The following is a 121896-nucleotide window of genomic DNA, read 5'->3' as shown; positions in this document are numbered from 1 at the left end:
ACTAATCATTGTGCTTGCGGCGAAGGTTACCGCGATATTGACCATGTTGTTTGGACATGCGTGGAGTTTCGTGATGTCAGATCTCAACTAATAAATTCCTTGCGTACCCAAGGTAGACTATCCAATGTCCCAGTTCGCGACATTCTTGCTTGTCGTGACCTTCCATACATGAAACTTCTTTATCATTTCATTAAATCCATTGGAGTTCCAATTTAAATTTTATTTTATGTTAAACTGTTTTCTCTTCCATGAGTTCAACCAATAGCCAACTATAGGATATTGAATATAAGTGGTGAACTGATACAAACAATCCAGAAATAGTTATAAGATCATGTACAAAATAAATGTATTTTATTTAATGTAATTTAAAATAGCAACTCGCTTGATAAAAACAGTGTTTAGATTAACTAATGAGTACCAACATACTAATATGATATTCGAAATGTATTAGGTTTAAACTACTATGTATTGTGGATGCCACGGCGAAGAAAAACTTATGTATATTGCCTATGAAATAAACGTATTTATGAAAAAAAAAAAAATTGATTTAATATTCGTAAATTAGTTCCAAACTGATCGATTACATGTTACTTGATTATCTGGATTAATTGCTTACTCGATATTACGACATCCCTAATTTTGTCGTCTACTTTCGATCGTAGTCTCTACCGTTTATCGTTTTTTTTTGCAATTATGATTAAATAACTCTAACTTTAAAAAGTGCAACATAGCTTGAATTTTCCTCTCATCAATAAAAAGAAATACCTATTGTATTTGACAGAATGATCGTACCACATGGACCGAAAGGCACTGCGCACAATAATACATTTCTGATATACATTCCCCGTGTTATCCAAACACTTGTGTTAAAGATTTTAATCTCATGCAGATAAACGGTTTTTCTACCGTGGCTGCAGTTCAAAAATCTGCAACATTAGTATAAGAACTTGTTTGTTTGCCATCAACCCTTTAGTGATCCAGCAACGATCGGATTCTCACTGTGTTATTAGTCAGAACCAAGGGCTAGCTGACGAAAAATTACACTCCATGTAGTGGCGTAGCGTTTTTAGGGGGGGCGACAAACCTTTTTTTTCGCTCGCCCAAGTCACCTTTCCGAAGATGGAGTTCAGCTTTTTTATTTTTGCTCACTAAATCTCTTTTTTTGTCGTGAATACGACTTACTTTACTATGGGGTGCCTTTTCAAAATTTACCCTCTGAGAGAGTGATAAGTTTTAGATCGTGAATATCTCTTGTTGTATCTAACGAATCAACATAATTTTTGCTACATGCCATCGGAAATATGATCACAATTTTATGATAAAATTTTCAGTTGTGTGACATAATCTCAAATAGTTCAAAATTAAACTTTTCTAAAATGTTTGGTATAAACGAGTATCAAAGAGGATAATTCATATGGCGCGTTTGCCTTTCTTGTATTTTGAAAGCTCATAGCTCAGTGATCTGTGGAAGGATTTATATAATCTAACTACCAATAGAATCGAAAATTTTCAACTTGAACGTGTATTGCAACAACATTGAAGTTTTTCAATAGTACACTATTGAAAAACCTGTTTGATTTAACCCATGACTGCACCAGCCAATCAGAACGCGAGATGTCTGCATCTATACAAGAGCATCCATATAAAAGTTGAGTGCTTCATTTTTCCTACCATTTGCTGAGCATCTGTTCCCGAAACAAGACACACGAGAGCAACATCGTGGACCTGTCGTCTCACTGTTTCCCGTTCTGCGTACAGGAAAGGAATTCTAACAAAGGTGATGTGAAAAATAGCATTTAAATTAAAGCAGCTACTCTGAACGTACGGGACGATGACAGCGAAAACCGGGTGAAAGGAAGCCGAAAATTCCAGCAAGCAAGGCCCATTCAAATAGCACTTTTAAGTGCTAAAAATAATCATAAAGAACTAGTTGAATTTTGTCGCTTTCCTACCATTTTCCGAGCAACTGTTTCCGAAACAAGGCACACACGAGAAGTTGAATTAATTTGCACCGTCACTAACACATTCAATTACGAACGGCAATGCGAAAGAAGAAGTGATGATGTTGAATACATCTTTATACTAGTATACAAATATGCCGTGCGAAAGAGTTGCCACGTACAGATCAATATGTTTTTTTGTCGTGAATACTGATTTAACCCATGTCAACACCAGCCAATCAGAACGCGTTCTGAGGAAGAGAAGAAAATAGCTGCTGCTGTAAAACAAATCGTGCAAGAAAAATGTTCCGAAAAGTGGTGAATATCGTAGTGAGTTCCTCAATTTGGTCCTTCTGAATGCTAGAAACGAATCCCTACAGCATATTGATAGTTTCTTTCAATAAATTATGCAAATCCGAAATGAAATAATCGACATTAAAATTCTGTATGCGGCTATTTTTATAGTCGTTAGGACAGCCCACTAGTGAAAAAGCTACAAACGAAATGACATAAAAGGAAATCTCTTAACAAAAATTGAATCAGTTTGGATTCTATCGCCACTGCGAGCAGATGTGTTTTGTGTCGTCTGCACAGCTAGTTTCGCTTTCGACAAGAGCGATTACGTCACAGCTGCCAGTCATTAGCATTGGGAAAAAACAACGGTGGAGAGCATTACACAATATCAGCCGTTCTAATGGCTCTAAAATTTTTCTAAAGAACTATTAGGATTTGTTTTTCGCAAATCGCAGGTAATTATCCTCAGTTTAGTGCAAATCAAGAACAATTTGGTTAGATTTGTGCACTTTTCGCTGTGTGAAATTCACAGTAATCGAGATCAAGTGAAGACTTTTTTTGCGAAAAATGTTCCAGAGTTTAATATCGTAGAGAATTACGCAATTTGACTCTTCTGAATGCTGGAAATGAATCCCTACAGCATATTGATAGTTTCTTTCAATAAATTATGCAAATCCGAAATGAAATAATCGACATTAAAATTCTGTATGCGGCTATTTTTATAGTCGTTAGGACCGCCCATTAGTGAAAAAGCTACAAACGAAATCACATAAAAGGAAATCTCTTAACCAAAATTGAATCAGTTTGGATTCTATCGCCACTGCGAGCAGATGTGTTTTGTGTCGCTTGCACAGCTAGTTTCGCTTCCGACAAGAGCGATTACGTCACAGTTGCCAGTCATTTCGATGGATGAAAAAGCAACGTTGGAAAGCATTATAAAAAATCAGCCGTTCTAATGGCTCTAAAAGTTTTCTGAAGAACTATTAGGATGTGTTGTTCGCAAATCAAAAGAAAATATCCTCAGTTTAGTGCAAATGTAGAACAGTTTGGTTAGATTTTTGCACTTTTCGCTGTGTGAAATTCACAGTAATCGAGATCAAGTGAAGCTCTCTTTGTTTTTGCGAAAAATGTGAAAAAGGGGAAAGCTTGCATAATTCATACAATTGATATTCGGAAGTGTTAAGGAACATGTCATTTGTTTTCGTATTCACGACATCCAGTTATGTCTCTGACATTACCCACCCGCCTTTTTCACTCATATCTTAATTTGCTCCGGGTGCCAAATTTCCTCGGTACGCCACTGACTCCATGGTAAGGTAGAAAATGTTCCAGTCCGTGCCGTGACGACGTGCACGACGTTATTGCATGTACTGACTCCATGTCGGCCTGGTCAACTAATTCGTCAGATATCGGTTCATCATCTGAATCGCTTCGACAGCCAACCGATCGGGAATACATTCCACCATTCGCTATGTTTTTTCGTTTAGTTATTATGTATGATTAATCAGGTGAGCGCAATCTGAAGATTCACGTTGAATAGCGTGATTATTAAAATTAGCTTTTTTTCATTTTGCGCGCCCGCGTGGCTAGTTTTTCTTGTGCGCGACGTTTAGTCCGCTTACTCAATTATTTCCTGGTCCGCTTCCAGTGCGCGACCTTCTTTGTCCGCTTCCAATGCGCGACCTACCTTGTCCGCTTCCAATGCGCGACCTTCCTAGTCCGCTTCCCATGCGCGACCTTCCTGGTCCGCTTCCAATGCGCGACCATATTGATCCGCTTTTCTTATAATTTAATGTTACGCAATCTCTCGTCGGCTTTTTCTTTTCTGCCGAATATCTATACATATTTTGCGATCTGGGTGATTCCGTTGATGTTGAATAACTGATGTTGAATAACTGAAATAACGATCCTGGCAGGATCGCCATTGTGAATAATAGACTTTACTTTGTAAACGGAATCACCCAGAGTGAATCACTTCTTACCTGTGCAGCCGTCCGTGATGCAATGAATGAATGGTCGATGATTCGATTGACCTAATGCCATCGTCCCCACTACAGTTGTCATGGCATACGATGCGTGGATTATTATAAACTCATCTGTACCCACACAAACATTAGTTTTATGAATTTAAATTCTAGAACAAGAACAACAAAATAGTTTCATTGCATTCTATATTATTTTCGCATCAAATCAAATGATGATATGCCTGGTGAAATATTGATTTGCAACGCAGACACCGAGAAGCATTGCTTGGTAGCAGCAGTTGATTCAAGGCTCTGTCCGGTGGAGTTTTTCCTGAAGCAGAAATTGATAGCATGAAAAAATTAATAACCAAGTTCAGATGCAAATCTCGATACCCACTTGCGTTATATTGTTATTTTTTTCGTCGGATTCGAATCCGGGAATCGGATGATATTCGTCGTTTTTTACATCAATCGTTTGATGTTGTTTCTACAGCGACCGATAGTAAATAATAAATCGTATACGAGACGTCAATTCCATTGGAAAACATGTTATGAAACATTTGGTCAGTGTGAGAGGACATTAGTCTCTCAGCCCAAAGCCATGATAACCCACCAATCAACAATAATGACGGTTCATTTAAAAGAGAGGTAATAACAAAGAAAAAGCAGTGCACTCACCATTTGGGTTGTCGTCACGTTGCCAAAAATCACGTCTTTCTCGGCGGTCTCGCCGTCCGTTCTGTTTCCCATGAAGTTCAGATTTGCCGCAGCAGCGAAATTCCTCAGGTAGCTTTCCCGGGTGATCCTCGTGCGAAGTGGGAGTCGTTTCCGTCCTGTTTCTTCTTCTGGTTCTGCCTGTCGACTCCAGCGCCAAACCTCGGAATCGGCTCTCCGGATACCCTCGTGCTATCCACGATAATGCGACGATTGCACTTCCAGGGGAAACGCTGACCCCTCACTGATTCTTCACCACTTCGGATTTTACCGCCTCCGCACAGGAACCCGATTCACAACGGCCCTGCGAAAACTGCTTGCTACACCGCTGCAGTGCGATCACACAGCGACGCCGGAACCACTCGGGGAACGCTTGACACGGGAACTCTGGATGTTGGCGTGGTGATTACTCCCAATTTTTGCTGTGAACGGGTCAACATCCAAGTCCGTTGATTTTTATCGAAACCACCGATAAGGATCGCTGACCAGGACGTCATTCACTCGGGACTCCCGGGACACGCGGTCACGGTTTTTTCAGTCGCTTGCTTCACACTTTCCCGGCCTTCTTTTTTTCACGTCCTCTCGCTCGCGTGTTCACCCAAAAACTGATTTGTCATTTTTCCCCTCCGTCCGGCCGGCGTATTCAAAATAATAATCTATACCGTTTCGCTCTTCAAGCGAGTAATTTACTATTGTCTCTGTTTTAATGCAGAGTGTTTCGTGCACGCTTAACACAAACCCCTCATGAACCTTAAGTTACTAAATTAACTGTAACACAACAAACATAGCCATTGCCGGCAAAATTGTTGAAAATTGAGATTCAACGACGGAAACTAGTAAGTCTACAAACTTTACTCACCTGCATGACTTTTTTTTCAAATCAATCACTGATGTGTTGTTATCCACGTACGAAATTTTCTGCTATATTGTAACTTTATGTGACAATAATAAAGTACACCCGTTTATTGACAATTTGTATAGTCAGCACAAATGAAATGCATAGTCGGTTAAAAACACTATACGATAATGTGCTTACTACATAAATTATGTTGATATGGACTACATGATCTATTTATGGTAACATTATTATACTGTGAACATATTTACATGGTAGCAATAACTACTTCGCTTCTCATATATATCAAGGCTCGAGAGCAATTTCACCTTACTAGATATTGTGATTTTAACTATTTATTCTTATATTTGAGATGACAACCATTGTCAGAATGACCATGCCAGAAAAGTCATAAATACAAATAGTTTAGTCAAGTCATAGTCTTTGTTGTCTAGTAATTTATACATACAGATGGTGAATAGTCATATATCATGATTGTTGTTACTATTTAAGCGTATAGTTGAAATGACAATGAGTAACAGGTTACGGTAACTATGGTTTTTTTTTCTCAGTGTACGTGCACTTTTTAATGAATTTGAGTGGTGTGTCACTCAATTTTGAGTTATGCTCAATGAGAGTGTAGCGTCAATAAATGACACCACCCTTCTATCACTTTTTTATTCATTTTGGGATATTGAGATTTTCCCGAGCATCGCGTGTGTTTAGATTAAAACACATTTCAGCTTATTTGGTTTGTGGTTATTATATCTGAAAACTAAACCAAGTTAAAAATCAACTAATCGCAATTTATATGACTAATATCAGAGTGCTAGGAGTATTAAGCAGCAACGGCAAGCAACTGATAAAGCAATCCGTCCGAAACCTGCAGCAGCTACATTTTTGGTCATTCTCAACGAATTTTCCTAATCGATTCAGTCATAGTAGTGTTGGTGTTTTCATCAAGTGTACATCGACTGCGTTATCAGTCGAAAACGGAGTAGGTGCGAAACGGTGCTATTTGATCAGCAGAAGTAAAATGAGCCCAGATTCTTCAAAGCCTAAAGTTGTTTTCGTTCTGGGTGCCCCTGGAGCCGGCAAGGGAACTCAATGCGAAAAGATAGTACAACATTTCGGGTATACGCATCTATCGGCCGGAGATTTACTGAGGGAGGAACGTAACCGGGAAGGTTCCGAGTATGGGCAGCTGATCGAGGATAACATAAAAAACGGTAGGATCGTCCCCGTTGAAATAACCTGTGCGTTACTGGAGAATGCCATGAACAAAACCCGTGAGGTAAGCTACCGTAGCATTCTAGATGGTAAAAGCAATGTACAGCAAACCGCAACAATTTGTCCTTGACCTTCCATCGGCAGTGTAGAGGCCTTGCATAATAGATGGTCATTGATCCGATTAGTTAGCTTGTTGGATTAGTCACCTAATGGTGCGATGATGAGAATACTAGAATGAAAACTCTACTATTGATGTGATTGCGGAAGCTTTCTTGTTATCTCTTGTGCTGAATCATGGTTGAATGTTGTTATATTTAATTTTCTATAACGATGTAATTATAATTATGACACAAACGCATGCGCTTTGGTAAATACAGCAATATGTATTTTGGTCTAATTTCAGTCTACCGGTAATGACAAATTTCTGATCGATGGATTCCCCCGGAATGAGGATAACTTGCAAGGCTGGAACAACAAGATGTCCGAAAAGGTTCTGCTTCAATTTGTGCTGTTCTTCGAATGTTCCGAAGATCAGTGTATTCAGCGTTGTTTAAAGCGAGGTGAGAGCAGTGGTCGCTCGGATGACAATCTTGAGAGCTTAAAAAAGCGCTTTAATACTTATCTGAACGATACGATGCCGATTGTTGACCACTACAAAAAACAAGACTTGGTGCGAACCATCGATGCAATTGCCGGTCCAGATGAAGTTTTCGAAAAAGTAAAAGTCACATTCGAAGGTGTGAATTAGATTAGAACCGAATAGTGGAGTTACGACAGATACAGAAATACTGAACTACAGATCAATATAGAAATAATTGTTCAATGTTTTTGGGCGCGCGATAAATCGAGGCAAACTACTGCTGTCATTCCGTGAAACGAAAACCTCTCGTTTCTGCAAAATGTAATGAATATTGTCCACAGTTAAACGAATTTGAAGAACCCGTAAATATGATTCAATAAAAGTTGATCGATACTACAATTGATCAAATGCACCATGCGCTAGAATACATTATTTTTTGTTCACCTAAAACAGTGTATGTCGGAACAATAATAGGTGTCTGTTAGTTTAATATGTGTGTGAGTAATGAAATCTGAACAAATTTATAGCCAAATAAAGCCGATATCAATTGAAAGATTATTCGGATATTGTCAAAACACTATTTATTTCGAAAAATATAACCCCAATCGCTTTAATTATTCTGTTTTTCGGCTCCTGCTTTTGATGAACTGATGTCTAAACTGTTGCAGTTTTGCCTCCGTTATGACCGCCATGACCAGACAGCGTTGGCTGTTCTGAGGATCGGCAGTCATTTCCGTAACTGCCGCATTTTTGTACAACCAAGCCACTTCCTCGCCACCCATAGGAACGCGAATGGTAAGTTTTTGACGGCCAGTGGTGAGCAAAATTTGTCGTTCGATTTCCACCATTAGATCGTGTATTCCATGTAGCGTACTGGATGACACTAGCTTCAGGTCGGGATGCTGATTCAGCAGTGTACTGTGGTTTTCTATTAGGTCTGTTTTATTACCCACATTGATCACGGTGCTCAATTCCGCTGGATTTCGTCCAATGGATTTTTGCAGGGAGGCCAAAGTCTGCTCTACATGTTTCTTTTGCTGAAGAAAATCTTCGTGAGAAACATCCTGTACGTGCACGATGACATCGGCGAACATGGCATCCTCGAGGGTAGCAATGAAACATTCTATCAAACCGGTCGGAATATCAGCCATAAATCCGACAGTGTCCATGAAGAGAACCTCTAGCTTGCACGGTAGCACACCGGCATGTGCTGTTACATCCAGGGTAGCAAATAGTTGATTTTTTGGTTCTAAGGACTTTCCTTCCGTGAAAGCCTTTATAAGAGAAGTTTTGCCGGCGTTTGTGTAACCGACGACTGCCACAATTGGGTATGCCTTTTGTATGCGTTTATTTCGTAGTAGATCTCGTCGTGATCGAACGGCGTCAAGTTTTTTCTTAAGTTTCCGCTCTCGAACGCGAAGCATTTGCTTTTGAGCTTCCGTCAAAAATATACGACTGTTGGAACGAATCATTTCCTGTTCCTTCATTTGAGACCAAATGTAGGGAATTTCGGCCATGGCAACTTGAAGCTTTGCCTCGGTGCTCGTAGCATGCAGACGCAAAATCTGAATTACTACCGAATAACGATCCATGACCGGCAGTTTGAAATGCTGTTCGAGAATTTGCTTCTGACCAGATGATAAAACACCTTTGCTGATGAAAATACAGGTAATTAGCTTTCCAGAAGCATGAAGATTTGTCAAAAGAGTTTTCAACTCTTCTAACTTTCCTGTTCCAAAAAGTTGTCGTTTCTGCATAGACTCTAGAGGCACTGTTAGAGCGTGTTCGACTTTCCATTTTGGAATTGAGTGAACCAACGCCTCAGCTTCCTTGAGTTGATGTTCAGGTTTGCTAGAGCTCTTCTTCGGACCCCATTTTACAAACGGTTGGATAACCAAAACGTGCTGTTCATTTAGAAGCCTTTTCTGAACACGCATAGCATTATTGACAATCAAATCATAATCGCTATCATCCAAATCTAGTTCATCTAAATCTTCGCCGTCAAAAGCTACCGAATCCTTATTAGCAATGGTATATTTAGCCTTAAAATCTTTGTACTTGCTGGAATCGGTATATTTATTCCTTAGTAAATAGTTGCAATTCAAGTTAAAAACCACATTTCGTGTGTCACGAACTATGTTTTTCAATACCAATCGTCCTAAAAATGGCGAACATCGCCTCACTAGACAGGCCATTCTTCACTCAGATAGAATCCTCGTTTTCTTCTTCGGACAGTGCAGTGTACTTCCCTTCAGCGGCCATCCAACCAGCCTGACAAGACTTTGTTCGATCTGTTGTTACCTTGTACGAAGCCCCGGTTGCAATCAAGGAGGATATAAGAATTGCAGTTTTTGGTTGATATGGCAATTTGTGAGCGAGCAACTTTTGCAGGAAGTATGTTGCCGAAAATCCTGCGTAGCAGAGAATGTTAGTATACAGAATAAGTCATACTTTGTTTTTATATATACCGATAGTAAAGCTTGCCAAACCGGTAAACAGAGACCTTGTCATGCACTCTAGATAGGAGCCAAATCCGGGGTGTTTATCTCGCTGTTGTTCCTTCAGACGGCGAATATCGTTCATCGTTCGAGCCACCACACGAAAAATATATTCAATGTAATGATAAAAGCTGTCGAAAATTTGGAAAATATTCAATCATCGCTCACGATAAAAACAAAGGCCATAACGTTACGAAATAATTACATTTGCGTAATTACCGGTGTTATATTAACGTATTGTACTCGGAGAATCAGCTGATCTGCAATGTCAATTGACGTTTTCTTTTTTATAAAAATATTGACTTTAAACGCTCATTCAATGTTACTCTCAAGTGAGTAATTTGTACTCACTTTTGCTTATTTAGTTCAAATGTCAAAAAGTGAGTAATATTGATTTAGAAGAATGAGTAACTTTGACTCAGTTTCTAAATCGACAACAAGTTTTACTCACAGATGTTTGAAAACGTTCCCATTGTCGAAGGCGGAACTTTTCCCTTTGTCGGAAGCGGTACCAGATTATAAGGGCACATTTCATTTAATTTTTCTATATAAGAATACATCAGAGCATTTCTACGGATGCTGTACAAAATGCCAGTACGTGGGCAACGTAGGAAGGCAGACGGATCCTTTCCAATAACCGATGAACAGGTAGCGGCTTCCTTCATTCGTTGGATAGAAGTAAGTCAGTATTTGTTTAGAGCAAAGAATTCCTTATTCGAATCCCTTATTCAATTCGAATGATATTGAGTCATATTTACTTACTCGAGCTAATTTTACCATTTGTAGAACTGAGTAAATGTTACTCAGAATTTTACAAATACCATATTTACTCAAAAGTGAGTAAACAGACTTTACTCACTATAGAGTAGTTCCGCTTTTAACGAAAGTGAGTAAAATTGTACTCACTTTAGAATAACATTGAACGAGCGTGTACACGCTGTTCGAAAATTAGGGCAACGGCTTCCTATTTCATCTGAGCTCCTATTTCCATCTCATCCCTTCACCTCATAACTTTGAACATGAATAATATTTTACAACCTACCGGAAGCAAACTGTGAAATGTTTTAAAATGATTTGAAAAGCTATTGTCACACTTTCCTATCGAAAGAAATGGTTTTAAATTCTTCGGTGATCGTTTTTTTATATAAAATAAACTAACTTTTCAATTTAGGACACACTTTCGTCTCAAGATTTACAGTTCGTCATGTTTCTGAATATCTACTAATCGATTCGTCTCAAAACATGATCACTTTTTCGCACAATTACACTACCATTATAACGATGACGATCGTTACGATTAATTCATCAGAATCTATTTCATTCAATTCGGGTACATTTCTTTAGTTTACAAGACACGAAAAATCAGTTTCAGACTCAAAATGCAGAACTGTACAACAAATAAAGTATGCACCACACACATAGAACAAACAATGTCATAAACTAAATGAGCAGACCTTTGAGTCATAAACACAGACCAAACTTAACTTTGTTTATAACCTTATCCGACCTTATCCTGAATAAACATGAATTGTTTGTTTCATCCCTCTTCAAGGGATGAAACTTTGTATGAGCCGACACGCCGTTTGGACTCGGTATCTGATACTTTTTATTGCTCAGCTCAGACCCAAAAAGAAAGATAAGGGCCGACCGAACTAGCTCGGCCGAAGGCTAGGTACCATCGAAGGCTGGAAAAGGAACACGATAATGCACTTGATCACGATGTTCGGTAGAGCCGAAATATGGATGTATATGTAAAAACGTCTATCTGATTCAAGTTTCTGTCTCATTTTAGAAGTACTAGATTAATTTCATTTGTATATAAATTCTATTTTTGTTTTAATAAAGTCAGTCTCAGTCTAAGTCTAAATCACGGTGTCAGTGTTATTATCCGAAAACAACCGCACGATCCGAAAGCGTCTTCAGTGTGCAATTTTGTACTTGCGACTAGAATACTGAACGTAGTATCTCTTAAGCAAACGTCTAAATCCACTATCTGAAAGGGCGCCCAAAATTCTAACAGTTAGCGTGGTGTTTCTTCTTTCCTTCGCGGAAGAACCCACAAGTGCGGCTAACATTTGGTGGCTCCAGAGAGGAGTTAGATACTCTTGGACGCCTTTTTTCTTTGGTTAAAAGTGTGGTGTGCACGGCGCCTTAAGATCGTGCAGCGCGTTCTAATTCGGAAAACTATCGGTATCGCAAACAGCAGCAGCCATCAGCGTACTCTCGTAGTAAAGAACTGGACAACAAATTAGAAGCCCAGCATCATCAACGGCGAGTATAGTAACCTAGAACCAGCAGCGCATTTTATTGGAAGTAAGAGAAAATCACAAAATGGCTACCGGCATTCAATTTATCACCAATCTCAATGGAGATTGCAGATTGTGCACGGAGAAGAACTCCAAGGATAATATGATTCAATGTGATGATTGTGACAGGTGGTTCCACAATGTATGTGCGAAAGTCACAGTCATTCCGGCAGCTAATGAAAGATGGGCCTGCATTAAATGTAGATTAATCGAGGAGAACCTTATGGAGCTCGACCAACTTCGACTGGACTCAAGGGTACCGAAACAAGAATCTGGTTCAAGTAACCAGTTTCGGTCAGATGATAATTGGATCATCTATTTAAAAAGGCAGTCACTAATGACATTGCCGAAATTTAGCGGTTCGGCCAAGGAATGGCCGAAATTCAAACAAATATACGACAGCACCACAGAAGCTGGAGCTTTCACGAATTTGGAGAATTTAACTCGTCTTCAAAATGTATTGGAAGGATACGCAGCAAGATGCGTACAACAATTGATGCTCAATTCCGAGAATGTACCAAAGATTATAGAACGTCTAGAAGACAACTTTGGTAGGCCGGAATTTGTTTACAAAGAGCTACTTTCGGATATATTCCGAGTAAAGAAGGAAAGTAGAACAGCTATCATAGAGCTGGCGGATGCTCTTGAAAATTTGGTAGCGAACATAGAGGTGATACAAAAAGAGGCGTACCTACAAGATCATAGGTTGATCGCCGATATTGTCATGAAACTGCCATATGCAGTACAGCTGAAGTGGACAGAAACACTTCAATCTAATACCAGGACCCCTACACTAAGAGACCTAAGTAAATGGCTGAAGCCACATGCCGCAACAACCAGGATGATGAATGCAAATTTTCATCCGAATGAAAAAAGATCTCGGGTGAATGTACACGAGAAAATTAACCCAGAATGTAGCTTCTGCAAAGAAACCCATTCATTGCCGAACTGTGGAAAGTTCAAGAGACTTGATGTTTCGGAAAGGATCCAGTTCGTGTATAAGCAGCACATGTGTCTTAGCTGTCTTAAATCTTCTGGACATATACTGCGAAATTGCAAACAACAGAAGAGATGCGGTATAAATGGGTGTAATAGAATTCATCATCCTCTGATTCACGACGATAATATGAGACAGAATCAGAAAGCAGAGCAACCGAGAAAGGTAGAATCCTCCAACCACCATATGGATTCGAAATCAAATATCTATTATCAAGTAATACCAGTTACGCTGAAAAATGGCGAACAAAGTTTGGATACATTTGCGTTTTTGGACGCAGGATCTTCATTGACGCTAATAGATGAGCAAGTTGCAGATAAACTTCAGCTCAAAGGCATGATCGATCCGTTGAGGCTAAAATGGACTCAAAATGTGTCTAGAGACGAACATAATAGTAGGCGCGTCCATTTGTGGATAAATGGAGAAGGAAAAAAATCCTACGCGCTGAAAGGAGTTAGGACAGTTAAGAATCTACAACTTCCTACTCAATCATTAGATACCGAGTTGATAAAAAATCGGTATAAACATTTAAGAAATTTGCCTGTAAAGAGGTATAGTGATGTTCAGCCGAAAATACTGATTGGGCTAAATCACACCCACCTAATAGATCCCGTCGATAGACGCATCGGGAAGGAAGGTGAGCCAACAGGTATTAAAACCAAATTAGGATGGCTAATTTACGGTAACATCAGTGGAACCGTAGAATGCGGACAGATTATGATTCATAGGGAGGACAACGATTTGCATCGTATGATGCATGATTACTTCACCACAGAAAATTTTGGCGTGAAAACAGTTGCTAAGCTACCAGAATCTAAATTAGACGAGCGTGCTAAACAGATAATCAAAAGCACGATGAAATATGTAAACGGACGTTTCGAAATCGGGCTGTTGTGGAAAGACGATCAATTCCAGTTCCCGGATAGCTACAACAACGCTATGAATAGATTGAGAACAATGGAAAAGGGTTTAAATAAAAACATCGAATTAAAGAAATGGGCAATCCAGACGTTTAATGATTACGAGGAGAAAGGATATATAAGGAAATTAACATCAGAAGAACTGAAGGAACCAGAAGCAAGAACATATTATTTACCTCATTTCATTGTTCAAGGAAAAAATAAACCAAAACCGAGATTAGTATTCGATGCTGCAGCTAAGGTAAAAGATATATCGTTCAATGCTGCGTTGTTATCAGGTCCCGATTCGACTACATCATTGTTCGGGGTACTTATTCGATTCAGAGAAGGCTCAATCGCCATATCCGGGGACATAAAGGAAATGTTCCACCAGGTGAAAATTAGGAAAGAGGATCAACATGCTCAACGATTCTTATGGAGAAGTTGTAATTCTGATGCAGACCCCGACATATATGTGATGCAAGTGATGACGTTTGGTTCCACTTGCTCGCCTGCGTGTGCTCAAGCAGTAAAAAATTATAATGCCGAGCTATTCGCTGAAAAGTACCCGGAGGCTTCAAAGGCGATAGTGAAACAGCACTACGTGGATGACTATTTGGATAGTTTTGATAATGACGAGGAAGCTATTCAAAGAACAAAGCAAGTAATCGAAATACATGACAACGCTAGCTTCTACATTCGAGGATTCGTTTCTAACTCTACAATTTGCACTAACGCCATTCCAGAGGAACGACGCCTTCACAGTGGTGTCAAGATACTCGAGGGAAAAAACAATGAGTACGAGAAGGTGCTCGGCGTATATTGGAATCCTCAACGTGACGAACTCGGATATCGTCTTAATCTATCCAGTTTATCGAAAGACATTCTTTATTATCACAGAAGGCCAACAAAAAGGGAAGTCGCGTCATTCGTTATGAGTGTATATGACCCCTTAGGATTAGTGGCGAACATTACCATTCGGGGAAAAATACTATTACGAGAGCTACATAAGGCTACTGAAAACTGGGATGCAGAGATACCCGAAAATATGTATAACCAATGGAAAGAATGGATCGAATCAATTAAACAAATCGAAAACATAACAATTCCAAGGTGTATAACTAACGATCAATTATCACCGTTAAATATACACATGTTTGTCGATGCATCTGAAGAAGCATTCGCTGCTACAATCTACTTGAATATAGGAGACTCATTCAAACTAATAGCAGCAAAGGCGAATGTTGCCCCTATAAAGGTACTTTCGATCCCGAGACTAGAGTTACAAGCTGCGGTCCTTGGGACAAGGCTACTAGAAACAGTAGTAAATGAACTTCGGCTTAACAGCAGGTTGAATAACGATACAAGTATACCCGGTAATATGAAAATACCTATTATTTTACCACCGAAACATCATATTACACGATTAATTGTAAAGGATTTTCACGAAAAATTCCTTCATACTAATATCGGGGTAACTATAGCGGCATTAGAACAACACTATCACATAAACAACATAAGTGGAGTTTTAAAAACAGTGAAAGCGGCCTGTCCGAGATGTAAAATCCTCGAAGTTAAACCAAAAATTCCACTAATGGCACCATTACCAGCGGCTAGAACCGAACCTGATTGTTTTCCCTTTCTACACACCGGCGTTGACTACTTCGGCCCATTTGAAGTAGTAGTAAGGAGATCAATTGAGAAGCGATGGGGAGTAATTTTCACATGTATGAAAACGAGAGGATGCCAAATAGAAATGGCAGACCGATTGGATACTGACTCATTTATTAAATGCCTGAGAGATTTTCAGGCACAAGTTGGTCAAATCACCGATCTCTATAGCGATAATGGTACTAACTTCGTAGGAGCCGACAACGAAATGAAAAAATTAGTAACCGACATCAATAGAAAAATGGGTTCTAGTATGGCAGCGAAAATGAACATTTCATGGCATTTTAATCCACCTTCTGCCCCCCATTTCGGAGGAGTATGGGAAAGGCTGATCAGAATCATAAAATCAGCACTCAATATAATGATAAACCCTTCAGGACCTAGAAAGCCATCGCCCGAAGAAGTTAGATCATCCTTTAAGCAAGCACAAGGTATCCTTAATGCTCGACCTTTAATCGACAAGGCATGTAATTTAACGGATGTTGTTTTAACACCTAATCATTTCTTGATCGGTAGAGCGAATAATTACATTCCACCATATGACTCGAATGCTAAGATAGTTGATTCACAGATCTGGAAAAAGATTCAACACAGATCAGAAATGTTTTGGGGATACTGGATAAAGCGTTATCTACCCACACTTCGTAAGAGGTCCAAATGGAACGATAAAATAGAGCCTATTGCAGTGAACGACATCGTTGCAATAGCTGAGGACGATAAAATACATTCAAATTGGATTAAGGGGCGAATAATTCAGGTTCATACTGCCAAAGATGGTCAAGTAAGATCAGCCGAAATTAGAACCTCGGATGGGAAAACATATACGCGACCAGCGGTTAAAATAGCTGTCATCGATATTCAAGATACACCTGAAATTTATACGAACAAGGAAATGAACAAGGATCACGTGATGATTATCGAAGAACTACCGCCAGACACGCAGAAATCAACATCGTCGTCGAAAATAAATAGGAGCGTCGATCTCAGTTTTCCTAACTGGGGAAAACATGAAAAAGTCAATATGGAAGAAATAAAACGACGAAGAATCGAACCAACTGCAGCCGTAAACAAGAGAAGGAAAATTAATCCCGGTAATTGGTGGAAACCAAACATCTTGGCTAGTACGATACTGGCAACCACAACTATACTATCGATGGTCGATAGTTTAAAAATACGTCCTGTTGACCAAGAAGGACTTATATTCGACCATCTTGGTACAACGCTAATAAGAAGAGGAGAGTGGACGACGAATATATATACAAATATATCAGTACCAGAGGACATCGAGACAATCAACTTGGTACACGCTTCGGTACGAAAATCATTTGAAGCAGCTGAAAAACATCTAAAGACGAGACATTATCGGCAGCTTATGTCTTCTTTGGATTACTATTGCAGCGAGGCAATAATGGAGATACAACGAGGAAGTCGATCAAGACGCAGTAAGGGAATTTTAGGCTTTCTCAAGGATTTAGTATTCGGAGGCAACGATATAGAAGATGAAATTCATGCAATGCAAGTGCACGAAGATCAGAAAATCCATCGTATATCGGAGTCGGTCGAGAAAACTAGGGAAAAAACCATGGCGATTGCAACTCAGCTACAGGCGAAGCTATCGAATCTGAATTTCACTGTTGCAGAGATGGAAGCCAGAGGAGACACAATGGATAGACTTCAATTCCAACTAGAATTAGTAGAATCAGTTATATTAGCCAGGGAAATGATTGATGATATTGTACTGAAACATAGGAAATTGAAAACACGTCCTTTGTCAGAAAAGGAAGTTAGCGACATACAATTAAATATTAGTAAGTCATTACAAAATGATCTAGTTGTTTTAAATCATAAGGATGCAATAACATTTCAAGTGAAAATAATTAACGATCACATTGTCGTATCTATGAAAAGCTTGATTATTAATCGAGAGGAGTTTGAAACATTTAGAATTATTGCAGTACCTCACTCACAGAATCATAGCATTATTGATATTGAAAAACCAATTATTTCAATCAACAAAAAAGGAGAATACTTTTATGATTTTTCAACGGTCTCGAAATTAAACGAGAGTTATTTCTTATCATCTCATGTCGAAGTAAAAAGCTCTCCGGATTGTATATCGGCGATGCTTACACATACGCAATCAGATAAAAAATGTAAACAAACCTATTAGAAAGTTCCGTATTCTCAATTAATACGATTATCAGAGCCAAACTCAATTTTATATTATACCGATAATTCTAAGCAAATTATAATTCACTGTAAAAACTCAGTACTTTCTCCGCCGTTCGAGGCAGCAATGGTCACGATGGATTCTGACTGTAGAATCCAGAGTAAAGAATCAGTAATGTATGCTAGCATAACAGGAGTCAGCAAAAAATTGCTTACGTTCTTTAAACCAAAATCAAATTTCGAAGATTTATTTGAATCTATAAATCAAACAAATTCAGAACATAAAAAATTAAGAAATAATGGATCTCGATTACCAAAGCTAGATTTCTCTAAAGATTATGATGATCCTGAACCTGAAGACTACAATCAATCTGAACATAGTAAGATACTTTTAATAGTATCTGTAATAAGCACATGTACAATTATTGGAATAATTATTCAAAAATTCGGATTTGGAAAAAAATTGTTCAAAAATAGAAATCGCACTATTAGAAACCCAGACATAGAGATGTCGAATCTTCAGTCAACTATACGACCCTCAGGTCCACCAACACGAAATTAAAGAGTTACATACATTAGGTAAATCAGATAGATTTACGAGGATCGGGATATAACGATGACGATCGTTACGATTAATTCATCAGAATCTATTTCATTCAATTCGGGTACATTTCTTTAGTTTACAAGATACGAAAAATCAGTTTCAGACTCAAAATGCAGAACTGTACAACAAATAAAGTATGCACCACACACATAGAACAAACAATGTCATAAACTAAATGAGCAGACCTTTGAGTCATAAACACAGACCAAACTTAACTTTGTTTATAACCTTATCCGACCTTATCCTGAATAAACATGAATTGTTTGTTTCATCCCTCTTCAAGGGATGAAACTTTGTATGAGCCGACACGCCGTTTGGACTCGGTATCTGATACTTTTTATTGCTCAGCTCAGACCCAAAAAGAAAGATAAGGGCCGACCGAACTAGCTCGGCCGAAGGCTAGGTACCATCGAAGGCTAGAAAAGGAACACGATAATGCACTTGATCACGATGTTCGGTAGAGCCGAAATATGGATGTATATGTAAAAACGTCTATCTGATTCAAGTTTCTGTCTCATTTTAGAAGTACTAGATTAATTTCATTTGTATATAAATTCTATTTTTGTTTTAATAAAGTCAGTCTCAGTCTAAGTCTAAATCACGGTGTCAGTGTTATTATCCGAAAACAACCGCACGATCCGAAAGCGTCTTCAGTGTGCAATTTTGTACTTGCGACTAGAATACTGAACGTAGTATCTCTTAAGCAAACGTCTAAATCCACTATCTGAAAGGGCGCCCAAAATTCTAACAGTTAGCGTGGTGTTTCTTCTTTCCTTCGCGGAAGAACCCACAAGTGCGGCTAACAACCATTGAATGCTGGATGACTTCATAATTAGTTATGTTCACTTGCCACTTGTTTAGTTAACGATTAAAAACTTCAAAATTTACCCGACAATCAATAAAAGTCTTCAAAAATATGAGATGAAAGTTTTTCACTTCGTTCACTTGATTGCGCTTTGTTTTCATCTCATTTGGTTTCGCAAAGTTGCCAAGTTATCTCATAATGTTACAAAACAAAAATTGTTTATCTTCTTCAAATTATCATCAAAAAGTATGTTTTTGGTATCCGTGACATAAGCTGAATTATATTATTGATATTAATATTTCAAAAAAACTGTTTCTGCTTCGAATATTACCAGAAAGAACGTGTTAAATACTAATGAAATAACCATTGTGGCAAATCTCGTAGCACTGGTTTTATTCCGCTATTAGGTTTTGCACGATGACGACACAAATGAACTGCCGATGAATCAAGTTCATCTTTGACAGTTGCCGTGTACTTGTTTTGTTTTGCGACTGCAAGTTAAAAATTGAAAAAATGACGAAAAAGTGCCTGTTAAAAGCGTATTCCACAATGAAAATAACTAAAAAGATTACGCTGTATGTGTTTCCAGCATCAAGGAGCGATTTATGTATGAATCTGTTGAGTGTGAGGCGACTTGCAATTTTTACATTCGAACGAGGAACTTCTGATGAACTTTTAAACTGTAAACAAGTACACGTCGACTGTCAAAAAAAGTTCATTCTGTTCATTTTTGTGAGGTTATGTCATGTTCGTGCAAAACCTAATACGCCAACATAACGCTGTGAAGTGTGTGTGTGTTTCATCGGCTGTGCACAGAGATGCCAGGTATTTTCATAGAAAATATGTATTACTTTGCATAGAAAGTCTATATCTGTTCTATCTAATAAAATGATGTTAAAATATAGTTCTTTAGATCTCCGTAAGTCATTGCCCCATTAATTAGATAATTCAACGAGTAAATCTTTTACCAATAATAATAATGTGGAAAAATTCTGGTGGGTACGGTTGTATCGTTTGAGTTGTATATCTGGCAGCGGTAAGGCAGTCGGTCACCAGAATGTCTGCAAGCTATATTTTTCTAGCTGGTAGTGTTTAGTCAGTCATCTGGCAGCCATGCGAATGCGGGTGAGAGTGTAATAGTGGAATATTTTGTTTTGATTGCTGTCGCCATTGCTAATTTATAGGATGAATAAAAGATCTACGATAGGATGGATAAAAATCCATTGAGATGAAATTAGGAGCAGAGTAGTGAAAACATCATTAGTGTATTTAGCTGTTTTATAAATATTAGTTCAATTTTCAAGAAATGTGAATCAATTTTCAACGTGGAGCAAGGCGAATGAAGCAGTAATATGAAATAGTTACAGTGATTTTAGTGACTAAATCGGGGTTTGAATGTGACGTCCTTACAAATGAGATGAAATAGGGAGCCCTTACCCTATTTCATTTTCGTTTGAAACGAACCCAAACATTGCAAATACTGCCCGCTTGTGAGGAATACCATCAGAAGGCTTGTTGTATTCCAGCTGCTGTCAAAATTGTCCAGGCGAAATTGAGTCATTATCTCGGTGTACGTGTCTTGTTTATTTCTCTCTTCCTTCTCTTTTCTTTTGGTTATTCGACTTCATTTGATATTCGTCAATCTCACACACACTTAATTTCCTTTACCGAACTCAGCAATATTTTTACCGACTTGTACTCAGCTGAAAGTACCGCAGTCAGTTCAGTAATTTATTAATTGGTGATTTATTGTTCGAACTGTCATTTTTCACTATACTGATCAATCAAAGGGGCTTACTGCGTAGATCTATAGCTAAACTTGCTGTTCTGGAAGTTATGAATGATGGTAAAACTGGAACCGGTGGCCAGTGTTACGGGGGGGAGGATGTTACTGCTGGGCACACTGCATAAAACTACCGAATTAGGCCGGATACACATTCACAGTGTAAAGGCGAGAAAAGCCGAACGGAGAGAAACTGAAACGGAAACATATCACGGTGTGGTTTGACCACAGACTAACAGACATGACAGTATGAGTAAATTCTTATATAAAATAATTTTTCGTGATGCACTAGCTCCACCTATATTGTACTGCGCGAACTATTTACTATCTGTACACCCCTTGTGTTATGTAAAAGTTTTTTTACTAGTTGGTTTCCCCTCGTTTGTCAACACCGATCAGCTGCTTGCAGGGATGCCTGATTTCATCAAAATATTTGAAAATGAATCGTCACAATAAATTATTGGATTACGTTGATAATATATTTAACTTTTTCGCGATGTTTGAAGGTAACCATTTATTTGACTCAACGTTGTTCATCTAGACTATTTTTTATTGTTTTGGTAGTTTTCACCCGAAATTAAGTGGCGGCAGACCAGAAGCAAGTAAATATTGTAACAAAACGGGTTCGATTTTGTATTGCGTTGGAGGATGAGAAGTAGGCACAATTATGTATATAGTTTTGGCAATATGTTTTAAATCTGTATCCTGCATGAAATTCGCGTGGACGTATACAAATCAATACATTACAGGTAATTCTGTATGAATGGCAACTCTGTTGGTAAATGAAAAAAATAAACACAGTCTAGATGACAGACAGGATGTTTTTGATAGGGTAACGTGGCGCCATCATGACACATGTGAGTACTGTCCCAAATAAAAGAATATTCGAAATGACCGTTAAAATGATTGAAGAATCTAATTTGAGTGTCCTGTCTGTTAGTCTGAGGTTTGACGGTGACCTCGTCTCCAATTAAATAATATTGAATTTATTGAACCTAGTGCTAGTGAGTTTATTATTCTATTAAAAATCGTGAGTATAAATAACAATGAACTTAAAGTACTTACAAATAATTAGGAAATAGAATTTCAGTACTAGAATAAGATTGAAGGTTGAAGCCAACATCAGTTAGAATTCGTAGTTACGATTGAATGCGTTGACGGTTAGATTGAGCCGTAAGAATTACCGTAATATAAGACACCGAAAGTGTAAGATAATTTAGAAATTTCGAATGTTGTGAATTAACGAGAATATATTTACAGCGACGACACGACCTGCCACTCGTCTATCAAAACTGTATCGCAAATTTAACTACCCCTCAGTAACTGGTAATGTCAAATCGAAATTGCTTGAAAATATATTGAAACTGGCAACAAAGGTCGAAAACTGTTGATTTTAAATAACAGTTGTCCATGGCTACGTATGTTGTTTAATTGCAACAAATAAATAATTTCGAAACGAAAACAAAATTTGATTTCTGCGAACCGGAGGACAGACTGACTATTGGTTACTACCTTACTCGGACGTACTGCTCAAGGTGATCATTGTTGCTTGAAATAGCTTGACTTAGTGCCCAGTTGTTAGATGAGATGTGCATGACAAAAGTAGATCGGACGGCAGAAAATATTGAAATCGTTCGGATTACCACCGAGGCCCAGAATTGTCAGGAAAAATTACCCAAAACTGCATTTTCACAGGTATTAGCTTTGAATCATCATTTTGTGACGAAGCCTAACTTTTTTTACATCCATTGTAGACCATATATTTCGGTGTGAATGAAACCACTGGTCTCAATTGTTCTTCTTTATTGTTTGTAAATTTGAAATCTAAGTTTATTCATTCTAATGTAATATTTTAACATATAAATATATTTATATTGCTAGATTTAGTCAGATTATAGTAAAGTGTTTGTTCCTTTATTTACTTTCACTTTCAATTATTGTGGGAAAATTATAACGATTCTTTTCGAACTTTTTGATTGAAATCGGGGTCAATGATAATAGATTTCCGGTACGAAATTCCGGGTATCATTAAGTGTAAACGGGGAAACGGCTTGATAATCGACACAGAAGACAAAAAACAACATGTTAAGGCCAGTTTGACAGCTTCAGAATCATGAATCACGCCGAACCGATTCGTCGATTTCTTTTACCCCTGGCAAGTGTACTGATCGTTGTGATCATACTGTGGTGTATAGCAATCATACATATTCTGCCGTGAATAATCGGGAAGGGTGAAAATTGAAATTGATATTCGGGCCGATCAGAAGCGTTGGACATATGATGATCTTGAATTAGACAGTGAGCACTCTTATTCAGTCTTATGTTAATTTTTCCACTGGATTTCCGATCTTCAATGTGAATAATTTCTGCCATAGCGCAATATATCTGTGTGTCGTGTGCAGGAATTCGAGAATCATTCCAACAATCGTCCTGGGTAGATAATTCAACACAGTTTTTCATTTAACTTCTAACGATATTATCACGAATTGTTAGCGAAAACGTTTCTTATCTAATGGAAGAATAGTTTGTTTTTGTTTGTGCTGCTAAATAGATTCCTTGGTAACGAGTTTGTAGCAACCAGAAAAGTGTTGCTGGAAATAGCATTTTCAATAATTGACAAGGGGTCACTATATTTATGGTAGTTGGTGGTAAATCACTCACGAACACATTTCGGAGTGCCTGGTCGTGTCGTCGTTTACAGTTTAAAGCTGCTTTATACGGATTTGCTGCTACAGACCCGGTGTTTTTATTTATTTGCTCTCTACCTCAACAATTTGTGTTGTGGATTTGGTAATATTATACTGTTTAATCAGAACGGGAAGGAAGAAAACCGAAGGTATCCTCAAAAACAACTGATTAGTTCAGTTATTCGTACAGTTCAGTACAGTATGAAATCTTTCTTCAGTTGTAGTAAGCGTTTCGATTCCAAATAGTGTATCTGCAGGGTGGCTTATACAGTTAAATTCAAAGCACTGGCACAACAAACCGAAGCAATGCAGAATGTCGCCCTTTACTGGAATTAAGTGATCGCGCCAACAAGTAGCTCTACCATCAGTTTTATAAATTATATTACAAAATGTGGATTTATTTCGGGAAACGGGTCTTCGACCTGAAATAACACAGATTTAATATTAATTTAAATATAATTTATATATTTAAATTGAAAGTGATTGCGGATATGTAAAGAGACATGTCGTCCAAGCCATCCTACAGAACCTAAAACTGCCTGTCGAGAGAAAAAGCAAGTGATTGGAACCATTTATTGTTAAGATGAAACGTTGTAGAAATAATTATATTACTTACTGAATAGTTCGAATAACGAAGCATCCCGACATTGAACACTTTGATAAAATTCAAATGCAATGTGGTAATAAGTTGATAAACTGATGATCGTTCCGTATTATTTCTGTCAAATTTACCGAATTATTTCAAAGTGAAAACTGTTCGGTACAAAATTACCACGTTTTCGGTACATGTATTTTAGACAACCAAATTTTAGGAAAAAATTATGCGGAATACGTCAATTTTCATAAGAATAGCGATTGATTCGGTTATTCGGATCAAAGTGATGATTTTTCCGCAAAAACATTACCGAACTGAAAATCCGAAAATAAGTGTGCATATACATACAAAAATGACTCTTGAGACGAGGTAAATATTTAGTAGTGAGAAAGTAATTTTATTGCAATAACATTTGTCGTGTCCAAATTTGGGCACGACGTGATCTTCGTGAAAGTAGTCCAAAGAATGACGCAACTCTCCGATTCCTGCTCAGACGATCGAAATTTAACTCTCTTCTTTTTTTGTTCTTCTTCTCTTTTTTCTCTCATAGTTGCTAGTTATATTATTTAATTTCCGTGCCAGAGGATGTGTGCAGTACTGAGAAATTAAACTATGTATGTCACCGATATTCTTACTTAATTTATTATCACTACAACATTTTCCATAATTAGTATATATCACGCGTTTTTTTTAGAACGGCCACCTGTTAACTTCCACTTTCGAAAGAAATTGCAAGCGAGTTATGGAAGATAGAGTATTAAATTTCACACCAGATGAAAGAGAAAACTTTTCTCTGCCGTTTACTATCATGACTTACTCTCAGCGAGTAAAGAGTAGACTTTGAAGAGTCGAAATTACTCTTCAAAGTGAATGTTGATGGATGGCTTATTGGCCGTTATAAAAAAAACGCGTGATATGAAGGGCAATAACTTATTGCCTTTCATATGTACTTCTTATTTAAAAAAATCGAACCAAGACGCTAAAAATGTAGAACCGATTCAAAACGGTTCTACCAATCTGGTATGGAAAGAATCCGACAGAAACAGAAACGATTATAACCGCTAGGCGAAATTTTCTTGCTGAAATGGTTGTTGCATTGTTTCCAGATTTTTGCAAGAATTCTGGCAGAATTCCGGCAAAATTGGCTGACAGACAAGCCAGCCGTCTGGGGGGAAATCTGCCCGCCGCTTATAAGTGGGGTTGATAAAAACATACCGGCAAAATTAATATCGTAATATAACTTGTTATAACGCAACTGAACGGAAAAATCTATCTTGTTGTTTCATGTATTTTACATATGGAAACTCTACAGCTGTGTTGTGTTCGTTATAAATTATAAATTACCAGTATCACTACAATGTCAACGGATTTGGAGAAGTACTGCATGCTGTTGAAAAGTTGCATTGTTTCTCAGCACAATACTAAGGCAAAGGAATATGTACTCAACATCACCGAATTGGTCGCGGACGGGGAAAAACTGACCGCCGCTGAAGCGGGTTGGTATAAGTTATTGTTTTAATGAATGGCCTATGTTTACATATTCGATACTTGTAGAATACTCGTTGGACATAATATTCAACTCTCCAAATGGTGCTTTAGCATTTCTGCAGTGTTCTACTAATTGTTCCGGTCGCTTTCAAAAAGTAAACGAAGACATTTTTTATCTTTTCCGAAAACTGATACAGAAACAACCAAAACTTGTCGGTAAATCCGCCACTGCGATTCTCAAGGAATGCGTCCGATTCATTCAATCGTCTTCAGCGAGTGCGCGAGAGCGTGAGTTGGCTACCTCAGTTGTACAAGATCTTCTGGTGTACAGCTGTCTGAACGAAGATCACGATATGAGCCAACTACTGGGAGATTTGTTGACCGTGTTCGATCAGCGAAAGTTAACCAATCGTTTCCAGCAAAATTTATTTGAACTAATCGGTCTACTTACGAAGGATTATCCAGAGTGTGTTTCTGAAGACCGCCAAAGAAAAATTTTGGACACTATGATGAATGTGGCCGAGGGACAACTGCTGGAAGAAAGTTACCCTTCATTGATTTCATTGGCCGGCGCACTACAAGGATTAAATTATTTTCTAATAAATTTTGCTCCCAGTGATACCGGTGCAGAGTTGTGTCGCAGGATTTATGTGCTAATTAAAAAGCTATCTGATTGGGACGACGCTGTCAAAGAAAGGTTGGCGTTCAGAAGTAGGTGGCTTTCAGTACGCTTCAGCTTGATATGATATTTTCTTTTCTTTTAGATGCCCTTCGATTACTTGAACGACACAGTGCTTTGTTTACTCGCTATCTATACGATGATTATCATTACTGGCAGACTATGTTGACTAGTAAGTGGATTCGTTCCGGAATGGAAGATCGGAGAGTGGGAATGTACGCGCTGCAGTCCCTGCATCGCGAAATCGCTCGTGAACTGTTGGTCAGAGAGGATTTAGATGAAAGCAGTTCAGAATCCACCGGCAACACCCGGGAAGCGCGAATTGCTGTGTTGAATTATTTCATGAAATATTTCAAAACAGTTCTGATTGCATCGGATTCGAAACCTTTTGAAATTCGCATTGCCATTAGAGGTTTCGGTTCTATGTCCAAGGCATGCAGTCGATTGATGTCGGAAGAGTATATGAATGAATTGTTGTTATTGGTGATGCAAAGAACCGAGTCTGTGTATTTCGTAGAGGAAAAGTCGAAGGATTTGCTGGAGCATTTACCAGATTTCGTTCAGGCACTCTCCGATGTCATGAGCCACGTTCGTGAGCTGACAAATGTGCAGCTAGCTTCGCTACAGAATATCATCACCGGTTTGATAAAAGATTTTCACTATTTGAGTCAATCGCACCACGTACTAGTTGTAGATTCATTGTTGAAAACATTTCAAAACTTGGCGAACCTTGGTGGTACGGTTCTCGACAGTTTACTGGAAAAAATTGTTCTTCGTGGAGTAATTTGGAGTTGCTCCCATATGCTAGTTGTCGATGCCAATCAAGAACGAAATGTATCGGAAGGTAAAAGCGATTGGAAGGATTATATCACCTACAAATACTACGTTCCTTTATGGAAGGGTTTGCTTTCGCAAGGTACAAATCCGTTGATGGACCGAGGACCATTGATAAAGGTTATCTATACTCATATGATGAAGGTCCTCTTTCTCATCCTTGACAAATTGAACTTGAACACGAGAAAGCGAACTGTGAAGGATACTACAGGCGAGTCACAGGAGCTTTATTTCTGTGATCCAAACGTTGATCTTGTTCCTGTTAAACCAAAAGATTTTCATATATTCTTCAATCTAGTCGATCTGTATCAAGATTTGTTTCGGTACAATGTGGAGATACGAGATCATTTTGAAGATTGGATACCGATCTATTTCGACGTCATGGTGAAGAAATCCTTACTTCATCCGCTAGTCAGTGGATTTGTGAAACTGATAGATTTAGGTTTGGTGAATGCCCATCATCTACAATATTTTCAGGTGTGTTGTCTGCGAAATTATCTACACATTTTTTTTACGATGTATTTTTTTTTTTTTTTGTTCTCTGTTAGACTCCGCATTCGTCTAGTAAGATGGCCACAACAAACTTGCTAGTGTACTTCCTGGAATTGCAGATTGCCAAAGCACGCAATTCAAGTGGGGAGCTTCAGTTAACCTGTCTAAGAGTCGTCCTCAATGCACCAATTAGTTTGCTTGAAAGTTTCCTTGAAGATTCGAATGAAATGATCGAAATTTTTCGAAAATCATTCAAGCTGGGCAAAGGAATGCTTTCGTTGGCAAACATGGCCTTATCGTGCGTACAACGCGTGGTGGCATACGATTCATCGATTTCCGAAAACAGTCGTGAGAGGGTGATCGCCAAAACTCTTCCACTACTGGATAGCTACCTTCAAACGCGAGATACCGTATCGTCTGGCATTATGAGCAGTCGTTTGGCGAAATTCCAGAGAAAGCGAAGTGTCAATTTGACCAGTAGTAAAATAGAGAAGATTAAAATGCAGCATGCGCTGGACAGTTCTGAAACGGGGCTAATCAAATTTCAACGCCGTGTGGTTCTGTTTTTGGGACAGCTTGAGCCACATATGTGCACGAAAATGGTTCTCCACGAATCAGTGGACGAACAGGAAGATACTGAGCGACCTCTTGTGCTGTGGGATTTGGATTCCAACTGTAACATTTCACTGCAATTGCTTGCCCCGGTTGGTATTCGGCCTGTCATTAGGCTCGACACGATCATCGCGAGGGTTTGCACCTTGGCCATTAGTTCCAGTGACCGAAAGACGAAGATGGCGTCATGCGAGCTGTTACATGCGTTGATACTCTACATAATCGGTATACAACATCACGACCGGATGACTAAGCTGTGGTAAGTAGCAGAAATGGTCCAGGTTTGAGGTGTGGTAAAAGTTGTGCCTTAGGGTTTTTATTTATTTATTTATGAATTTATGTGGAGCAAGGAAAAGCCCACTGAAAATGAGAATCAAATAAACCTCTACTCCAGCAGTCATCTTTTGTATCGACATTTACATTTCATTACATTTCGAGATAAATGGAAATCGAAGACATTAGACAAGTTATCGAATAAACGGCATATACTAGTGAACGGTTCACTAAATCCATAGATTGTTCTGACGGAAGGTAGTCTCAAAAAGGAACGATAACACAGATTACGAAGATGAAAGTAGAAATTAATTGTAATAATTCGGAACAATCAATACGTGATTATAACAAATCAATTATGAAAATTGCTTTTGAGACATTCCTACGAACAGATAATAGATCCAAGCCTATAAGTTTGCAGCGATCGATGTGGTTTTTGAAGTTTAACTTGGCACCAAGAATAATATCTAAGTCCTCTACGAACGATTCACGTTTCACCACTTTTTCCGTAATGTTGTACTCATATCTTATGAACGAGTGTTTGCGATAGCTTGAAATCATCAGCAGACAGACATTTCAACAAAAAATTGAGATCGTTAAGGTATAGTAAAAATATAAATGGCTCCAAATAACTGCTCTGCGGTCGAATAGTCTCCAATATTTACAAACATTCTGATCACGGCAAGACACTCTCGCTTGGTTACTGAATATTTTCGTTCTGAAGCCGACAGTTTCTGCGATAAGTAAGCTACAGGGTGCTCTTTTCCTTCATGCTCCTGGGTCAATACTGCGCCAATGGCCACGTCACTTGCGTCATATGCAATCGAGAATTTCTTCGTATGGTCTGGCATGACTAGAACTGGTTCTGATACGAGTGCTGATTTGAGTTTCAGTAAAGCTTCTTCTGCTTCTCTGGTCCACTCGAACTTGGTTTTAATTTTGGTCAGCTCTGTAAACGGTGCTGCGATCCGCGAAAAGTTCGCAATGAACCTTCGGTACCAATTGCACATTCCTAAAAATCTCTGTATCTCTTTCCTGCACTGTGGAACTGGAAAATGTACTATGCACACGATTTTATCTTGGTCTACGTTCCATCCGTTTGGATTTAAAACATATCCGAGGTACTTGATCTCCTCGAGACAAAATCTGGATTTTTCAGTCGAAATCGTGAGCCCTGCTTTCGTCAGCCGCTTTGTAACTATGTCCAGCGTCTCAATGTGTTCGCTGAAGGTCCGGGAGCAGATGATGATGTCATCCAGATAATGGAAGACATGTGGCTCGAGGTCCGCGAAAAGATGAGTCATTAGTCGCGCCAAAGCCTGACTTGCCGTGCAGAGGCCAAACGGTACCACTTTAAATTGAAAGTGCCCTCTTTGTGGAACCGTGAATGCTGTTAATGGACGAGAATTCGGTTCTAACGGTAATTTCCAGAAGGCATCTTTCAAGTCAATCGCTGAAATGAATGTGCATCCGCTGAGATTGTTCATTATCGCTGAAATCTGTGGAATCGGGTACCCCTCGTTTACCATCACCGAGTTCAGATGACGGGCATCCAGACAAACGCGATACTGACCAGTCTTTTTCTTGACGGCTACTAAGGGATTATTCCATAGTGAGAACAGCGCCTCTTCTATTACGTCGAGCTGTAGCATCCGGTCGATCTCCTTGTTGATCTCTTCCAGTACTTATTTAGACATGGGATAGTATCGTTGCTTTCGTGGTTTGGCGTCACCGATATCGATGCGGTGAGTGAAGCGGTCAGTCCTTCCAAGTCTTGCCGGTTCAGCTTTTGGAAAACGGCCAATAACTCGTTTTAAGCTAAACATTTCTTCCTCCGATAGTTGCTTCCTTTTTTCTAATGTCTGGTTGGTCTCTGGTTCGAGTTCTAGGTTTGCCGAACAACACACTGGTTTGATGTTAAACGCATTCCAGAAATTCATGCAAATATCACACAAGTTGGCATCGTAGGAAGAATTAACATTGCTATGACTTCGTTCTTCTTGTTATACGCTATTGGTAAACGTACCACGGATTGAATTCGGTGCTCCGTACCGTCCACTGTTTTAATGCTTCCCGCAAGTGCGACCTTCTGCAGCCCCAGATCTTGCACTATTTTCACGTTGTCTCCACCAAGAATGGAACAGTTAGCTCCACTATCGAGCAATCCGGTTATGTGTTTGCCGAACACCTGCACTAGTTCTTGAGGTCTATTGTCATTTTAGGGGTTTATGATCAAGGAACTAATTTGAATTAAATCTATTATCGTAGAGGGATCATGAAAATACTGCGAGGATACTATACCCTCTCTTATTTGTTTCCCACCAGTAAGTTTTCCGGCCGTTGAAGACAAGTCGGGCAGTTTCGAAGTGAATAACCTTTTTGTTCACAGCGGTAGCAGAACAGTATTGCTTGAGGTTTGTCGCAATCCATAAATCGGTGGCCCTCTGCATCACAATTCCAGCAAATCAATCTTGCCGGTGGTGCTACAATCGAAGATTTCCGGGTGTTATGTTGGTTCTCAGATGTGGTTTGTTGTGACTGTAGATTTAAGGGCTGAGGACAGTACCGTAAAGTGGTAGGTTTTTTGCTATTTTCCCGTTTCAAATTAAATTTTCTTGGAAACGGTGCAGAATATAGAATATCACACCTGAAAATGTCTTCGAAATTTAGTTGAGAATATTTTGTGAAATTTTCAGAATGATTCATTGATTTTAGCGGTCGTGTTGTATTTTTTCTGACTGGAGAACTGCTGAAAATTGGAACGCTCGGAAATGCATACCTCTACTTGTTCATCGAATATTCCGGCTCTGAAGGCTTGTATCAAAAATCTACCGTGACAAAGCCTAGATAATTTAGTTTAGATGCGATTAGTACATAAAAACATATATGTTATCGCGATAAAAATAAAGTCTTGTATTTTCCTGTGAAACAAAGTCAGATTCAATGCATCCACAATTTTTATTTCGTGATAAAAATAAAGTCTTGTATTTTTCTGTGAAACAAAGTCAGTTTCAATGCATCCACCTTTTTTTTCGCTTTGGTTGCCGATTTCCTCTGATGCAGCGAAGGTCTCGACTAGTTGCAAAAATGTGTTAAGCGACTATCCATCCTTCTCCCCTTTGTACCTGAATGGCCAGTTATGGATTGCCTTCAGTGTTCTTCTTTCCTCCAGTAAGGGCCCGTTGTATTTTCATGCTGTTGACAATTCAAACGTCTAATTAACTCGTCACGTAGTAGGTGATTTCGTTCTCTTGCATAGCCTTCCTGTACTCTTGGGTGTACGTAAGGTGGTAGTGGCATGCTGCTGAATGTGGGGTCCCGCATGCTCCATTCTCCGTGTCCATAATACCTGTTGCTCTGTGTCGGGTTAGGACCCAAAATGTTCGCTCCTCTTCCACGATACGAGCGCTGGGTTTGGAATGACTTTATTTCCGTCTCGTTTTCATATCGTGTTGAGTTACTCCGAGGTGTAGCTGATGCATCTGCCAAGCTGCTCATGTCCCTGGATTGCTGCTGAGCTACTTGTGGCGCTAGGTTCGCAGTTACCGATTGGTTTATAGGGTCTCCGTTGACGTCGAATCCCCGAAGGTTGGCTTCTACAGACGTGGACATTTGACGAGTATCCTTTGGAATGGCACCCGTATTATCTTATCTCGCACCATCACTGTTCACAGCTTGTTCACCACTTTTCTGGAAATTACCCAAAACATCATCTATATCTTCTAACGAAAATTGTACTAATAACGAAAGAGTTGCGTGTGTCTCTTTCAGATTTTCCGGTGGTTCCACGATGGCTAGTCTTTCACGGTAATGTGTTAAACGGAATAGTATTATCCGAACACTCGGAAGATCGCCGCGTTTTAACGCACTTTGCATTTCTGGCATCAATTCGCGAACCCGAATTTGACATTGACTGATATTATCTGCCGCGTCCATCACATGAGCGGAACTATTATAAATGGTTCCTTTAATTTCATCCTCTTGCATGAGCGCCCGTAAGCGAACGGATCTTGCTCTGCGAGGAAGTACGCCGAGATTATTCACGTGACGCAATTTTCTAATCATGTCAGTAGTAACGGATAAAATTTTTGATATTTTATACCACTGCCCATACTTGCATATCTGTCCCATATGGAAAATCGACATGTCGAGAAAAAGACGATCAAAATTTTATTAACCATCCAAATCATGGTATTATTACATGAAATATCGGTAATACACCTTTGCTATTCCAATTTCGCAACAAACGACATTATTGAAATTTGCATATGGGACAGACATGAGTTGATATTTTTTTCACATTTCATTGAACAAACCCTCAACTTTAATTGCAATTTCTGAGAGTATATTGAGGATAGATTTCATTCCTCAAGCGAACTCAAAATTGGCGAAAATCGATATGGGACTGACATGCGAGTATGGGCAGACCAGTAGGTACCGTTGGAATAATGGGTCACTCACTACACTGGGCAAAACTAAAATTTTTAGCTTCTCCACGTAATGAGAGGCGTTGGTAACTTGCCAACCCGAGTAGAGTGTGATATTAAAAAGAAAACTCAATTTGATGTTGTGCTGTTCGTATATATCGATTACTTAATTTACTATCGTTTTGGTCGTTTTAACGGTTAAAAGATCAAAATTGACAGCAAAAAAAATGCTGTGTGACATCAAACTGGAAACTAGTTTTACTCTCAGTGAAAGCACATTGAAAACTTAATATGATGTAGATTTTCTCGAAATAACACGTCACGAGCATAAGCTAAAAATAGAACAGCCAAAACAGGTTCGGGATAGTATACATTTAGGCGATATTACTCGCAAGCAAGAAAAACCGCTGAGAGAATCCGGTTTCGAACTTAGGATTAGGAATGCGAACTTTTTGCGATTGCTATAGACTGTAAGTGCTAGCTATAAAGAGACGGAAAATGTTCGGTTATATGACAAGCAGTGTTGGTTTACAAAGTTGTATGCAGTTAGTTTCTTTCAATGCACACTCGTTGCGTCGCTTCCATTCCGCATCCACCGTGAATAGTAGTGTGGCTATTTGAGCACAGTATGAAAATGTTCTATTTGTCCTTCTCATATCCAAAGCTGTAACATTCAAACATTATAACATTAAATTGAGTGGTGGTAAGGGGAAGGGAGACCCGATGACGAGAAAGAAGCGTTCTACTTGCAGCTGGAACAAGCCTATGACGGCTGCTCACGCAGAGACGTAAAAATTATCATCGGTGACATGAATGCCCAGGTAGGAAGGGAGGCAATGTACCGACCGGTAATCGGGCCGAACAGCCTGCATGCTGCATCGAATAACAACGGCCAACGGTGTGTCAACTTTGCGGCCTCCCGAGGAATGGTAGTCAGAAGCACCTTCTTTCCCCGCAAGGATATCCACAAAGCTACCTGGAGATCACTTGACCAACAGACCGAAAACCAAATCGACCACGTTTTGATCGACGGAAAATTTTTCTCGGACATCAACAATGTTCGCACCTACCGCAGTGCGAATATAGATTCGGACCACTACTTGGTTGCTGTATGCATGCGCTCAAAACTTTCGACGGTGGCTACCCAACGTCGAAACCGAACGTCGCGGTTTAATATCGCGCAGCTCCGGGAAGCTGGAGTAGCTCAAGATTACTCGCAGCAGTTGGCAGTGGCACTACCAACGGAAGAGCAGCTTGGTGCAGCTACTCTTGAAGATGGCTGGAGAGATATCCGTCCTGCCATAGGTAGCACTGCATCAGCAACTCTAGGTACGGCGGCTCCGAACGTGTCGAACGACTGGTTCGACGACGAATGTGAACAGTTAGTGACCGAGAAGAATGCAGCTTGGGCGAGCAAGCTGCAACACCGGACGAGAGCAAACGAGGAGCGATACAGAAAGGCGTGGAACAGATTAAATTCGGTATCCCGTAGAAAAAAAGCGCCAACAGGAAGACCGAGATCGCGAAGCGATGGAACAGCTGTTCCGTGCTAATGGCACAAGGAAGTTCTACGAGAAGGTGAATCGTTCGCGCAGAGGCCATGTGCCACAGGCCGATATGTGCCCAACGAGGATTTTCTCACGAACGACTGTGAGGTGATCGAGAGGTGGCGGCAGTATTTCGACGAGCACCTCAATGGCGATGTGGCGGAATACGAAAGTGGCGGCACGGTAACGAACTTGGGAACGAGTGCGGAGGACGATAGAATGCCGGTCCTAGACCTCCAAAAAGTCGAGGAGGAGGTGAGCCGGTTGAAAAATAATAAGGCCGCTGGCTTTGACCAACTACCAAGCGAGCTACTAAAACACGGTGGTTATGCACTAGTGAAAGCACTGCAGTGGGTTTTCACCGGAGGAATGGATGGAAGGAATCGTGTGTCCCATCTACAAAAAGGGCGATAAGCTGGATTGCTGCAATTACCGCGCGATAACTCTGCTGAACGCCGCCTACAAGGTACTCTCCCAAATCTTATGCCGTCGACTTTCACCGATTGCAAACAAATTCGTGGGACAATATCAGGCAGGATTTATGGGCGAATGCGCTACCACGGACCAAATGTTTGCCATCCGCTAGGTGTTGCAAAAGAGAGTGTCCCGGGTTGGCGGTTCAATGCATAGGACGCTGGTCTTACAAGCCAGTTGTCGTATGTTCGAGCCCCGAGCCCTGGAAGGATTCTTAGTGTCAGTAGGATCCATAGTACTAGCCAGGCAATGATTCTGTACACTAAGAATCGGCTGCGAAGTCTGTTGAAACAGAAAGGCCAAATTCCACCAAAGGAATGTAATGCTTTGACTTTGCAAAAGTGCCGCGAATACAATGTGCCCACACATCACTTATTCATCGATTTCAAATCAGCCTACGACACAATCGATCGAGAACAGCTATGGAAAATCATGCACGACTACGGATTTCCGGACAAACTGATACGATTGGTCAAGGCTACGATGGATCGAGTGATGTGCGTTGTTCGAGTATCGGGAATAAACTCGAGTCCCTTCGAAACTCGCAGAGGGCTACGGCATGGTGATGGCCTTTTGTGTCTGCTATTCAACATTGCTTTGGAGGGTGTGGTAAGAAGAGCGAGGATAGACACGAGAGGCACGATTTTCAGAATGTCCGTCCAGCTACTTGGTTTCGCTGATGATATTGATATTATAGCACGCAACTTTGAGAAGATGGAAGATACGTACATCGGACTAAAAGCTGAGGCCAAGCGGATCGGACTTGACATCAATGTGTCAAAGACAAAGTACATGAAAGGCAGGGGCTCTAGAGAAGATAGTATCAGCCACCCATTACGAGTTCTGATTGGTGGTGATGAAATCGAAATGGTCGACGAGTTCGTGTACTTGGGCTCACCTCACTGGTGACTGTCGATAATGACACCAGCAGAGAAATTCAGAGACGCATATTGTCAGGAAATCGTGCTTACTTTGGACTGCGCAGAACGCTTCCGGTATCCTCTACGGGCACGAGTCCTGGACAATGCTTGCGGAGGATCAACGCGCACTAGGTGTTGTTGAACGGAAGGTGTTGCGAACCATCTTCGGCGGAGTTCGGAATGTCGGAGAACAACCCGGTTAAAATGATTCTCGATAATGATCCGACCGGTATAAGAAGAAGAGGCGCACAGCGGGCAAGATGGATCGTTCAAATTGAGGACGACCTGCGGACCCTTCGCAGCTACCGAGGCTGGCGGCGAACAGCCATGAACCGAGTTGAATGGAGACGTCTCCTGTACACAGCAGAGACCCGCGTAGTCTACGACTGAAAGAGTAAGAGTAAGTCTAAGATTCCAAAACGAAATTCACATCGAGTTCTCAGATATGATTTGAGGTTTGGGAACAGATGACAGTTCGAGGAAGCCAAATCAGGTGAACAAGGTAAATGGGCAAGCAATCGCAACCCTAAACCGTTTATTTTAACCATGATAGCGATGCTCATGTGCTTCATGTATGGCCATTTCACAGCAATTCCGGTCTTCAATCGGTTCATTGATGCACCCTAATACTTGCATTGATACAGTCCTCCAAAAGTATACTTTGACAGTCCTAACAGTTCGGCTGAAAAGTTCGTATCGTTTAATAGAAACACACATTTTTTTGCCAAAATTCGTTTTTATTATTCAACATAATTGCCATCAGAGGCGATACAGCGATTATAGCGATCTTCCAACTTTTCGATACCATTTTTGTAGTACGATTTGTCCTTTGCCTCAAAATAGGCCTCAGTTTCAGCGATTACCTCTTCATTGCTTCTAAATTTTTTACCAGCGAACATTCTCTTGAGGTCTGAGAACAGGAAAAAGTCACTGGGGGCCAAATCGGGAGATTACGCTGGATGAGGGAGCAATTCGAAGCCCAATTCGTTCAATTTCAGCATGGTTTTCATCGACTTGTGACACGGTGCATTGTCTTCATGAAACAAAACCGTTTTTTTTTAAATTTCGTCCTTCAAACGCTCTAATAACGCTATATAATAGTCACTGTTGATGGTTTTTCCCTTTTGAAAATTATACCATGCGAATTCCAAAATACAGACGCCATAACCTTACCGGCCGATTGTTGAGTCTTTCCACGCTTTGGGTTCGGTTCATCGCGTGCAGTCCACTCAGCTGACTGTCGATTGGACTCCTGAGTGAAGTGATGGAGCTATGTTTCGTCCATTGTTATATATCGACGAAAAAAATCGGTTTTATTTCGATATAACAGCTCCAAACACTGCTCAGAATCATCAATTCTGCGTTGTTTTTGATCGATTGTGAGCTCACGCGGCACCCATTTTGCACAAAGCTTTCTCATATCCAAATATTCGTGAATAATATGTCCAACACGTTCCTTTGATATCTTTAGGGTGTCAGCTATCTCGATCAATTTCACTTTACGGTCATTGAAAATCATTTTGTGGATTTTTTTCACGTTTTCATCGGTAACAGCCTCTTTTGGACGTCCACTGCGTTCATCGTCTTCGGTGCTCACATGACCAGTACGAAATTTTGCAAACCACTTACGAATTGTTGCTTTGCCCGGTGCAGAGTCTGGATAACACTCATCAAGTCATTTTTTAGTATCGGCGGCACTTTTTTTCATCAAAAAGTAGTGTTTCATCAACACACGAAATTCCTTTTTTTCCATTTTTTTCACAATAACAAAAGTAGCTTCACTCAAAATGCAATATCTCACAAACTAATAATCAGACAGCTGTCAAATTTATACACGTATCTTTTGAAGGTTGGTACTAACTGAAAATGGTATGGATTTAATTCTAGTGGTGCCCTCTCATAGAAACGATACGAACTTTTCAGCCGATCTGTTAGATAACCGGTATTATGATCTTTCCGCCCTGTTGAGCCTCCCTTCCAGGCACTTGTGTCGCTTCGAAGCACGACTCCAGTCCATTGTCTGGTTATCATTCCGTTCTCTGGCGCTTCTATGCTAAAGGATCCAGCCGAACTTGTACTTGAAGTGCGCTTGCGTTCGTGTTTTTCGTCCTAAATAAGTACGTACGGTATCCAGCGGCAGCATAGCAAGCTCGCGTACTTTCTTTTTCCGGTCAGCCAGTACAGTGTTGTGTATTAATATTATAGTCGTGTATTTTACCCCATTTTTTTTAGTTATGGCACTATTCTATGTATTCTTCGTATCAAACTTTTTTGTTTGTTTCTGTTTCTGATTTCGGGCACGTGCCTACATTGTACTGTGACTGGGAATGAAAAATCGTTCACAGAAAACTGGAGCGCCCGTAAATGCAGCGTCATCAACTTCGAAATCCGATATCTACGGTTCAAAAATGCTGCTTTACGTTTTGTGGAAGCAGAAAGGCGTTATCTATTATGAGTTGCTCGACTTCCTGAAACCATCACTAAGGCCCTAATCATTTGATATCAAGTTGTTTTTTAAAACGACCAGTGATTTGTCCAAAAGATGGGCAGAGGTAGTAGAAAGCGATAGACAGCTCTTTCAATGAACTTTGTAAAATCATGATTCCGGAAAACAACTTTAAACTTACTTGTAAATTCAATATACAAATTAATAGTTCAATAAAACATGCCATTACTTCACGTGTGAAAAAGTATTTTTTTGATATAATAGAGAGCTTAGAATATCAGGATAGAATAATTTAGAAAAGATTACAACTCAAACATAGATCAAAACTGTGTAACTTTCCTCGTAACCAATTTACTTTCATATTTCACCTCATGACCATTGCAGGTCCGAACTCTGCAACCATATGTTGCAGCTCTGCACAGACCCGGACATCGCTGTGTGTCAGATGTTCGAACCGCTGATCTTCCAACTCATCCATTATCTGACACAACCGTCCAAGATTAGCCTGAAAGGTACGGAGGTGTTGGCGAACTGTCTCATGAACTCGATATCTCATCCCACCGATACTAGCATTCGCGATCTGGCAGCTCGGTGCATTCGGGAGTTTTTGCTATGGACTATCAAACAAACTCTACCCGGACAGCAGACTGCGTTGGCTAGCATTAATTTGAAGGTAATACTGGAAAAGTTACGAACCTATTGCCTAGATTCGAACCCCAACCGGCGCCAGGGAGCAGCTTTGGCATTCAATAATATCTACCGGGTGTTGCGGGAAGAAGAAACGCACATTGAAAGGAACTGGTTCGCTCTATTTTTCGCATTCAGTGTGAACTTCATCATGACGGAAGATTTTGATAGCTCCACTACTAATCTGGAGCAAGTGTCCGCAACGATTGATCACCTGGTGCGGGTGTTGATTATTCGGAAGGACTTGTTTAACAGAGCCAGTGCAGTTCGGATTGTACCTAAAGAATTTCGAGGTGGATTGCTGAAGGATTTGGTGGTGTGGTTATTGAAACAGTGTAGTTCCAAGGAAACAAGTTACCGACACAAATGTATGGAAGTATTCCCGAAGTTAGCAAGTGCCGTGGATGGATGTCGGTCCGGAGCAGAATTTGTGCGAAAATTTTCGAATAGTGAGGATCTTTTAAACATATGTGATCATTCGGACTTAATCTACGGAATTCGTGGTTCTCCTAATCTTCAGTTCATTGTCGACAACAAACTACCAGTGATAGTAAACATTTATGTTTGGTTGGAGTACTTTAGCTCTTCTCTGGACATGTACCACTGGTTGTTGAAGAACTCTTTCGTTTCTAATTCGGAAGCCTTCCTAGAACAATCGAAGCTTTTCAAAGCGGTGGAGTACTTTTTATCTTCTGTTGTTAACGCTACCATGTTTGATCTCATGTCGTTACTTCGTCCGGAAATTATCGAGGAAAGCCACAGTAGCATCGAATTTCGCGTATGCACCGAAAAGGTTATCAAGTTTCATCTGCTGAAGTGTACAATAGCAGTAAGGATCATTGATCTGTTGGTTACTGTTCTGCCGCAACAATGCTGTCGTAGCGTTCCGGAGAGCTTTTGGAATTCGGACGCTGTGTTGAATTTTGTTGTCGACTTAGTTTTCGAGCCGCAGAGAATTGGATTTGATTTCAAGTCGAGTCAGGACACAATTGCAAAGTTCTCGGAAAAAGTAGAAGAACTTCTAACGAAGATTGAAAGATTTGGGCATATCAATTTCAAACAAAAAGTGTATCGAAATGTTTCGGTGAAGCTCGGTCGTACGATCAAAGATCTATCGGATCGATTGGAAGAGTTGATGCAGGCAGAGACCATCGGACTGGAGGACAGTAATTATGTTAAGGGAATTTTTATAATTGCCAAAAGATACGAAATATATAAGAAGCACTTTGGTGAACACACCAATGCCTTCCTGGAAACGGTGTCGGATAAATTAATTCATGATGTGTTCGATGGATTGAAAAGGAAACGCACTGAGGAGTTCGTCAATGTTACGCTCACTCCCTCGGTGAGGAAGTTCTCGGCAACTGTGTTACGTGCTGCAGTGCTGTTCAAATCACCGGCCGCCATAGAGCTTTTAATGGAACTGGTGCTCGACGGTAGGAAATTGCAACTGTTTCAACAGTCCGACAAATCTGTAATTCTTCACGGAGAATATTTCACTAACACGTTCGAGGAACCAATTTATGAGCACGTTTTGCAACAGATACCAGGTAGTTTGGATAAATTGGTCGGATGTTTGAACGTTGAAACATTTTCAATGGTTATACGAATGTTTTGCCATTTTCTGGAGTTTAGCTACCAAAAGAAACGTTTGCAGATTAATATCTTGCAAGCAATCACCGAACACTTTTTGAATTCGTGGGAAATCATAACCGGGATAGCTTCGCAGGTAGACAACAAATTTGGTTCCGCTGATTTACGTTTGATCGAACTCATGTCCAATGTTGCCATGGCAAGTCCGATTTCCCTTAATGAACTCGGTCGGAAAGCGATCGGGTTCCAACAATGGCTATTGACTCTAATAGAAAATCCGCAAAACCAGCTGGATCTGAAATCAAAAGCATTATTTCTACTACCAGCATTGGTTGGAGACACGGATCTCGAGTCGGGCCTGGTCTCGGCAGCTCTTCGAAGACTACAGGACCAACACTTCCCGCTGCGCTCGTCGGAATTCAGTGTCAGCAGCATGCAAAGAATTAGTTTCGAAAGCTGCATCGTAGCCTTGCTGGATGCAATGGTTGTTTCACGCTCCCCGGTAATTCTGGAAGCGGTTATTAATGCCACTGCGGCGGATCCGGACCATATTGCCGAACAGAAAATTCGTACCGCATTGGGAGAGTACATACGAGTGCAGAATAGCAGTAAACAATGCTCTAATTTGAAGCAGATATTTTTGAAGTTCTGCGATGAATCCTTGGAGCCCAGTATTCGACTAACAGTGCTGCAGCGGTTCCTAATCACTGGAATTCGGCAGGGAAGTGTTGAGACCATACTAGCATTCTATAAATTATTCATCAAAAGAATCTATGAAATGATTCGCAGCAACTACGGTCAGTACGGAGCTGGATGGGATGCTGAACAGGCGCTGGTCAATCGTTTCGGAGGCTATCAGTTAATCGAACTGTATGTCGCAATTCTACCCCGAAGTATGGTTATAAACGAAGATTGTATGGTGACCAAAGCATTGTACGGAGAAACAGAGAAAACTCCTGGAAATAAAATGATTACCGACTTCACAAAGAAAGCCTATGCGTGTCGCACTGAGGTGTTTCTCACGCCGGACTCACCGACTGCCGAGTTGTTCCGTAAGTATCAGTGTGCCGCGTACCGAGCACTGGCCGCAATTATTAGCAATACCAAGGAAGATCTGCAGTTGTATAATGTACTGTTGTTCCGAGAAAGTCACGAAAAAAATGAGTTCATCTGGAGGAAACTCATCAACTGTTCGGAGGATCGATTGTATGATTGTACCAGCCAAGAACTGGAAGATTATCCAAAGATTAAGGACAAAATTGTGTCTATCCGTAGACTAAACTCGGCATCTGGACAATCCGCCAGTATTTTCAAGTATATTCAAATGACCAGTGTGTTTGAATCTTCGCTGAGCCAGGATGTTACCAAACTTGATTTGAACTATTCAGTTGTACGATCGACACAGGAGGTAGCCGCTAGGGAGGTTGATGAATTGACCCAACAAATTCATCGTCGATATTCGGTACCACTTGAACAGTCGAAGATTAATGATCACGAAGTCATGGCTACGGTCTGTGCCGTTATTCAGCACATGCACGAAAATAAGATTACTCCGACGATGGAAGAGGGTCGTGTTGCACCGCCACCATGGATTAAATTTCTGGCAGCTTCCGTGCGTGATCAACAGCAACACAAAAACGTTCGGTTGTTTCTGGTAAAAGTAATAGACAACTCCCGCCAGTGGTTGAAGCCATATGCGAGTACGCTTGTTCCTCCACTGATGCAGGTTATCGTTGATGAATGTATTGCTGCTCAGTTGAATACTTTTGTAACCGATCTAATTGCACTGATACTGGAGTGGAGTGAGGTCTACCAGCCGAAAAGTTTGGATGAGATCGCTTTGGCGTCTAGCCTGGTAAAATTCGTAATGCGGAATTGCTTTCATGTTAGAAAAGAAGTTTTTCGATTGAATCTCGAGCTAACGAAGAATTTGATCGAACAATGGAAGGGCGTTATCAGCATACCAGTACAGCTACTGTACGATATGATCGGACCGGCTCAGGACCCAGAATCCCAGCAAAATCTTTGTGGTCTGCAGCTGAACGCCGTTGTGCTAGCAAACGGACTCGTTCCGTGGACGGAAACATCTAAGTTCGACTTTATAAGAGCAATATTTAGATGTTTGGATTCAGAGAAGACTGCTGTTTATCGACCTGCTTCGGAACTGATGGGCATGTGTTTGAGTCTCCTATATCCGGCAGGTGAACAGACCGAGGATGAACGATATCAGAATGAATTTGTGGTACAACTTTTGGCGATACGAAAAACACACGAATACAAGTTTATGGATATTATATATGGCATTCATAAAACTTTTCCATCGATTGTTGATTCTTTTCTGTCTATTGTTTCGCACGCTATACCTAATGCGACTGGTGCTTCGAAGAAAATATTTCTGGAGATGTTGCTATCGCGAGTAGAGGCCTACAAAGAACAGGTTCATCGTGAACTAATTTCCTTAGACTTGAAAGGATTGCTGAGAGATCGTAAATATCAGTTACTCGCTCTACACTTAATCAATAAGTCTGTATCCTTGATGACAACTCAGAATCTGGACGATATACTCGACAATGTTATCTCTCTGATCAACAACGATCGGTCCGAGGTTCGGGATGTGGTGTATGAAATACTGATTTTCATCCATGAGAATTGTCTTCAAGAACCAGAAAATACCAAACAGAAACTTAGGAAAGCTCTACTGGCCGGTTTGAACGATACGGATCAGTTACTCCAGAGCCATGTCTTTGAATTTTGGACGGATGCTTCACGCTTCCCGGAAGAAATTGATGCCCGATTTGAACGTATTCTAGCTGATTTGTACGACCCATCACAGGAAGCAAATTTGCTAGGTTTCGGCATACAAACTCTGTTGAGTCCTGCAATAAAGAATCCGGAGTCGAAGCGACAAATCTTCCAGCACGAATACGAAGCAGATGTTAAGCTGAAAGAGTATTCCATCGATACGCGATGGTATCAGCGAAATTCTATTGCCTCGGTGCCTTTGTTCGTGGAATCACAACAGCGGTACTTCACGGCATCCGATGGTTCGCAAATGGAACAGCTGATCAAGGCCACCCAGTTCAGAGCTAGCGATAATGCTTTCGAACCTACTCTAGATCCCACTGTTATGAGCCAAACTTCGAGCACATTCACACTACCCACCCAAAACTCTTTGCTGTTTGAAGTAAATCCTCCCATTCTGGATCGACGATCACGACGAACAGCAGCAGGAGCTGAACCTGCGATTGGGAAAAGTTCCAAATCCTACGATAGCCTCCGCAAACGAATCCTCAAAGACAAAGAACGATCCACACGTGATCAGGCTATGCGAGCTATAGAGCGCCATAGCTACGAAGCCGTCAAAAAATACGATACCCTTAAGAAAAAACAGGACGAGGTAGTCCTCTACCGTCGATACCGAATTGGCGATTTCCCTGATCTTATAATAAACAGCTTAGCTCTGCTGTTACCTTTGCAGGCAGCATGCAGACGCGATCCCGTGCTAGCACGACAGGTATTCGTTTCCATATTCACTGGCATTTTGGACGAATGGGAACACAATGAACACCCTGCGAATGAAACGATCCTTGCTATCAGTCGATCCATTCAGAAAATACTAACGGAAACCAAAAGCTGCGACCCGAATGTTTTCGGAGCTCTCATTGAAATGGCAATGAAACGGCCGCGAATATTTGATCTGTCGGCCGATAGCGTTGCTACAGTTGCCAGTGGAGCTAACATGATGGACATCGGAGTGTTATATCTGGAAAGCAAGTTACACGAATACGATTTTCCTGATGAATCCATCGTTTCACGCAGCTCCGCAGTTACTATGGAAGCCGTCCACTGGATAAAGCTAGCTGAACTGTATCATATGTTGAACGAGTATGATGTTCTGGGCGATATTTTCTCAGACAAAATGGACAGCGACACTAGGCTCAAGCAAGCGATCGAACTAGAAAGTATCGGAAACTTTTACCGAGCCAAAGATCTGTATCATACAATGATCCTTGAAAATTACAATCGCCTGGCGGAGCAAAATTTTTGTTATCAATCTTACTATAACTGCTATGAACAGATGTGCATGTGGGAGGATTTGTTGGTTATTTTGGAGAATCAAATCGAAGATAACATCGAAGAGTTCTGGACTGATGAATGGAATATGGATAACATTCTGCCCAGCTACTTCCACTGCAATACAAGATTGAATTTAGCCGGAGATGAACGCGGTCGCGATTTCATTAGGCTGTTGGAAGGATGGATGCGTATTCCGGACAGGATGGATTACATGAAAACCAATTTCGGTGAAGAGATTACAATGCTGCAGCTGGCCAATGGGGAATATAGCCGCGCCAAAATGTACTCTGAGCAAGTGCTGCGCCATTTTCTACAGGAGTGGAGCTATCTGAATGACATGGCCACAAAATTACGAGTGCAAAAACTGCTCGATATAAGAAAGGTTGCCGAGATCCACACCTACAGCGAAATGCTTGGTAACCATTTGGAAGAGAAACAGTTGAAACAGTTGGTCGCCAATTGGCAAGCTTCATTTCCGACCGCGTCTGATTCGTTGTTGGTTTGGGATGCTCTGCTAACGTACCGTAAGTTTTTACTGAACTTACTGGAAACCAAACTGGAAGGAGCGACCGACGACCGGCTGCTGCAAATCGATTTCGTCGGTGTGATGAAACGATCGATTTTCGATGCGGAATTACATCTGTTGGATGCAGCATTCGAACAAAACAACACCCGCTTTACTCGTCAAGTTATCAAACGGTTGGAAGTGTTGGCCGATGAACAAAGTGATAGCGGGTATCGGTGGAGAATCGCTCAGCTCAAAATGAGAAGAGTTTGTGAGATGGAAAGTGGAGGAGATCCGACTACTACGGTCCAGCGAATGGGAAAAAATTTCGAACGGTTAAGGACAGTTGTCGAAGCTGCCGATTTAGACAGGTACGCGAACGTGAAGGTCGAGGGGCTGCAAGAGCTATATTGGATGTCGGAAACACTACGAAATATTGTGCGCAACAATCCACAGATGGATGTTGAAGGTCTTAGAAAATTTCTGCCATTCGTTGAGAGAGGTAAGTGAGGAAGTGATGTTCAAAATAATAGTCCGATTTAATGATTTTGATTACAGAACCACTGGACAGATCATTCAATCAGTATTCGCAAGAATGTTTGCTGAAATCAATCGAAATTACAAGCAAATGTTTAATGGAAAGCAGCACGGTCCAGGAGAGAGAAACTGTTCGCTTAGCTGACTGTCATTTTATGTTGGCTCAATTCTGTAATGAAGAAATTGAACGTGAGGCTCTTGGAGAGGTAAGTAAAATAAATGTTTCACAGCTTTCGTATCCGAATTAACTTTTGGATTGTTCAGCTTTAATCTCGAGATTTTTAGAGTAAGTGATTCAATATATAGGGAGCTTGTCTTTCAAGCCAGTTTCCATACAATGCACAGTGGGGAAAATTTGATAAAAACGCGTCGTTTTTTGGGAGCATGTTACAATTGAAAACAGCATTTACTGGTGAAATTATCTCCATAATCGATTCCACGGATATAGGAGGACCGCATAAAACGATATCATGTTTATTCTACCCTAAGTCCCCTTTTTGTAGTCTTTGATCGTGAATATGTCTTGTTGTATCTAAAGTATCAACATAATTTCTGCTACATGCCATCGGAAATCATAATTGTATGATAAAATTTTCAGTTGTATGACATAATCTCAAATAATTCCAAATTAATCTTTTGGTATGCTTGGTACCAACGAGTATCAAAGAGGAAAACTCATGGCGCGTGTTTGCTTTTCTCATATTTTGAAAGCTCGTAGCTCTAACTACCAATAGATTTGAAAATTTTCAACTTGAACGTGTATTGAAACAACATTGAAGTGTTTCAATGGTACACTTTTGAAAAACCTGCCTGGTTTGACCCATGTCAGCACCAGCTAATCAGAACGCGTTCTAAGCGAGAGAACACAATATCTGCTGATGTACAACTGAATCGGCATAAAATATTTTTAGACCTCACGGTTTTGGAATGAAGTGAGCTCCGGACAGCGGAATTGTGCCGAAGAGCAGTCGTAGCCGGGCAGTGTTGCAAACCAAACCAAAAGCCTACGAGTGGAAGTCGTCATGGGAACGCTGCTCACATATACAGATTAATCTGTATTTTTTTTTTTCAATTATAGAAGCTTTAACATCAATGTCATTCGCCTCTTCGGGCCAGAAAAACTTTCTGACCCTATGTGCGGGGTTGGGAATCGAACCCAGGCAGGCTGCGTGAAAGGCATCGACTTACCCATCACGCTATACCCGTCCCCTAATCTGTATTTTATTTCTCGTGAAAAATACAGATTTAAATGTCACGAAAGGAAAGAATTTTTTTAACACCGGTTAAAATCCAAATTTGTTTAAAAGTGTTTTTCTAAATATATTTATAGTTTCTATTCGGATTAAGAAACCAAGTAAGCCCCATTTGTTATATTCTCGTAAAAATATGCCGATGATAGTTGTGGGGGATTTCAATACAGATGCCTCAAAACACAATATTATTAAATTCATTGATGTCTTGAGCAAGTATACGAAGTTGGATATGAAATCTGCTCCTTCACAAGCTACTGCGCTTGGAGGCACATGTATTGATCTCGCATTTGCTGGAAATATCAATGTATAAAGCCGTAGATATATTTCATACTTTCATATCATATTGATTTTCATTGGAAGATTATGATCGCTATACCTACGTCAACCATATCAGTATCTCATCCACGGACAACAGGTCAACTTAGAAATGGATGACGGAAGTCCATCGAAATACGAATTCAACCACCCACCATTATCTTCTTCTTCTTCTTCTATATATATAAAATAATAGCGAAAAAAGTGTTGTTGCTAATGTTCTCTGGTATGCGTGGGCCGATCTTCAAATATTTTTTTTTGTTCGAAAGGTGACGTTTATGCGGAGGTTTTAGGCTGTAGTACATAAGGTAAATCCTTCGGGAAAGTAGAGAAAAACTAGAAAATTGGTTTGTTTAGAATTGGAAATTTTCCATTCAATGCATGCTAGATCTCCAATGATTGTTTGGCGCGTACCGAGTTATGCAATGCTGCTGCCCGCTGGAGAGCAAAATATGAATACTAGATTATTAATAAAACCGTTTGGCGCCAAACGAGCTGATTTGTGCAAAAATTTCACTGAGCCTACTTGATTCACGTGTTACTTTATTTCGAATCACATGTTCAATTAAGTAAGGGCGCCAAACGAACAGCACACAGATTTCCATTTTCCGATATATAAATTTGGGTTCAATACCGTGAAATCAAATTATAAAACGACTATAAGGAATGAAAGTGATTTTTTTTTGATTCGTTTCCTAAAATTCCAGAAATGTGAATTATATTTTCTTGATAGATATAATTATTGCTTTCACAATGCACTGAGACAACAGGATCAGCACACCTCAGCTATCACTTCAAATTAAGACCGCTCAAACACCAAAACCGGCTCTCTACTTTTTGGAACGATTCCATTCGAATTAGAAGGACGTTTTCTGTTTTTTTCGGCTTAAATTTTGCATAAGCATTTCCCGTGCTATACCTTTGAAGAATTTTTTGGACGGGATTCTGTGTAAATTTTTCTCGAAAATTTCGTCAATTACATCAAACTGCAAATTCGGTTATTTATTTGAGTCCAACGTTTTCAATTTGCCCAAACGCGATTCGAATTATATCAATCCAGAGTATTCCGAAATTTCAAATTATTTGCATTTGAGTAACTATGAACAGCTTCGTCCAATGTACTCGAACCATCCCGTTTGCCTTCTGTTTTTAAATTACATCGATTGAACCGAGATTTGGGAACTCATCGACATGTTTTACCTATTCGAATGATTCATTCTCTTGATCATAAACCGTCAAAATGATTTTGTTGTATTTTGCTTGAATCATTTGGGACCTTTAAGAGCAGGTGAAAACTGCTGTGTACGTGTGTACCTGAATTGGGGAAAAATGTTGAGAATCAAATACAATTGTCTACTTCACTAATCTCGAGCAATCATGAGGGTCGTTCGATTATTCTAGTTTAAGAGTATTCGAAATAATTTCCATCCAAATATAATTTTTGAGCTGTGAGAAATTCACAGGGACAGCTACAGGTACAGAAATAAGAGGAACAAGTACAGAAGCTAAGTTCAGGAAAAAATAAAGAAGGTACAGGAACAAGTGCAGAAAGTACAAAACCAAGTACAGAAATGGGGGAAACAAGTAAAGGAAGTACTGGCACAATTGAGTGTAGAAAAAGGTACAGAATGAGCAGATGGTACAGATATAAGTACAAAAGTTACAGGACCAAATACAGAAAATACTGGAGCAGGTATAGAACGTACAGGAACAAATTCTGAAACAAGCACAGAAAGTACAGGAAAAACACACAAATTACAGAAACAAGCACACAAAGTACAAAATAAAGTGCAGACAATAGAGGAACAAGTACACAAAAAAGTTAAAAGTTGTCGAAACAACAATTTTGAATGGCAAATTAGAACAAAAAAGTTTTCATTCCAATGATGTCCACTGCTATGCCATTTCAATATTTTCTCATCCGTTTAACTTTTCTATTACCGTCAATAATCGTTATGAGTCTGTAGTGTGAATTTTGAGTTTTTTTTTCGGACGGTAAATTGTACGCTGCCTGTTTGCGTTTCGGTTTTATATATTTTGTCCTGTTGTCCACGATATAAAAAGGTTGGGGCCACTATCATAGAGCATTATAATGATATTTTTCTACAATAATCATTAAAATTGATAAGTAGTTTTGATTTTCTACATCTAATCTAATATTATTACGCTACAAAGTGTGCAGGGGTCCGCTAGTTTTATTATAAAGAACTATAAAAATTACTCAGAATGTTTGATGTAACTTATCCGTACTTTAGTGTAGATCCATCGTTTCAAATTCTTGTAGTGAAAAAGGGGAATGCTTGCACAATTCACACAATCCATCAAATAAGTGATGTAAGGAAATGTGGAGAAAGCTTGCCAATTTTCTTCGCATTCACGACATCCAGTTATGTCTCTGACATTACCCATCCGCATTTGTATTCAAATTTTATTTCAAAGATAGTTCTATTTAATTCAAGCAAATGTTTGAAGTTGACTTAAAGCAGACCCTGTCAGCTTGGAGCGATCTCAATCTTCAGTTCAGCAACGCCATCGCACGGCGTCTCATTCAACATGTCATGTCAATTGTATGGGTGCGCAGTGCTGCTATTTTGGCGCGTACGAATTTGACATTTCTCTCCCCTACTTCTATGTACGTGATTCGATGCGGACTCGCCTGAGGGCGCCATGGTCGCAAAAAAAGGATGTTGCCAAAGATTTGTTCGGGAAATGCGAGAGCTGGATATCTTGTAAATATGATGTCTTTGCTTAAAGGCTCAATATATTCGAGTCTAATATGCTCCATTTTTCTGCGTGAATATACGATTCGTCGAGTACGCAAAATGTGTGTGTGTATATATGTACGTGTGCATGCAACAAAAATGTGCACTCGATTTTCTCGGAAATGGCTGTACCGATTTTCACAAACTTAAATTCTAATGAAAGGTCTCGATGTCATAGCCTGCTATTAAATTTGACCCGGATAGAACTTCCGGTTCGGGGGTAACGGAAAGAAAAGCAATAAAACTGAAAAGAATTGATTTTCTCAGATACCGCATAATCGAATTTCTTCAACTCAGATTTAAATTAAAGGCCTTATAGTTTCATAGTCATCTGAATTGAATTGAATTCTATCTGGATTCGACTTCTTGTTCCGAACTTACGGGGGAAAATATGCAAAATGAACTAAAAAAATGCACTAGATTTTCTCAGAGACCGATCATTCAATGTTTACGAACCAAAGGGCTTACAATCCCATATAACCCTACCGTGTTGCATTCGGATAGGACTTCAGGTTTCGGAATTACAGGTTGATAAGTAAAAACAATTCATTTTCAGAAGTGTTTTTTTACACTAAAAAATCGAACCAAATGCTTTGAACTAACCGAACAATACTTCAGCTAGATAGGTCTGGTTAGTTAAAGACCAAATATGTTGATGTTGGGTGTACCGAATCATCGTTCCTGGTTTCAGAAGTACCGGAAAAGTGCTCGTGTTCTCCAAACCAGAAATCTTCCAGAAACGGCTAGACCGATCTTCGCAAACTCAGATTCAAATGAAAAATATCATGTTTCCATGCATTGATTAAGAATTTCATCCAAATCCGGCTTCCGGTTCCGGGAATATATTTTAGCGTATATGAAATTGCAACCTGTCATTTAAAGCGATAATGGAAAAATTCAAATGTTTCAGATTATAGCTTATGCTAGTTACTGGTCAAACGAATCGATTTCATCCATACCGGTTCCCAGCTCCAGGTTCCGGAAGTGCCAGAAATAGTGGTCAAAGACAGGACTCTCTTTATTTTCTCAGAGACAGCTGAGTCAATTTTCACAAACTTAGACCGAAGGCCACGCAATTTCTGAAACCGGGAAAAATGCACCCACTCGACCTTCTCGACGAAAAGAATCTCTAAATACTGTCCCAGAAAGTATGGACGCAACCAAAAACCGCTGCCATTTCGCAATGGTTCAGAATCTGTCAATTTTTATGGCTGCGTCCTGTTGTTTACACTCTTCTCTAACCACTTGTGCAGTTGTTTATTCGTTTTCATTAGTTTGTTTCGAAATGCATGGACTTTCAGTAGATCAACGTCGAAAAATTGTGTACAAATGGTGCACAGAACGCGGACTGTCACTGAGAAAGATAGCAAAAATGGAAAGAGTAAGTGAAAAAGCTGTGCGAAATGCAATCAGGAAGTTCGGTGAGGATAACACCTTTGAGGATAAACCGAAAACGGGTCGAAAAAAAGGTCCTGTTAACCATCAGTTGGATAAACGTATACTGAAGGCGTTCGAGCAAAAGAAGGTTTCAGTTCGGGATGTGGCCAAAAAAGTGGGCACTTCGAAGTCAAATGTTCTTCGTGTTAAATAACGTTTGAATCTTCGAACCTATAAGAAGCAGAAACAACCAAAATGTCCGAAACAAGAAGCATCGATCAGGCCGAGGGTTCGAAAGCTGTACAATACGATTCTTGCTGGAAATTTGAACTGCATAATCATGGACGACGAAACCTACGTGAAACTCGATTACAAATCCTTGCCGGGACCACAATATTATACGGTGCGAGAAGGGCATGTGTTAAACCAGTCCGAGACATCGATAGATGTCGAAAAATTTCGTAAGAAAGCTATGGCCTGGCAAGCAATTTGTAGCTGCGGTAAGATTTCGAAACCCTTCATCACCACTGCTTCAATGAACAGCGAAATATACATCAAGGAATGTTTACAAAAACGACTTCTACCCATGATTCGAAGCCACAAGGATACTTTTGTCTTCTGGCCAAATCTTGCTTCTTGCCACTACTCGAAATCAACGGTAGAATGGTATACTACCAAAAATGTCACTTTCGTCCCAAAAGACATGAATCCACCAAATTGCCCACAACTTCGACCAATTGAAGGAATTTTGGGCATTAACGAAGGCACATCTTAGGGAACATGTCTCGGCTGCCGAAACCATTCAACAGTTCGGAAAAGATTGGAAAAAAGTGTCAAAAGTTGTCGTCAAGAAGTCTGTACGGAATTTAATGAGAAGAGAAGGTGCGCCAGCTAGTCTACAATGGCTAAGTAGCAAATGTTGAGAATAATATTCTGTTGTAGTAGTCTAATATTATCAGTATATCGAATAAAATTTGAATATCTAACACTTGTGAATTATTTACAGCGAAATCAAAGTGCGTCCATACTTTCAGGGACAGTCTTTATGTTCTGCGATATGCCTTTTCGAACAGGATTAGCGTTTGAAGGCAGACCATCATTTCTGTGGCGCAATCTTCTTTCTTAAAATCGTTTTTTTTTTCTTTGTTTCTGTGGTCTCGACCTTAAGCGACTTGTGATTGTATCGAACAAATCACGGAAGCGAACTTTTATGATCGTATTATCAAATCCAAATTGTACTACAACAAATTTTCAAGAACACGTTGTGGGAACAGTGATCGTAATTTCAAATAGGACGGTTTAGTTTGAAAAGAAGTAGTTTTATTTTCTGTGATTCTGAAACGCGTATGTTCTCGTGATTGCGAACTTGTACTAACTGGTTATTCGTTATTCGTTATATCGTTTTCTCTCTCTCTCGGAAGGATGGCAACATAGTGACTCGTAAGCAGCGCCACAATGTTTTAGTCATTTGCATTTGGTCGAAATTATTAGTAGCCATAATATTGTTCTATCTTGTATCCAAACTTGTTGCCTGACACCGAAACCTACACTATTTTCTGTTATTTCTTCTAGACCACGGACCTCGAACGACAACTCATCGAATCACTTCTGGCATCGATGCAGTACGGATCCAAACCAGCGCGACAGCTTTTCCCATGTCTGTTGCAGCTTCCACATCTTCAGGATGGTACATTGCATCGAGAATTCGTCGAAGCTAGCTGTTCGGTACCAGAATGGATGTTCCTACGTTGGATTCCGCAGATCCTGTCGTATGTTGACTATGCCAGCGAATCATTTCTTGCCGATTTGTTGCTACGAATTGCCAGCAGTTATCCCATGGCACTCTACTATTCGACTAAACTATCTTACGGAAATTTTCTCAAGGATAACTCTGGCAAACCGGTGGGGATGTTTGCTACAAAATTAATGGCTGCCTTAGATTTTCCTAAGATGGATCGTTTCACTAAAGAACTTTGCCAAGTGCTTATTCCGTGTATGAAAGTTAAGAGGATTGCTTCCGCTATGATGGTTAAACTTTCACATTCATCAACGATTGCCAACAAAGAACAGTTTCGTCAGCTGGTAACCGAAATGATGGTGGACTGCTTCCCTGATATTACACCGGATCTTGGGAGTGAGCATAAAAAAATACTAACTTTGAAAACGAAATGGCTTGAATTGCTTGATTACGACTTCGATACTCAAAAGGATGCCATTTGGAAACTGTTGAATGACATTATGAAAGAAGCAGACCAATTTAGCCCGAAGTTCAGCTCCCTCGACCTGAGTAGGTACTCTCCGTGGTTGGCTGAGTATCACTTTAGTGAGCGAGAAGATATGTTGGAGTTGCCTGGTCAATACAATGAGGATCGAAAACCAAATGTTTTAAATCATGTAAAAATTGTTAAAGTCTGCAGCAGGTTAGAAATGTTTGCTACTCTTCGGAAACCTCTTCGGCTTCAGATTATGGGAAGCGATGGAAAGACTTATGATTTCTTGGTCAAATATGGAGAGGATTTGCGACAAGACCAGCGCATTCAGCAATTACTCGGAATTATATCGACACAACTGTCGCTCGACCAGCACTGCAAAGACCATCAATTGTCAGTGAGAACATATGAAGTTGTTCCGATCAGAGACGACTTCGGTCTTATTGGATGGATGCCGAATACATCCTCAATCAAGAGTATCGCTGTCCGATCGATGGTACGGTTTAATCCCGATGGTGATGTAACAGGTGTAATCAATCGTGAATTTAGTCATTTTTTGAAGCAAACTGCGGGTGTTTCTGTGGATCACGTAGGATCAGCCGTTTACGGAAAAGTTGCTGCCGTGAGCAGCCCCGAAAAGGTAAGCTGGATCTTTTATCAAGGGAAATTGTTTTTTCCCTAATTAAGTACTGAGCTTTTCGACAATCAGATTTCTATCGAAACTGTTCCGTTAATAAATGAAAAATAGACCGGTAAGTGCATTTCTAATTAATTTTCGATTTCTACTGTTCCAGATCATGCAGAAATTCAATGAGCTGTGCTACAAGATCAAACCTGATGTGCTTAAGCGAGCACTTTTCGAAATGACCGTGTCGCCGGAATCGTTCTACAATTTGCGCGGAAATTTCGCTAAAAGTCTAATGGCGATGAACATTTCCTGTTGGATTCTAGGCATAGGTGATAGGCACACATCGAACCTGTTGATCGATCGTAGCAACGGTAAGTTAGCTGGAGTCGATTTTGGATTGGCGTTCGGTGCCGGAACACGTGACCAGGCTATTCCGGAGATGGTTCCTTTTCGATTGACACCACAATTCGTTAGCGTGATGGAACCAATGCGAACATCCGGATTGATGCACAAATGTTTGGTTTACACGCTGGCCTGTTTGAGAAACCAGAAGAAAATATTGAAGTCATGCCTGGAAGTATTCGTACGGGATCCGACATTAGATTGGCTGGAATCGTCACGCCGCCGATTCAACCTGGATGACAGCAAAGGCTTTTTAAGTTGGGATCCTCAAACTCGCATTAATATTGCAATTCAAAAGCTGAATGGTTCTAATCCAAAGATTCTGATAGCGGAAGAAATTCGACTCGGACAGGCGGCCCATAACCCAGAGTTTCTCGATGGTTATTTGAAATTACTGCAGATTGACAAACCTGCATTACCAAATGGAAATTTGACCGTTGAACAGCAAGTTCAGTGCTTACTTGAAGCGGCAACAAGTAGATCTATTTTGGGTATTGCGTATTCTGGATGGTTCCCGTGGTTTTAGTTAGGTGGATTTGTCAATCATAATCTTGTTATATGTACAAATAAAGTTCCTTCATTCAGATGCATAAATTAACCCGAACGTATTGATAATCATTATTCCTATACAATTGCGTAAAATGTGCATAGATAAAAAAATAAACTAAAGCTATCGTGCGAATAAAGGCGGAAACTCCGCAACAGTCAAGTATCCTGTATGTCCAGTCGTGGTATTTGGGGCACTAGAAGTGATGTACTTCTTAGTGTCTTTTGGTGTTTTGGTATCTTTGTCGAATGCCGTTTTCTAGAAATGAGTTTGAAAATATTAATTATTGCAATTGTTTTAGTCTTGTAGCTTTACCTTATGTTTGACAAATTCCAGATCCATTACCGGAATATTTTTCGTTTTTACAATATCCTCCACCTGCAGAATCTCTATGTTTACAATGTCAACGAAACCGTTTTGCTCCAAAGCTTCACACACACGACTCGATTGTTCAATGCACGGCGAAAATGAGCAAATACGTCCACCTATGTGATTCAATAAGAAGATTTAGTTTTGATCTAAATTAACGGAAAATTAAAAAAAAAAATGAACGAACCTTGATTTTTAAGAGCTTTTAATGCATGAGGAATCGCCAGTTGCGGAGCCGGTAAATCCAGAAACACGGCATCAGCAGTACCATTCAGCTCGTCGCCGAACCCGTTTTCACATACGTCTCGGTGTGTGACCTGTAATTAATTTCATAGATCAATCTGAGTTTCATTTTAAAGATATCACATACCTTCACATATTCACCTAAACCGTGAGCATTGAATTCGTCCTGAGCTTTTTGCGCTCGTTCCTCGTGAAAGTCAAATGTGTATAAATACCCATGAGGTCGGATGGCACGTAGAAAATAATGTGACAGAGACCCTGAACCGGTGCCAGATTCGATCACAATACTGCCTGGTTTGATCTCCAACTGGTGGAGTATCATGCTGATGTCAGGGGTATACAGAATTTGGGTTCGATGAGGCAACGTTTGGGTCCAGAGTTCAGGATTTGGCTGCAGAACGTGGGCCCATCCTTTAGAAAGCTCTACCTGCAATAAAAGTGATTAATATTTGTAAGTAAGCATATAAACTTGATGTATTCAACTCACTTTAGATCCGTACTGTACACCGATAATATCCTTTACTTTTAGAGCACCGAAGTTTGTTTGGAAGACATTTTCTACCATTTCACCTTTTTTATTTTTAATCTGAGGAATGGCTTCGATTGCATACACATTTGTGATCGTCAAGTAAAGAATTACAGTATCGCCTTCGTCTATAATAGTTTTTGGTTGAGCAAAACTCATATTGGATTACAGAAAACAGTTAGGTTGTTTTAGTAAAATCAGATCGCTTGCCGGTACACGTGTTACAACGAATGTTTGTAAACAAAATTAACTCTGAGTTTTGACAGTTGAATCGTGAGAGAGCTGAGAGAGTATTCTCGCGGTAATTCCCCTTCTGATATTATTTTTTTCTCTCTAAAAAGGCTCATAAACATATTACGTTATCTTTAAATGCAAGAGAAAAGTTTCGTAATAATGTACAATCATTCGAAAGGGCCTATCGTAATGTATGCCCTTTCGACGTGAATACGCCCTACTTTACTATGTCGCGAATTTTCAAATTCGCCCTGTGAAAGAGTGGGCAGCACTTACTACTAAATTCAACAACATTTAATACATTCTCCATATGATTAAATTTTCAACATTATGAGATAACCATTAATAACTAGATTAGGTTTTTTCAAATTTTGGAAACAATGAGGGAAACTCATAACACTTGCTTGCCTTTCTCGTACCTTCGAAGACGCTTTTGAGGTAGTCAAGCACGTCCCAAGTAATAATTTGAATGCCTTATGGTTCTGATAATAATATGCAGGAGTTTTTTAATTGATTCTGCAATCACTACCAGTTTTATGACAACTATAATTAGTGTTCGTTCTTTTGATAAATAATACAACTTGTACTAGAATAAAAAATCTTGGCCGCCATTTTGATTTTCTATGTCGTAGCATTTATTGATATCACATACGAGGAAATATGATAAACTTTTATGATTCATTCAGTTTTGCCGCAACGCAATATAGATTTATACAAAAAATGACGATGAATCATAAAATTGTATCATTATAAAATGATTGAGACTTTCGCAAAAAACGTATTTATCCCGAGGCGATTAGTTATAATTCGTATCTTATCCATACATTCACGATAAAAATGAAAGCGCATGTAATTTAAACTTTCAGAAAAAGCCTCAAATTCGTGATTAAAATCTAAAGCGGCCCTTACACGAGACAATATTATTGTCAATACAAGGAGTGTCCATATTGGATTGACGAAAATATTGTCAAAAAATCTAAACTTCTCATCAATACAATACTTTCTCTCCAGAGAGAAACTGTTAATTATGTGTAATTCCCTTTTCTCTCAATATTTTAATATTCACTTGCCGCTTAAGATATTCTTACTGATTGCATTCAAAACCGACATGACACACACATGTTCAAGAAACATATCAAAATGTCGGTTTATTCATTGAGGCATTCATTTCATCCGACCAAAATTGATGTTGATCGTAGAGCTGGTTCCAAAATTTTCGATAATCGTGATCGGTCTATGAGAAAATCGAGTGAACTTTTTTTTTTGCATATTTTACCCTGTTACTCCCGAGCTGGAAGTTCGATCCGGATAAAATTCAATAGCAGGTAAGTGACCTTCCATTTGAATTTAAGTTCGTGAAAATCGGTTCGGTCATCTCCGAGAAAGTGAGTGTATCTTTTTGTTACATACATGTATACATACACACAGACATTTTGCGTACTCGACAAACTGAGTCGAATGGTATATGACGATGAGTAGAACGTTAGCACACGTTTCCATTCGGCACGTCAGTAAGGACGTTGCACTTTGGTGAAAGTGTTCTGCAATTAACAGAAAGTATACGTCTGCTTAGCGGTTCATGTTGAACTGTATTAATATATTTTCTTCGAGAGTATGAGTATTTAATTGCTAAACAGTTGCAAAACATAATGATTCTGGTAGAAGTGATGTAAATTGATTGATAAAAACACATTTTTCAAAACGACCACATTCTCAGTTTTTTTTTTCATTTTTCTTATACATAATGCCTCAGCAGCTACATCCTGCTGGTGAGGAATTCTGGCAACCGTCAGAAGGCTGGCTGCTGTCAAAATTGTCCAGGCGAAATTGCGTCGTTATCTCGCCGTACGTGTCTTGTTTATGAAGGGCAATAACCAAGGCGCTAAAAATGTACAACCGATTCAAAACGGTTCTTCCAATCTTATATGGCAAGAATCCGACAGAAACAGAACCGTTAATAACCGCTAGGCGAAATTCTCTGCCGGAAAGGGTTGTTGCATTGTTGCCAGACTTTGGCCGACTCCTGGCAAAACATAGACAGGCGTCTGGGGGGAAATCTGCCCATCACGTACAAGTGGGAGAATATGTCCCACAACAACCCACATTATCAGATTCGAATAGATTCCGAATCAATTCCGAATCGGTGAGAAATTTTCATTCGGAGTTCCATGTGAAAATCATGTGGAATTTCGAATCAATTCCAACTCCAGTGCAACAACCGATTTCGAATTTCGCCTACAACCGGTTGATTCGGAAATCATTCGGAATTGAGTGAGAAGATGCGGACTGAATTGTCAATTCGTCTTCTTCTTTCCCGATTTTTTCGTGCTGATTTTCAGTTTATTTTTAAACGAAAACATTATATAACTGAATATACAAATTTAAATCGTCATGTTTTTCGGATATACAGAACTAGTAAATAACCAGTTCTTCTTAGAATCTCAACATAAACTGTTGAAATTCGCTGGAAATTAACAAAACGGCCTACCTTAGTCAGCATCATCCATTCCTCTAGCTGGAGTGTAGTGACATGGCTTAAGTCGCCTAAATTTTACACTAACACATTCATAAAATGAGCCAATATGCAATGACATTTATGATGTCACTGTCAATCAGGTTGATCGTGCAGCAAACTCAGGCGAAAATTCTAGCACTGAACCGATCGAGCACTAAAAAATCGTGCAGTCGAGTAAGAATTCATTGCTCATTCCGTCATTTCGATAATGTGGGAATTGTATGTCCCTTAACCAAAGTTATTATGCCCCACAACAATAAAGTATTATGCCCCTTGAAATTTCAAAATAGAAAAAAACAGAAAATGAAATATTATTTGCATCAGAAATTATTAGCGTAACAAACAAATTGCAATTGGGAACTAACATTTTCGATCCTCTTAATGATGTTTCAATAATCGTTTCAAATCTATGAAATAATATTGCAACTTGATGCATACTGCTGAATCGAGGGACATAATGTCCATAGAGAGGTGTAACGAAATTACTCCAGATTTGATTTTTTAATAACTTTTTCCCTGTTTGAGTATTTTATCTAATTCTTTCACGAAATGAATGAAAAAGGTCAATTGCAATCTATGGGACCTTAAGACCTTTTATTTGAATATAAATCTATACATATAACTAAATAGCAACCGACGGTAATACTTTTCCTACTTTTAATCAATGAATTAAGATAAAATCGATTACAATATCATTGCTTCGGCTCTAAGAAGCAAAACAGCAAAAAAGTAGTAACTAAAATTTAGAAATCCTAGATGGCCACAACCCAAGTAGCAAACATTGCTCTAGTACTGGATTTATTAATTTTTCTCGCAACGATTATGAGATTAGAAAAGCGCACGTTTCTTGTATGATGTGTAACAAGTTTCTTGTTTCACAACAGTAATATTTACTAAGTGGAAACCGGAATTGAAACTTCTCAAATGATTGTCGTACAGTCAGTTGAAAAACCGGATGTGGAACTTAATCCATTCAGGTTTTTGAGGTGGTTTCACAAGCAGTAATATGAATGAATTTTACATCCCTTACAAAAACGTGTTGAATCAATTGTCGAACATATCTAACAAAAATAACCGATATGAATCAATTGTGAAACAGGCTAATTATAAGTTTTAATTGCTACTTGGGATGTGATTTGATGTGGATGTTTCAACTTATGAATGAATTTTGATACTGCATTTTTGATGTAATCGTTCTTGTCCCTGTAATTTTTTGCTCTTGTGCGTTGCGCCTTAAATTTGCACCGTTACAAACAATCAATCAAATAGTTCGTGCGATTATCGATATTCGGAAGTGTTGAAAAAGCATGTCAGTTTTATTCTTATTCACATCATCCAGGTATGTCTTTGACATTACCCACCTGTCTTTTTCCGATAGTAGAGACCGTCAAATCAAAGAAAAAGGTCTCAAAGCTCACTAGACATTCGCAGAACGACTCAACTAACAGCAGCAAAGCGACTTATGTGTCAAGTCAACCAGAAAAAAAACTGCCTAACACTCTGTTCGATGTACACGATCAAATTGCAGAACGAAGTGAGTGTTGTTTTTGCCTAAAAGTTATCTTTGTGACTAAAAACTGTGAATTGGTTACTATGATACGTTGCACGCATGTAAATTGGAAGATTTAGCAAAAATAATAGGTTATTTAAACTACATTTTCTAAAATAAGATTTAAAATTGTGTTATTTTGTTTTTAATCGCTTTACTCGGTTCAACAAAAATGTTACTTTTGTCGTATTGAAAATTTCTCGCAGATATGTTATTCAGCTAAAGTACGGTTCATACGTTATATCAGGTGACCGTTACCGACAAGAAATGGCAATGGAAAGGAGCTGTTTGTAACACTTATTAACATGCTATGTCAACCTCACTGAACGTGTTTACGTTCGGAACGTGTATACGGTTCATTAATGAAAGCCTTAAACAACTTAAAACTACCGGTGAAGTCCTGTTAACGTTGACGGAAGTTGACTTATCGTCTGAATCGTACTTAAAACTGATTGAGGTTAGTGCATTTCACGCCTTTTTTTTAGAACGGCCAATAAGCCATCCATCAACATTCACTTTGAAGACTAATTTCGAATGACTCGGCACTCGCTGAGAGTAAGTCATAATAGCAAACGGCAGAGAAAACTTTCCTCTTTCGTCTAGTGTTAAATTTAATACTCTCTCTTTCATAGCTCGCTTGCAATTTCTTTCGAAAGTGGAAGTTGACAGGTGGCTTATTGGCCGTTCTAAAAAAAGGCATGATTTCGTGACTAATGAAATCTGTATGAAATGTTCAAAACGACGATTGTAACAATGAGAAAATCTTTTTGTTTACTTTCTCCTCCGATTATTACGGTACTATTAGCAATCCTTCACTCCAATTATTTACCGATAATAATAACTAAAGCTATCATCTTTGAATCTGCACTGAAGACATTACCGAAAGAAGCAGGAATGTTTCGCAATAATCGAAAAAGTAAGTAAACAAAGCGAATCTCTCATAGTCGTCTACATTCGTCGTTTTGAACATTTTATACAGAAATATACTAATTTCGAAATAGCGAATGTACATTTGTGGTTGTTAGTGAATGAAATAGTTTTACAGTCGTAAAAATAGTGTGACAAGTGTTTCAATAGTTTTAGTAGGATAATTTCTGTAATAGACAAGAGAACTTTGTTATCACTCCGGAATGGAACGTTTTCGAAGATCGGGGCTAACAGTGGAGGGCAGCATTACCAATTTTTAACGTATAGCAAATGTAAAATTTTACATAGGATTTTGAAAAATTTTATTATCTGTGTCCACATTGCAAGCTATAAGGCTCCCTTTAAATTCTAGAGTCATGACACGTTTACATTCAATACACACACATACATACACAGACACATACCCGGTTGCAATACTGCACGAACTGGATATTGTTTTCATTCATAATCACAGAGGTATTTTAGTTCCAATGTCCCTGCGGGAAAAATTCTGCTGCTCTTGCTAGCAACTGATTGTGAAAGTTCGCCTGTCCTTATGTGCGATTCAGGCGGTCCGCCTTCTTCCGTCACCGTCACCGAAACGTCAGCTTCCGTCAAAATTAGTTCAATACTTTCCTTACCGGAACGTTCACACGCTCCGTCCGTCATGATGTTCCGTGACGGTGGCGTTACGTGTGAATGGTTCCATAAGAATGCATGTAATTAATGTTGACGGTGACGGTGGTTGACTGTGACGGAAGGAGACGGATCGTCTGAATCGTACATTATTCGTCTAACGCCCAAGCAGAAAAGATCGAATTTCGAGTCCAGTTGAACTGATATGTCCGAGTGCGAGAAAGACAAGGCAAGCGTGATGAGTTGCATAGCAAGTGTGATAACAAAAGGTTGAGACAACTTGATTTTAAAGTTATATGTGAGTATCACATACTGCTTAAAATATAATTAAAATTTACTGATCCTATTTTCGATAATATGGAGCAGGAATGGTGTTGTTACATTCAGTACAACTTGAGTTATTCACGGCCATAACAGAGTAATAAATATTCACGTCAATAAATGTCTCAATAAGAATGATGGCTCATATCAACGAGAATTAATTTTTCTATCGGATCATTTTGGATTCAGTCCTGAGCATTCAACTTCTCAACAACTTGTTAAAGTAACTGCCATGATAAAAGCCAATAAATCTTCTGGTTAGATATTTTAGTGAAACTCACACGCTGTCACTGCGGGAAATAATACCACTGTTCAACAGGGACAAGATGAAAATTGAGAATCTATTCGGTTTCGTTCTTGAAATTAGTTGGGGTACCGTTTCGAGCGTTAATTTACCCGTTTAAAGCGCTAAAATCATTCACTACAATGAGATTATACGTAAAATTTATGAGCTGCGCACAATATTTAAACAATCTGATTAAAAACCAATAAATAAAGTGTTATTAAATATAAATATATTTTGACTTCTCTCCTCCCACTGAAGCCAGTTTGTCTTTAATATATTTTTATTCGCCCGCACTGTGCGAAATCTTCTCCGGCGATTATCGATATAGCTGTTAAAAACGCAAAGCAGAATCCGAGCCTAACACAACGGGCTTGTTTACAGGACCTTGGCCATGACTGGTCGGGAGGGTGCAAATCGTTAACGGGGAAAATTTATAATCCTACCCACATTTATCTGTGCTTATGCTGCCCAATGCTGTTCACGTTCAGCCGAACTTTCGCCCGCTCGGCACAAACGAATGCGAACTATACAGGGTCGGCTCCTTAAAGTGGCACTTTTACTCCGTGTTTGATGTATGTTTTTCGCGTTCATTGGGGCAAGCAAAAGATTGGTCAGCTTTCCGGGGTCTGAGCGCAGCGAGGTGCAGATGAATTCCTGGCAGCAGCAGAAATTGCAGAGTGCAAGGTGTTGCTTTATCAAAAATCTTTAATAATTTTTTATTCCGGCTGAACGTCGCTTGTGCTTTGTGTATTGCGGGAACGAGTGAGCCTGAGCGCTAAACCAGCACCGCTAGTATAATTAACGGGGTCATTCATCGTTCGGCTTTTTTCAATATTGTTTTACTGTTTTATGCATTAGTAAAGATTACATGAATTGTTGGGAGAAGCATAAATGTATTGATTCGAGAAATAAAAAAAAATAACAGTGAAACCTAATTCAAAGGCCATTTGAATTGTTCGTTGTTGTCGCTGACAGATGCAAAATCAAAACATCATCTCTGAATATGAATGTATATTGAATAAGTTCAGTGTTTACCATGGCCGCTTTTACAGAGGGGTAGGGGGCACGTGTCACGGGCCCACGATCTTAAGGGGCCCCTGACGGGATCCACCGAGAAAAAAAAGTTAGTAAGAAGCACAGAAATTAATCCTCCTCCTAAATTGTCCTCGGGCCCATTAATACGTCAAAGCGGCGCTGGTGTTTACTATGAAGCGCAATTCAACAAATAAAACTGAGTTGTTCACACCTTAAGTGTACTCTAAGTACCTGTATTTAGTCATAAATCTTCTTTATATTGTAGAAGGTTACTTGATGCATATCATGCTCACAGTGTTCTGTTTTCCCGCTGGCTTAAACTACACATTTTTCTAGTACCGTAGCTTATGCTCATATTTTAAGAGATTCAAAAGATTTATTCTGTGACCCTAAAATTGACACATAAACAGAGCTATTATTCGAATATTCATTAACAAGTTTGACATATTTGTATCTGAAAGAAAGATCCAATGACTCCGGAAAAAGTATGGTATGCAATCAAGTAGAGCAATATGGTTGTGCTCCTACATTTCTACACTATTGGGCCTTTCTTCATATTGGAATACCTGCGTCTTTAGCCTGACACTATTCTTTACTATTTGTGTTACAGTAAGCCTCTCTTTGATTGTCAGATTGAATTATTTGTGAACCCGGGAAAATCATCAATGGTACATTTCACTCACCACACGAGTTCGTCCGATATAATCATTATGTGCTGAGATTGCTGTGGTAGGTAGATAAATTTAAGTAAGCTGGGGATACTTTCGATTCAAAACAGAATTGGTCTTCCCATATTGACTTCAGGATTAAGAGAGCTTTCACGACTTTTGGGCAAACAAGAATAGCTAAGCTAAATCACCTTAAAAGGATGCTCTTTAGGCAGTTTTGTACATTGAGCCATGTGTTTCTAAAAAATGAGATATTATCATGAGTATACCGTCATAAGGTTTCAGGACTTTGGAATAGTAATCCTGTAGACCAGGGGTTCCCAAAGTGGTCGATATAGACCCCTTGGAGTCGATATCCTTTTTCCGGGGTCGACGTAAACGAAAACTGACTATGGGGGTCGATGAGGTCTAGAAATCGACCCCCTATTGTATAATATAAGTTGTTATTTGAAATATTTACGATAAAAAAGTTGTGTTTATTTGACCATCCGCAGAAATTGGTAAGTATTTTACATCAATATTAAAAAAGCAAGAAATTGAATTTTCAAAGGAATTTGTTGATGGGGGTTTGAGGCCTATGATAATTTTATACCGTTTTCGTTTTTGAACCTAGACGCGGGCTACTCTGACTCCGAGTAAAACGAACACGTGGTACGCGCCCTAAACAACAACTCAAGAAAAAAAGATAAAATAAACAAACTCGGCTGGATGCGTGGTGCGACCTGAGAAAATTTTCTAAGCGAAACTACGCGATTGGAGTCCGATCTAGAGCGACCTCAGGTTGCTAAAACAAACATATCAAAAGTTGTTTGGGCGACTCTGGGTCAGCTTTCGGGCTGCTCTGATCAATAAACGAAAACAGTATTAGTAAAGGGGTCCATGACCCATAATCGTTTGGGAACCCATGCTGTAGACTATGCAACTATCTGCACTTGCTGGGTGGTCTCAAATAGTTACTTGGTATGAGTATTTCATCGCTCCTAGTGGTTTACCTTTCAATATCAGTTTTCCTTTGCAAACATTCCGTGTGAAATATCCTCATCATGTGAAGAGGCTATTTGAAACAACAACTTGATGAACATATAGTTTGTTATACGAACGACTCTCAGTTATATGTTATGTTAATTATGTTAGATGAAAAATCTATTTTGTTCCAACAGTCAGGATGCTTTGAAGCTTCAGTTCAAATGATTCACGGTCTGATCTAGAGACCGCATATCGAACTCAAATCGAAAACCTAGGCATTTCAAATGATTCTTAGTTTCTATCGGTACCCGGTCGGATTAAGCACCTGATTGTTCTTGGACTATAACAATACATGGCAGCTTTGGGATGCGAATTGAATCAGAAATTTTCATAAAGTGATATTTTTCCAACCATATTTGCAGTTCTCTGGTTAGATCTCTGACTGGACATTGGCTTCTACTCAGTGAGCAGAATATTGTTCATATAATTTATGTGAATATGAACACGGTATTTCGTATTGTCTGCATTGAGGCAGAGAATCCATCCTAGAATGAAATAATCCTTGCAGTATTAATTTTGAAAGCTGTCAATTTACTTCGGTTCATTAGCACTACGAATCGTATCGCATCATTTCAGGGATGGAAAATGGTATCGCTTCTATAATATCTTTAAATCCTTTCGGTGATTTTCAACAAATGTGCTGGACCTATGGATCGTTCAGCATTGTTTCGAGCATGGTGAACGATTTGTGTCCATTTGTTTTGTGAAATTTTTCAACCTCATATATCAAACGAGGCCTTTCCTACAGGAAAATGATGAGATTCCATGTCGAGTCACAAATCTCCTAATGGCGTGTTCAGGAGTGTTAGAGTTCTAGGTGAATAACTCATGTTAGTTTACATCTGGAAATTTGAATAAAAAAACTGGCAGTTTGCCGTTTTGATTCTAGTTTTACTGTTGAGAAGGGACTAAGATAAAAATCCCTGGAAAATTATCAATATTATATATATCCCAATTTTCTTCAACTAATATTTAAAATGAAGGCCTTATAGTTACATAGGTCGCTATTGAGTTTCGTCTTGATACGACTTGCGGTTCGGGAGTTACAGGGTAAAATGTGCAAAATGAACTAAAAACGATCAATCGATATTTGCCTTTCTCATATAGAAAGGTTATACAATCATTTGAAAAACCGACTAGTGAAAATTGGTCCGGAGGGCCAAGTGTCATATACCATTGTGTGTATGTGTCAAATAATCTGTATGTGTGTGTATGTGTCAAATAATCTCACTAAGTTTTCTCGGAGGTGGCTGAACCGATTTTGACAAACTTAGATTCAAATGAAAGGTCTTCCGGTCCCGTACGGAATTCCTGAATTTCATCAGGATCCGACTTCCGGTTCCGGAATTGTAGGGTAAAGTGTGTTCAATATTGTACACCATCACTTAAAATATTTTCGGATGCAACAAACATTTAAATCGTAATTTAGAGTGCGTACTAGAAGAGTTTGTGTGTCATGTTAGTTGGTGGCCGTACGAACCGACTTTGATTATACCGGTTCTCGGAGATGGCTGAACCAATTTTTACAAACTAAGATGAAAATGAAAGGCCTCATGGTGCCATAGAAGAAAACCTCCAAAAATAGAATTCACTTCGATTTCTCTGCGATGCTTGAACCGATTTTCACAAATCTTGATTTGAATTAAAGCTCATGTTACCTTTAAAACTACTGGAAATTTCATTCGGATCCGACCTCCTGTTCCGCAGTTACAGGGCGATGAGTGTCAAAGTTTACAAATCGCCCTATATAATGAATATCAAATCCAGATAAGGAATGTAGTATTAATGGTCCGAAGGATATTATCCGGAGAATCCTTATCAAGTGGAGAGCCGGTTATAGCTGGATTTCGGATTATTTAGTTAGCTTAAAAAAGATGCACGACTGAAACTTAGAGATTACTCAAAAGAACTGTTCAACTGCGCTCTACACAATTTCCAGTTGTTTTATTTACTTATTTTAATCTTTCGATGTTTCTGTACTCTTAATTTAATCCTAACAATTCTAGGTATTAATTAAACCGTGCACTACAATGACAATATATACAACACCGGTACGTGATGGTACGATCGAAGAAGAAAACAAAAAACGAACGTGCTTTGTTCTATTTCGTACACGCTATAAAGAAAACGAAACGATTACGAATGTCTGCTACTAGTGTGTGATTTTGATAAAAAAACAATGCTGCGGTTGATAAGAATCTTAGCTTTTTTATGATAAGTGCGACCGACAGAATAAAAGAATATCAGTGAATTGAAATTTATATGAAAAAAATATGCAATTTTCACAGCCGATAGTGCAGTAATACCGTGCCGGTGGTGTAGTGATGTCAATAATAAAAATAATAATCGTCATAATAATAATAATAATAATAATAATAATAATAATAATAATAATAATAATAATAATAATAATAATAATAATAATAATAATAATAATAATAATAATAATAATAATAATAATAATAATAATAATAATAATAATAATAATAATAATAATAATAATAATAATAATAATAATAATAAAAATGATAATAACAATAATAATAATAATAATAATAATAATAACAATAATCTACATGTTTTATGCTGCTGATTCATGCTGTTTAGCTTGGTTTACATATGCAGAAGTAACAGAAACGCAGGTTACTTTTGTTTTGGCATTAAAAATGCCTTACCGACGACACGACCAGGCACTCCGAAGAAAAATTGGCAATGAATTTGTCTGTTAACGATTCACCGCCAGTTACCGCAAATATAGCGACCCCTTGATAATGATAAAAATAATCTTCTTGAGCAACACTGTTTAGGTTGCTACGAACTAGTTACCAAGGAGCTCCAAAGTAAATAAACAAACAATTTAAAAAAAAAGCAAAAGATACGCGAATGGTACACATTTTTACAGATTTTGTTCAATATTTCAGTAACTTCTACTGTGAAATCCAAAGAAGGTCATCTTTCCATTGTACGCAATGGAAATGCTAACCAGTCAACATGTTCTAGCTGCAATGGTTTCGTAAAAAATCAAATTCATGATCGAGAAATATAAACAATTTATCGATCGAGCATTTTTTAATGTTCTAACGGTAATGATGTAGAATACGGATACAAAAATAAAAAATAAATTTGTTCCCGACGGTCTGGATTGAATCCTAGAATGTATCTAGACCAACCCGCGCCCTGATTCAAACATAGGTTCCCCCATTCTCGTTCGGTAGAATGGCGCTCCAATTTCGGGAAGGTCCCGCACGACTAGAGATGGGCAATTCGTTCGCGAACGGTTCAAAAGAACTAGTTCTTTTGAAAGAATGAACGAGCTATAGTTCTTTTTTCGAGAACGGTAGTTCCTCAGTTCAAAGTCGAGGGATCTTTTTTTTTCGTTTTTTAAGCTCGCTCATTCTTTTTTCAAGAACGGTACTAATAAGAAAGTTTCGTCACGAAACCTCAGTTCTATTTCGAGGGACCTTTTTTCCTCGCTTAAGCTTACAAAAGTGAGTTCTTGTTCAGTCTTTGAACAAACAAACCAACTATGAAAAGAACGAACGAACGGCTTTGGAGAACTAGTTCTTTCAACAGAATTCTGCATCACTGAACGGTTCTTTAAAATGAACTGTTTTGCCCATCTCTACGCACGACGGTTATTCAAGGTAGAACGTGTACAATCACCATCCTCCACAATACGGCCACTATGACCGGTACACGCTTGATAGTAGCTTCAAAAGAGATTGACGCATCGATCGGCGTGATTCACGAAATCACGTTCCGTATCATCGTACATAGGAGGTCCGAAAGAATCAGAAATCCGCATTTCTACTGGTTCACAGAAACAATTTGTTTTTGTTTTGAGATTATTTATATAGTCCGTTCCATTAAAAAACATACGTAGCCATGGTTATGGTAGATGTTATCTAAAATCAACAGCTTTCTACTTTTGTTGCCAGTTTCAATAGATTTTCAAGCAACTTCGTTTTGACATTACCAGTTACTGAGGGGTAGCTAAATTTTCGATACAGTTTAGATAGACGAGTGGCAGGTCGTGTCGTCGGCCTTACTCTTCACTATATGGGGCCCGGTGTCAATTAAAAGTTTCAAAAATAGTCGCGTAAACTTTTTGTGTCATAATTTTGAACGTTAATAACTCGGTCATTTGTTGATGGATTGTTATAATTCAACAACCAATCGATTCGGAAACTTTTAACTTAAACATGTATGATGACGTCGTTTCAATGTTTCAATAGCATACTATTGAAAAAATGGTTGGAATCGACCTATGTTTTCATCCACCAATCCCTGTTGTACAAAATGACGTCAACTTCTTGTTCGGCATAGGAGGCTTTGCGTCATGCATAAAAAACACCGTATCGTTATGCGTAGTATGAAGAGAAATCTATAAATATAGGCTGCACAATATTTCTTTGCCTAGTTGATGTTTGACTGTGAATGAAACAGGTAGCTCGTCCAGTGAGCTGATGACTGGATTGTATATGCCTTCAATTGCTGGATTGTCGCTTTTGCATTATGTGTTGGTGAAATTTCTTGTTGTCTGTGCAACACCGTGTTCGCTTGAGTATCTTATATATCATTTAGCTAATGAAGAACCGAATCAGCGTGGTTACCGATTCTTTTGAAATATCCCATGTATTTAGCTAATTTTTGGTCGATTTTGCCATTAAAAATGCCTTACACTTCGCTTCCCGAGGCTGGGTGTCAATTTAAAACATGGAAAACTAATCGCGTAACATTTTTCTGTCATAATTTTGAACGCTTATAACTCAGTCATTTGTTGATGGATTTAATTAATTCAACAACCAATCGATTCGGAAACATTTAACTTAAACTTATGAGATAACGTCATTTGAATATTTCAATTGCATGCCATTGAAAAATTGGTTTGAATTGAGTATTTTATTTTGGTTCTCTGGTAACTATCAGGCCAATTTAGAATTATCGGCGATAGATTTTTCGGATCTAATTTGCAGCGCTTGTTCCTCGATGATTTGTTAATGGATTTTCCTAATTTAAATGATTCCAAAGCTTCAATATTGTAAGCTTAAAAATGTTTTAATTTGTCAACGGATCGGTTTGCATACTTAAATCTCCATTCCCATACGAACAAAACGGTGGCGCGAAAATGGATTCAGTATAAAGTTGCGTTATGATGATAATCATAGATACTTCTTTTTCATTATATGTTACTGAACAAGTTGTTGTCTCATCAGGAATTAAACGCTTCAAAATATTCAAAATTAAATTCTGAAACTTGGCTAAAAGCGGCCTCTTCGGTTTAGTAGTATAAATGAGTTCCACAGGCTCACATATACAGAACAATTAGATGCAATATCATATAGTATCAAAGATAAACTCAAGGTAAGTTTACCTGCGATTTTACATGTATCGTTTGAATAGGAACCCTCGTAGAATTTGGTTAACCGCCAGTTTCAGTTTGATTATTATTTGCTTCAAAACAATAGGCGTCTGATGGCTACACGCGTTGTAACTATGACAATGTTCATTCGTGTGTTAATAACATCAAGTTACAATATGAACAAAATTTCGGAATTTTGTTGCGTATCCATTCCGTTTATTCCTAATATGCCAAAACGAAAATCAATGTAAGTAACTAAATATTTTATGCGGACTGTTTTACATGTTTTCTTCCTCGTATTGTTGCCATATTATTTACCGGCACTTTCCGAAGATTATCGACGATTTTGAAGGATTAAAATTACACCATTACTGAGATTACTGGTACAACATTCTCTTGGGTCGATTAACTGTTTATAAAATCAATAAGTCCACCCAGTGAACGACCATTATTAGGTTAAAACTGGGGGTAAATATACGATATAAATCAAATCAAATTAATAAGTTTGTACGTTTCTCGAAAATTATCATAAAATAGTTTCATTTGTTTAGGTTTAAATCTTCAGGTTGCTTGTATCTAAAATTGAGATTTCAAGTAACTTTGAAGTGTCGTGAAGTTTAGTGTATCATCATCATTATCATCTTTATTTTTGTATTTATTATGAAGACCCTAGAAACGTTTCATTTTTAATGTTATTGTGCTCGGTCGTGTCTTGAATACAACCTTCTAATTTTTAGATTTCTTTTGATTGGTTTAATCGAAATAGAGCATAAGATAGTAAGTCTAGGTTTAACTAGGTTGAAAACTGTTCCCATTTGGAGGTCATATTTGTTACTGGTAAACGAACCAATTTCGGCTATTCCGGTCATCTGAATCCGGTTTCGGAAAAATTGGAAATGGTGATTAAAAACTTCAAAAAGGATCTCACTTACTCTTCTAGATGGCCAAATTGATTTTCACAAACTTATAAGTTCAAAGAAAAAGTCTTAGAGTTTCATATGAAATTCCTAAATTTGTTGTGAATACTACTTTCGGTTCCGGAACTACAGGCTTAACAGGATTTGTAGATTTTGTTAGATTAAGTCCGAACAAACTTTCCTGTTTCTATTCAATGAACAGTTGTTTTTGTGAATTCCCTAATAATATTTATAATGTTATAAGTAATTTGAGAAAGGCGTCATTATACCACTAGGTGGAATAAAACAGGTTTTTCATAAACGATGGCAAACACAAGTACAAATCCCTTAAAACTGACTGATAGATTCTTCTAGTTTGCAGAACTTATTCATTTGTGGGCATATACACTTAATAGTTTCCCATTTCATATTCCGGAGGCACCGAAGGTAGTGAAGAAAAACACCAAAAGTAGAACTCACTTCGATTTCTCAGCGATGCTTGAACCGGTTTTTTATTTAAATTGAAGCTCATATTATTTCAAAAACTAGTGTGAAATTTCATCTGGATCTGATTTCCGGTTCCGCAATTACAGGGCTATGAGTGACAAAGCTTTCAAACCGTCATATAAAATGACGATACAAAACCAGTACGCACCGGTACGAGCTGGCACACAATTCGCCTTTACAAACAATGCACACGGCGGACTGTGATCAATTTCGTACACGCTATGAAAACGAAAATCAACATCTAAACTGATTACTTACTCACTTTCCTCAGATATAGCGTGACGGATGTTCACAAAATTAGATTCAAATTTAAGGTCGCATGATCCCGTACAAAGCTTTAGAATTTCATCCGAATAGAACTTTCGGTTCCGGAGCTACGGGGTGAAAAGTATTAAAAAATTAGAAGGTTGTATTCAAGACACGACCGAGCACAATAACATTAAAAATGAAACGTTTCTAGGGTCTTCATAATAAATACAAAAATAAAGATGATAATGATGATACACTAAACTTCACGACACTTCAAAGTTACTTGAAAGCTCAATTTTAGATACAAGCAACCTGAAGATTTAAACCTAAACAAATGAAACTATTTTATGATAATTTTCGAGAAACGTACAAACTTATTAATTTGATTTGATTTATATCGTTTATTTACCCCCAGTTTTAACCTAATAATGGTCGTTCATTGGGTGGACTTATTTATTTTATAAACAGTTAATCGACCCAAGAGAATGTTGTACCAGTAATCTCAGTAATGGTGTAATTTTATTAATCCTTCAAAATCGTCGATAATCTTCGGAAAGTGTCGGTAAATAATATGGCAACAATACGAGGAAGAAAACATGTAAAACAGTCCGCATAAAATATTAAGTTACTTACATTGATTTTCGTTTTGGCATATTAGGAATAAATGGAATGGATACGCAACAAAATTCCGAAATTTTGTTCATATTGTAACTTGATGTTATTAACACACGAATGAACATTGTCATAGTTACAACGCGTGTAGCCATTAGACGCCTATTGTTTTGAAGCAAATAATAATTAAACTGAAACTGGCGGTTAAACAAATTCTACGAGGGTTCCTATTCAAACGATACATGTAAAATCGCAGGTAAACTTACCTTGAGTTTATCTTTGATACTATATGATATTGCATCTAATTGTTCTGTATATGTGAGCCTGTGGAACTCATTTATACTACTAAACCGAAGAGGCCGCTTTTAGCCAAGTTTCAGAATTTAATTTTGAATATTTTGAAGCGTTTAATTCCTGATGAGACAACAACTTGTTCAGTAACATATAATGAAAAAGAAGTATCTATGATTATCATCATAACGCAACTTTATACTGAATCCATTTTCGCGCCACCGTTTTGTTCGTATGGGAATGGAGATTTAAGTATGCAAACCGATCCGTTGACAAATTAAAACATTTTTAAGCTTACAATATTGCAGCTTTGGAATCATTTAAATTAGGAAAATCCATTACCAATTCATCGAGGAACAAGCGCTGCAAATTAGATCCGAAAAATCTATCGCCGATAATTCTAAATTGGCCTGATAGTTACCAGAGAACCAAAATAAAATACTCAATTCAAACCAATTTTTCAATGGCATGCAATTGAAATATTATGCTATTGAAACATTGAAACGACGTCGTCATACATGTTTAAGTTAAAAGTTTCCGAATCGATTGGTTGTTGAATTATAACAATCCATCAACAAATGACCGAGTTATTAACGTTCAAAATTATGACACAAAAAGGTTACGCGACTATTTTTGAAACTTTTAATTGACACCCGGCCCCATATAGTGAAGAGTAAGGCATTTTTAATGCCAAAATGTAAAGCGTCACTTTAAGCGGCGAAGCCAAAAACGTGGAAAAATTAATAAACTGATCTCGAAATTATTCCAACCGTTAGTCATTGTTAGTAGACGGCCTATCGAACTAATTCCGGCTATCCTGGTTCCGGAGATTTCGATTTCCGATTTCGAAAGCATCGAAAATAGTGTTTAAATACTCCAAAGTGAAACTCAGACTATTTTATCAGATATAGTTTAGGTGATATTCATGAGCTTAGGTTTATGTAGAAGGTGTTATAATCTCAAATAAAATTCCTGAATTTCATTTGGATCCGACTTCTGGTTCCGGAACTACTGGGTTAAGTATTAAAAATTTGTTACCACTACCTGAAACTACGAAGCAAAATAGGGAAATTTTTTGTTCAATAATGTTAAAAACTGTTCCAATTTGTCATATTTGGTGATACAAACCAACTTCGGCTATTCCGGTCCTCGAAATTAGGAAGTATTGGAAATAGTCAACAACTGCAAAAAGGATCTACCTTACTTTACTATTTTGTTATAATACTGACGTAAAAGCGACAGACAGATACCAGTATTTCGAATGCTATTTGTATTCATTCTTAGTATATTAGTTTAGAAGTCTGTTTGAGTATAAAAAATGACAGTATCGAACGTAGTTTTAAAATGAAATCTTTTTATGCTCCAATTTCGAAAGTCAAAGGCCATCACAGTGGAACTCAAAGTAGATTTATGTGAACCGAGGTGTTACATTCGCCAAATCACCTACCCTCTTATACTTTGTGAATCAGCAGGAAGAGTAAAATGAATAATGCAGCCGCTATCCATTTCAAGCACTCGCGGTTAATCATTGTAATTTTCTTATTACAAACATGATGAATTGGCGTGAAATTTTGATAGCAGTTTAATGTAGTGCAGCAGAAACGTTCCAGAAAATATATTTGTTTTCCATCAGGGCACAACGGAGAATCCAATCACTCTCTGCGCCTAGCTGAATTGCGCAAGCCGCGCGCCTTCAGGATCCCAATCTTACAGCCTTGACTTCCTTACGTTATGAACAAGTTGGCCACTCACTCTCTCTATACACAACGACGATCGGCAAAACTGCGCGCAGCTTAAGCGAAAAGAAAATTTACGGCCTTATCAGTTCGAACTGGTGTAATTACGTTGGAAATTTCTCACGTTCCGCAGGGCGTATGATTCGCTCCACAACTGGATATACGCAGAGGGCTTCCCTTCAGGTGCAGCAGAGACCCCCGCAATTCGCGAGAATTTGTGCACCCTACTATCAATAATATTTACACTTCCGAACGAGTTTCTTTTCACCTCGGCCGGTATTGCTTGAAGTCGTTTGAACGCGAGAGAGGGTCGTCTTGTTCCATAAATTTCATTTTCCTGAACACTTTCAAGTTTTTTCGAGCCTCAAATCTATCTTTTTGCTTTTTTTCTTTTCCTTTTCTGTTTATAGAAATGAAACTTTGGAAATACTCTCGTAATTGCACTACTTTCTAGAAACGACTATGACATGACCGCTTCCGGAAGTACAGGATAGAGAATAAATTTAAAGCGTAATTTGAAGAGACGATGCGGAAAATTGTCAGGCTCTTAAATTGAACTCAAAATAACTCAAACTCGTAGGTTAAGTTGGTTGCTGACCATACTAACAAATTTTTTTACTTTTTTCTTTTTGACGACTAAGTCAATATTTCTTTTTTTCTTTTTATGCGATATTCACCTAACCAGAGACCATTTTTGTAGAAACAGAAAATGAAAATTATAGAATGATAGTACTCAAGAGAGAGCAAGGATGTGAATATATAGAACGGAAAATGAGAGACGTGACAGAGGGTCATTTAGGCAAGCAGAAATCTTTTAGTAACTTAACTTTTACCTTCTACCAGAGGAGTCGGGCTTAGGCATCTAAACAATGCGAATCGCCCAAGTCTCTGGTATGTCGGAAAGTACCCAGTAAATCCGAACATCGGACGCATCGTGCACGAAGGCTTTTGATTGCGTTTCAAGCTTACATAGTGTATCGGTAGAACAAAAGAGTGAAGATATACCAAAGCAGAGAGCGGATGTCTGATACTCGGGGAATGGAATATATCGGGGTTGGATTTCAAACCCCGAATTTAGGGCCAGAGTTTTTCTGGGCCTAACAGGCGAATTGCCTTAAGGTTAAAGCCTCTATGATCGATACAAATGTTTAACAATCTTTCTCACCCTATCGGGAAGACGTCAGCTCGAAAATGTCTTGTTTGATATTCCTTCGCTCTGTTTCTCTAGCGATACATAATGTAAACATAAAGCTTTTTTAGGTCAGCGCGGTTGATGCAAATGGTGCAGAATTGTCCGATGACGGGCCGATCGAAGCGCTACGATCGGCCCTATATCGTGCTCAATCGGTCCGATAATCGGACCGATGATCGGATCGATGATCGGACTTATGCGGGTCTACAAATTTCACTGGGTAGTGATAAAGGTCTTTTACCGGTGCCGGTGCCGGTTCGGATAGTAAATGGTAAAAGACCTTTATCACTACTTTCCGACATACCAGAGACTTGGGCGATTCGCATTGTTCAGATGCCTAAGCCCGACTCCTCTGGTAGAAGGTAAAAGTTAAGTTACTAAAAGATTTCTGCTTGCCTAAATGACCCTCTGTCACGTCTCTCATTTTCCGTTCTATATATTCACATCCTTGCTCTCTCTTGAGTACTATCATTCTATAATTTTCATTTTCTGTTTCTACAAAAATGGTCTCTGGTTAGGTGAATATCGCATAAAAACATACTAACAAATTTCGACTATACCGGCTCCGTAGGGATCGGAAATAACGAACAAAAATTCTTAAGTAGTACTCACTTTTATTTCTCACAGCTGCTTAGCAAAATTTCACGAACTTGAATTCAAATCAACCACGAAACTAACTAACAGATGGGACACTCAAATTTGATTCTTCAAACATTTTGCTGTTTATTTCATTATTTATTCAAATCGCCTGGGTTGATTCAGTAAAAACCATTCAAGTGAAGAGGTTGTGTTTCGATTATACTGGCTCGTGAGTTAACGGGTACAGGTAGTTAAAACTGCTGGTGCTAATAGCCAAGGCAATATTCGGAGCGTTTCCCGACTGGATAGTTGGCAACGAAGGCCATCCCGTTCATACGCACAGAGGTGTAGATACACAGAGGTGCGAGCGCATAGAAGTGACGAGTCACAGAGGTTCCAATGCATAAAGGTGCGAAGACGAAGGGGTGCAAAGGCACAGTGCTGATTTACCAGGTACCAGAATGTATACGCTGCGTAGGATCGAAAGAGACGACATATATCGTGAGGTGCTACACAGCAAGCATCACATTTGATCGCCACCAAGAGCAATAGACTGTACCTGGGGTCTGATACAGGCAGCACACCAAGTTCAGTGGTGATCACAACGACGGCAGAGCAACTGAGATAGCAGAAAACGATACCAAAAGACTGTCAATTGGAAATCGTTGGATGAGCTTCACGTCGTTCTTTAAGACAGAGGAACGGAGACAAAGTTAATAGAGATAACATTCGAGTTGTTGTTAACGATTTAAAACAGCAAACGAAATTGTAACCTGTAAATTATTTGCTGTTGAATATAAAGTTTTCATTCCATCGAAGGAGGTGGAAATTGACGGTGTTGTCACTGAAGCAAGTCTGACAGCCGATGATTTCCTTTAAAAATGGAGTTGGTCGTTTAAAAAACTCCATGCTTGAGGGAGTTAAGATATTCGAGTGCAAGCAATTGTACTCAGCATCTATTGTCGATGGAAATAAGTCTTACAGTCCCTCAGATTCGTTTCGAGTTGATCATTTGCCGGATCTGGGTTTCCTTGACATGTCTGTATCGATAAAATTCGTCTTCCTGTTCGGCTTTTCGTACCGCATGTTCTGAATTGCACAAACTGTAAAAAATTCAGACATACAGCTACTTATTGTAGTAATAAATCTAAATGTATAAAATGTCAAGGGCCCGATAAGGATAATCTTTGCGATAAAGATATTGAAAAATGTGTTTATTGTGGGGAGAGTCCTTATGATCTTTCAGTATGCGCTGCATTTAAGTTGCGTAAAGACAAAATGAAGCTTTCTTTAAAAGCACGGTCTAAGCGCACATATGCAGAAATGCTTAAAACGATCATTGATGTCCCACCTTTGGAAACTGAAAACGGTTTTTCAAATCTTGCCGTGCCAGCGGAATATGACCCTGACGGAAAAAGTGAAGATACCTCGTTTGTCACTCCTCAAGGGTCTGTTAAGAGGAGATTGCCAAATCACAAATTACCACAAAAGACACCTAAAATTACACCTTCAAAAAAAGATCTTCGTATTAAATCTAAAAAGCCAAATTTAAAACCAAAAACTGTGCCTCCTGGTTTGTCAAATTCACAAACTAACCCAGGAGCTATCACAAGAAAAGAAAATAATCCAGTAGGCTCCATTTCACAGCCACCATCAGGATTATTGAAGTTTTCGGAAATTCTAGAATGGATTTTTGCAGCATTCAATATTTCTGAACCTCTAAAGACCATCATAACGGCATCCCTTCTAATAGCTAGAACAGTTATCAGCTCAATGGCCAGTTCTTTCAGGTTTTGTATCATTTGATGGATAATTTATCATCCGCCGCACATGATTCAATCACCTGTAGTGGAATTGTCGAAGCATCATGCCAAAACTTGATTCATTTAAAGTTTTGTCGCATAGTCAAAAATGTGATGTATTTGCTTTGTGCGAAACATGGCTTACATCAAACATAGCATTAAATGACTTAATGACTTTAACATTATACGTCTCGATAGAGACTCTCCGTATGGCGGAGTGCTTTTAGGAATTAAGAAATGTTATTCCTTTTATAGATTAAACATTCCTTCTAAAGGGTGATTTTTTAAGAGCTTGAGAACTTTTTTAAACAATAAAACGCATAAAATTTGCAAAATCTCATCGGTTCTTTATTTTAAACGTTAGATTGGTACATGACATTTACTTTTTGAAGATAATTTCATTTAAATGTTGACCGCGGCTGCGTCTTAGGTGGTCCATTCGGAAAGTCCAATTTTGGGCAACTTTTTCGAGCATTTCGGCCGGAATAGCCCGAATTTCTTCGGAAATGTTGTCTTCCAAAGCTGGAATAGTTACTGGCTTATTTCTGTAGACTTTAGACTTGACGTAGCCCCACAAAAAATAGTCTAAAGGCGTCAAATCGCATGATCTTGGTGGCCAACTTACCGGTCCATTTCTTGAGATGAATTGTTCTCCGAAGTTTTCCCTCAAAATGGCCATAGAATCGCGAGCTGTGTGGCATGTAGCGCCATCTTGTTGAAACCACATGTCAACCAAGTTCAGTTCTTCCATTTTTGGCAACAAAAAGTTTGTTAGCATCGAACGATAGCGATCGCCATTCACTGTAACGTTGCGTCCAACAGCATCTTTGAAAAAATACGGTCCAATGATTCCACCAGCGTACAAACCACACCAAACAGTGCATTTTTCGGGATGCATGGGCAGTTCTTGAACGGCTTCTGGTTGCTCTTCACTCCAAATGCGGCAATTTTGCTTATTTACGTAGCCATTCAACCAGAAATGAGCCTCATCGCTGAACAAAATTTGTCGATAAAAAAGCGGATTTTCCGAATGGACCACCTAAGACGCAGCCGCGGTCAACATTTAAATGAAATTATCTTCAAAAAGTAAATGTCATGTACCAACCTAACGTTTAAAATAAAGAACCGATGAGATTTTGCAAATTTTATGCGTTTTATTGTTTAAAAAAGTTCTCAAGCTCTTAAAAAATCACCCTTTACTTCTAGTATAGAAGTTGTTGCTTGTCAAATAAACATTAAAGGAAAGGACATTTGCATTGCTTCGGTGTACATTCCTCCAAGAGCACAAGTTGGACAGCAACAGCTTAATGAAATTGTCGAAGCCCTCCCTGCTCCACGATTGATTCTGGGAGATTTCAATTCGCACGGAATTATGTGGGGTTCTGTTTACAATGATAGCAGATCATCTTTAATATATAATATTTGGGACAATTTCAGCATGACGGTATTAAATATAGGTAGCATGACACGGTTCCCAAGACCTCCTGCACGTCCAAGTTCATTAGATTTATCTCTTTGCTCGACTTTAATTCGACTTTACACGGCAACTTTCAATCAAAACTCATATAGACCCATTGCAATGTTGTCCTGTATCAGAAAATTTGTTTGTTGTCAGATACTCAGTTTGGCCTCCGTAGAAATAAAGGGACGAATGATTGCCTTGCATTACTTTCGTCTGACATCTGAATTGCCTTCGCTCAAAAACAACAAATGGCATCTGTATTTTTAGCATTTGATTCAGTTTCCATTGATGTGCTTTCAGACAAGCTCCATCAACATGGACTTCCAGCGATTATGAATAATTTTTTGCACAACCTTTTATCAGAGAAATGCATGTATTTTTCACATGGCGATTTGGCTACATGCCTCATGCCTCAGTCCTCTCCTCTATATTTTTTTAGTAAATGACATTGAAGCTGTCTAGTATCCCCATGTACTGGTCGTCTTTTCAAGAAAGCATGATCCCGCGCAGCTTCAGCTTCATATGATGAGAAGAATTATCCAACAGGTTTTGACTTTCAAATACCTCGTGTGGTTTGATTCCAAATGCACGTGGGGAGGACACATTAGGTATCTGATAACAAAATGCCAACAAAGAGTAAATTTTCTTCGAACAATAACAGGATCTTGGTGTGGTGCTCATCCGCAAGATCTAATAAAATTGTATCAGACAACGATACTTTCAGTGATGGAATATGGATGCGTTTGCTTTCGTTCCGCTGCAAACTCTAATATTATCAAACTTGAGCGAATTCAGTATCGTGGTTTGCGAATTGCCTTAGGCTGCAGGCATTCGACACATACAATGAGTCTTGAAGTTCTGGCGGGAGTTCTTCCATTGAAAGATCGTTTTTGGGAGCTCTCATCTCGACTGCTAATAAGATGTGAGGTACTGAATCCCCTGGTTATTAATAACTTCGAAAGGCTAGTTGAGCTTCAATCTCAAACAAGATTCATGACAGTATATTTTAACCATATGTCACAGGAAATCAACCCTTCAAGATATATTCCTATCCGTGTCAGCCTCTTAAATGTCCCTGACTCAACTTTATTTTTCGATACATCCATGCAGCGCGAAGTGCGTGGAATCCCGGAACACCTACGCTCGATGGAAATCCCAAAAATATTTTCAAGTAAGTTCAGGCATATTGACTCTGAGAAAATGTTTCGGTCGGATCACGAATTGAAGAGGCTACTGGGTTTGGTATATTCAACAATAATGTTTCGGTTTCATTTAGGCTTCAAGAACCTGCATCTGTTTATATAGCAGAGTTAGCAGCAGTTCATTATAGTTTGAGTGTAATCGTCACATTATCTCCAAACCATTATTTCCTCTTCACAGATAGTCTGAGTGCAATTGAAGCCATTCACTCAAACGCTGCTGGCAAAAATGAACCGTTTTTCTTGGGCAAAATAAAGCAGTGCCTGAACGTCATATTGAATAATAATTATCAAATCACAATAGTTTGGGTCCCGGTTCATTACTCCATTCCAGGCAATGAAAGAGCCGATATTTCAGCCAAACGTGGTGCTATTGAGGGTGAAATTTATGAGAGACCGAATGCTTTCAACGAATTCTATAGCGCGTCTCGCCAAAGAACACTTACCAGCTGGCAAGCTTCTTGGGATAAGGATGATCTGGGTCGGTGGATGCACTAAATTATTCCTAAAATATCGACAAAGGCATGGTTCAGGGGTCTGGATGTGAGGAGGGACTTCATTCGTGTGATGTCCAGACTCATGCAAATCGCAGTAAATTAGAACAAAATCGCAGTAAATTAGAACAAATTCTATTAAGCAGCATGCTGATCTGTTATGCTAAATGATTGCCCAAGTAGCAAATGTAACTTATTGAAATCTCAACATTCCACAAAAGGAATACAATGCCAAGACTTTGACTTTGTGTATCACAAATATCGAACCTGCTAAGATAATTGACTATACTATATTGTTGTTTAATTCAACCAGTTTGTTTAAAACAAAAAACAAAACGTTTCTCTCTGAAATATTCACATGTTAATGTTTCCCGTTATTTAGAATTACTTTCTATTTAACCCACTGTTACCATAGATGGTTGATAAACGACTGGACAATGCATAATTCAGACCTCAGTGTGGCTCTTAACCTCTTGTCCAGTAACTCCTATCCCTACCACCCCGCGGTGCCGGCTGGGGTACGAGCAACCATAGGATAGATCGGGTAACCAACCCCGGTGGGACCTTGGTGGTATGCTGACAGGGAAGGGGGTCCTTTTTAGAGGATGACCAATACCCGTTGGGTACGGGTTCGGGTCGGATTTCGGGCACAAATACCCGAAACACGACCTTTTCTATTGTGTACATCCGCAAATTCCACGGGTTTATTTCATGTGCCGTTCGCCTCGCAGGAGCGGCCAGAGTTGATTGGTTTAAATCTGTATTTTTCCGCAGAAAAATATGTATTGGAAATATTTGTCATATTCATGAGAAATTGAAACACAATGTAAGATAAAAGCCATTAACTAATTTAGAGTAACCAGAACTTTTCTTCGTCTGACTTTTATAATGTTGTACTTAATGATCAAAAAAGAGCCGGAATTTTTATTTTGAAATTCCCGCGCTTTTGGTGAATCGTGTCTAGGAAAAACACAGGCATACGAGTGGTATAAACGCTTCAAAGCTTGGATCATAATGAGATCCCTGGCCGCACAACAACATCTGTTACTGAAGAAAACATTGAATCGGCAAAGCAAATCGTGTTTCAAAATCGTTCTGTACCGATTAGAGAGATTGTGGCATCTCTTATGGATCAGCCGAACACGTTTTAACTGATGTTTTGGGTTTGAAACGCGTCGCTTCTCGGCTGGTGCCAAAAAAGCAAAATTTCATTCTAAAACAGCGTCGTGTTGATGTGGCCAAAGAGATGATTTCCAACGCAGATAGTGACCCCACATTCATCGAATGCATCATAACTGGTGATGAGGTGTGGATCTATGAATATGACGTCGAAACCGCACAACAATCAACCGAATGGCGCTTCGAAGGCGAGCCAAAACCATCCATTATAAAAATCACCACACGAAAATTTTTCAACTTCTTTGTATAGACGCCAAACAAAAACTAATCGTACGATATACGTCAAATTTTGACAGAATGTGTATAAAAGTGTTGCTAACGTTGAGAGAATAAAAGTTCACCGATTGGACAAGCGCGGGAATTTTAAAATGAAAATTCCGGTTCTTTTTTGATCATAAGGTATGTAGTTGAAAATGCGTTAGAAGTGATTTTTGCATTGGATCATCTCGGAAAAAGTAATCATAGACAAACCATCATTAACAGATGGGATTCAGTCGGTGTTGAACAGTCGTTCGCACCGCACGCGTATAGCTCTTGGCTCCTGGAATTTTTTTTCTGGCTACCTAGAGTTTCATTGATTCAAGGCTTCAGTCTTTTTCAAGGCTACCTGAATCACTAACTAAGTGACTAATGGCGTTTTCGTTTTTAATTTGCACTACACCGGTGCAGTGCTACACTGAGGCATGAATAAACGAACAAAAATGACGAAAACATAAACAGTAACCATTGACTACAATAAACGATTCCATTGCACAGAGCTACACCAAACTTTTGATGAGTGCTACACCAGTGGTATCGGTGCAGAAAAAGTGTAGCACTGGTGTAGTGCAATTGGTAAAAACGAACGGTTTCAGTGCAGCTTTCGCTACACCAGTGTAGTGCAATTTAAAAACGAAAACGACATAAGTGATACAAAGAGTGATATTAGAGTGACTAAGTGATACAAAGAGTGATATTAGAGTGACTAAGAAATTAATCAGCCTTTTTTAAGGCTAGCTAGGAGTCTAATCGAAGACTAATTTAGCCTAGTTAATTTAATTTAAAATTTCATTAATTTCAAAAATGCCTGCGTCCAACCGGAAAGGCAACAAGCCTAAGGCTAAAAATAATTCAATACGGAATAAATCACAATCCGTTATTCAACATTTTTCTAATAACATTCACGATCTTATAGAATCTGAATGTAAAAATAAAAGACAACGGACGGATTTCCCTTCCGTTGATCCTATGCCGTCTAACAATATTTACGAGATTCTTCCTGAATCCGATTGTAGCGACATAGAAGAAAATTCTTCAAAAATTCCCAAAATGGACGCTTGTCGTTCTGGGAAGAAACATCAATCTATGCCACCAGTGACGGTGATGATTTCCGACTTCAAAGCATTCCGTACTGAGCTTTCTACTTTTCTCCCGGAAGTAAAAGTCTCATTTCAAATCGGACGAAGAGGAGAATGTCGAGTCTTGGTGGATGGATTGGAAGATTACGAACGTCTTATTCGATATTTGTCCGAAAAACTTCATAAATTTTATTCATATGATATAAAATCAGACAGACCCTTCAAGGCTGTCTTGAAAATATTATCAAATGATCAAAGTATTGATGAAATTAAAAATGAACTAAAAGAATTGCTTGGTTTTGCCCCTTCCCAAGTAATACTTATGAAAAAAAGAGCGAATGGTACTTCTGAACCACGCTCTGGAATTTCCCATGAACTTTACCTAATACACTTCAATCGAAGTGATGTAAACAATTTGAAAACTTTAGAAAAAGTACGTTTCATTTCCCACATTAAAATTCATTGGGAACATTATAAACGGCAAAATCGTATTGCAAACTTAACGCAATGTCGTCGTTGCCAAGGCTTCGGTCATGGAACCAAAAATTGTCATATGGATATACGGTGTTTGAATTGTGGTAAATCGCATTCGAAAGACGTTTGTCCAATGAATGAAACCACTGATAAATTTTCATGTTCAAATTGCAATGGAAATCATAAATCCAATTATTTGAAATGTCCTGTCAGGGAAAAAATTTTAAACGCTCGTTCGCTTAGACAACAAGTCAAATACACGACCTTAAATTTACAGAACATACCTGAAAATTCTTCTAAGGCACCTGCCAATTCGTCTTCTAACGAAAACAATTTATTGACAGGTAGATCGACCTCGTCATCATCTTCTTCTAATGTCAGTTATGCTGGTATATTAGGTAGAAATCTATCTCCTATTTCTTCTAATGTAAATAATCAAAACACAGGACCGCCTTGCAGTTCTTCTTCTAACGAAAACAATTTATTAATAGGTAGACCGGCCAAATCATCTTCTTCTAATGGCAGTCTACCTACAAATATTCCTTCAATGCCATTCGCTTCTTTAAATGAAGTCGATTTAGGCGATATAACTGAAAATAAAATGATCTACCTACAAGATCAACTTTTTCAAATGATCATCCAAATGAATTCGACTTCATCACTTTTTGAAGCATTTCAAATCGGATGGAAATTTTCAAATAATATTATAATGAATTTAAAATTTAACAGTGATGTTAAATAATTATTTGAATATTTTAAATTGGAATGCTCGATCTTTGAAATCGAGTGAAGATGAATTTTATAATTTTCTCTTAGTTCACAAAATCCATATTGCCATTGTGACAGAAACTTTTCTTAAACCAAATGTAAAATTGAAAAGTAATCCACATTATGTGGTTCATCGATTTGACAGGTTTACTGGAATTGGTGGTGGAGTTGCCATTTTTGTCCAACGGCAAATTAAACATCGAATTTTACCTTCTTTCAATACTAAAGTTATTGAAAGCTTGGGAATCGAAGTTGAAACCATTCATGGAATTTATTTCATCGCTGGAGCATATTTGCCATTCCAATGCACCGGCGAACAATTAAATTTCTTTAAAGGCGATTTGCAAAAACTTACAAGATATCGATCGAAATTTTTCGTAATAGGGGACTTAAATGCTAAGCACGTCCAGTGGAATTGTAGGCAAAATAACAGTAATGGTAAAATACTTCATAATCAACTCTCAGCTGGTTACTTTACAGTTCTTCATCCCAGTAATCCTACTTTCTCTTCCGTGAAAAACCCGTCTACAATTGATCTGGTTCTAACAGATCAAAGTCACATTTGTAGTGAACCGATTACTCATGCTGATTTTGACTCAGATCATCTTCCTGTAACATTCAGACTTTCCAACGAAGCTATAATTAATCCGATTAGTTCTATTTTCAACTATCATAGAGCAAATTGGTTGGATTACAGATCTCACATTGAAAATCATGTGGATCATGAAACTATTTTAGAAAATTCTGCGGATATCGACACAGCAATTGATAATTTGAATCATTATATTATCGAAGCTAGAAATCTTTCAGTTCCCAAAGCTCAAACTAAATTAAATTCTCCTATCATCGATGACAATCTTCAACTGCTCATTCGGTTGAAGAATGTTCGTCGACGACAATATCAACGTTCTCGTGATCCTGCTATGAAAAACATAGTTAAGGATTTACAAAAAGAAATTAAACATAGATTTACTCTTTTGCGAAATGAAAATTTCGCTAAAGAAGTTGAACAAATTAAACCATATTCTAAACCTTTCTGGAAACTTTCTAAGGTTCTTAAGAAACCTCAGAAACCTATTCCTGCTCTCAAGGAAGGAAATCAAATACTTCTTACAAATGGCGAAAAAGCTCAAAAACTTGCTCAGCAGTTCGAGAGTGTCCACAATTTTAATTTGAACGTTGTGAGTCCTATTGAAAATGAAGTCTCACTGAAATATGATCATATTTCAACCCAAGTGTTATCACACGATGACATTATTGAGACGAAATTTGATGAAATTAAATCAATTATTAGAAAACTTAAAAACATGAAGGCTCCTGGTAATGATGGAATTTTTAATATTCTTATTAAAAATCTTCCCGATGTTGCCTTGAGACTCCTGGTTAAAATTTTCAACAAGTGTTTTTCATTAGCTTACTTCCCAAAAAGATGGAAAAACGCTAAAGTAATTCCTATCCTAAAACCTGATAAAAACCCAGCAGAAACATCAAGTTATCGCCCAATTAGCTTACTTTCTTCTATCAGTAAACTTTTTGAAAAAATTATCTTGTTAAGAATGATGACTCATATAAATGAGAATTCAATTTTTTTACCAGAGCAGTTTGGATTTCGTCATAAACATTCAACTACTCATCAACTTGTCAGAGTAACGAACATGATAAAATCAAATAAATCTTCTGGGTTATCCACTGGAGTTGCTCTTCTAGACATAGAAAAAGCATTCGACAGTGTTTGGCACAAAGGTTTAATAGCAAAAATGTCTGATTTCCAGTTTCCTATTTATTTGATCAAAATGATTCAAAATTATTTAACTGATCGTACTCTTCAGGTTAGCTATCAGAATTGTAAATCTGAATTGCTACCCGTACGAGCCGGTGTTCCGCAGGGTTCGAGTGTAGCTCCAATCTTGTATAATATTTTCACTTCTGATCTTCCAAATCTACCCGTTGGTTGTCAGAAATCGCTATTCTGTGACGACACAAGTCTGTTAGCCATAGGTAGAAATCTAAGAGTGATCTGCAGTCGCCTACAAAGAAGTTTAAATATTTTCAGTGATTATCTGTCAAAATGGAAAATTAAACCAAATGCAGCAAAAACGCAATTAATTATCTTTCCTCACAAGCCAGGAGCTTCTTTTCTTAAACCAAACAATAATCACATTCTCAAATTGAATGGCTTGGAATTGACATGGTCTGATCAAGCTAAATACTTAGGTTTAACGTATGACAAAAAACTCACTTTCAAGGATCACATTGAAGGAATCCAGGCAAAGTGTAATAAATATATTAAATGTTTATATCCTCTTATAAACAGAAATTCTAAGCTCTGTCTAAAAAACAAATTGTTAATTTATAAACAAATTTTCAGACCAGCCATGCTTTATGCGGTACCAATTTGGTCAAGGTGTTGTTCCACCAGGAAGAAAACGCTTCAAAGGATTCAGAATAAAATTCTGAAAATGATTCTGAAGCGTCCTCCCTGGTTTAGTACAAATGAGTTACACAGACTCACAAATATAGAACCATTAGATGTAATGTCACATAATATTATAAGCAAATTCCGACAAAAATCGATGCAATCTTCAATTGAATCGATTCGCTCTCTGTATTAGTTAGTAAGTTAGTATATAAGTTCCTTTTCCCCATTACACAATACAAGTAGGTTTAGAATTTTCCCTACACAAAAATCTCAGAATTGCGGAAGCAAATGATGTCTTCATGGTAATAACCAAATCATATATATATATATATATATATATATATATATATATATATATATATATATATATATATATATATATATATATATATATATATATATATATATATATATATATATATATAACAGGGCTGAAAAGTCACCACTTGTGGCTGAACACCCAATTTAAATCTTAATAATTTAATTTTAACTCATATTCCAATAAATAGTTATTTAAAAAAAAAAAAAACAGATGGGATTAGTAGTAGTGTTCATCTTCATAGGTATTCTCTTATGTTTGATTTTTATTCTCTTTTTAATACTATCACAGAATAACGGTTTTACTACGTATAAAACAGTACCATTACTTAAAATATTTTTACTTGATCATTATTGAAATTTTAATTAACAAAAATCTGTAAAATTTACATATAGATTCTTGGCCCCAAATTAATCTGAAAAATCTATAAAATTCTGATTAATGGAATGTGGAAACATTGTGAGTCGCATTGATTTCCAATGAGTGTAATGCTATAATTCTAAAAAGATTGACATAGAATTTAAAATTTTAATCTTAATGGGCAGGAGAAAGAATAATATAACGAAAAAAATTTGGGAACCACTGAGCTGAAATACACGGGATAGTTTTGCGCAGAATTCTCGACCTTCAAAGTGTTAATTTCGCATCGTAGATCACTGCTGCCCAGGCAATTATTAAACTATTTCATAAAGCGCGGATTTCATTCTAGCTGATTGATTGATCGAAACTACCGGGTGGTAGACTCGTGCAATTGTGGCCAGGGAACCGACGGGCGTGCGATAGTGTCCATTGAGGTGTTCAACCGATAATCAAAGATGGCTCGCCTCACCTAGCGGTACAACAAACAGGAGCCTCCTGAAATTCGCGACCCACTAGCGAAGCGTGTTTATGTCGAACCAAAATCTAAATTCAAATGATCAGAGACCGACAGACCGTCCCCGATTGGCGCAATGAATCATTTCATAGAACCTCATTCACACCACGGTTGAGTTGGCCATGCAGCACTGGTGTTCAAATTGAGTTATCATACACGAAATTAATTATATAGAATTACTGCCTTCAAACGGTTGATTTTACATCTGGATGATTTATTTCAATACCACGCTCTAAGAAGGTAACGCTTATATGCTTAATATGTTACGTCTACCAATCCCGGGAGTTCTTCCGCGAAAATTTGAACTAACTCAAAATTACAGGAGGTTTTTGAAAACTGTACAACACCTGATTGCAAGTTGGATCTAATCACACCTTTTTCACGAAATTTTAGGTTTCTATGAAAATGATTTTTAATGTTTTCAATCTACCGGTGAGATTAGAAAGTTTTGACCTAACACATTGACGGTTGTCAAAGCTAAAATGATAAAAGCAGACGAGCGTCAAGTTCGCAACGTTTTTCGATTCTATTCACTGAAGGCCGAAAATCTTCACCCATCATCATCATTAATGGTGTAGGTGGTATCAGGTTTTTCATACATCTTTAAAAATCGTGTTTTTGAAACATTATTTGAAGTCAGTCCGACTGTGAGCTGTAAGGCTGTCGGGTGCTAGAATGCATTGTGGTTTATAAGGTCTTGTAATTTAACTTGATAAAATGAAGACCGGACTTATTTTGTCACATTAACAGATCGCTTGCCACAAAGGAACCCTCTCAGATTAAAATTAAACTTACTAGACATACAGACTTTATCACAAAAAGTCACATTGCTTACTTTGTTTTTCCAAAATTGATCTAGACTGTCTTTCGAAAAGGGCTAGACTTTTATTTTTCATTTTTTTACATGAAAATATTGTCCAAAAATTGACTCGTTTAGTCTTACAAAAAATTGTTGTGCTATTGATGTTCACAAATTAGTCTAATTTAAAAAAAAACTGAAAAATTTACTTACCGAACCCTACACTGAAAAAAACCGAGCTTAAAAATTTGAAGTCCAATTACAAAACCTGTTTGCATCCACCTGGAGGTGCTGTAATGTCTTTCACATATAACTCATGTTCTCATTAATATTACTAAGGGATTTTTCGAATAATTTTTTTTGAATATTGAATAGGAGCAAAAAAAGTTAGTTTGGACATACATTAACATTACTGTTGTTCCGGAAACGGAAGCGAGATCCGAACAAAGGTAAAAAGCAGTCTATTTTTATATACGTTGACCCATTTACTTGAGCTTTACTTTGTGAAAATCGAATCAGCTATTTCTGAGAAAATGATGAGAGCTGCAGTTTTGAGTTTTCGATTACTATTTTCGGAATCGGAAACTGGGAATCGGCATAGCCGAAATCAGTTCGTTTGTCCAGCAACTAGCATAACCTATAAATTGAAACAGACTCGAACTAAATTTAGAAGGATTTTTACGTTTTTTGCTTTATCGCTCTATATGACAGGCTACACTACCCTGTACATCCGGAATCGGAAGCCGGATTTGGATGAAATTTTGCATCAACTCATCGAAACATAATACTTTTCATTCGAATCTGAGTTGGCGAAGATCGGTTCAGCCGTTACTGAGAAATTGGAGTGTTTTCCGGTACTTCCGGAATCAGGAACGATGATCCGGTATACTCAAAGTCAATATTTCGTCATAAATTAACAATACCTGCTTAATTGACGAATTATACGGCTATTTAAATGTATTCGGCTTGATTTTTCTGTGTCATGTATAAATTTACTCTCCTGAAAATGGAGTTTGTATGCTTATCAGGCTGTAATTCCGGAACCAGAAGTCGTATCCGGATTAAACTCGATAGAGTTATATGGGTTTGTAAGACCTTTCATTTGAATCTTAGCTTGTTATCCAGATGAAATTTAATAGCACACTATGAGACTACAAGGCCTCTGATTGCACATTTTACCCCGTTACTTTGGAACCGGAAATTCAATCCGGGTAAAATTCAATATGAGTCTATGAGTCCAAGAGACCTTTCGTTTTATCTAAGTTTGTGAAAATCGATCAAGGCTTCCCCGAGAAAATCTAGTGCACACTTTTGTTAAATACGCACATGCATACACACACGTACATGAACAAACAGACATTTGCCCGATTCGTCGAGCTGAGTCGAATGGTTTATGGCATTCGACCCTTCGGTCCTCGGTTAAAAAGTTAGTTTCCACCGTGATTGCATAGCCTTCCTATAGCAAACACCATACTTTATTTGACTAAAATTTTGTCCCAAAATAGATAATTATGTTCTCTGTCCACCTTCCATATGTTGAAAAATGGGAATTATTACGAGTTTTTCTAACAAAAAGTTTTTTCTTTTATCCAGCACTGATACTTTTTGCTAATATCGGGGTGCTAGCAATTGGGTTATCGGTGCAATTTTCTTTCTTTCAGTTCAGTTTTGTTTTCGATAAAAAACATAGAATAGAAAAATTTAGTTTGAACAAGAAGTAGTTTTTGTCATAACAAATATTTTTTCCTTAAAAGTGACCATCTTGCAATGTGTAAACGGTTGGTAGGAAACATAATCACTTATCTCGAGACAAAATTTTATCAAAATCAAAAATGTTTTTTTTTTGTAAAACGATTTTAAATTTTTGAAGTCAAATTTTTATCAGTGCAGGATTTTTAATTTGAGCCTAAGTTTGTAAAAACCGATCAAATCTTTTCCGAGAAAATTGAGTGAATATCGTTTTAGAATTTTTTCGGTACTATTTCTATGTCGGGTACTTCCGGAACCAGGAATTGGGAATCGGTATAGCCGAAGTCGGTTCGTTTATTAAGTAACCAATAAAGCATACAAATTAAATCAGTTTTCAGCCAAATCTAAATGATTATGATTAGTTTTTGCATCGTCGCTCTAAATGACGGTGTGTAATTTTGAACAAACTTTACTCTATGAAAGCATGATGAAATTCAATAGAAACCTATGGGACTATGAGATTTTTTGTTTGAGCCTTAGTTTGTGAAAATTGGTCAAGTCATCTCTGAAAAAAATGAATGACATTATTTGACACATACTCACACACTTATAGGACACTTAGCCCTTCGGGTCAGTTTCCACTAGTCACTTTTTCAAGTGATTGCATAAACTTTCTATATAAGAAAGGCAATAAGTATACTTTTATAGAATTATGATTGTATGATAATACTAACAAGTGGGTACAAATTGAATAAAAGAGAATACGAGGTCTGTTCAAAAAGTTCCCGGAATTTTTTAATTGCGCGCGTCTGGAGAGTCCGGTGGTCAAAATTTTTTTTTATTGTGTTGGTACATATGTCCCTAATGTATGGTGAAATTTTCAGCTGTATTCATTGTTTACATTCTGTCTTGTAGCGGCTGGTGTAGACGTGTTTTTTTGAGCTCGGCGATTTTTGTTAGTTTAAACAATGGAAAAATTGAAGTATTTGTATTAAACTTTGCGTGAAAAATGAAATAAAGTGTAACCAAGTGTGCGAAATGTTACAGAGAGCCTACGTTGAGTCTGCTATGAAAAAAACAAGTGTTTACGAGTGGTATAAGCGTTTCCAAGATGGCCGCGAAGACGTTGAAGACGACGAACGCTCCAGTCGACCCAGCACGTGAATAATCGATGAAAATGTGGAAAAAATGATTTTGGATGATCGCCGAATCACTATTAGAGAAGTTGCTGATGAAGTTGGCATATCAGTTGGCTCATGCCATCATATTTTTTCGAATTTTTTGGGCATGAAACGAGTGGCAGCAAAATTCGTTCCAAAACTGCTGAATTTTGATCAAAAAAACAAACGCATTACCATCGCTCAGGAGCTGTTGAACGACGTCAACGACGATCCAAATTTTCTTCAAAGGGTCATAACTGGTGATGAAACATGGGTGTACGGTTATGATGTCGAAACAAAAGCACAATCGTCCACGTGGAAGCACCCAACGTCACCAAGACAAAAATCGCCGAGCTCAAAAAAAACACATCTACACCAGCCGCTACAAGACAGAATGTAAACAATGAATACAGCTGAAAATTTCACCATACATTAGGGACATATGTACCAACACAATAAAAAAAAATTTTGACCACCGGACTCTTCAGACGCGCGCAATTAAAAAATTCCGGGAACTTTTTGAACAGACCTCTTATATATGGTAAATACTACAAATGACTCCATCTTTCAATGACGGTGTATCTATATTAACTTTTCTCGCATTTTTTCGTGTAATTTTTTATGTTTTTTTTTTAATTTTCCGATAAGATGGAAAGATGATGGCTTTGATCATAGTGTAAGATAGTAAAAAGAAATGATTGCCAATTAAATTACAATAACCGCTACCTCAGAACAAAAAATAGCTGTGTCATTTTCAGATTCGAAACAATACATTTGTCATTCCGTTGTACTTTGATTTATCATTTTTATACATTATTTAGATCTCACGATACAGATTCTCCTGAAAAATATAGATTTAAATGTGGCAACCCTGCACACACACAAGAAGTTGAACAAAACACGTCTCGTGCTTCGTTCGAAAGGCGGTGGTTTTTTAGTCTTCCGTACCAGCACGTAGCGGTTTTACATGGTCATTTTGTATGACGGTTTGAAAGTTTTGACATTCATCGCCATATAATTTCGGAACCGGATGTTGGATCTGGATGGAACTGCACAGTATCTTTTAAGACAGTGAGAGCTTTAATTTGATTTACAAAGTGTGAAAATCGGTTTAACCGTTGCTGATAAATTGAAATGAGCTCCGTTTTTGGAGCTTTTTTCCACTATTATCGGTGCTTTCGGACGCAGAAACCGGAGACTAGTAGGTTTATAAATCCACTAACCAACAATATCTGTCAACTAGATGAATTTACCGGTAAGTTTTATAAAAATATTCACCTCGTTTCGCCATCCTTTGTGGAAAAATACATGAAATTGAAAATACCGCTGTAATACCGGAACTGGAAGTCGGATCTGGATCGACTTTTGGGGGACTTTTCAAAAAATTTCAAGAAAAACTTTTCTTAGTTTGTGAAAATTGATTAAAAAATTTCCGAGAAAGAACTTGAGTGCGCATTTTCTCATAGATTTGCACATATTCCTTTGAAATTTCGAAACCGGAAGTCGGAAGATGAAGTACAATAGCAAGCTAAGGGACCATAAGACCTTTCATTTAAATCTGAGTTTGTGAAAATCGTTCAGCCATCTGAGAAAATATACATAAACACATATACACAAACATACACACATACAAACATTTTGTGATCTCGACGAATTGAGTCGAATGGTGTATGACCATCGGCCCTCCGGGCCTCTGATCAAAAGGCGGATTACATAGCCTTTCTATAAAAGAAAGGCAAAACGTAGATTTGTTTATCGGCTATGTAGTCAATACTGGATTAAAACGAATATTTTTGTTTTAACACCCTCTCCACCGTATGACTATTGACACCTACAAGAGTGTTTTTGATGAGGAACGATTACCTGTTTTTTCCCCTGAAGATTACGCAAACCAGTAGCGTCGAAACGTTGGGTGTTAAAACAAAAATATTCGTTTTAATCCAGTATTGACTGCATAAACAAATCATTCAAATAAAATCCAGTCGAAAGTGTCCCAAATTAACCCTAGAGAAAGGCAAAACTACATTCTTCTGTTTGACACACTATGCTTAATATGTGACTGCCTGAGCGACTCGCGAGAGAGAAGAGATCTTGCTTTTTCTTGCTGGTTGCTATTCAGCCGTGTGCCATTCTCTACCATTTCAAGAGAAGGTATCATCAGGCACGAATAGCGCTTACATTGAGTCAATTTTCGACTCACTGCGAGTCAAAATGCCAGCAATCATGAGTGCAAGTGTTTGAAAAAAATTGAAGACAAAAATTAGCGATGCGATGGAAGCAATTTTTTATTTTGCTGAAGTTAAAATGTTTAATTGTCTCGTAGATTTTGCCCTGATAAAAAGTGTGCGTTGAACATCACAAATTAGCTTAGAAAACTTTAAACGTAATATCATTACCTTTCATTGGAAGTTGGCGAAACGATTGGGTTGGATAAAAATTAAACTAATAAATAAAACTTATAGTCCACTTCAAAACGTCGTTTAAAATCGTATGTTTATGTACATATAATGTACTTCCTACTGCAATAAAACTAATGAAAACAGTTTATGCAGATTTCACCGAATACTATTCTCACATTCGTTCTCCGTGCTGTTGAAATTTTGCGGTAAGTAATGGCAGATAGATTTTAAAAAGCTGGAGTTGAATCACATATGGTGACCTGGGGACAAAAACTTTTGTAAAGTGAAAATTTTGGAGTTTATATGGCGTATATAAGAAATAAAACAAAAGAAATTATTTTCCACATATAACTGTAGCAACACTTTTGATATTCTTTCGGGTTGGTTTGATTTCTATTTTATTTATGATTTTGAAAATGGACTGAAATATCTACAGTGATATTCTTTAAAATCACATATGATTATGAATAGTCATTCCCACGATTATCATCGATGGAGTAATTTTAACTAGCAGATAATTATATTCAGATGTCAGAAGTCCAATACGCAATATCAATATGCAATGCAAATACAGTGACAAAAATACATTCTGAATATTGATTATAGAGGCAGGTCTAATCTTTTAATTCCAGGAATAATTTATTTTCTCATGGTTTTATTATATTAAACACAATTTAACGCTTCTTCGCATAGATTTGATTTATAGAAGTAATAGGAGTGCAGGGTTTTCCATCAACGTTTGAACCTGCTGAGAAGCCATGTTACTGTGGCAAGCATGCTTCTGCAAAAACCAAAGCAATTAAGAAGAATGGCTAACAAAGAAATAATCATTAATCATTACCATACATCTACGCAAATTATCGATTAGAATAACTGTACTACGATCAGAAAATTAAGACTTTTAAATTAGGGATCACGGTTGTGGTTCCGGCCAACTGCCACAGGATATCGAAGCATTTTGTAAAACGCAACATAGAATTGGAGGAATAGATGTTCCATTGAAATTTACTTTTGCATTTGTGTATCGCCTTATTAACTTAGTCCTATTTTAATGCATTCATTAAATTTTTGCATTTAATATTATAATTTTTGGAGTTTCACAAAACTTTTGCCTCGTAAGTTTTTTTCCAAAAGCAAACAGCAGAATAATAACGTAATGTGATATCAGTTGAGAAATTGATGAGCTGAAATCAAATTAAGATTACAATCTGATATTGCTGTCAAAAATGTATTGAAAATAAAATATTATACAATTGACAACCTCCGCTGGAAGAAATTGTAAATTCAATTTCATAACGTTTTACAATAGTCATATTACAGAGGAAACGATTTCAATTTGAAAAATAACACAATCCGCGTGGTTTATCGATTTGTTAGATAGTGCGATTTAGAATTTTTGTTACCCATATCACACATCCAGTTTTGAAACTACTCATTGTATTATTTATCTTAAAACTATGTTGAGCAATAAAATTTTTACGTGAATACTTCTTACTTTACTAAAATATATTCAAGCTATATGATAAGAATCTCACTTTCAAGGATCACATACAAAGAGTCCAAATGATATATAAAACTGTTGTCACATAATCAGAAGAAAAAAGAAGGAGAATAACGACCAAGAAAAAAAATTGTGCATTTAATTCCACTTTATTTAACGTCACTAATGTCACGAGATAGCAAAAAATAATTTTGTTATGTTTGATTGTATGATACTTGATTTTTGGAAATATTTAGTCTTCATTGCACGATTATCCATGGCACAGTTTCCAACAAGTAACTGTAGAGAGTTTGTTTGCTTTTGATAATAATAGAAATATCATTCTTCAGTAAAATCTTATGTTGGCCTCCAAATTAGTGCCTTGTCCAAAATTATAGAAATTCTATTTTGGTTTTAGTTTCTATTATATTGTAGCTCTAAAGCCCTGTATATTGAATGTGACGGAATTATTTGGTGTTTATGGTTCTTCTTGTATTTATAAGAACTAATAGTGTGTATCATCAAAATTGGTCTCAATCTTTTTGGTAGTTGACTTGGTTCGACACAACTTGTCTCGAAGTCAATACAAATACTATTAGTTTATTATGAATGATTAACATGAAATTAAAAGCAATTAATAGTGTCATCAAATTTGTTTATAATTATTAAGGTAACGATCGTCGAATGGCTTTGTAATCGGTATATAAATAGTTTCACGATCATGAGAGACAATAATAATTGACAAAAATATGAGACTATTACTTCTCAAGCATAATAAACAACTCTACATTCGACCGAGTGAAAAATACCAATTTGGCATTTCGAATGAGGTATAATTTGTTTGGAAAAGTCGAACTTGATCGAAACAAAAAATTAACTTATTATAGAAATACGGAATAGGAGTGAAAGTTACATATTTTACGACACACCAAACGCTCCATTAATTACCCTTTTACAGTTTGATGGTTAATCAATAAGATATTCTGGCAGGTATCAAAGTTGTCCCTAACGCTACAAATCACAATTGAAGTATAGCAAACACCGAAGAAATGTGCAGTGAAGACAATTCAAAAAGATTCGATATCTTGCTTATAAGCTTTATTTAGGAATAAAATTTTATCCTGGGCGGTCATTCAGTTGTACCGCCATACATCACAGAGAACGAATCACCGTGAGTAGAAAATTCGACTCAACGCGAGTCATCAGCACCACCGAATAGCTTTCTACCTAAACGCTTGGAAACGAACTCACTGCGAGTCAACAGAGTACATATATGATGCTTGCTTGCTTTGCCAAGCGGTACAATTCTCTGAGTGGAAGGAAAAAATGAATAAAACAGACACGGAATATATACAAACTGCTCGCCGCACGGGTAGAGCATCGCCGGCGAAAAGAATAATTCACGAATATTGTTTCATTGATAGGATCAGCAACCACTTCTATTATAGGTCTTCCATATAAAACTTCTAGCTGCTGAATTTGCTCTCACGTTTCATCTTCAATTTGTCAGTGCAAAACAGTTTAGGTTGAACTGTTCAGTCACTTAATAGTTCGACATGATTCGCTCAGCCGACGGAAAGTTTATGCTATTTACAGAACACTTGGACACATGCCCGGGTTGGCGGTTCGATTCGTAGAGCGCTGGTCTTACAAGGATGTCGTTTTCGCTTGATGCCAAACTTAACCCACTTTCTACTCTAACTGCTGAAGCCAGTTTTGAACCTAGTTCCAGCGTTGTTGAACTGAAAATCGAGTCAGTTTCGAACCTGGTTTTTCTATCAGGTTTGCTCGAAAAAAGTGTTTGTTTGATCAAACTACCCTGGGTCAGTTTCAGTTTTCTCAAGCGAAAACGACATTAGTGTCAGTTGGATCGTTGTACTAGTCATGCAATTATTCTGTACGTTAAAAATCGGCTGTAAAGTCTGTTGAAAAAAGATTTTGACTTTTACTGGACGATTCAGATTTGCTTAGGGCACATAATCAAACAAAAAAAGTTTGGTGATTTATGATGAACTGTTTGGCCCTGACGAGTCGAAGACGAAACGTAAAGAAATATAAGAATGGTTATGTGTCTTAAGCATAAAATAGGTTAACTCCGTTATTATTTTTTGAATATTTTTTTGTAGTACTGATGCGAACAGTCGAGTCAGTGGCAGTAGAGAGCATTTTATATTTAACGAATAGCAACTTCAAAGTTCACACTGGTTTTGATTTTTTTATTGTCTCACCTGAACATCTTTTGTCTGCGGCAAGACAACTGTTTTTCACGATGCTTCATCTGGGCTCGTTTTTCAATTTCGTAGGGGTCAATGGCCGCAGAGTGAGTACTTCAATAATCGCAAATTCGGTAATTGAATGGAAATTCAGAAGTTTTATAATTTTTCGATGGATTCAATATTCATGTATTTGATTAATAAACAAATTATAAAACTCTTGAATTTCTATTTAATTGCCGAGTAAACCATTGTTCATTAGAAAATAAATCGCAAGTGATCGAAACGTCGCTGCAATTTTCGTGGCACTGAAAATGTGCCACCCTAACCAGGGAATGAATTTCCTGGACCGCCGGTTCCTCGAAAAACAGATAAATCACGAAAGGTTGCAGCCGAAGGTGATGATAAGCACGAGACGATTTCAATTAGTCATGCACATAAGTATATTTGCAGAACCCGTCAGAGTACAAGGTTTCAATTTAACACGACGAAGTGCATCGGTTCGCCAAACGAGCGCCCATTTGTAACTGGAGACAGAGTATAATTAGCGAACCATTTGCAAAGCATTCGGGTGGTAATTCATAAATCAGCACTAATTCCCGCCCGGAGTCTTGAATATGATGACCTGTGAGTGTTTAGCTTTTTTTTTCTTCTGAAGATGATGTTTTAACAGTCCAAAGCTTTAATTTAGAATCATTTCTTTCAACTTTTACCCCGTTCAAACCAGATGATTCCGGAGTACGTTGTTCCCGTTAGAGTCGTAAAAAGGATAAAGGTCGACTTTTTTAGTTCCTCCTTAAAATGCTTTAATTAATCTGGGTCATTTTCACGCCCGTGAGCTGCGTTTGTGAGCACAATATTCTTTTGTTCAGTGAGTAGATGAGACTTGAAAGAAAACATGATGAAAAGTGATAATGATACCAACTTGTAATGCCATGCCCCAGTTTTATTTTTTTTGCAAGAAGTTTTCATCCGTCTAGAATTTCCCCTTTCCCACGGATATACTGGAAGTTTGGCATGTCACTGCTGCAAGTAATAAAATAGAGGAATTATATCAATTACTGTCGGTAAAAGTTTGACTACTCCCGGCGAAGCAGCATCGGCTCACGTGACAAATGCTTATGATAGACCAATTTGATAATTCTGAAGTGTACCGATGATGGTTATTATGTTATGTGAGACTAGCGATCATCTTGGTTCGGTATCACGATCTTCGCGGTAGGCAAGAGCTGAAAAATTAGTAGTATCGATACCAGCATCAGCCACATCAAAATCCGGGGCATATTGGCTGCCAGGTTTCAACGTCATCATTATCGGTCATTATCAGTAACGACCTAGCTTCCAATGTTCCGCGCAATTTTGTTCGTTCTCATAAGTGGAGTTGAGGCCACATCAATCCGTTTGGACAACCACCAGAGCCAGCGTTGTTTTAATCCACGAGGGCGGTTGTGTTTTCGAACGAACCAGACATAATATTTTTACTAGAGTTTAGTTCAGGATTCATGGAGTTTTCGCTGGCCCTTAAGGACAATTCCGAATAGAGTTTCAATGACTATAATTTCGATAACTGTGGATATGAAACAGTTGGCCTTTGGAAAATTCGCTGGAATTTTCTGAAGCTAAGCAGTTTGCTTCTTGTTGAGAGTAATTTGTGAACATAGTTATAGGAGTTTTTTGAAATCAAATCCACACCAAATCAGCAACACACATATCCTTAAAAACCCTTGTAACGGGTTGTGACATTCCACGCAACATTTCAGTCGACGGAGGAGAAATAATTTAAGTACAGAACAACAAAAAAATTCTTCGATAATGTCCACTTTAGAAAAGAGCAAAACTGAACATGGCACGCGATCGTCCTGCCCGGAGACGGTTCCATAAGAATCTCCCGACTTGTACAAACTCATTTGTACGTTCTGATCGGAACAGCTTGCCTGCTTGGACAAGGAGACGCCTCTTGCGCTTACTGGCCTGTTTAGCGAGGGCTTTCGAGCGTTACCCGCTCTGGTAGGATGCACCTATGCTGTCAGGTGCGGAGGGCACGGTCCTGCGGCTTGGCCGGGCGAAAATTGTGCTGCATTAACCGAAATCTCATAATTTTCATCTTCTCCCCTCTGCGTTTGCTGAACAAATTTTGCGATTCCTTTCGACGACGAAGACGACGACGACGACCTATTGGACAGCGTGCAGTAGAGACGCCAAGGTACAGAAACTTATTGGCTCCTACTTTTACTGTGATCCCTCTTACGCGAAAGTGGAGGTAAAAGGTGACGCGAGCCTATAGGTGTAGACTCGAAGAGCTTCCCTGCCGGTAAGGGCAAAATGCAGAGCATAAGCGCATAATAATGTTTATCTCTAAACCACAGACCGAAATTAAGCTCGAGAGAACTGGAAACGGTGAACGCGATCAATTCCCCTACGAGGTAGGCTGTAACGATTCGCTCATTATTCTAACAATTTAGTGCCAATACTTTTCCTTGGTGTTTCAATCGAGCCCAATGTTGGTACCTCACATTATGCTGGTGGTGTGCCTCAGTTCTATCACTTCTTACTTTACGTCGGCCCCGAAAGCTACAATAAGCCCACAATGAGTTGAGCGCAATGATGCCTCCTTCACCATCACGTGTCTTCGTTGGTTTGCTGGCTGGTTTGGTTCGGTCTAAATTCGCTCTGTTCCCACGATACCGGTAGATAAATGACGGAGTAAATGTTATACATGGCTGGGTGTTTATAAGTTATTTTTTGTTGGTAGTGTGCGGCCGTGTTGGAGTTCTTATGCTGTAGCTGTTTACGCTCTATATTTTTCCTCATTTTGTCAATAGTTCTCCTCCCACACTGCCTTGCGTTCCCTTCGACCGACGGGGAGATGAATGTTCAAACAATAATTAATAACAATCGCCGGATGGTGATTTCGGTTGGTGCGAGAGTTTTAGCTATGAACCGTTAATGATCATGGACTGTAGGTAGCCTTTGTCTAGTGTTTTAAATGTATCTTCGATTTTTGACAGTTAGAAACAGACTATCTATGGTAGTACCGTGCTTGCAGGTAGAGAAAAGTAACACGATATACTGAGCACGAATCGCTCCTCACATCAATATTTCGTGACCAGGACAATTGAAAGTATTTATTCAGAACAAAATTTTAGACATCGAAAGTGCAGTGAAATTACTCCAGGATTTGATTTCAAATTAGTTATTTTGTTTATTTAGAGGTTTGTGTTAAGGGGGGATAGGATCTAACAGATGAAAAAAAAAATAACTGTCCTAATCCACCTAGTGGTTAAATGACGCCGTTTTCATTGACATTTCATTAGAAATCGATGCAAGTTTCGATGGAGTGTTTGACAATCTTTTTTCAGAGCCGGTACTGGGTCACAGTCGTAAAAAGATTTTGCGGCCATCAATTACACGGCTTACTGATAATATTAGACTACAACAACAGTATATTATTCTCAACATTTGCTACATGAACGACCGCAACTAGGTTAAAACCGGGTATAAATAAACGATATAATAAAAAATTTTTCTTTTTGACGACTAAGTCAATTTTTTTTTCTTTTTATGCGATATCCACCTAACCAGAGACCATTTTTGTAGAAACAGAAAATGAAAATTATAGAATGATAGTACTCAAGAGAGAGCAAGGATGTGAATATATAAAACGGAAAATGAGAGACGTGACAGAGTGTCATTTAGGCAAGCAGAAATCTTTTAGTAACTTAACTTTTACCTTCTACCAGAGGAGTCGGGCTTAGGCATCTGAACAATGCGAATCGCCTAGTCGGTGTTGAACAGTCGTTCGCACCGCACGCGTATAGCTCTTGGCTCCTGGAATTTTTTTCTGGCTACCTAGAGTTTCATTGATTCAAGGCTTCAGTCTTTTTCAAGGCTACCTGAATCACTAACTAAGTGACTAAGTGATACAAAGAGTGATATTAGAGTGACTAAGTGATACAAAGAGTGATATTAGAGTGCCTAAGAAATTAATCAGCCTTTTTTAAGGCTAGCTAGGAGTGTAATCGAAGACTAATTTAGCCTAGTTAATTTAATTTAAAATTTCATTAATTTCAAAAATGCCTGCGTCCAACCGGAAAGGCAACAAGCCTAAGGCTAAAAATAATTCAATACGGAATAAATCACAATCCGTTATTCAACATTTTTCAAATAACATTCACGATCTTATAGAATCTGAATGTAAAAATAAAAGACAACGAACGGATTTCCCTTCCGTTGATCCTATGCCGTCTAACAATATTTACGAGATTCTTCCTGAATCCGATTGTAGCGACATAGAAGAAAATTCTTCAAAAATTCCCAAAATGGACGCTTGTCGTTCTGGGAAGAAACATCAATCTATGCCACCAGTGACGGTGATGATTTCCGACTTCAAAGCATTCCGTACTGATCTTTCTACTTTTCTCCCGGAAGTAAAAGTCTCATTTCAAATCGGACGAAGAGGAGAATGTCGAGTCTTGGTGGATGGATTGGAAGATTACGAACGTCTTATTCGATATTTGACCGAGAAACTTCATAAATTTTATTCATATGATATAAAATCAGACAGACCCTTCAAGGCTGTCTTGAAAGGATTATCAAATGATCAAAGTATTGATGAAATTAAAAATGAACTAAAAGAATTGCTTGGTTTTGCCCCTTCCCAAGTAATACTTATGAAAAAAAGAGCGAATGGTACTTCTAAACCACGCTCTGGAATTTCCAATGAACTTTACCTAATACACTTCAATCGAAGTGATGTAAACAATTTGAAAACTTTAGAAAAAGTACGTTTCATTTCCCACATTAAAATTCATTGGGAACATTATAAACGGCATAATCGTATTGCAAACTTAACGCAATGTCGTCGTTGCCAAGGCTTCGGTCATGGAACCAAAAATTGTCATATGGATATACGGTGTTTGAATTGTGGTAAATCGCATTCGAAAGACGTTTGTCCAATGAATGAAACCACTGATAAATTTTCATGTTCAAATTGCAATGGAAATCATAAATCCAATTATTTGAAATGTCCTGTCAGGGAAAAAATTTTAAACGCTCGTTCGCTTCGGCAACAAGTCAAATCAACGACCTTAAATTTACAGAACATACCTGAAAATCAAAAAACCGTTACAAATGCCACGCCTAATTCTTTTAAGGAACTGATTTCTTCGAAACAAAAAACAGGTACGCCTGCCAATTCGTCTTCTAACGAAAACAATTTATTGACAGGTAGATCGACCTCGTCATCATCTTCTTCTAATGTCAGTTATGCTGGTATATTAGGTAGAAATCTATCACCTATTTCTTCTAATGTAAATAATCAAAACACAGGACCGCCTTGCAGTTCTTCTTCTAACGAAAACAATTTATTAATAGGTAGACCGGCCAAATCATCTTCTTCTAATGGCAGTCTACCTACAAATATTCCTTCAATGCCATTCGCTTCTTTAAATGAAGTCGATTTAGGCGATATAACTGAAAATAAAATGGTCTACCTACAAGATCAACTTTTTCAAATGATCTTCCAAATGAATTCGACTTCATCACTTTTTGAAGCATTTCAAATCGGATGGAAATTTGCAAATAATATTATAATGAATTTAAAATTTAGCAGTGATGTTAAATAATTATTTGAATATTTTAAATTGGAATGCTCGATCTTTGAAATCGAGTGAAGATGAATTTTATAATTTTCTCAAAGTTCACAAAATTCATATCGCCATTGTGACAGAAACTTTTCTTAAACCAAATGTAAAATTGAAAAGTAATCCACATTATGTGGTTCATCGATTTGACAGGTTTACTGGAATGGGTGGTGGAGTTGCCATTTTTGTCCAACGGCAAATTAAACATCGAATTTTACCTTCTTTCAATACTAAAGTTATTGAAAGCTTGGGAATCGAAGTTGAAACCATTCATGGAATTTATTTCATCGCTGGAGCATATTTGCCATTCCAATGCACCGGCGAACAATTAAATTTCTTTAAAGGCGATTTGCAAAAACTTACAAGATATCGATCGAAATTTTTCGTAATAGGGGACTTAAATGCTAAGCATGTCCAGTGGAATTGTAGGCAAAATAACAGTAATGGTAAAATACTTCATAATCAACTCTCAGCTGGTTACTTCACAGTTCTTCATCCCAGTAATCCTACTTGTTTCTCTTCCGTGAAAAACCCGTCTACAATTGATCTGGTTCTAACAGATCAAAGTCACATTTGTAGTGAACCGATTACACATGCTGACTTTGACTCAGATCATCTTCCAGTAACATTCAGACTTTCCAACGAGGCTATAATTAATCCAATTAGTTCTATTTTCAACTATCATAGAGCTAATTGGTTGGATTACAGATCTCACATTGAAAATCATGTGGATCATGAAACTATTTTAGAAAATTCTGCGGACATCGACACAGCAATTGATAATTTGAATCATTATATTATCGAAGCTAGAAATCTTTCAGTTCCCAAAGCTCAAACTAAATAAAATTCTCGTATCATGACAATCTTCAACTGCTCATTCGGTTGAAGAATGTTCGTCGACGACAATATCAACGTTCTCGTGATCCTGCTATGAAAAACATAGTTAAGGATTTACAAAAAGAAATTAAACATAGATTTACTCTTTTGCGAAATGAAAATTTCGCTAAAGAAGTTGAACAAATTAAACCATATTCTAAACCTTTCTGGAAACTTTCTAAGGTTCTTAAGAAACCTCAGAAACCAATTCCTGCTCTCAAGGAAGGAAATCAAATACTTCTTACAAAGTGTCCACAATTTTAATTTAAACGTTGTGAGTCCTATTGAAAATGAAGTCTCACTGAAATATGATCATATTTCAACCCAAGTGTTATCACACGATGACATTATTGAGACGAATTTTGATGAAATTAAATCAATTATTAGGAAACTCAAAAACATGAAGGCTCCTGCTAATGATGGAATTTTTAATATTCTTATTAAAAATCTTCCCGAAGTTGCCTTGAGACTCCTGGTTAAAATTTTCAACAAGTGTTTTTCATTAGCTTACTTCCCAAAAAGATGGAAAAACGCTAAAGTAATTCCTATCCTAAAACCTGATAAAAACCCAGCAGAAACATCAAGTTATCGCCCAATTAGCTTACTTTCTTCTATCAGTAAACTTTTTGAAAAAATTATTTTGTTGAGAATGATGACTTATATAAATGAGAATTCAATTTTTTTACCAGAGCAGTTTGGATTTCGTCATGAACATTCAACTACTCATCAACTTGTCAGAGTAACGAACATGATAAAATCAAATAAATCTTCTGGGTTATCCACTGGAGTTGCTCTTCTAGACATAGAAAAAGCATTCGACAGTGTTTGGCACAAAGGTTTAATAGCAAAAATGTCTGATTTCCAGTTTCCTATTTATTTGATCAAAATGATTCAAAATTATTTAACTGATCGTACTCTTCAGGTTAGCTATCAGAATTGTAAATCTGAATTGCTACCCGTACGAGCCGGTGTTCCGCAGGGTTCGAGTGTAGCTCCAATCTTGTATAATATTTTCACTTCTGATCTTCCAAATCTACCCGTTGGTTGTCAGAAATCGCTATTCTGTGACGACACAAGTCTGTTAGCCATAGGTAGAAATCTAAGAGTGATCTGCAGTCGCCTACAAAGAAGTTTAAATATTTTCAGTGATTATCTGTCAAAATGGAAAATTAAACCAAATGCAGCAAAAACGCAATTAATTATCTTTCCTCACAAGCCAAGAGCTTCTTTTCTTAAACCAAACAATAATCACATTCTCAAATTGAATGGCTTGGAATTGACATGGTCTGATCAAGCTAAATACTTAGGTTTAACGTATGACAAAAAACTCACTTTCAAGGATCACATTGAAGGAATCCAGGCAAAGTGTAATAAATATATTAAATGTTTATATCCTCTTATAAACAGAAATTCTAAGCTCTGTCTAAAAAACAAATTGTTAATTTATAAACAAATTTTCAGACCAGCCATGCTTTATGCGGTACCAATTTGGTCAAGCTGTTGTTCCACCAGGAAGAAAACGCTTCAAAGGATTCAGAATAAAATTCTGAAAATGATTCTGAAGCGTCCTCCCTGGTTTAGTACAAATGAGTTACACAGACTCACAAATATAGAACCATTAGATGTAATGTCACATAATATTATAAGCAAATTCCGACAAAAATCGATGCAATCTTCAATTGAATCGATTCGCTCTCTGTATTAGTTAGTAAGTTAGTATATAAGTTCCTTTTCCCCATTACACAATACAAGTAGGTTTAGAATTTTCCCTACACAAAAATCTCAGAATTGCGGAAGCAAATGATGTCTTCATGGTAATAACCAAATCATATATATAACAGGGCTGAAAAGTCACCTCTTGTGGCTGAACACCCAATTTAAATCTTAATAATATAATTTTAACTCATATTCCAATAAATAGTTATTAAAAAAAAAAAAAATGCGAATCGCCCAAGTCTCTGGTATGTCGGAAAGTAGTAATAAAGGTCTTTTGCCATATATTATCCATGTGTTAGATCGCACGCGCGATCGACTTATAGTTATGTAGTTAATTATAGTTTGAGTGTAATCGTCACATTATCTCCAAACCATTATTTTCTCTTCACAGATAGTCTGAGTGCAATTCAAGCCATTCGCTCAAACGTTGCTGGCAAAAATGAAACGTTTTTCTTGGGCAAAATAAAACAGTGCCTGAACGACATATTTAATAATAACTGTCAAATCACAATAGTTTGGGTCCCGGCTCATTGCTCCATTCCATTCAATGAAAGAGCCGATATTTCAGCCAAACGTGGTGCTATTGAGGGTGAAATTTATGAGCGACCGATTGCTTTCAACGAATTCTGTAGCGCTACTCGCCAAAGAACACTTGCCAGCTGACAAGCTTCTTGGGATAGAGATGATATGGGTCGCTGGATGCACTCAATTATTCCTAAAATACGACAAAGGCATGATTTAGGGGTCTGGATGTGACTAGGTACTTCATTCGTGTGATGTCCAGACTCATGTCCAATCACTACAAGTTAGATGCACATCTCCTTCGAATCGTACTTTCCGAGACAAATCATTGTGTTCGTGGCGAAGGTTATCGCGATATTGATCATGTCGTTTGGACATGCGTGGAGTATCGTGATGTCAGATCTCAACTAATAAATTCCTTGCGTACCCAAGGTATGTTAGACTATCCAATGTCCCAGTTTGATAAATTCTTGCTTGTCGTGACCTTCCTTACATGAAACTTATTTATCATTTCACATAGACAATTAAAGTTTCAATTTAATAATTGACCCTTTTGAGGGTTAGTTCTGACTCCTACTTCGTCCATTAGTTCATCCAATAGCAAAATTTTAATAAAAATGATGTGCTGATAAAAACAACCTCAAAATAGGTTGCGAAATCAACAACAAAATGTATTAAAATTTCAGCCTATTTTAAAATTCATAGCAGTTAATCGTTTGGTTCAAATAATATGATATTTAAAAAATGAGATGAATATGGTTTATTAAACTAAAATCGTTGTGACTATATTAGTTTTATATTAGGATAGGAATTCTATGTAAAATTGATGCTACGGCGAAGAAAAACTTATGTAAATTGCCTTAAGAAATAAGCGTATTTATTAAAAAAAAAAACAGCAGGACGCTTTGGGTATTTTTGTCTTATGTCGTGCTGTTACACATCAATTTTGCTCATCTATATAATGAGCCACCACTTGTGTGCATTAGAAGCAGACAATGACATATTGCTTTCCCGTGCAATGAATGCAGACAACCGACATGTTTGCTCAATTTAGATTTAAATGAAAGACTCTATAGTCCCATAGCTTCCTGTTGAATTTCGCCCTGATCCGACTTCTGGTTCCGAAGTAATGGGGTGAGATGTGGAAAAAAATTTAAAAGATGCACTCGATTTCCTTCGCTCCACCAATTTTTACAAGATTTGGTTCAAGTGAAGGGTCATACAATCCCATAGAACCCTATCAAATTTCAATCGAATACGACACTTGATTCCGGAATTTCAGGCTGATAGGCATAAAAATTTTATTTTCGAAAGCGTGTTCTTATACATGACACTGAAAAATCGAGCAAAGTATATTCAACTAGCCATATAATTCTTTAGTTAAACAAGTTTGATTAGTTGCTGACTGAATACATTGATTGCGGATATACCGGATCTTTGTTCCCGGTTTCGGAAGTACCGAAAAAAGTGGTCGTGTACTTTAAACCGGAAATCATTTCAATTTCTCAGAAACGGCAGGATCGATTTTCACGAACTTAGATTCAAATGAAAGGTATTATGTTCCTGTAGGTAAGTGTAGTATTTTTTCCGGATCCGACTTCCGGTTCCTGAAATACAGAGTTAAGAGTATATGAAACCAGTTATTTAGAGCGATAATGCAATAAAAAAAATCTTCTAAATTTGGCTCAAAATTGTTTCAATTTGTAGGATGAGCCAGTTGCTGGTCAAACGAACCGATTTCAGCTACCGGTTCCCAGTTCTCGGTTCCGGCAATCTCAGAAATAGTGGTCAAAAACTTAAACACGGTACTCTCTTCATTTTCTCAGAGACGACTGAGTAGATTTTTTCAAATTTAAATTCAAATGAAACTTGGCTCAAAACTGTTTATAAATTGGAAGGGCTATGCTAGTGTATGCTCACACTTCTGGATTTGGAAAGTTTTCTGAAGAATCCTTTAGTAATATTTATGAAAACAAGAGTTACTCAAGAAAGGCATCATTACACCACTAGGAGGATTAAAAGAGGTTTTTTGGAAAATTTCGCTGAAACCCGTGAATTGAAGGAATTTATAAAAATAACTCACGCAATATTTTTTCACAAGTTATACGTTGATTGTTGACCTTGCTATTATGAGAGAAAAAACCTATTTTAATCCACATAGTGGTGTAATGATTCCTTTCTCATATTACTCATTACATCATAAATATAACCGTGAAATTCGCAAAAACAACTGTTGAATAGAAATAGGAAAATTTGTTCCGACCTAATCTCACAAACTCTATAAATTCAGTTCACCCTGTAGTTCCGGAATCGAAAGTAGTATCCACAACAAATTAAGGAATTCCGTATGAAACTGTAAGACTTTTCTTTTGAACCTATAAGTTTGTGAAAATCGATTTGGCCATCTTGAAGAGTGAGTGAGATCCTTTTTGCAGTTTTTAATTACTATTTCCAATTCTCCCAAAACCAGATTCAGATGAACCAAATAGCCGAAGTTGGTTCGTTTGCTACCAACAAATATGACCTACAAATTAGAACAGTTTTTTATTCAATAATATAATATATTTTTAGGCACACTGCTTAAGCTCTAAGATGCCAAGGGTATTTTCTAATCTTAACTAACGACTAACTAAAAACTAGAATAGTATCATTAGATTATGTCGTCTCGGATTTTCAAGAATCCATGGGTCTTCCAGAATTGCATGGGTCTTCCAGATGGCGCTATCTATGGCTGTATTATTATTATTATTATTATTATTATTATTATTATTATTATTATTATTATTATCATTATTATTATTATTATTATTATTATTATTATTATTATTATTATTATTTTTATTACACGGAACGACCGAAATTAGCTCTGCGCCTAATTCGTATTACTGTTTTTGAATTAGTTGATTTTAACAACAAAATTTCCAAAATAACTATAAAATTAGTTAAAATTGAGAATTTACTTTGCTGAAAAAACTCTTATTTTTAGAGAATGTGTTTAGTTGGTGAATATCCTGGACACAAACCAGTAATATTTCAATCCAACACGAAATTCTCATTGACAACTAATTTTGTTATTAAAATCAGAAAATTTGTTTCTATTTATCTATCACCATCATTACTGAAGGATAGCACAAAGAAAACAAAACTGAAATGGGTATTATTAACAAAAACCTGATAAAACCCCAGCAGAAACATCAAGTTATCGCCCAATTAGCTTACTTTCTTCTATCAGTAAACTTTTTGAAAAAATTATTTTGTTGAGAATGATGACTCATATAAATGAGAATTCAATTTTTTTACCAGAGCAGTTTGGATTTCGTCATGAACATTCAACTACTCATCAACTTGTCAGAGTAACGAACATGATAAAATCAAATAAATCTTCTGGGTTATCCACTGGAGTTGCTCTTCTAGACATAGAAAAAGCATTCGACAGTGTTTGGCACAAAGGTTTAATAGCAAAAATGTCTGATTTCCAGTTTCCTATTTATTTGATCAAAATGATTCAAAATTATTTAACTGATCGTACTCTTCAGGTTAGCTATCAGAATTGTAAATCTGAATTGCTACCCGTACGAGCCGGTGTTCCGCAGGGTTCGAGTGTAGCTCCAATCTTGTATAATATTTTCACTTCTGATCTTCCAAATCTACCCGTTGGTTGTCAGAAATCGCTATTCTGTGACGACACAAGTCTGTTAGCCATAGGTAGAAATCTAAGAGTGATCTGCAGTCGCCTACAAAGAAGTTTAAATATTTTCAGTGATTATCTGTCAAAATGGAAAATTAAACCAAATGCAGCAAAAACGCAATTAATTATCTTTCCTCACAAGCCAAGAGCTTCTTTTCTTAAACCAAACAATAATCACATTCTCAAATTGAATGGCTTGGAATTGACATGGTCGGATCAAGCTAAATACTTAGGTTTAACGTATGACAAAAAACTCACTTTCAAGGATCACATTGAAGGAATCCAGGCAAAGTGTAATAAATATATTAAATGTTTATATCCTCTTATAAACAGAAATTCTAAGCTCTGTCTAAAAAACAAATTGTTAATTTATAAACAAATTTTCAGACCAGCCATGCTTTATGCGGTACCAATTTGGTCAAGCTGTTGTTCCACCAGGAAGAAAACGCTTCAAAGGATTCAGAATAAAATTCTGAAAATGATTCTGAAGCGTCCTCCCTGGTTTAGTACAAATGAGTTACACAGACTCACAAATATAGAACCATTAGATGTAATGTCACATAATATTATAAGCAAATCCCGACAAAAATCGATGCAATCTTCAATTGAATCGATTCGCTCTCTGTATTAGTTAGTAAGTTAGTATATAAGTTCCTTTTCCCCATTACACAATACAAGTAGGTTTAGAATTTTCCCTACACAAAAATCTCAGAATTGCGGAAGCAAATGATGTCTTCATGGTAATAACCAAATCATATATATAACAGGGCTGAAAAGTCACCTCTTGTGGCTGAACACCCAATTTAAATCTTAATAATTTAATTTTAACTCATATTCCAATAAATAGTTATTTAAAAAAAAAAAAATGCGAATCGCCCAAGTCTCTGGTATGTCGGAAAGTAGTAACAAAGGTCTTTTGCCATATATTATCCATGTGTTAGATCGCACGCGCGATCGACTTATAGTTATGTAGTTCATTATAGTTTGAGTGTAATCGTCACATTATCTCCAAACCATTATTTTCTCTTCACAGATAGTCTGAGTGCAATTCAAGCCATTCGCTCAAACGTTGCTGGCAAAAATGAACCGTTTTTCTTGGGCAAAATAAAACAGTACCTGAACGACATATTTAATAATAACTGTCAAATCACAATAGTTTGGGTCCCGGCTCATTGCTCCATTCCATTCAATGAAAGAGCCGATATTTCAGCCAAACGTGGTGCTATTGAGGGTGAAATTTATGAGCGACCGATTGCTTTCAACGAATTCTGTAGCGCTACTCGCCAAAGAACACTTGCCAGCTGACAAGCTTCTTGGGATAGAGATGATATGGGTCGCTGGATGCACTCAATTATTCCTAAAATACGACAAAGGCATGATTTAGGGGTCTGGATGTGACTAGGTACTTCATTCGTGTGATGTCCAGACTCATGTCCAATCACTACAAGTTAGATGCACATCTCCTTCGAATCGTACTTTCCGAGACAAATCATTGTGTTCGTGGCGAAGGTTATCGCGATATTGATCATGTCGTTTGGACATGCGTGGAGTATCGTGATGTCAGATCTCAACTAATAAATTCCTTGCGTACCCAAGGTATGTTAGACTATCCAATGTCCCAGTTTGATAAATTCTTGCTTGTCGTGACCTTCCTTACATGAAACTTATTTATCATTTCATATAGACAATTAAAGTTTCAATTTAATAATTGACCCTTTTGAGGGTTAGTTCTGACTCCTACTTCGTCCATTAGTTCATCCAATAGCAAAATTTTAATAAAAATGATGTGCTGATAAAAACAACCTCAAAATAGGTTGCGAAATCAACAACAAAATGTATTAAAATTTCAGCCTATTTTAAAATTCATAGCAGTTAATCGTTTGGTTCAAATAATATGATATTTAAAAAATGAGATGAATATGGTTTATTAAACTAAAATCGTTGTGACTATATTAGTTTTATATTAGGATAGGAATTCTATGTAAAATTGATGCTACGGCGAAGAAAAACTTATGTAAATTGCCTTAAGAAATAAGCGTATTTATTAAAAAAAAAACAGCAGGACGCTTTGGGTATTTTTGTCTTATGTCGTGCTGTTACACATCAATTTTGCTCATCTATATAATGAGCCACCACTTGTGTGCATTAGAAGCAGACGATGACATATTGCTTTCCCGTGCAATGAATGCAGACAACCGACATGTTTGCTCAATTTAGATTTAAATGAAAGACTCTATAGTCCCATAGCTTCCTGTTGAATTTCGCCCTGATCCGACTTCTGGTTCCGAAGTAATGGGGTGAGATGTGGAAAAAAATTTAAAAGATGCACTCGATTTCCTTCGCTCCACCAATTTTTACAAGATTTGGTTCAAGTGAAGGGTCATACAATCCCATAGAACCCTATCAAATTTCAATCGAATACGACACTTGATTCCGGAATTTCAGACTGATAGGCATAAAAATTTTATTTTCGAAAGCGTGTTCTTATACATGACACTGAAAAATCGAGCAAAGTATATTCAACTAGCCATATAATTCTTTAGTTAAACAAGTTTGATTAGTTGCTGACTGAATACATTGATTGCGGATATACCGGATCTTTGTTCCCGGTTTCGGAAGTACCGAAAAAAGTGGTCGTGTACTTTAAACCGGAAATCATTTCAATTTCTCAGAAACGGCAGGATCGATTTTCACGAACTTAGATTCAAATGAAAGGTATTATGTTCCTGTAGGTAAGTGTAGTATTTTTTCCGGATCCGACTTCCGGTTCCTGAAATACAGAGTTAAGAGTATATGAAACCAGTTATTTAGAGCGATAATGCAATAAAAAAAATCTTCTAAATTTGGCTCAAAATTGTTTCAATTTGTAGGATGAGCCAGTTGCTGGTCAAACGAACCGATTTCAGCTACCGGTTCCCAGTTCTCGGTTCCGGCAATCTCAGAAATAGTGGTCAAAAACTTAAACACGGTACTCTCTTCATTTTCTCAGAGACGACTGAGTAGATTTTTTCAAATTTAAATTCAAATGAAACTTGGCTTAAAACTGTTTATAAATTGGAAGGGCTATGCTAGTGTATGCTCACACTTCTGGATTTGGAAAGTTTTCTGAAGAATCCTTTAGTAATATTTATGAAAACAAGAGTTACTCAAGAAAGGCATCATTACACCACTAGGAGGATTAAAAGAGGTTTTTTGGAAAATTTCGCTGAAACCCGTGAATTGAAGGAATTTATAAAAATAACTCACGCAATATTTTTTCACAAGTTATACGTTGATTGTTGACCTTGCTATTATGAGAGAAAAAACCTATTTTAATCCACATAGTGGTGTAATGATTCCTTTCTCATATTACTCATTACATCATAAATATAACCGTGAAATTCGCAAAAACAACTGTTGAATAGAAATAGGAAAATTTGTTCCGACCTAATCTCACAAACTCTATAAATTCAGTTCACCCTGTAGTTCCGGAATCGAAAGTAGTATCCACAACAAATTAAGGAATTCCGTATGAAACTGTAAGACTTTTCTTTTGAACCTATAAGTTTGTGAAAATCGATTTAGCCATCTTGAAGAGTGAGTGAGATCCTTTTTGCAGTTTTTAATTACTATTTCCAATTCTCCCAAAACCAGATTCAGATGAACCAAATAGCCGAAGTTGGTTCGTTTGCTACCAACAAATATGACCTACAAATTAGAACAGTTTTTTATTCAATAATATAATATATTTTTAGGCACACTGCTTAAGCTCTAAGATGCCAAGGGTATTTTCTAATCTTAACTAACGACTAACTAAAAACTAGAATAGTATCATTAGATTATGTCGTCTCGGATTTTCAAGAATCCATGGGTCTTCCAGAATTGCATGGGTCTTCCAGATGGCGCTATCTATGGCCGTATTATTATTATTATTATTATTATTATTATTATTATTATTATTATTATTATTATTATTATTATTATTATTATTATTATTATTATTATTATTATTATCATTATTATTATTATTATTATTATTTTTATTACACGGAACGACCGAAATTAGCTCTGCGCCTAATTCGTATTACTGTTTTTGAATTAGTTGATTTTAACAACAAAATTTCCAAAATAACTATAAAATTAGTTAAAATTGAGAATTTACTTTGCTGAAAAAACTCTTATTTTTAGAGAATGTGTTTAGTTGGTGAATATCCTGGACACAAACCAGTAATATTTCAATCCAACACGAAATTCTCATTGACAACTAATTTTGTTATTAAAATCAGAAAATTTGTTTCTATTTATCTATCACCATCATTACTGAAGGATAGCACAAAGAAAACAAAACTGAAATGGGTATTATTAACAAGTTTATTAGCCAAAAATTCATGAGAAGTGTCAAAGCAAAACAATCCATTAAAAGGCTAAAAAGGACAGTCTTATTGAAACTGCTTGAAAATTGTTTTGATGTTTTTCGCATGTGTTCGATATATCTTTATTTAAATTTCTAAACCGATATGTAAAAAAGTCGTAAACTGTTAGTGGAAATCGTATTTATTCATAATTTGTGCGCACTTGAAGCGATTGTGCGTAATAATGTTTTTACGCGGAACAGTGAAGTGAATTTCGAATGTTTCACTCTAATTGTGATGAAGTTTTTTTGTATCTTCAAACCTTCCGAGCTGCGCCGTCCGGTGTACTATTTGTATTCGGTTTTTGTTTTCCGAGTGCTCAAAGTTTTCAGTGAGAATGAAGAAAACAGTGATTTAGAAGAAAAAAAATTCAAAAAGATGTTTATGTTTCGTTTATGTCTTTTTCTCCAATACAACATCGTATTTATACCTGCCAATATGGAAAAGACAACCGCGTCTGAAATTTTTTCGGCAGTAGTGTGCCATCTAGCGGCTAGTAGTCATTACGGTGTTACCGTTTCGGTGACAGGGCGCCATATAGCTGCAGATTGCAGAAGCCAATTCAACCATTCATATTGGTTGAAAACAACATTTTATTTCCTTGATTCAACTAAAAAATTAGTTGAATGGAAATGAAATGTGCCTTAGCTAAGAAATGACAGCACGTTTAATTTGTGAATTCAACTAAAAAAAATAGTCATTTCAACAAATATTTTATTATTATTAAGGGAATGAGAATAAAAAATCTAAATTAGCAAAAGTAAGAATTTTTTAGTTGTCTCAAAAAATAACTAACTAAAATCAGCAAATCAACTAAATTTTTCGCGAAAATGCTGATTTCGGTCGTTCCGTGTATTATTATCATTATTATTATTATTATTATTATTATTATTATTATTATTATTATTATTATTATTATTATTATTATTATTATTATTATTATTATTATTATTATTATTATTATTATTATTATTATTATTATTATTATTATTATTATTATTATTATTATTATTATTATTATTATTATTATTATTATTATTATTATTATTATTATTATTATTATTATTATTATTATTATTTTTATTATTATTATTAATTATGACATAACTACACAACGTGTACGAAATAGAACAAAGTACACCTTGTTCGTTATGTGTTTTCTTCTTCTTTCGGTGTTGTACATATTGTCACTCTATATGGCGATTTGAAAACTTTGACACTCATCGCCCTGCAACTGCGGAAACGGAAGTCGGTTCCTGATGAAATTTCACCATAGCTTTAAAGACAGTATGAACTTTCATTCAAATCAAGATTTGTGAAAATCGGTTCAAGCATCGCAGTGAAATCGAAGTGAATTTAGATTTAGGAGTTTTTCTTCTTCACTCTCGATGCTGTCGGAACAGGAAAAGAGGGGACCAGTAGTGCCGCATTAAGTTTTCATGCCCACAAGCTAACAAGCTCTGCAAACTAGAAGAATTTATCAGACAGTTTTATGGGATTCGTACCTGTTTTTAACCATCGTTCGTGGAAAAATACTAATAAAATTGGTGATTTTCCACTTATCACGCTTTATTTCCAGAAGTCGGATCCAGATAAAATGTTCTATGAATTTTCAGGATATTATATGACCTTTCATTTGAATCTTAGTTTGCGAAAATCGGTTGAGTTGTTCCAGAGATAATTGAGTGTGATTGAGTGTTTTCTCAAATTTTCACATATTACCATATAACTCCGGAACCGGGGGTCACATTCAAATGTAATTCAATAGCAAGCTATGGGACCATAATACCTTTTATCTTAGTTTGTGATAATCGGTTCAGCAATCTCTGAAAAAAGTGAGTGCATATTTTTTTTTCATTTTTTTGGTACATATCATCCTATATCTCCGGAATCGGAAGTCGGATCGGAATGAAATTCAATAGCAGGTTATGGAACTATGAGACCTTTCATTTGAATTTTTGTTTGTGAAAATCGGTTTAGCCATATCTGAGAAAAGTGAGCGCATATTTTTGTTACACACACACACACACACACACACACACACACACACACACACACACACACACACACACACACACAGACATTTACTCAGTTCGTCGAGCTGAGTCGAATGGTATATGACATTCGGCCCTTCGGGCCTCGGTTAAAAAGTTGGTATAAGAAAGGCAAAAAGGCCATGGGTTTGTCCAGGATCAACCTTAACCCCGCACGCAGAGTCAGGAAAATTTCTGAACCGAGAAATAAATGCCCGTATGGCTAAAACCTCTGAAGTCAAAGTAAATAAAGACCATGAAGTTGTATGACACGAACAAGCTTCAGGTAATGCTCAGTGCCATCTCTCTTAAAAAAAAACGTTCAACGGTGGTCCTTCGTTGTTCCAATACGTTGGATCATTAGTTCAGTGAAAGTCCAATCAATCGTTCAACGGTAGGTCAACATTTGACCTACGTTTGCCGATTTTGAAACAGACCGTTGAACCGAATGCAATTTTTTTCGTTCAACAAAACCGGCAGATAGAGGTCCATTCTTGAGCCATTTTTAATATGAGGAGTTGGAGCCCCGTTGGACTAGTTTAACTGGAGGATTTCCGAAGTTTTTTCCACTTTTTTACTTTTTTTTTATAAATATAAAAAATAGGTAAAAATTCGCTTTAGACTAATTTTCCGAGTACCATATACCAATCGATTCAGTTTGACGAACTGAGAAAATGTCCGCGCGCGCGCGTGTGTGTGTGTGTGACAGATTTTGATCAAACTAGTCGCAAATGAAAGGTCTCCCCGTTACCCTGAACGCTATTGAATGGTTTTGAGATCTGAAGTTTACTTTTTGAGTTATACGAAGTTTTATGTCAAAATTTTCAGTTTTTCATCTATTTCTGTCACAATTGAAAACAAAATATGTTTTTAGACTTGGATTCCGCGCGGTAATATCTATCCATCAAGCCATAAATTGTTGAAATCCGCTCATTTTTAACGGAGATATCGACATTTTTGTGCAAGCGACTTTCCCCCTATTTCAGGAGTAGGAGTTTTGAACGCTGTATGAGAAAGCAATGCTTGGGAGCTACGTGAAACACGATTTTTTATACTGTTACATACAATTGTTTCTATAAAATAAATTTATTTCAGTTTCAGCGATATTCTGTTTTCGATTCGGAAATTTAATTCACACTACGATTTTTCAAAGATGTCTGCAATGATTTTCGAACATTTTGAATCAAATGTAAACTATACAACTCCTCAGGTGAATTTAACTGCCTTCGGCTACACTGATTTTCGAATTCCGGTTCCAGTATCGAATCGTTTCTCAAAGCACAATCGTTTTCTAGAAAAAAAAACATATCGAATTAGAAAAAACAAAAATTCAAATTCCCATGAAAAATTAATGAATTTTATCCGATTCTGGAATTACAGGGTGATGAGTTTTTAAAACTCAAGCCGATATAGAAGATAACAATTCCAAAAAGCTTCAAAATTGGACTCAAAACTATTGCAATTTCGTCATATTTATTTTTTGGCCATACGAGTTGTTTTGGGTTATGCTGATTCCTGAATACGGGCTCTGGAAATACCGTAAATAACCGTAAACTCTAAAGTGGAACTTACTTCGACATCTCATGGAATGTTCAATCGATTGTCACACTTTTAGATTCAAATTCGATCCGATTTGCAGTTTCGACATTACAGAGTAATAAGTGATTAAAATCTGAAAATGCCGCTTAAAACGACGGTCATTAAACAAATGTCATGAGATCAAAAAAAAAAAACTCCCAAGAATATTCATGCAAAAAACACATGCGAGTTGAAAAAAAAGGTATCATCTCACTGCTAGGTGGATCAAGCACGTTTTTTAAACTAACACTACATACATGTACAATAGTTCTACTTCACGTAGAATAACAACAAATTTTCTTTCTATATAAAGGTAGCATATAATTTTCACATTATTTTTGCAAGAGAAAAAGCAACAACAAACCGTTCCAGCAAACTGAACGAATATTTCGTGCGGTATGTCGTTCAACAAGCGCTCAACGACCAACAAAATAGAACGGTGCCAAAGCTCCGCCGAATAGAAAAAATATTGCGCCATCTAGAAACAGAAAATTAAGGAGATACGAAAGACAAATTATCATAATTTAAGGGACACGAAATATCATGCTCCAAAAATACTCATGAAAAAATGTGAAATCACAAAATATTGACATACCTTATGATAAAAAAAGAACCGATATTTTCATTTTAAAATTCCCGGCTCACACAGCGTTGGTTGTGTCGCAGTTTTTGGAAAAAAACTCAACCAATATCATCAACCAAGCACCGTACTCTCCAGATATGGCCCCGTGTGACTTTTTCCTCTTCCCCAGACTCAAATTGCCTTTGAGGGGAACGCGTTTTGAGACCATAGAGACCATAAAAGAGAATTCGCTGCGTGAACTAAAGGCCATACCTTCGGCGGCCTATAAAACGTATAGAAAATTGGATCAAGCGTTGGCATGCATGTATTGCCGCAGGAGGAGAGTCCTTTGAAGGCGATAATAAAGAAATTGATTAAAAATTGAAATTTTGCGTTTTTTAATAAAATTCCGGGGGACGAGTATAGTGTGATGGGTAAGTCGATGCCTTTCACGCAGCCCGCCTAGGTTCGAATCCCAACCCCGCACATAGGGTCAGAAAGCTTTTCTGGACCGAAGAGGCGAATGACCTTAAGGTTGAAACCTCTATAATCGAAACAAAAAAAAAATAAAATTCCGGTTCTTTTTTGATCATAAGGTAAAGAAGTTCTATCGATTATTTCGATGTTATTTTGGTTGAAATTGGATGATTGTTCAATGAGTAGCAGCTAGTAGTTAGAAATCGTTCTGAATTTAGGTTTTTAGAATATTACTGATGACTAATTGCAATGAAAACACAGAACGATTTTGAATCTAAAATCACCAGCACAGCAGAAAACATTTTATGGGAACCTAGTATCGATGTTGTTGAAAAACTCGTATTATCATAATCATTGCATAGGAAATCTTGCCTACGAACGTTGGCCTTGTCACTTGAACACAAAGTATTATCGAGTTACTCCCGTTCCCCTTGGATGTCATTGCTTGGCTGGTGACTCGTCGAGAGTTTCACGGTTGCTCGAAGATTTGGGTCAGATATGTGCGACCTTTTGCGAACACCGACTCCGCCGGTACAGGTCCTAATTGAAACTTTAATTCCCCAGTGGCCGCTGGAGATCATCCGAGGCATAAGTACAAGCTCACTCATTCAATCTCTATTCGCCCCAGGCAGACCGGGCAACGTTGGGTTGGAAATTAATTTGAATAGAAATCGCACACATCGTACCGCACTGACAGCGTTGACATTTGTATAAATCTAAACAGCAATAGCGACAACGTCGACGACATCTTGCCAGTTTACAAGTTCGCAGATTGCAGGATGATAGGTTCGCGACGATGATCGAGAAGAAACACGCTTTCCAAGCCCACGGCGATGGCACAGGTCTTCAAGGTGTTACGACGGGATCACGGCATGGTACTATTTTCTGCCCGGGCGAGTCACTTTCTTCTGTCGAGTCCACAGTCGAAACCCTACCTACATCATCAGCTT

The 121896-nt window shown here is 37.8% G+C and overlaps 6 protein-coding genes and 1 long non-coding RNA gene across 10 annotated transcripts; 3 read left to right on the top strand and 4 right to left on the bottom strand.

Moving 5' to 3' along the window:
* Positions 1-4390: 4390 nt before the first annotated feature.
* LOC131427495 (uncharacterized) lies at positions 4391-5681 on the bottom strand. The gene is made up of 3 exons (XR_009229278.1): positions 4877-5681; positions 4596-4685; positions 4391-4529 (listed from the first exon to the last, which is right to left on the bottom strand). It is a non-coding gene; the product is annotated as an uncharacterized LOC131427495 (long non-coding RNA).
* Positions 5682-6429: 748 nt separating this feature from the next.
* LOC131429488 (UMP-CMP kinase) lies at positions 6430-8115 on the top strand. Its single transcript, XM_058593626.1, has 2 exons — positions 6430-7041; positions 7381-8115. Exons 1-2 carry the CDS (start codon positions 6559-6561, stop codon positions 7723-7725), a joined length of 828 nt encoding a protein of 275 aa, XP_058449609.1. The 5' UTR covers positions 6430-6558; the 3' UTR covers positions 7726-8115.
* Positions 8116-8121: 6 nt separating this feature from the next.
* On the bottom strand, positions 8122-9752 carry LOC131429486 (putative GTP-binding protein 6). The gene has a single exon (XM_058593625.1). The coding sequence runs from the start codon at positions 9750-9752 to the stop codon at positions 8172-8174; it is 1581 nt and encodes a 526-aa protein (XP_058449608.1). The 3' UTR covers positions 8122-8171.
* A 7-nt stretch (positions 9753-9759) lies between these two features.
* LOC131429489 (transmembrane protein 141) lies at positions 9760-10346 on the bottom strand. 2 transcript variants are annotated; one of them, XM_058593627.1, is made up of 3 exons: positions 10261-10346; positions 10026-10186; positions 9760-9968 (listed from the first exon to the last, which is right to left on the bottom strand). In XM_058593627.1, the coding sequence occupies exons 2-3, from the start codon at positions 10138-10140 to the stop codon at positions 9760-9762; spliced, it is 324 nt and encodes a 107-aa protein (XP_058449610.1). In that variant the 5' UTR covers positions 10141-10186; positions 10261-10346. The 2 variants fall into 2 exon arrangements, with proteins under 2 accessions (XP_058449610.1, XP_058449611.1); XM_058593628.1 differs by having other exon boundaries at positions 10275-10323.
* A 2040-nt stretch (positions 10347-12386) lies between these two features.
* Positions 12387-15205, top strand: LOC131428736 (uncharacterized). The gene is made up of 2 exons (XM_058592781.1): positions 12387-15074; positions 15158-15205. Exons 1-2 carry the CDS (start codon positions 12387-12389, stop codon positions 15203-15205), a joined length of 2736 nt encoding a protein of 911 aa, XP_058448764.1.
* A 9947-nt stretch (positions 15206-25152) lies between these two features.
* Positions 25153-55713, top strand: LOC131428193 (DNA-dependent protein kinase catalytic subunit-like). Of its 3 annotated transcripts, XM_058591920.1 has the most exons (9): positions 25153-25185; positions 25884-26067; positions 26126-26770; positions 26824-28049; positions 28121-28935; positions 39148-46127; positions 46184-46368; positions 53442-54719; positions 54874-55713. In XM_058591920.1, the coding sequence occupies exons 2-9, from the start codon at positions 25929-25931 to the stop codon at positions 55633-55635; spliced, it is 12030 nt and encodes a 4009-aa protein (XP_058447903.1). In that variant the 5' UTR covers positions 25153-25185; positions 25884-25928; the 3' UTR covers positions 55636-55713. The 3 variants fall into 3 exon arrangements, with proteins under 3 accessions (XP_058447903.1, XP_058447902.1, XP_058447904.1); XM_058591919.1 differs by lacking the exon at positions 25153-25185 and having other exon boundaries at positions 25818-26067; XM_058591921.1 differs by lacking the exons at positions 25153-25185; positions 25884-26067 and having other exon boundaries at positions 26681-26756.
* Positions 55656-57015, bottom strand: LOC131428194 (tRNA (adenine(58)-N(1))-methyltransferase catalytic subunit TRMT61A). Its single transcript, XM_058591923.1, has 5 exons — positions 56756-57015; positions 56396-56695; positions 56213-56342; positions 55972-56141; positions 55656-55914 (listed from the first exon to the last, which is right to left on the bottom strand). Exons 1-5 carry the CDS (start codon positions 56951-56953, stop codon positions 55780-55782), a joined length of 933 nt encoding a protein of 310 aa, XP_058447906.1. The 5' UTR covers positions 56954-57015; the 3' UTR covers positions 55656-55779.
* Between the last annotated feature and the right edge of the window lie 64881 nt (positions 57016-121896).

The sequence above is a fragment of the Malaya genurostris genome, chromosome 2 (assembly GCF_030247185.1).
Source record: "Malaya genurostris strain Urasoe2022 chromosome 2, Malgen_1.1, whole genome shotgun sequence".
In the NCBI taxonomy this organism is placed as follows: Eukaryota; Metazoa; Arthropoda; class Insecta; order Diptera; family Culicidae; genus Malaya; species Malaya genurostris.
The sequence above is the reverse complement of the archived record's forward strand: the minus strand, read 5'-3'. Positions and strand labels throughout refer to the sequence as shown.

Excerpts from the sequence above, each read along its gene's own strand:
- LOC131429489 (XM_058593627.1), bottom strand. The coding sequence starts at position 10,140 with ATGAACGATATTCGCCGTCTGAAGGAACAACAGCGAGATAAACACCCC. Across the intron at positions 9,969-10,025 it reads TTTGGCAAGCTTTACTATCG|GATTTTCGGCAACATACTTC; the intron begins GTATATATAAAA and ends TCTGCTACGCAG.
- LOC131429486 (XM_058593625.1), bottom strand. The coding sequence starts at position 9,752 with ATGGCCTGTCTAGTGAGGCGATGTTCGCCATTTTTAGGACGATTGGTA.
- LOC131428193 (XM_058591920.1), top strand. The coding sequence starts at position 25,929 with ATGTCAACGGATTTGGAGAAGTACTGCATGCTGTTGAAAAGTTGCATT. Across the intron at positions 26,068-26,125 it reads ACTGACCGCCGCTGAAGCGG|AATACTCGTTGGACATAATA; the intron begins GTTGGTATAAGT and ends CGATACTTGTAG. Across the intron at positions 28,050-28,120 it reads ATCATCTACAATATTTTCAG|ACTCCGCATTCGTCTAGTAA; the intron begins GTGTGTTGTCTG and ends GTTCTCTGTTAG.
- LOC131429488 (XM_058593626.1), top strand. The coding sequence starts at position 6,559 with ATGACTAATATCAGAGTGCTAGGAGTATTAAGCAGCAACGGCAAGCAA. Across the intron at positions 7,042-7,380 it reads CCATGAACAAAACCCGTGAG|TCTACCGGTAATGACAAATT; the intron begins GTAAGCTACCGT and ends GTCTAATTTCAG.
- LOC131428736 (XM_058592781.1), top strand. The coding sequence starts at position 12,387 with ATGGCTACCGGCATTCAATTTATCACCAATCTCAATGGAGATTGCAGA. Across the intron at positions 15,075-15,157 it reads AGTACGAGAAGGTGCTCGGC|AAGGCCAACAAAAAGGGAAG; the intron begins GTATATTGGAAT and ends TTATTATCACAG.
- LOC131428194 (XM_058591923.1), bottom strand. The coding sequence starts at position 56,953 with ATGAGTTTTGCTCAACCAAAAACTATTATAGACGAAGGCGATACTGTA. Across the intron at positions 56,343-56,395 it reads GTTTAGGTGAATATGTGAAG|GTCACACACCGAGACGTATG; the intron begins GTATGTGATATC and ends AATTAATTACAG. Across the intron at positions 56,142-56,212 it reads AAAAGCTCTTAAAAATCAAG|GTGGACGTATTTGCTCATTT; the intron begins GTTCGTTCATTT and ends TGAATCACATAG.